A 121896-nucleotide genomic window follows, 5' to 3' on the forward strand; every position below is an offset into this window, starting at 1 on the left:
CGCTCGCGACTCCAGGGAGAAGTTACACGCATGTTAGACCTCACACACAGCCACAGAAGAAGGCTCAGTAGCAATCACCGTCACGGTTTAAGTCTAAGAAAATACCCGGCATCGAGAATCCTCACTCCTCTTCCAGCTTTACTTCTCTCCAATAGTGTTTGACATGGTGTCATGAAAGGAGTCTTGCCGTTGACAGAACTGGGATATGCAGCAGCGCCTTGTCTGATCCTGGCCTGATTGTATTGAAATTAGTTTGTCATAAAAAGAAATCTGTGTTTTACTGCTGCAGATTGCGGTAAGAGAGAGTGACTGCGAGTGTGTGTGCGCACTGGGAAAGTTTTACTTGAACTGTAAGGCTCCAAAAACCTTGTGGGGACAGAAAAAAAAAAAAAAAAATCTTTGCCCAGAATAAAAACAGTGAATTGTGGTTTGTGTGTGCGCACGTGTGTGTGCAATCGTTACTGTTGTGGCAACCAAATTTTGTTTACACACTCACATTATGAGGAAACACAAAAATATAGAGTCTAGTAGCCGATGAGGGTAAGTTAACGCAACGTCCGTGGCGCCACGAGAGCAATAAAAACACAAGCTAATATCACAAACGTGTGTGTGTGTGAGAGAGAGTGTGTTAAACAGGTAAAGCTGTTACTGTTGTGGTGACTGCTATCTGTTTACACACTCATTTACTGGGACTTTCAAAGTTTGTGCAGACATAGATCACATTTAAGATTTGAACGTGTCCGGTGTAACCCCATACCCATAAGAAACGGCCGACCTCTGATCATTTCAGAGTTGACGTCCGAAGCGCTTCCCTCCTGCAGAAGTTCCTCATATCCGCACGTGATCCGGCCACGTGCCAGCAGAATGATATCACTGCGAGGCTCAGCCGGCCGAGCTCAGAACTGGATCTTAGAGTGAAGTCAGACCAGTAAAAATACAAAAAGACTTCCAAGCCCAATTAAAAGAACGTAACCTAAAAGCAAAAACAGCCGAGTCTCAAGGTATGTCATGGTGGTGCTCAGGAGTTAGTTGAGAGGAAGAAGGCATTCAGCTCGTTTCTGTCTGTTTTCACTTCCTCCTGCTCCGTCTCATTCAGTTCGGTTCAGCTGAAGAGACTCTCTGCATCGCTGTATTCTTCTCTTTGTCCTTCGTCCGGCAATCGTGGCTCATCCTTCACTTTATTTAACATTTCAGCCATACAGCTGCGACCTTTAACCTCTGGGCAATTCTATGCTCTTCGCGATCAAAACAAAGCCGAGACACAAAGTGACCCTTTCAGTTTCATAATAAACAAAGCAGCTTGCTCAGACTGGTTCAATAAAGCCATGCATTCATCTTTAGTACTGGCTTGATGTATAGATTTGGTTTGTGGGCGTTGAAGAAATTAAAGCACATTTATCATTAGTTTTTCCACAACATAACATGACGACAGTCTGCTTTAGAAAACTGCTCTGAAATCACTGTAACTTGAAAAAGATTAATGTTTGGGATGTAAAAAAAAAGAGAGCCAATCAAGTTACCATTTTTTAAAATTTGTCTCTTTGTTAAGCTGCACTGGCTCCAACTGCTTGCTACAGACGTAGTTCAACTGAACTGTAAATAGAGGCGCGGAATGTGATGTCTTGAACAAAACAGATATTAACACGTCTAACCATATTGCTTCACAGATGCTCTGATCAATATTTTTACATTATTCTCTTCAGATCAACCATAACATCCTTTTCTAGCGCTTTGCATTCAGCGTTGCTTACTCTCGCTCCACAGGAAGGAAGCTGCCGGTGTGTCATGTGAATGGTAAAGTGTTTACAGGCTCTGGACCGTGAGGCTTTGTGCTCTCACATGATGCATGCCTTGCTCCAGAATGGGTCAGCGCCAATCAAAACACGGAGCTGAAACTTACGTTCGACACACATTTGGGCTAAGTGGTTCACCATGAATGAAAGAAGAATGCGCCTTGATGTGAGCGCACTCGCTCGCAGCTTCAGTTTGACCTCGGCGCTACAAAACCTTTCAGCGTATTTCAGCGTGTTGTTTTGGTTTTAAGGGCCTCTGAGCTGAGCGGTTTAGATTGAGTCTCACAGGAGCGGCGTCCTGTTTTGGTTTTGTTTGAAGAAAAGCTTTGATAAAGCTTCCAGATGCTACTTGATCAGCAACACACAGAGCAGGCAAAGTCACTGACGAGCTTAATGCGCTACAAGCAGGAGGAACGTTTTTATTATGGAGTTTTAAACCGTGTTTGCATTTTTCTCCTCATGTGAAACTTGTTTCAAAACACAAATGCAATTGCTGGATGTATTACAATGTAAAATGTACCTGGTAATCTAATTGGTGTAGGTTTCTCACTAAAAACATCATTTGGGAGTGATGTGGGGATTTATTACATTCAAACACAAAGGCTACAGGGAGCTGCTTTAATTATTGCTGCCAATCTAAATGTTTCAATTCAGGAATAAGAGAAACAAACATGATGTTGCTCCCAATGGTCTTTCTGTTCAGCATCTGTTTCTCGCCATTCTCTTCTCTCTTTCCTTTTGCTTTTCTCCCTCCTTCAACCTTCTCCTGATTCTTCCTGCGATGATTTCAGCTCTTCAGAATGAAGTCTAACTTTTTCCAGCCTGAAGACCATGTGACCTACTTCTAGCCCCCTTCTAAAAAAAAAAAAATACTGGAAAAGTGTGAAAAGATCTGTATTCTTTTTGGATATACACAATTACTTTTTATTTAGCAGATTTACATTTTCCTTCAGTTCTGGCATTGTGTGTGTTTTGTCATGTATGGACATGAGGTCTTTTTTTTAAAGTAACTACAGGCTCAGGAGCAGCTTCCTGGCATTGTGGAGCTGGGTTCTGAAAAGCAGAGATGAATTTATAATGTGAGATCCACGTGTGGAAAGTCAGCTGTGCCTGGACTCAATCAAAGCAAGCGTGGCTTCTTATATGTATATAGAATGTGTGTGTGTGTGTGTGTGTGTGTGTGTGTGTGTGTGTGTGTGTGTACAGTATGGCTGATTAAAAAAAGAAAAGGTTTTCAACATATTTGGACAGATTTAAAATAAAAAGCATATTTTTAAGGTGGCCTTTCTGTCTTCTGATGTCTGCTTTTGGCTTCGCGTCTCCATCAGAGCAGATGCAGTGGATCAGATGTCTGAGGCTGTGAAAAGACACCGAGGAGCCAAACTGTTGATGGGATCTGTATCCATGGCACACATTTCCTTCGGTGAATAAACAAGGCCGCCCTGCCTCAAACAGGACAGACTGTATTTAAAATGGAAGGTATCGCTCTGACCAGCATTAATAGATTAAAAAAACAAACTCATGTCTCACCTGTTGGATTAAGAGACGATTATATCAACATTATGTTCATGTCGAACAGCAGCCAATGAAAATATTTTGGGTCAAACTAAAACTCATCATTCACTGAACACACACGGTAACGGAGGCCTTCATCCTCACACAGTGTACCTGGGAAATATGTCTGAAATCTGACAGGCATCCACCAAAGTGTTGACACATTGGTCTGCCACGACTCCAAAAACAACCGTCCCGTTTGAATCACTGCTTGAGGGAGATAGTTTATGTCCTCTGAGTTCTCTCTTCATTTGATGTCCGTTAAATCAGACTGCAAGAGTGAACAATGGCCGACGTGCTCCTCAGATAAAACCTTTGATAGATGGAGTAAGAATGACATCAATGTTTGTAATGTGCTGGCATGAAAGAGACGATTCCTCACAGGTTTTCTGTTTTCAGCCATTACTTGATGATCAGCAGAGAGTATGAGGTGTAGTAAGGACTGATGTACAGGATGTCAAAGTCTTGCAGCTCATGCAGGTTAAAGCTTTTTCCATTCACAAGGATTAATAGATCTTTTAGGTTTTTCTTTAAAGTATGTACTGCGGTATGTGTTGGACGTGAGCGGCTTGGCTACGACTGTGTGTCCCCAGTGATTGCTTCCAGAGTTAAAGGTAAATGAGAAACAAAAGAAAAACAGTTGAGTCTGCTGTTGAGGAAAGCGATTCTTTTCCCATGCTAAAACAAAAATCTGCAAAATGCTATAAATCTGTTAATAATTTAGTTAAGATGAACTGTATAATTCATTTTCTTTTTCCAGAGAGGGTTTAAATGACATCCAAGCATTCCAATACAACTGCTGCGCCAGAACTGGTCGGGCATAAAAAAAGGAAACGCAAACCCTGAAATATTTTATCAAGCAGTTGAACAAGAACAGTAAAGTCTAATGAAATTGGCACTTAATTGGATTAATGTTGAATTTCAGGTAATCTGTAAAACACCAGTGATAACTGATTCACTAACTTTGAGTTCAATGCCTCTTCAAGTGTGCACTGGATGGAGGCAAGACAGGATGTGTGTGTGTGTGTGAGTGTGTGTGAATCAGAAGGTCAGGAGAGAGAGGGAACGCTGAAGGCAGAAGGCAGAAGACCCCTGAAGGGAGCAGCCACAGAGGGCGACGGCGAGAGATTTATGTCTTATTTGTACTTAGTTGCTATCCAAACATTGATTTCAAATCAAATTACATCAGAGTCCTGCGTTACATAACACTGTCAGATATTTTTGAGCCATGTGTTAGAACGTGCAGCTGACACTTCGGCTCATGCTTGCATAACACCGTCGAACCAAAACTTCTTTCTCACTTAAGTTGTTTTTTTTTTTTCTTCTTCACATTTCATGAGATTCTAACCACTGGTGAACCAGTTGGCTCGGCTTAACCAAGCCCGCGCCTCAGATTTTCCACTGGTTTGATTGAGTAGACCTGGATCATGCGCGCTTCAAAAGAATGCGGCGGCCAGGGGGAAAGTATGATATGATTCATGCGTACGGATCGCTGTTGTTCCCAATAGCACCTTTATTCAATCTTGCACAGTTCCTGAGCAAATATTTGGTCTTTTATTCTTGAGCCGTATACAAAAAATAAAACTTACACAGTAACTTTTAATGCATTCTGGTGAATACCAAAAAAAACAAAAGACAAAAACACAATATGATGGCTTAAAAACACATATCAACAAACAAACCAAAAAAGCTGTCGGAAGCTTTAAAATTATGAAGTATGAATGAAAAGACCTGTACACACCTTTAGTGTCCATTCTTACAGTTTGCTCTGCAGCATGTTCTTCATCCGATGCTACTGCTCTGACCAGATGTGTGTTGATGAGATAAATAACACTGGGTACGGACTTCGCTGGGATAACAGGGAATAGCACAATTACACTTGGAGACAAGGAGTGAACTAAGCTCGAGCACACATGCTTATTTTCCCATCATATACAGACTGCTTTATGTAAAAAGTGCATTGTAATGATATACATTTTAGTTGTCTAGAAAGTAATATATTCTCTTTTTTTTCTGTGAAGCCGTAATAGTGGTGTCTACTCCCGGTGGCAGGCAAAAGTCTGTATTTTTTTTAGGGCAGACGTGGCGAAGCTGAAGCCTGCAGCAGGATCCAGAACATTTTGCCCTCGTTGATATTGTCTCCTTCCTGTGTTACCACTTGCCAGGGATGGGCACCCCACACTCATACCAGCCCACAAACGGATGGGCCGTACGCCGCCCGATCACCCCGAATGAAACCGGCTCCTGTCTGTAGGCGCGGTAAAATCCTGCAAAAAGACACACATTTAAGTGTGGACCACTGCTGCCGACGTGCTTTTTCATTACAAAAGGAAAAGTCACTGATCTAGTTTGGTTCCAGTTATCCCTCACCTTGTGCTGATGGCACATAATTGGACAGGTAGGCCGGGCCTGTCCTTCCATCCCTGTAGGAGTCCACAAACTGGCAGTGGTCTTCCCCCTGACCAAACGTGTCCCCTATGCTGTAAAAAGGGTCTAAAAGAGGAAAACACACGGATATTACTGTTACAATTCAAGATTTCTGATGAGAAACGCCGAATTCTGATTTGAAGGGAGAGTTAAAACTCGCGATACCTCTGAGACCGTCTCCCATGAAGATCTTGTATCGCAGGGAATTACAGAGAACCACGCCCACGAACTTTCTGTACCACGTGCGCTTGACGTACTGGCTGCCCTTACAGCTGCTGTGAGCCGAGTTGTACTTGAAGCTGAAGGGGATCCAGATTGGTTCTCCACCTGAGAGGAGGGTAGAAGCAGAGGAGGAGAGGAATGAAGGCCGTGCAAGTAAAAGTGACTCGTCGGCACGGAAATGGTCCGCCAGTCGAAATACTCACCGGGAGGTCTTTCAATGAGAAGAGGGTCGTCTGAAAGCAAGAATGTGGACATTTTAATGCAAAAGGCATCTCAGAACAATTAATCTATTCACCTGATTACAGGAAAAAGAGACGATAAAATAACTTCATGCAACGGCGTCCGACCATATTTGAGGTTTAAAAGTAAAGCCCACCTGATTCCGTCACATAGGTGAGCGTCTCGCTGAATGGGCCCAAACCAAACACATTCTTAGCCTGAACTTTGAAGTAGTACCTGAAAGAAAACACACCGCAATGTGCAGCATTTAATGAGAGATTCAGTAGTTAAAGAGTCACTCTGCCAGCTTTGTTGTGACTGGTCGAAGGCGAAAAAAATGTTGACGAGCGCAGCAGATGACCTGGCGTTCGTCGGTCGGCCTGATTTAGGAGTCGTCCGACTCGCGCTCGTCGTGAGGAGAGCATAATAAAACAGCGTTCTGGCTGCAGTTGAAGGGAGCAGGAGAGAGTGCCGAAAAGAATGGTCAAGAGGAAAGAGACGGTGAAGATTAACATATGAGAGCTAAAGATGAAAATGACAATAAAAAGGGAAGGTACGGAAAAATAAAAGGACAGAAATAACTACACACTGAAAGAATAAGTGTGTGAGGAGGAGCGCACTCAGAGGATTCATTTTTCAGCATGAGTTTAACTCAATGTCACAAACTGAAGCCAGAAAAGCAAAACAGAGCTACGTAGCGGGTTCACTTTGTCTCCAGGTTGTTAGGGCATAATAAAACATTATCGCATTTGAAACAACACCCCGGACAACCTCAGCTTTTGCACACTTTTCCACCCGAAGCCGTCGGCTGCGAGAGCTTTCCTCCCCTCTGCAAGGTCACTTTCAGTAAGTTCACGGTCCGTCACTTTCTGGCCAAAAACATTCACCACATGCAGCTTTGGAAGCCTGGATCCAATCATGGCGGCCACGTGACGATGCTGACCATAATGTGTTACCAGAGCTGGGGAGAGAGACCCAAAAAACAGAGGGAGAGAGAGAGAGAGAGAGAGAGAAATGCAGCTGCACAGTGAGGTGATGTAATGAAAGGAGATACTGAAGTAGAAATCGGAGACGGGAGAGCAAATAGCCATGTGAGCCAGAATATAAAAAACAGAAAAAAAGGCCTATAAACTAGAAGAAGTTGACTGCAATGATGTTAAAGCTTCATTCAAAAAGTGAAGGAAAAACAAAGTGAAAAGTGCACATTCTGTCATCCTTCACTCCAAATCCAACCTTCGATTTCCTCCCGGCAGTCCAAGAACATGGTTAATTGGTCACTTGATTTTCCCTGCAGGTATATATGTGTGTGTGTGTGTGTGTGTGTGTGTGGACCCCGTCTGCACGCAAAGTCAGCTTGGACTGGTTTCAGCCTCCAAAAATCCAAAGTGCTGCAAAGATGAAGAGGACAGATGGAGAAATAAAAGAACAAATAGTTTGTTTAGATGCTTGAGAGCAGCTGGTTCTTAGAATGAAGAAGAAGTCTGAAAATAATTACCAGTTTTTTGTCACCCACACAGCCGACTTAAAGAAAAAATAAAATCTATTAAACACTTCAAAGAAATAAAAAATTCGAGGTTCGGTGGTGAGTGCCGTGATCAACAGAACTCACATCACAAAGAAAAGCAACAACTCATCGTTTTAGAAACCAAAATGTGGCGAATTAACGCATCGTTCACAGGATTCATATGCAGTCAAAGGCTCAGTCTAATGGGAAAAAGTAAGATTTCTCACATGTGCGTACACGTTGTCTGAGCAACGCTGTTATATTTCAGTAGTTCTGGAGACCAGAAGGAGCCTGAAGCATGGGAAATACCAACACCGTCCCATAAACCATCCCATGATCTGGATGCAAACAGGTTGCCAGGGAGGGAAGCCCGCTCCGCAGACTTTTGGAAAACTTTCCTCTAGCATGCAGCGGTCGTGTTTGAGTTCGGCAGCAGGTGTTCGGGTCTCTGCAGATGTGACTTCGATCACCGCTGAGTCGTTCCCACACGGGGAGAAAGAGCCCTCTGTTCCTGATTGAACCACACATCTGATACAGTTTATCGGATTGTCATGTTATATGAGGGGATGATACTGATACGTGAAGTAATAACACGTAAATCTGCTTTAATCTGGAAGGTCGCATGGGAGCCAAACACTACCTGTGGTTTCCAGACATCATCTGGACGGCTGTAAGTACCAAAGAAAAATCACAAATATTTATTTAGAAAGTCCGTTTTCATCTTCCGGGCGGTCAGATGATTTCACAGAATTTGTATACATTGTGGATTAGTTACATCCTGTGTACTCCGTCAGGCCTCACCTCCGCTCACACAGCAAACTCTCAGATTGACTCACTGTTATACAACACAGTTGCTCTTAGTTCAGTCCTTATGTCTGCCTTTGATTCAGTGTTTGTGCTTATTTCAGCACATTGTCGCTCACAACTGTTAACACACTGAATTAATTTAAAAGTTTGAGAAACTGCAATTCTTCAAAGGATTGTGTTTTAAGAAAATCAAGCTGTTCAGTGTATAGCTTAAGTCGTCTGGATCTGGGACGATCCCGGTTTCATGTAAAGAGTTCAAGTTTAAATTCAAAGAGTTTTGGTTTAGTCTTGAAATGTTTAAGTCCAGTTGAAAAAAAAAAAATAACAAAAAACTCTCTTCACTTCTTAAAGTCCCTGTCTGGACTAAAGATTTTGAAAACAGGTGAATGAAAGAAAGAAGCCCCTCCCTCATATATTTTGGAAACTGTGACCATGTCTCTTAGTGTGCAGTGGAAACGTGCTCTCGAGCTCAAACAGGCTGAGACGGCTGTAGCCGAGCGTAAATGTCAGATAATGTACTATGTGCCGTATTTACGTTCCACTAAATTTTCCAAGGCCTCGACAGAGTTTTACGGCGCGTCACTTTAGATTCAAATCTGCGCCGTAAACCGCCTCCTGATTTCCCGCACGACTCTCTCAGCATCGCAGCATCCAGCGGTGTCTGCGCTGATCAGCGTCTGCCTGGCTCGATCGCACATGATCGCCTTCTAACAGACACACGCAACACGCACGTGCAAAATAAGAGACTTTATCACTTCCATGTGTGAGACACTGAAATTACTGTAAGGTGTGTGTGTGAACACAAACTTCTCTCCAGGCAAGCGAAGGTGTGTTCTTGTAGCGAGCGGCGATATATAAACACGTGACAACACCAGTTACCTTGAGTTGGGCTTGAGGTTCTCCACGGCCAGGTGTGTCCCGCTGGAGGACTGAGAGGACCACCGGTTGTTGAGGACGTCGTCGTACGAAGCGCTGTGGACCAGGTAGCCTGCAGAGAGCAGCACAGTGGATGTGGCAGAGCTGATTAATATTTTAAATATTTGGCTTATTTCAATTGCTATATGAATAAACGGTAAAAACAGAAGGAAATAAAACTTTCAAAAGCATGTATTTTTTTTCTTTTTGGGGAAAACTTGAACATTATTTTTAACAAATCAATTTGCTGTGCAGCCTGGACATGTCAGGGTGCTGCTCTTAGTTTTATGCTTTTCCCTGTTTCCATGTTTTGGCCTGTCTGGCTTCACTCTCCCAGCCTGTGTTCACTTCAGTGTCTCTTTGCTCTCTTCCTCTTCTGATTACCCTTGAGCATTGTTGGCCGTGCTTTGTTTGTGTGTCTGTGTGAATAGGTGCCTTAATTTTCTTCCAGCAGGATTTTGTTTCGGTTTGGACGCTGGTTTTTCTTTCATTTTTTTGTGGGTTTGGATCTCCCCTTTTATTAAATATCTGCGTCGGAGTTGAACCCAAGTCTCCATCTTGGATCCTCTCCACGCCCACCCCGTCGACACGGCACACACTGTGCAAGTTCAGAAATCAAACAACTGATTTCAGCGACAAGTCAGTTTACTAGTTCCTTTAAATCAATGTGAACAGGAGTTTAATGCAATAATAACTGAGCTGAAGGCAGCACATGCAGACAGCTGGCTCAGTGAGGAGGAACTTCAGCCTCTGCAACTGTTCTCCCATCAGTGATTAATTCATGTTTACAGTTTGGAGTAAAGTATCTGTTTATCAGTAATTTGCAACACAAGTCTAAGAAGCCTGATAGTTTGTCAAGCTTGGACTTTAATAATGTTTTCGGCTCTGTTACATAACCGGGTAGACGTGGTGTCTCATACATTCAGCTGCTGCGGCCTCTCAGTCGACTCGTTTGACTCTCCTCCAGCCCAATCTTTCTCTCTGTCTGTTTCTTTCTTCGCCTCATCCTCGCAGACTAATCCCAAGAATCCCACAAGTAACCTGAGGTCAGGCAGTGCTCGATCGTTCAGTTCGGGGCCGTGCAGTCCAGCGCTGCCGCACATCAAACTGCCCACTGTTTCTATGGGACGTTTTTCTGAGTTTGACTCTGTTATGACTGGAGCTGCACCAACACAGCTGGCTGCTGACAGGAGGGAAGGGAAATACTAGCTACTTTGTTTTTCTTCTTTTGGGTTTTCATCCCTTCTCCGCTTTTACTCAGTTAAACCGGGGTTTGATGGAGTAGCAGCTTCACGCAGTTACCATCTGCCTCAGTACTTTGGAGTCTCTTCCTTTAGTCTGCCTGTAAATTTATCAAGCCTCCCGACCAGTTGGCCTCCTTCAGCCAAAGGCAACACTTCAAATACTCAGTAGTTATGTGTATATTTTTTTCCTCGAAATATTTAAGGAAAGCTTCCTCTGCGCGCGGCAATAAATGGAACCGCAGAGTTGGTTTCAGGTGAAAACTCGCGAACCGCTCGCTCACAGCTGTTTCCATCCACTTGTTTTAAAAGCGGTGACCCAAAAGCCGTAAGGCAAGGCTGTGCAAACACACCCTAATGACTCAAACAGGGGCTTGTGATTGAATCTGCATGTGTGAGCCGTACCTGTGTGTTTATCTCACCTACCGCATGCTGGATTCTGTATTATCAAACAGCAATATAATAACCAGAATTAGTTTTTCTACTAATACAAATTCAGACAAATATATTAAAGTAGAATGAAAAGTCCGGAGACTCTCTGAGCTGAGAGGAAGCATCATGAAGAACAGATGGAAAGAGCGAGAGAGGAAGAAAATACCAGTGACAGTTCGGAGTATCTGTTTTACACATCAGAGGACAAACCCGTCCTCGGCATGACCAGGAGCTCGTGTCTGCCTGCCAAGGAAAACACACACTGCCTCTCTCGCTGGCCCAAGCCTTACCCCTGATAGTCCACTGCGTCTCATACCCTAGACTCTTATCATCACTTTCCTCTTTCGTCCCTTTTCCATAGGTCAGTTTCTAGGTCACAAAACTTGTGATTTTCCACAAGAGAAACAGTCGGAGCTCAGCAACTGGAGTTCCACGTGGTAAATACAGTCTGCGTTTTCACTTATGCAGCTTTATTCAACTGAACCTGCGATTCTGATCTCTCCTTAGTTTTCAGTAGAGAAGTAAAAGCGACGACGGCACGTCTGGGTGGGCGGTTTCCACAGCAGCACCTCACTGATATTGGAGAACCTTGCGAGCAGATGTTCTTTTAGATTACACAGTGCAGCGGTGAGCTTCGCCAGGCCCACAGCGGTGGTCACACACTGTTAGCGACATCTGTCAGCTTCTGGGGAGACGCATCATGCTGTTAAACTTGAATTCCACCTGAATGGTGGAAAACTGCTAACCAGTGAGTTAAGAGCTGCTTTACTGGAAACTGAAACTAATAACTGAACTGAATCATTTCAATTAATCTTTTATTGATGACAGTTTTACTCAGTCGTCTATCCGTCCTTGATAACACTGTGATCAACTGCTAATGTCTCACCCGATGTTATCCAGACGGTTTTGTAATGAATTATATTTCATTATTCACTGAATGCTTAGAAAAATAATGAAATCTTCCTTTTTTGGACTTGATGATTAAGATGTTTGTCCATTTTATTAGATTCGTTGATGTGACTGAGTATCAATATGAGGGTAAAAGTCAACTTAATCACTTCATTTTAATTCCCTTCCATTCTAGGACATCCTTTCTTGGAAAACTATATGTAAAAGACTTTAATTATGCTGTCCAGTAGTACAAAGTTAGATTTTGGGTACTTTAAACCCCCTTTGCTGTAAGGGAATTGTAAAAAGGATAATCAATTTCTCCCTCTTTTCTTTTTCCATGTAAAGATTCTACAAATAACTTTTTTGTTCTGTTTGGAAATAAAAAAAACATTGGGTGGTGGGAGTGGTGCATTTTGAAATATATACAATATCAGTGGTAGAATGGTCATTTTTATAACGTACATTCTGCCAACAATGTGGTAGGGGCCTCCATCTACTGATCAATTCGGAAATTTTTTATAGTAGGGTTTCGTTATTTCCATCCCCAGACAGCACGATGTCCTTTGAGGGATTAAATTGTGAATATGACAATAAAAAATGAAAAAGAAAAAACATAAATCTTCAGCTCAGAAGCTTCATCAGAATGAGTCAAAACAAATTTTAAACCAGGCCCCCAAAATTGAATGTAATCTGAAAATTACTTGCACTCTTCTGGAAAATACACTATAAACTTGTTTAGTCCATAAATTGAAGAGATGACAGTGATGAGCCGGAATAATTATTTGTGATGTAAACTTCATGGAATATCCAGAATGAGAGTAATGAGAAGATTATCTACTACTAAAAATATTCTTCAAAAAAATAAAGTCGTTTCAGTTTTGTTTTTCCTTTTTTGGGGAAGTCGTCTGTCTGCGTTCAGTCGGTGATACAAACGCAACCTTCTCTTTACTCTCCAGAATGTTGTCAAGTCAAGTATTTTCCATCACAAAGCAAGTTTTCTTCTTTTTTCTCTTCAAAAAAGGGGATGTGTCTGTCATTTCAACAGATTAGATTATGGAGGGAAAATATTCCGTCGTCTCTTTGTCAGTCATAAATATATTATTTAGTCTAACCTGATGCCTGAAAACAAAAGTCAAAAGTGGTAAAAACATGAAGTAAGACCCATGTTTACCTCAGGACCTCAACCACATGATTTCCTTTGTGTCGTTTTGTTGTTGTTGTTGTTGTTGTGGCGTCTCTTACCGGACACCATGTCGTCCTTGAGGGGTTGAGCCCAGTCCAGGATGATGAAGGAGTGGCAGCCCTCCATGGCCACCACGGTGAGGTTATGAGGCTTGTTCTTGGGAGGCTGGTTCTGATTGGCCGCCGTGCTCTCCTTCCCGATGAGGTTTTCTAGAACGTCCACCTGAAGGTACTCCAGAGCCTCGGTCAGAGAGCAGGGCGCCCCCGGGTCCTTCTGGATGTAGTTCACATAAGGAGCTGGAAGCAAGAAAAAAACAGTCACTTTAATGTCTCTTCTTCTTCTTTTTTTTTTCAATTCTTTTTTGTTATTTGCTTGTTTTCAGCGAATCTGGATATCTGAGCTGCACCTACAGCTGTGAATACTTAAGATATCCCACAATTTTAGTCAGACTGGGATTTAAAAGGAACCACTGGAGTCTGGAGCTGCTTCCACCTCCCCAGATGATTGGAGCTCTTCAGACGCCAGGAGTAAAACACATGTCGGTGTCTACGAATCCGCCCAGTCTGCTCGTCCGCGTAAGGTTTAGGCTGCTATCAGCATCCTTCTGTACGTGTATATCGAGTCTTACAGCCCCTGTGCTGCACGTTTAGAAAATAAAATGCACGCCGTGCCGATAGAGTGAGCAGATTTATGTCAGTCGTTTCAAAGGACGCATGTAAGGCCGTATTCCTCTACTGCATCCACATGTCCGAGATCCGTACGGGCTCGCGCACGTGGATGATCCAGATGTTTTGCTCTGGTCATGTGTGCGATTTTTAAATGCTTAATGTGTCTCCCTGAAGAGACACGTTGTCTACTTGTGCTTGTTGAAAGACCGCACAAGAAAACACGTGACAAAGATCAAATGTCACCGGGAAAAGATTATAGAAGTTTAATATCAGCCTACTGGAGCGCGCATTTGCGTTCTAATAGTCCACATTTCCTTGTCCGTTGTGGCAAAGCTTCATCCATCTGGACGTTACTGTACAGCAGATGCATGCAACTGTTGAGAATTACCGCTGAGGCTTTCTATCCCGTCTCGGCCTCGGGCTGAATGGTTCAAGCCAAACCAGGCCCGAACAGATAAAACGTCAAAAGGAAAGTTTCTGTTAAGAAGTTCAAGAAAAGCATGTCAGCAGTCTGGCAGGCTGCTCAGGCATACCTAAAATATATAAAACTCATGCATAAGGGAAAAAAAAAGACTGTTTCTCATTGAGCCAAAAGTCTTTTCTCTCTCTTCTGAGGTCAAAACCCTTTAACTTTATGATTTCCATTTTGGACTTGGGAGACGATTCCCATCAGATGGTTATGAAAGGTTTGCCGTCACAAGATAAACGTTGTTTACCAACTGACTGTAAATGGTATCCAGAGTAGGTCATGTTTTGTCTGGAGCAGATGATTCTGATGATGTACTGGCATAAATCTCCACTTCTGGAAGGTTTTTTTTTTTTATTTTTTAACATAGATCAGCAGAAAAGACACCGACGAGTCGCCTTGAATGTGTCAGCCGGTGGAGTTGAAGCCGTTACTCAGCACTGCAGGAGCTCACGGCCCTCAGGGATCATTTCACATCCAAAAAAAAAAAAAAAACCCCTTACATCTGTGTGGCCTGAATACCTGTCATATTTCATGATCGCAAATCTCTGAAGGGCCTTCAGATCGTCGCAAGTCAAGTTACTAACCATCGGGAGAGGCGAAGCAGAGCCTAGCTAAACAACTGCAGCGTGTTTTCTGTGGCTTGAAAGAGGCTTTGTCTCTCCAGTCGCGATTTGGCATCTACGCACATTTTTTAACAGAGAAGTCGAAGAGCAAAGGGTTTAACTCAAGATCTTGTTGAAGTGAAGGATTCTGAAGGGCTTGTCGAGAATGACCTCATACTTTTTCATAACCTCTAATGTTACCATATAACCTTAAAAGCACTCTGCTATAGTGTCGAGTTAAATCAACTTTCTTTACCTAAACCTTTTACTTTCAGGGTACTGTGCCACTTGTAGTAAAATGTCTGTGAACGATCCAAATAAAAACTTCCAAAGTCTCGATCGATCATGTTCTGAGAACGTTGTTAACTAGATTATTAAAAGCTGCGCTTGAACCATGTAAGCAGTAACTGTCATCGTTTAGACATGACGAATCACCGTCATAAAGCAAAGTCATATTTAGAGGACCTCTGGCGTCACCTAGTTTTAAGCTGGAGTGAAGCTGATCCCAGCTTTAGTTCTGTCGAGAGAATGTCTTGCTCCACTTGTGCAACCGTTTGGGTCGATCGGGTTCGAGAGGCCAACACAAACACACAGAGACACTAAAAAGACAGCTGGAGGTCACAGTGCGCAAGAATCAAGTCTGGAGTCACTCAAAAAAGTTCGCTCAGTAAACTTCGTTATTAGATCAAATGAAGGTGTGTTTGTACGTTTGTTCTTCTTTGTGGGAAATTGTTGCTATTAACTCTGGAAGGATCTTATATTTATGAGGCATTGCTAAGAAAGCCAAGATAGAGGTTCAAATTTATGGCTCCTTCGCAAAGTAAAACAGGGTTCCCATCAGCCTGTCATTATTTATAGCACTGAGAGACCTTCATCAAACACACGGACGCATAAAGAAAGACCCAAAAAACACATGACACAGCATGGCCAGTCATGCTGTGTGACTCTGTTAGCAAGAGACATGTGATATTTGTTAGGTTGTCAGGCAAATATACACTGTGTTTGTCTTGTCTATCCTCGAATGAACTCACAGAAATCAACTGTAGCAGAGGTAAACACAAAGGTGTCAGGTTCTCATGCAGAAGGTGAACATATTGCACGTCTAAAAACTGGGCCATCAAACATGTGGAGTCGTGAAGTTTCTGTAAAGATCTGAGTTACAGTGTTTAGATCACAATTGCTTTTCATAAATCTTAATCCTCTCATAAATCTGAGGAACCTGGAATTTGATGAAAGTCAATCCTAAAACAAACTAACATCATTTTCTTTGCTTACACAAACAGAAAGCTGCAGATTTTTTTTTATTCATATCTCATGTTTCTGGCCACAAGACAAATATTCACCCTCATTTAGCTTTGTTTTGCACTGATGGTAACTCCTGGAAGCAAACATCCGGCTGTTTGAATGCCCGGTTATGTTCTCGAACTAGCCGCTAGATACATCTGCCAATGGTTTGGAGCTGCGCAGGTTGCTTCTATTGGACTTTTGGCTGCAGACTGTTTCTACCATACCTGAAAACAGCACAGTGAGAGGTACAACAGAGAAGAGACGATACAGAGCGCCAAAGAGCTGAGGGGAACTGCGAAACCAAGGGATAAACATGTGCTGGTTTATTACAAAGTCTGACCTTTTTTCAGTCCAGTTTACTGTTTGCGTGGAGTCGTTGTGTCAAACTAATTCTAATTTAAAGGCTACATACAGTACGTCTCGTTTTGATCTTGAGTAGGCTTGAGGTGAGCAGAACAACTTACCAATATGAGTCAAAGTCATTTTTATTGTGCAGAGAGTTACATAAAATATGACATAAAATACATGCAAGTATTTAAGCTTTATCTCTTGATAAAGTTTAAGATAAAAATGCATGCTTTTTTGACATTGTGTCATTTCAAGCAATCCCTCTTGGTTCAAGACAGTGTAAAACAGCGAACGTATCCTGTTTGCGGTTTGTGTATTCTCTTCAAAATTCTGACGCATCCAAAAATGCCTTTGTGCTTTTTTCTGTCAAGTCTGCTGAAAGATCCAAGATCCTATCTGATATGTCAGTGTTTCTTTTACAAATAATGTCAGCAAACCCCTGTTTCTTTTCAAGGCGCACAAAATTTCTGCAGCCTTCAGCATGTGTGTGTTTTTACAAATTCATCCATACAACTTGACTTGATCCTAATATTTATTTGCTTGGAATAAAGGAGCTATCTTTCAGTGGGACTGATCTGTCAGGTTGGGTCGTTTCTCTCATTGTTGTTTTGCGTCTGCTCCTTTTAAAAAACACGGTGATCCCCAATGAAAAAGTTAGAAACAGCTGCAATATTTTCCTTGTAAATTTTACACTTTCCACAATCATCCCATGGGCTGATTTTGAGTAACAGTATTTTTTGCTTTTTAGTTTGACTACTTTTTTTAAATTTACTTTTTTATTTTTTTTTTTATAAAGATACACGAAGTGTTTCAGTACCTGTGAATCTCTTCTTTCCACTGAGGTCAAACTCAGACGAAGGGCCTCTGTTGGTCACGCTGGTGTGCAGCTCTGCGGTCGGGGCCTCGGTGGTGGTTGTAGTCGTGGTGGTGGTGGTGGTGGTGGTGGGCGGCAGGGTGGTCTGGGTAAAAAAGTCATCTAGCAACAAAATGTGTGTCAGTGAACCTTAGATCAAAAGAGATTGATAGTATTTATGAATTTCTTAGTAATATGCTCATGGGCTTGATTAATGCTGTGCAATTCTCACCATGACCTAAGTAATAAAAGTGTCATGTAGAATTAATTAATTGCAGACAGATGCATGAGGTCACTTTCAAAAGTCACCACAAGCTGTGTTTTTCTTTCCATGTGAGGGGGGGGGGGGGGGCTTGTGGACAACAACCATTTCACGAGTCTCCAAAGTTAACAGATGCAGACGGATTCAGTGGTTAAAATTCAATTAGTTCCTTCCTCCTTCAACACATTTTGCTGCACAAGTGGACATTACATCATGGTCCACACACATGCAAACTGCTTGGCACCACGACAGGCAATGCTTAGAGAACATAAAACATGACTTTGTTAACAAGAGAAAATCGAGAATCAATTACATGCAACCAGTTCTCCTGACTATAAAATGTTAATATCAAACAAATTCTGCAGCTTGACCTTGAAATTAAAGGGTTTAAAATGTTAATCCTGATTTTCAGTTTAGCTTAGTAAAGTCATTCACATGCATCCAAGGGTTTTCAAAGACCCACAAAAGAACCCAAGGCAGAAAATATCCATAAATTCCAGCTGTAGACCAAGACAAAGCCAAGCAAATCCTCAAAGAGAGAACCCATGACGAAAAGGAAGAGACAGGAATAGCTTGCAAGCAGATCCATTGATAAACAACACCAGGAAATAAACAGACAGTGTGGAAGAGTGCAGGTTAGTCCATCCAAGCCTGGTGGCGATGGGTTACTCTGAAGCCAGAACCAGCCAATACCTTTCTCAAGAGCAAAAGCATCAGGCAGCATGGTTACTGCAACCATGAGGTCCATTTCCATTCCTGAGGAGTCGTCTGTCAGGGAAGCAGAACAAGCTGTAGCATCAATTTCACATGACTGTGAGCATTTTGCTGAGCTGGCAAAAAAAATGGAATAAGAATAATCAAAAGCACACACTCACCTCTACACAGAAAAACTTACAAAACTGTATGGTAGAAAAACTATTTCTTAAATATAATGTGTTTTTTTCAGAAATGTATTGTAAATACTAATAAATCATAATGACTACTACTTAAATTATTCAAAATACAAATGTACTCTGAAAGTTGGTGGGGTTGTGAAATTTGCTGTCATATCTTCAGTAATAAGGTGTTGCACAGTAAGTGTCTATAAATGTGTTTTGATCCTTATGACAGTACTAAATCAGCGGCACACAGCATGTTTAACCAAGCAGCGCTCAGTCTGACCACAGCCAGCTCCCACATGCAGAGCCATACAAGTTCTTCTTTTGGTAATATACACACACATATACTGTATCTTCCAAATACACTGTACACTGTCCAGATCACACAGCTACAGAGTTACAGGCCTCTGTGGGCAGAGACAGGAACGTCTGATGGCCTTGGCCTGGATGCTTAAATCAAACAATACAATTGATGTAGTGAATTCATACTTTGTGTTTACTAACTAATATGCCCTCGAAGTCCACTTCAGCTCTGTGGAAAATCTATCAAATCACAGTATTTAGGAGGAGCAGTATACAGTGTCACTGCTGGAGCACAACTCTCTAAAGGATGATCTGTTATAAATGTGCTGCGAGAGTCGTGGCTTTCAAATCAAAGACTTACCTTCTGGGTAACAGTCCAAAATTCCCTCTGGGTCCAGAACTGGATATCCAAATTCATCCGTTTTGGAGAAAGTTCCAGGCGGGCAGGTTGGGAATGGAAGCGGAGTGGTGATTTCCTCTGTGGGCCACTCAGTAGTGGTGGGTTCAGGTGTGGTAGTGGGAGCCTTGGTGGTGGTCTTGATCGGTATCCTGGACCGAGGTGGGTTCAGGCCAACCACAGGTTTCCCTCCTACCATCAGGACCTTCTCTTTGGGGTTAACAACTGGCTGACTGTCCCTGCCGTGGCCAAACAGGGCCATGCCTTCCTGGTTCACCAAGGGACTCCCCATGTGGTCTGTAGGGTTGAGAGTGATCAGAGTGAGAAGAAGAAAAAAGAATATCATATGCTAAAATCCAAACATGCTGCACTCTGCATTAAGTTCAAGACATCTTTATTTCATGTTTGAAGTAAGGATGACTGAAGCAAATCACCAAAAATAGTGCGTCCGTCTTCTCCAAGCACCACTCTCTTGGGTTGGCCCTGGGAGTCCTGAAGAACTTGTCCGTCCTGGTTCATAAGAACTCCGAGTTCCAAGTCTACCACCTGGGGAGACAAAGTATTTCCCAAACCTTTAAAGCAATGTCATGAAAGATGTATTTTTACAAAAAAAAAAGAAAAAAAAAAGGATAGTTTGACAATTGCCTTGACTGAATTTTTTAAAATTTCTTGTATAATTTTGCATTTTCATTGTTTGACTTTGGTGTGTGCATTTTTTTCAATCAATAGATAAAATATGTAGGCAACACTAAAAGTGAGGGGTGCAGTTCACTCCATGTTACATGGCAATATTTATAAAGAATAAAGCACAGAGAGACTGTTTGCCCATGGTTTATCAAAGAAAGCAGCAATAATATTCAGGGAATTTAACGTAGTTACCCATTTGGTTCCATCAGGTCCGGTGATAAACCTTTGACCAACAGCTTTGCTGATTCCTTGTGAGGACGACACATCCTTCTCTCCTGTTGCTGTTAGATTGGGTCGTCCATTTTTACCTTTCAAGTCCAAAAATTAACATTTTATCAAAAATGTATTTAATTCTTAAAGTAGCGATCAAACAGTATCTATTTACTGAAGGTCCAGTGTGCTGGTGATTCATAAGCAGAACAGAATATGGTATACATTCACTTATCTGTGTGATTTGTTCCTCATACTTTAAAGTTAATCGGTAACAATACATCAAATGTTACAAATTGCTTCTTTAAACAAAGTTTTTACTTGCTGAGTGAAACTTTAGCAAGCAGCAGTTTTTTTTTATCACATGCACAAATCAGCTGACTTTACCATTTATTGGTTTTCCTCTGACGATGGGATAACGAGGCCGGAGCCCATTATTCCTTAAGCTGTCTCTGGATGAAGATGATGAAGATGAAGATGATGAAGACTGGGAGTTGCCTCCGTTTAGCCCCCCCGTCCTTGATACAGAAGTGCCACTGCCAACAGCATGATCGGGGGTCAACACCGACTGAGGCGATGTTGAGGAGGACGAGGAATCAGATGAGGATGGAGAGGAATTGGATGTTGAAGAATCTGGCCGGGAGTTCTGAGCTGGTTGTGGCCTCATGGGAAGTCTAGACCCACCAACCTGCCGGTTAGCGACAACAGGAGATCGTACTCTTCCATTCACTCCCAAACCAGGACGACGCTGCGTTGGAACAAATGGCGCTGAAGGCCTCGTCCTCAACGGAGTTTCTTTTACATCAACACTGTCATTGTCTCCTGCATTTCTTTGGGGGTCACTCGATGGTACAGGATTCTTTTGGTCTGCAGTGGGGTCTTCAACTTTATTTATTCTCCCACTGGTTTCTCCATTTCTCTGGTCAAGGTATTCCTGACTGTGATCTTCACTGGAGATCCTTCTGTGGATGGGCTCACGAGAGTCTCTGCTTCCACTTGAGGAACGCTGGGAATTTGAGGACGTTGAAGAGGGATGTGATGACAATGAGGTAGTTGGGTTTCTAGAGTCACTTAAAGCAGTATTTTGGTTTGTCACAAAAGGTTTTACTGAGCTCTCACCAGCTCCATTCTTGAGTGAATCCTGAGTGGAAGGAGTCCTCAGATCCTCGCTGGTCTCTTGAACGAAGGACACTCCTGCAGCACCCGTGGCCCCTGACAGTCTAGTTGGTGTCCCCCTTAAAACTGGTCTACCAGCCCCAACAGAGGAGGAAACTCTACTAACGGGAGCCCTACCATCCTGCCTGGAGGAAGACGTCCTTGTATTTGAACCGAATCTGCCAGGATAACGACTGGCCAGCCAAGGGAACCGTTCAGCAAAAGCGGGGTTAAGTCTGGTTCGAGGAACTACAGGTTTGTCATTAGTGCTGTCCTTCCTATCCTCTTCCTCTGTTATTTCCTCCTCTGCGGTGGGTTGTGTTCTAGAGCTTGAGGTGGGCTCGTCCACTTTAGTTGTATCTGCACCTGCGTCTTTGTGATTGCTGTAATGATTTTCCTCTGTGTATGAAGTGTCTTGCTCAGAGGATCGGTGTGAATCTTGTGTATTTCTCGTATTATGCGAAGTTGCCTGAGATCCTCTGTTGGAAGTTGACCTAGAATCTGAAGTGGACTGTGAGTTATCATGGTTATTTGAATGTGAGCCTGTCTGTCTGTTGGAAGTCCTTCCTGGAGTTGACCTCGATGTTGGGTTGAAAGTGTCCGATGTTTCCTGGTTTTGACTCCTGTCTGTTGACGTGTCCTGAGATGTGAGTGACTCTGTTCTTGCTGGAGAGTTCAACGGTGAGGTGACAGCAGGTTTGTAACCATTCAGCAATCGGGTTGAATTCCCTCTAAACGAATTTCCAGATTGCCTTCGGCCATAACCATATCTAGAGGGAACTCCCGAGCCACTGGTACGCCCAGCTGAAGAGGAAGCTCTGCCTGCAGATGGCATATCTGTCTGCTGTGAACTGGCTTCTTTTTCAATCACAGTGGAAGGTTTGGCATGTGGGACATCGACTGTATCATACATGTTTTTGGCTTCAGGATATGTGGAAGCAACATAATCCTTTCTACTGGCTGCTGACTCTTGAACGCGTGGGGACGAGGCTGATGAGGAGGAGGATGAAGATCTTGAAGGATCAATAAGGAACGAGGAATCGGAGGAAGAGGAAGACGAACCAGTTGAAGGGAGGAAGGAGGAAGCAGCTTTGGATGGTGGCTTTTGATGGACCCTAATTTTAACAGGTCTTCTCTTTGGTGGAGGAGGATGAGGTTTAGTTGGGGAAGGTGTCAGAATTTTGAGGCTGGGAGTTTCAGTCACTGTGAGATCTTCAGGAAAAACATCATTGTCCGGCTTCTCTGTTTCTGGGATAACCTCCGTGGTTGTTTCTTCTGCTGGAGGCGGTGTCGTTGGCACCTCCTCTTCCTCCTCCTCATCTTCTCGAGATCTTCCTCTGCTTGAACCCCTGTTCATCCCATTCCTAACGGATCCCCTCACGGAGGAGAAGATGCTGTGATAGGAGCGTGTCTGGGAAAGTGGCCGTGTGCGCCTGCTGTTTGGTGCGGCAGGGCGTGGCTGGGGGGTTGTGGTTGGCTCCTCTGGCATTTTTGTTGACTGGAAGTTGGATTCCTCATGGTCGGTGTCTTGTTTAGATGGAGTATGGCTTGTCCTGATGTTGTCTTTGGTTTTTGAGAGCGATGAGGCGGCACTGCTGGCTGGCAAAAGGAGAAATACGTAGTTTTAAGATGTGTGGCGTTTCAAGCCTCCATGCAAAGACGCACTGAAAACAGTTAAAAGTGCTTACATCCCGGCATAGCAACACTGAAGGCCTTGCTCTGTGGTCCCATCCCCCTCCGGTTGGTGGCTCTGATCTTAAAAATGTAACGATCTCCGGGTGTGAGACCGTCCACGGTGGCCGTGGTGGTGCTGCCACGATACGTCACGCTCTTCATCCCGAATGGTTTCATAGCAGGGGCATAAGACAAGATGTACTCTGTGGAAGTAGCATAAACAGGTTTGAAGAAATGATAAGAAAATTCTTAAAAACTGACCTGAACATCAGCCAAGCACAAGCAGGAAGTATTTAATGGTCTTAAAGCTCGACTTTATGTCCCGGCCTGACCTCTTATCCTTCCATTGGGTTCTTCGGGCGGATCCCATGTTGCTACGACAGCAGTTCCTTTTCCTCGCAGCGGTTTGACCTCAAAGTTCTCAGGTGGCCCAGATGGTGCTTGTAACAAAAGAGAATAGAAAAAAAAAAAGAAATGGCAGGGGTGAAAAGATATTCCATCCATCCATTTTCTACAGCTTATCTGGGACAGGGTCGCGGGGGCAGCAGTGTAGGCAGGGATGCCCAGACTCCCCTGTCCCCAGACACTTCCTCCAGCTCGTCCGGGAGGATCAGAGGATAAGATAAACCATATGCTGCATTAAAAAAGGAGGATGTAGAAATTGCTGCCTCAAGCATGTAAAAACCGAGGGAATTTTGTGTCAAGGGCTTCAAGCTAGGATGTTTCTGCAGCCATACATTGTCAAAAACCAAAACAAAACCCTGAGATGTATCAGTATCAGAATCAGCATCAGTATCAGGAGTGTGAAGCCGTGGGGATGATGAGGTGTGCTAACGCAAAACTAAAAGTAAATTCCCAACAGGCATGAGTGAATTCTTTTTTTTTTTTTATGAGAAGAGCTGCTCTTTTCAGATAATGAGAAAAGGCTTTGGAACTCTGTACGACTGCTTCAGTAATCACTATCCATCAGCTGTGTGACAGACCACAATATGCTTTTCTATAAGAAATTCTCAGCTCTCAGCACTGATAGATACCTGACTCCGGGGTCCTCTGAAACACAGAGACGCTCCACTTGCCGTGATTTTCTTCCTGGGAGATTCTGACGGAGAACTCATACATGCTGTCAGCAGACAGGGTGTCTATCATCATCCTCCTCTGGGCGCCGTCCTTGTACTCCCAGCGTGCCGACTCACCCTTCTCCCTGTATCTCACCGTGTACGATCTGAATCAAACACAGAGTTAACTTTAACTCATTTTCTCTCTTTAGCCTAAACCCTCTTTCCGTCGTGGTAACAGACATGACAGCAGAGCCCACCTGGATGCCCCGGGGGCAACTTTTCCCATCTCGACCGCAGGATCAACCCAGGAGATCAGGACTGACTGAGGTGACATGACCCTGACGCTGATGTCTTTAGCCTCATATTCAGGGGGCCCTGAACAACAAAAAACACACACGTGAAGACCGAGAGAATAATGTGTCGATTCTTGTAGTCTTTGAGTAATAAATGTGAATGTTAATCATGATCTTGTTATAGTTACAAGACATAAAACACAGAGAATTCCATAGAGATACACAGTTGTTGTTGGTACCTGGCGTGGTTGTTTTGGTTGGGAATGCTCTGTTGGCGGGAGCGCTCTGTCCCTGGGCCTTCTGTGCCTGCAGTGACACCACATGAACGGACTCAGATGCTATGAATAGAAAGGGATACCAGGCACGACCAGGGTTTACACTATGGACACTGAAGACAGTACAAACAAAATGCATCCACTTAGCTGAATTATGAAAGAAAAAAATGTAAACAAAACACAAAACAGTACTGAAATCCTGTCATCCTTTGCTTACAGTTATTATGCTCCAGTAATACAATTTCATGTAAAAAATGGGTGCTTCTCCTTTGCACCTTTGTAAGTTTAACTCAAGATGAAATTTCACAGTTTCCTAAAGTTATGCCCAGTCGATATTAGTAGTATAATATGTGGTTCCTCTTACTTAGCTTCGCCGTGTGTCGTTTTCTTTGGTCAGACTGAGGCTTGGTGTGATGCTGCTGCCTCCTTTCCAGCAGCGCTGTTCCAGGCCAGACTCTCTCAGGCTGTCTGGGGCCTGAGGAGGACTGAGGCGCCCTCCTGTGTGTCCTGGTGCCACCCGGGGCTGATGGGTGGTGAGTCGTTCTGTCCACTCTGGTTGCCCGAGCAGCAGGGGAGGGATTTCTGGCTGCAGTTTGTGAAGGCCTGACTGAACCTGTTGATGGATGATAAAGGCAGACATAAGCCAGAGTGCACTGGGGTTCATTGTACCCTTAAGACCCCGTAACTCACTTGAAATCTGTCCCGTCTACTCGGTTTGCCCTGAAGGGCTCTCTCAAAGCGTCAAGGAAAAAAACGATGGGGCATTTTTGTTACCCACATCTGCTCAGAAATAGATATACAACTTCCATCCGACCGTTGTTGTAAACACGGATATCGTTAACGGAGCAGTAAATGCTGTGGAAGTGCACCAAGTCCTGTATCATCTGCTGCAATTTTCGCTCATCTGTTTCCCTTTTTTAATTCAGTGCGAGATGTCACTTCATGTTTGACTTTATCTCAGCCATTAACCGAGACACCCAGACTGTCCCCCTCATCTGGCTGCACTGCAGTGCAACAGCATTGCCAAAATGACAACAAATGGAAAGAAAACCTCCCGTCTCCTCCCTTTCTTTTTTCCTCTTTCTTTCCTTAGACCGTCGGTCCCTCCCTCAACCGTCTGTCATAATCACTGTCAGATGAAAACGACCTACTCTGTTTTCCATCAGGACAACTGCATGCACAGTTAGTCCTGATAAGTTAACCTAACAAGGTGAGTTCCATAAGACAGAAAGTACAAAGTGCATCTCGGGTGTAGAAACAATGAGATGCTACCATTTCTACTGGGGTCGATGGTGCAGAGTGGATGTGAGCGGGTGTATGAATGCACAATCTAAAGAAGAAGAAAAAAATGTTTCGTCTCAATTTGACTTGGAACACTATTTGTGTTTTTAAGCCTCAATCTCTCATCTCTCCTTTGAGCACAGCCAAGTGAACTTTTCCCCTCTCGATTCGGAGAACGCTGACGATTTGTTCATTCTGATCATCCTTTAGGTGTAACAGTGGATTGTGGTAACAATAAGAGTTTAAAATATTACACTATTATTATATTTGGATTAAATCTTACTGTTTACAAAGTATATGAATGACTTTTAAGTTTTAACTTTGTTCAGGCTTCCAGACTGTGGTTGATTATTATCATTTCTAGCATGGTTTGAAAATAAGCACTTTCATAACATGTGCTGAGAGAACACACACACACGCTATAGCCTTAAACACCACAAACTATTTATTTGAAACATTCTTGTTGTTAATCTCAAGGGGCCACACAATGACCACCATTGCATTCGCTGTCAGCCTGCACGATCCAGGCTGGATATCAAAGAGAAAAAGTTCAAGTCTCATTAGGAGCTTTTGGATTTCTTCCTATGTTTATACAGTTAAATACTATTAACCAAAGTTATCATATGGCTCTCATCCAGTGAGGGGAGGGCGTTTTTTCACCAGTTCAGTCTCACGCCTGACCCTAATCCATTTCAATCCCACTGCCTCTTTGGAAAGCTATAGCCGAACCCAGAAATAGACACATTTGCTTTTGATTAGTCCCTTTCTCCTCTCTTTTTTGGTCTTCCTGTCTCTCTCACTCTGGAAAATTGTCATAGCGCATAGCTTGGCCCGGGTCACGATGCCGCGGACCACTAAAACCATCGCCTCCACCAGCCAAATCCCATCTGTCTGTTCCTGGAAGCTGGGCGGTTTCAGGTGCTGCGAGGCTGGCCTGCAGACAGGCAGACATACCAGTCAGAGTGGAGAGACCCAGCTCCGTCTGGAAAAGAACGGCCCTGTTGTTTGCCTAACACTCCACAAAAAAACTGTCTGAGGGAAACAACACTTTAAACCACTTTGATATTTCATCACCTTCTGCCACAAGCCGAAGTTTGGCAAACAAAAACAAGCGGGTTTGGGTTTGGGCGTAGACTGCATCACTTTCTTCACGTAGTTTATTTCTCAGAACGAGTCTCAACGGAAGACTGGAGTCAAAGGTAAACAGTCAAACTCTCAACAGGCAAAATGACTTAACATGTTTGTACATAACGTAATTACAGACATAATGTAAATGACGCATTTGTTATATTAAAACTACAATTGAAATATGCAGCACAGATGTCCTTATCTTTGCTTCCATTCATAACTTCGAGCCTTCAGTGAGACTACTTCACACAGCGAATTGGCATATTATATGGGAAAATTGACTTTAACTTGAATTTCATGGTGCGATTAAGTTCCCTCTGAACTCGTAATTCGTAACTCTCAGTGATGCCACTTTCTCTGAGGAATTGGATTATGGCTTTCCGGCCTGTCACGACACTGAGAGCTGGGAAACAATACGACAAATGGAAATGTGAAGAACTACAGATGATTGGTGCTTTAATCGATTAGACAGCATGGATGGATCTCACATTGTACGTAGTACTAAGCATCACATTAGGTGTAGATGTGATTAAACTGGTAGAGCAGGTCATTTGTCAATAGCAGGTTTGCAAATTGGAATTTCCCTCTGACCTTGTCCATTTCTGACGTGTCCAACACATACGCGTTTGAATGGATGAATGTGGCATAAGATCGAAAAGTGCTAAATAAATTAAATCAAATTGATCATTTACATTGTTTCCATGCCTTTATGGGTTCTTCGTCTGTTTTTCAGGGCAGCATGTGAGATACATAAGTTTAACATTTTCCTGCTCTTCGTTTTCGCCTTCTCTTTTCACATAAGCCTTTTTTGCCAGAAACCCAATATTTGTTTGGCTCTGTTCACCCAAGTGTAACCCAGCAAATATGATCAGCCGTGTCTCCAAAGCAGCTCTGCCTCAAACAAATAAACTGAGACTCCAGAGCAGCGCGGTGATTCAGTGTTTCGCACTGCTGCTGCATGCGAGAAGGTCCTGGGTTCAATTGCAAGTCCCGATGTTTTCAGATGGGACTTTAGATGATTTTTCTCCAAGCCAACTTAGCTTTGGAGAGACTAAATTGTGCACAGAAACAAAATAACCACTTGTCTAGAGTGAGTTCATGGATTTGTGCAAAGCCTATAACACGGCATACACACAGGAATGTAAAAGCTTTTTTTAGATCATCAATATAAAATTATTAAAAACAGGGCTAAATGTTAAATATAAAGATTTACAGATATATTTTTTTCAATATGATGTTGTTCACTACAATCAAAGAGGTTACAAGCAGCATCTGTCTGCAACTAATTTCCTGCACAGTATATATTACAACCACCGAAGGAACACACAATAAAACTGATGATCATAAAAGGCCAACAAGAAAAGTATACCTGACTGCATAGAATGGAATCTGTAAGTCAGAGGCAAGTGAGAGCTTTTCCCTTCGGATCCCACCGAAGCAGAACAAGTGAGGAAATGAAGGAAAATGAGTGTCGCCCCAAAACATGACATTATAAATCATCGTCACAATTGAGGGTTCATTTCACATCTCCCATGACAGAAGAATATTTATACAAACAGCCTCAAAAGGGATTTTCCTGAATATTTTACTCAAATAAGTTTGAACTGAGGTGCACTACTCCCATGTGATGGTTTTGACGGAGATCAGGTTTACCTGCTGATGAGATGTTGACAGATGCTCCGCTCAGCACTGCAAAGCCGTCCAGGTTCACCCATTCTGGGTCTGCTGAAGCAAAGAACATGCAAGAAATCTGAATAAACAGCTCAGGTAAAAATTATATAGAGGTAGTATTTTGCAATCAATGTGTAAGACCCATTCATGGAAATTAAAATTAAAAAAAGGGATCTTTGACATTTTTATTGGCACAGAGAGTCCAAAATATTCATCCTGTTGTTCAAAATACCAATGAAACTTTCTTTTATTAAGGCATAAATGTTTATTGTGCTTCTAAGCTTTAAGCTTAAAATATGACATTTTCACTTCAGGGAAATAAACTTGCTGTTTGAAACTAAATAGTTATAATGATCGGTGGTGCTGCCATACAGCAAAAGCTTTCTAATATGGTGTGACAGCTTCATACTGTCCCCCTCTTTGTTGATATATTTGATGGAATGCTTATTTTTCTTCCATTTCCCAGAAGCAAGAACATATTTACCATATTTACCACTTTTTTTTTTCTTTTCTTCACTTTCCTTCGTTTGTTTTACTTCCATTTACCGGACTGTGATTCCAGTTATTAACTTTTTAGTTGTTTCTTTGAGATCCCTTTTTGTTCAACTTGCATCCTCGTTTGTTCTCCTCCATCTTGGAAACCTTGACTGCAACAATTTCCTTAATTTCCTGTTTTTGATGACTCTCCGTTTTGCTCCGTGTTGCACACACACACACACACACACACACTCTCTGGGAGCATCTGGCCAGACACATCAGCGACGTGGAAGCAAGAGGAGCTGCGTTATTTATGACGGCCGACGCGGCTCTCATGCTGCTGAGGGAACAACGCGCGATCTGCAAAGAATTCTTCTGGAAAGGCGACGCGCGCTGGGCAGCGCGCAAAGCCACACGGACGTTTATAGATGCACTTCTGAACAAACTGAGACGCAGTACAAGACAATGTATGACTTCAACGCTGGCACCGCCCTGCGCTCCACCGCGGCCGCCACCAGACACACACGCATTACACGGAGCGGGCCGACCACAACACAGAGGGGTAGGTTATAGCAGCAGGGCTGGGTTTGGAAAAGGGCGGGCTGCAGACTCTGAGTCGCTGATGAAATATGGCATCGAGGTGCCAAGGCAGAGGGAAATGGAATAATGACAAAAGCAGAGCGGCCCGTGTGTCAACGCAGCGGACTGCATCCGTGCAGAAACATCAAGACTTGACTTATGTTTTACAATGCGGGTTTACAAATAAGCGAGAGAGCCCTCTTAAGCCTAAAATAACCTCTATCGCACAACCCCATGCCGCAAGCTGTTACTTCTTTTACTGGCAAACTCTGACGGCTGCACATCCAGTCATGATGTAATCCAGCGGCAATAATCACACACAAGCGAATGTTCGCGTCTCACCTCCCCGACTCTGAACGCCGTGCACAGTGTTGCTCATCCCAGCTTTGTTTTTGGCCCTTGTCTTGAGAAAGTGCAGATTTCTGAGAGTCGAAAGCTCAGTCCAGTCCTCAAGCCAAGCTTTAATTTCTTACGCTCCGGCCATTTATTTTCCTATGAATCACCTTTTTTTTGTTTTTCTTTTCAGATTTCTTCCAGCTCTTACATTCCCTTTTGTTTCCTCTTGGTAACTCCTAAACAAGCTGATATTATTACTTTTTTTCCTTACCTACATCCTCCAGCAGAGGAGATCGATTATCTTTGCCCACTTTGGTGAAGCGGTGCGATCTCGAAGGTTTGCCGGAGCTGATGACGAAGCGGTCCACAGGTCTCCCGTCCAGATGGATGGAGGGCTCCCATCTCTCCCTCAGGTCTTTGTCCACACTTGTTTGCTTCCCATTCAGTGGCCGTACTGGTTTCTCGGCTGCAAAACAAAATGTCATAAAATTGTGTGACTGTGAGTGTGTGTCTGCGTCTCCGTGATGGACTGATGCACACGGCTAACCGGGATCAGCTCCAGACACTTTGCAACGATATGCTGAATAAATAAGCAGAAAAGAGAGACGGATGGATGTAATTGCATACTAATAGCTTGTGATGATAAGCGATCTTTCTTCACCTCATAAAAAAATAAGGAAAATGATGATTCAGCTTCGGACAGCAAATGGCTCATTTGCTTTGATATAAAAAGTAAAATTCAGCTTATCTGTGAGAAAAGAGATTGCTTGGGGGAAAACTGAGCACATGGGAAATAATAACAACTTCAGATATTCACAATAGCTCACTTGATTTACAAAGTATCTGATGATGGTTTCATGCCTGAGAGCCTAAATGGATGCTAAAAAGTCAGCTGAGTCAACAAATAAAGGGAAGAAAGGCCACTGATAACTTGTTCAACTCTCGTGTGAACTGCACACAAAGCTGTGACCAGTGTGTCTTTTAAAGATCATTATCAAGAGGCTATTGGAAAACAGTGATTCCCACAACACACACACTGCTCCCTCTGTTATGGTGTTTTAGTCAAACAACAGAGTTGCCAAAGTTTTTGGCGTCACTTTTTCTTCTGAGACCTATGAGCAAAGAACAAACTGCATGCTGAAGGTTTCTCTCTGATTATAAGAAATAATATTGATCCTAAATATCACACTACAGAAAATACATCAATCCGTCTTCAATAAAGTTTTCTTCTTTATTTGTTTAACTGTGGGAGGAAAACAGAATCCACCCATGCACAGCGAGAACATGGAAACTCACGAGGACAATCTGTCTGTTTTTCAAAGCTGGCCTTGTGGGGGCAGCGTTGCTCACATCTTGGTTTTGTTTTTAATAACACTGAAAGTTAGAATAGTTTTATTGATAAATGGATATCTAGTCGTGCAGCCCTGCTGTGTTTTCCACCCAGTCCTGAGAGAAACTACCGCTCCAGATATTTCACTGCGTTCACTGGCGTATCATCCCGGGCAGGTGGCACGCATTTAGTTTTCAGAGTGAAATCAGCTGTCTCTTGTCGCTGCTGCCGAAAACAGCGAAAGGGAAGCAAAACGGTAACATTGCTCGAAAGATGTGAGTTTCATTAAATCAACAGTTAATACAATTACAGCCTCGAATCCCCAAATACAAGCAGGTGTTTCTCCAACTAGTTTTCATTCGATCAATACTGGCCCGTCCATCAGAGGACAAACACCGAGAGACAGTCACACACAGTCATATTCAGACCGACAGGCCATTGAGAGTCACCTCAAATGCATGTTTCCGGACTGTGGAAGGAAGCCACATTATCTGGAGAAATAAAACTGGCAGGAACAGTGAAAGCATGCATACAAAGCAAAATAACCCCGAGCTGCACTCTCAATGGAAACCAGGGACCTCCATGTAACATGTTGAGAGCGCTAACCACTACACCATGTGGCCCTCATGTTACACGCCACTCACCTCCTGCAGGATTATTCTATTCAACAGTTTAACATGCGTGTGTGTGTATGTCTCTATACTCATATGAATATGAGCACAAGCGCATGAATGCAAAGAACTAGTCTGAACTGATGAAGATAATTGGATAAAGGATAAAAACGTCTTCCGAGACAGATGCTCATGTTCAGTTATTGTCTGAAAGGTGCAATAAAAGGTTGGTTGATTGAAAACTCAGCCAAAAGTTGTAATAGTAAAGTGAGGTTTATTGGCTTTCTGGAAATTTACTGCGGTCATAATTGACATTATTGTTACCATCAAGTCCTCGTGAGTGTCTTTGCTCCCCAGAGGTTTTTACGGCAGCACTTCTGCTCCAGCCTCCTCACAGAATCACTTCTTCATTCTCGCTGTGTGCAGGTGTGCTCCCATCTGGATCGCGCTCACTTTTCACATTCAGAAATAATTGCCACTTACAGAACCCGGCTTCGCAGACGGTCACAGACCTCCCCGGGGGCCGATAGCGGTGTCTCAGCTTAAGCAGTTTTAGCATGTGTTGAAAGGCCGCCTCATTATTGTTTTTCCTCACCGTGGATATCGGCACTCCTGGGATACGTGTGGCGGGCGGGTACATGCAGGAGTGCGACAGTGTTTATCCAGAGCCCCCTCGTTATTCCCTGATTGTTGCAGAACCACAGTTTTATCACCTGTTCACGTCAGTCTCCGGCCCCTGTTTCTAATAAAGCTCCTTGTTACGTAGGAAGGGGTCTGCTGCTCTGTCCACTCCAGACTCCTCTCAATGATTTACGTAGTATCTGTGGAAACTTATGGTCCAGGAGTGCACCAGACATTTCTGATTAAATCAAGTCTAAAGTGCAGCAGATGCACGATTGCCATCCAAGAATAAACAGTTTGGGAAGAAGTTAAGCAAGTGAGTGGATGTAATATTGTAATCTTACACATCGGGGCTTGGCTTCAAGGCACTGCAGCAGGAGACAGGACAATATAACAGTCTCCATGCTGCGTTTGTGACCGTGAAGTGAAAAGACAGGCGAATACCGAATGATTGAGTTCGACAGTGGAAAGTATGAAGTATGTGAAGAATGAGGAAAAAAGCCCGTGGGCCAGTTCATCACAGAAAAGTAAAAGAAAGTGAGTTTATGTGTCTGATGGACTCAGTACGTGTTGCATTAATTTCACGCTCAGAGACAGGCAAGCGGACGCAAACATGCAGGTACATGTATATTTTGGCACAAGAAAAAAAGTGTAGGTAAACCCTGAGGTCAAAGGACGCCTGTAAAGCTTCCAGAAAATACTTGTGCTCCTGCACCTGCAATGCAGTCCTTTTTTTTTTTTTTTTTACAAGAGCACCCTTTCACCCCGCCTCAAAATCACAGATGCCGACCCCTCATTCACCCCTAATGAGTATGCCTTAACTCCTCATAAATGTCATCTTTTGCAAACTACCTTTAAGAATCGGGATCGCCATTGAATGTGTGCATGCATGCATGCGCACACACACACACACACACACACACATACACACACACACACACACACACACACACACACGGATTAGGCAGGGATTTGCAACACTGTCAGTGTTTTGGTGAGATGATCAAACTCATGTGCAGCTGCAGGTGTTTACATGATGAAGTGTTTCAGTGTCATGACAACAACAGAGGATTTCACTCACTGAAGTGTCTTTCTTCAAATAAGTAAAAAGACCAGATGCAAATGACGTGGAAGTTTCCACTCAGTAAGTTTTTCATCACTGGAGCGCAAGTTCAACAGTATCTATGGATTTCAGCTCAGCCAGTTGGCGCCACGAGCATCTCAGTTAAAACTTCAACATGTTCCATCTTCGGGATTCAAATCGCATTTTAAGTCAGAATAGATTATCAGTTCAGTCAAATCCTCACCACCAGTGTTGTGGAGCTAGTTTCAGTTTAGTTTTCCCACATTTCAAAATGCCATTCTCTGGGTGTTTTAATGACCGTCAAATAAAATCATTTATACACAGGAAGTACGCATTTTTTAAAAGAACAGCACCAACTTGCCTCTTTATAAAATCAGTGTCCAAGTTGCTGTGAGTAATCAATACAGCATGCAGTGAATGGCTTTCACTAGACGTGACTGTGTGATCTGTTTTTCGTTCAGCATAAATGTGACTCTGAGTTTGAAAATGTGCGGTTGAGTGCAATTTAAACACTGAATGAAGATCACGCACAAGGAATTCCATTTACTTGTTGTACTGGTGCTTTTGTGGATGCAACAAGACAAAAATCCTTAAACACAAGACTGAAATAGGTGAGAACAATTCCCTTTTTTGTCATTTTGGATGGAGGATTATGGATAAAAGCATGAACATAATCAGTGCAATGAAAATGAAGCGGCAGTCAGGGGCTCAGACTTCTATAAATCTTCTAAAAAAGTGGGAAAGTCTTTACCTTTAGACTGAACACATATATTGAATAAACCAAAAGAGCTGAAAAAGACGTGAGCCGTGGGAGATTTTGCCCAAGGGGACAAAATTCCTTATGGTGCCAGTAATTAACCTTGTCATAAAGCTGACAAACCAGACTGAGGCCATAACCCAAGATGGCCAAAGCCTCTTTACTGCGTTCAGTCACACCGCAGCGTCTCGCACGATACTGTCAGTTTATTATTGTTTGGTGATTGTTATTTAACATGAGATTTTACAGGGGAACGTAATTTATGCATGGAAACAACCTGAAGTGAGAGCATGTTTAGTTTGGGCGGTTTATACACTACACATTTATGATTCATGACATCTGCAAACAGAAGTCAGCCGGCGCAATTATAGCTGGAAAACATACTGTGGCTTTAAGGGTTGGTGGTCTTAAGTCAGCTCCCTCTCACCCAGAATCAATCAAGTTGACACATGCACATACACTCACACACATAGCTCACTTCAAATGCAACTTTCTTTGGCTGTGGGAGGAAACCTGTAAACAGAAAACCCATGCATGCTCAGGGGCAACATGCAGACTACTCACAGAAAGGCAACTAACCAGACTTGGACAATCAACATGGACAATTACAGAGTCACTAATTAACCTCAAATGTATGTTTTACTCTGACAAGCGGGTGTGAGATCGATCAGACATATGTTATGGCCCTGACAATGAAACACTCACTCCTGTTCTCCCAAAAGCCACTGCTAAAATGTAACACATGTTATTCCTGCAGAATTCCAACATGTGAAGTGGAGCATAAGATTAAATTCCTGTTGCCTGCAAAAACATGATTTCGGATTTGCCCTAAGTCTCTGTCCCACTTTACTCTGCAAACACATCACAGACCGTCCAAGAGTCGATGGACTGCGGCTGCAAGGAAAAAAAAAAATCAACTCTATTATCCTAATTCTCTCTATTGCAACTGCTCCCACTGAGGTGTCCAAATATCCCCACGAGCCCAGTTTTTAAAGGATGACAACCTGATGGCATGTGTGTAGAAAGTTAATGGGTAACACTCTCCTCTTCTTCGAGACGCCCGGGAGGAAGGCATTTAACTCCAAACCGCTCCACGTCCGCTCAATGAGCGGCAGTGAACTGTGGAGGCTCTAAGTAGCTTCCAGGTGTGAATGTAAGGAAGCAGATGATGGTGAAGGCAGGATGACGAAGGGAGAAAGTGCTCTGAAATGGCTTCCAAAACGAACTCGGAGAAAAGACCACAACAAACAGCAGCTGCCTGCTTTCAGTGAAAGCAGTGATCTCATGCTATAAGTGCTCACAGTTGAGAAGGAGCCGTATAGAAACGTACAGATCAACTGACACACTGAGAGGACTGAATGCCTTCAAGGGGAAAAGTGAAAACTCAAGAGTCAGGCTCTGACTGTTTAACCCATCTGAAAGCATTAGCTTCCTACTCTCCAAACTCCTCAGGCTTTATGGCACTTTTAGTATTTTAGATATTTTTACTGCCTTAATGATGTGGGATTCTTTCCATTGAAAGCTGATTTTAAAAACAGAACTCAGCAAACTTCAAAAAACATGTTTGCTGCTGTGGTTTTCATCCACAGTGCTGCACATTTTGAAAAAAATAATTGCATGGGAACAAAAGTATTGTCTGGTAATAATACCCTGTCAGTCTTTGCATCAACAAAACCAAAACATTTCAGGTTAAAGCATTTTGCTACACTCTGCTGGAAGGCATGCTCCACTCATTGAGACATTTAACAGACTGCAATATCTGCCTGCTGTGCAAAGGAAATATGAAAAAATACTTGATTTCTTTTCAATCTGCGTCACCCACCAAGATGGCAACTAATTTATCACCATTGCCAGACAGATTAGTCACCAATTTGGCATGAAACCACTGAAAAGAAACTTTTTTTTTTCCACAAGGTAACCTGAAAATGCCATCATTTTCAGAACTCTGGATTCACTTCACACTATCTCTTTCACATATGCTAATGACTCAGACAACTCACTCTAACTTATACAAACACATAAAGTCCTACAGTATTCAACTTTCTCTGCAACAGATATATGAGGCATAGATGTGAATGAAACCACCTGCAAATGTCTGGTAACCGGTGGCGACAAGAATCCATGTGAATGCTTTATAAATAAACACAGTACACTTTAACTCAAATAAACTTTTTCATTAATTCATCATTATCTGCACAGAAAGGGACAGAAAAACAAACAAACAAAAAAAAAAAACAACCCCTCTCAAAGAAACTGAGCAAACATGTGAATAAAAAAACACTTGCAGCTGCTCATGAAGAATAAACCAAGTGTTTACCTGTCCATCCAAGTTCCTGTGTGCAAAACGTGAGGACTAGCGCCAAAAGCGTCCTGCTTGCGGCTAAAGCCATGGTGAGAGTGGCGCACTGGAGCCGAGGAGCCGCTGTGGATGCAGAGGGTTGGGACACAGCAGCCCTCCTCCCCTCAGCCCAGACACTGACTGACTGCTGCTGATCCTCACAGTCCGCTGATAGTGGCAACAATATCAATATCTGCGTGTATCATTACAAATTATTTTTTTTCTACATTAAAAACGCTCAAAGTGTGATTTTAAAAATATTTGCGTGAAATCAAAATGAAATGCTCATCACTACATGAAAACTATACAAACTTATTTTAAAGTTATTGAATTCAAATTTCAGACGGGACAAATACACCATCTGCTTCAATGCTTTGAAAGTGTGGCGGTGTCCTTACAATTTGGATAATAAATTAAAAATAAATAAAGAAATAAAAATGAAGCAGAAAAATGTCTCCCTCTTCGGGGTAAAATTAAAATTCATCCAGAACTGGAGCAGAATAAGCCTGTTGGATTCATTCAGATGGACACAGTCACTTTGAAGCAATCAATGGCCACGCCCACTATTTATTTACACTTTTATATTATATTATTGTTGTCTAACCAATACGTAAGTAAGTAACCAATACGTGAAATAAGGTTAATACTGTGGCCTTAATTAATGTTCACTGGACTTTTTCTTTCAAAAATGTAAATGCTGAATAAGTTTCCTCTCGGAAACATTTCCGTGCAGGCGGGTCAGGTTGACTCTCTCTGCTTTTTCAAGTCACTTCAAGGCTGAACCTTTCAGTCACTTCACGAGTCCATCTGTGCGCCAGGTGTGGAAGAACCGGACGGTGGAAAGAGAAACAACCTTGCGTCCTATGATCTAATTTGCAGTGTCAAAGTTCAGTTACCAGAGCTTTCCGTGGAGTTCAGGTGACCACCAGATGGCGCTATCACTCTGCGCCTTTGAGAGGGAGATTCTGGACCCTCGAGCAGATTTTTTTTTTCATGAGAAACAGAAATGACCTTCGTTAAAACAGGTACTGAGTAATTAAATAGTGTACGTTTGATGACTTACTCATAAGATATGTCATTTTTCCATCTTTTTTTCAAATATTATTTTATTTTTAATTTGACTATTTTCATTAATTGTCCTGCACAGAACCTTATTCATACAATCTCAGGAGATCTTTATTTTTCTTGGAATTCGTTTATTTTAACAGTCGGTGCCTTTAAAGACCTGCAGCAGTTTGACAGAAAAGCAGTCGTAGAAGTTATTTTGGAGGTTAGGGTGTTAAAGATATGAAGATTCATCTATCTATGCATGCACGGTCCTCGAAGGCATGTAAAGTACCACTGTTTATCACTTTGGTTAATTTAAACATTATTCCTAACCAGCACCTCCCTCTGTTGGCCAAAGTCTTTCTTTATTTTCATGCTCTGTTGTCATTTTAAGAAGGTAAGGTTGCACCGTTTGGAGCTTTTCCAAGTTCATGCAGGGCAAAAGGCAGAATACACCCCGGACAGGTGGCACCCCCACCCATTTAACCCCAAAATCATGTTTTTGCTTTCTGAGAGGAAAAAGACAAATAGAAAAGCTGTGCAGGAACAGGGAGGGCATGCTGTTTCCACTCAAGAAGGCCCTGGCCCACATTCAGCCCTCTGGGTGTGAGCTGCCAGTGTAAACCGCCATACAGCCGTGACTCTTTCAAGCATTACATCGTTGACTCAATATGAGGATGAGTGTGAGCATGAAGATGTGACATGATAAATTCAGTGCTTCAATGTCGGGGCCAGGCCTTCACCACATTCTGCAGGGAAGTTATGCCTGCGGAAAGAAATATATAACACTTCAATCCATCCGTCTTCTATTGTACTTTATCCATTTCAGCCCTGGTTTGTGCTCTTTGCATCCACAGCTTTTCAGACCTCAGATCACAACCGTGATCTCTTTGATGTTTTCAGGGACCTTTAAGGTGAATCCTGTATGTCTTCTTATTGTTTATGTCCCCCTTTCAAAAAGAATACTTTTTTAAAAATTGCTCAGAAGCTGAAGCTCTGGAGGTTCTCACTCTTTCTAACATGCACTATAGTGAACACACACACACACACACACACACACACACACTCACAGATGAGCTTGAAATAGTGCATGAGTCAGCACCCAGCGTAATACATTTTTAAACTGAAAAATCTTATTGAAGTACAGTAGGAGCTTCTCTTCTCACTTTCTTTTTCTGCAAACGAGCAGCAAATGTACACAGACTTCCACCCACACACACACACACACACACACACACACACACTGAATGACAGAATCAGAGTGAGAGGACTGGATGGCTCCTCCAGTAACGAATCAACCAGCCCCATATACAGAATACAAGGTGTCTTGTCTAGTTATACACATGCCAGAGGTTGTTTATGCCACGTCACTTAGATTCCCTCAAGTGAAGAAATAAGAAGCTCGTGATGCAATGAGCTCCCTGCCGATTCACTGTATCAGAAGTGACGCACTGTCAAGCTCAGTTTATTCAGATTGTGTTAATGTACAGCAAGGTTTCCATCCTCTTTACAACTATTTTTGTAATTTTTTTTGCCATTTATCAAAAATATTATTCTTAGCTTTCATGTAAGATGCTATTATTTGTTGAATGCAAGTGGTATTAATATATATATATATATATATATATATATATATATATATATATATATATATATATATATATATATATATATATATATATATATATATTTAACAAACTGACAGGGTAAAAAAAACTATGTTGTCCAATATTGTCACTCAGATTTATCAGCGTTCGGTTGAGAGCTGAGGACCCAGAACTCAGAAGCATCTAAATCCAAAGCAAAGCACTTTTTAGATGCTCTTTTTGATAACTTCCCCCAGTCAAGGCTAAGCTGCAGATGCTCTCCTGGCAGCGTTGCAGTCAGCGTACTCCACTGCCTCACAGTATTCGTGCAGAATCCATCCGCAGCAGGTTGTTTGACTCTGATCTGACAGCGGCTGCTCATATCCGAACAGGCCCGCGCTAAGCCGCGCTGAAATCTGAACGTGTATGTGAAGCTTCAGAGACATCACAGCACTGTCAGGGTTTCTGCTGCCATCTGTTCAACACTGATACTCACATTAGTGAGAAAAGTTAGAGTTTATTAGCCTGAAACATGCAGATGTTTTAAACATGCTTCCTCTTCTTTTGGCATTTTCCAATTAGAGCTTGTTATGGTGGATTATTTTCTTCTGACACCATCTGTCCCTATATCCTCAACATCCTTTTCCCTACATAGCTATCATCTCCCTTACATATAGGAATGCAGATTTCTTTCACTTCCCCAACAAAGTTTCTAACTTGAGCTTTTATTGTTTTCATTGAAATCCACAGTAAAAACTTCACCCATGTCTTCAACTATCACCTCTGGTTTAGCCTTAAACCAGATGTTCTTACCACTGCCCTGTCGACTATCAATCCAGCTGGATTCTATCTTTTCCTTCCAATCTCTCCTGACTCCTGAGTCCATCCAGCCCACCCCGTCTCTTCATTACATTTCCTTCACCCGTTAGATCACTTTGGAGGATTGACCCCAAGGACTTAAACTCCTGCTACCTGCATCCTCGCCTTTTCCCTGTCAGTGTTACTCATGCTTTCCTCTATAATTCAGACCTCCATGTTCTCCTCGACCTGCTCTCTACACTCTTTTCAGATCAATCCATCATCTGCAGACTTCATTATGTGTTGAATTAATTACTTCACAGAATCTCATGAAGGTTTGTTTTTAAACAACGGAGGAACAAAGGAACAAAACGTCACATTTGCAAACAAGCTTGGGTGACAGTGAAAAATATAAACTCAAGCAAATACAAACTCAGAGCTGCCAGTTTTCATCTTGGATCAGTTGAGGTTAGTGAATCATAAGACGTACAAGACCGAGAACAATAAACAAACTCAGTAACAAGTCACAGATGCTCCTAATCCTGTCAAACTTTGAGATCCTTTGCAAACAAGAAAGTTGACATCAGACAGCAAACAATGCAGACGGTGGTACAGAGTTAAGCACCCTCATCCCACAGTGAGATGGATTTGTTGTGGTTGCTGGTTAAGAGTCTCTCCATGGAGAGTTTGTTGTATTGTTCTCTCTGTGCATGCTGGGATTTGAGCTGGGCACCTCGGTTTTCCCCTCCGCAGTCCAAAGACAAGTGTTCCATTGAATGTTGAGTCTAAATTATGGATGGTCGTCTGTGTTTCTGTGCTGGCCATGTGATGGACTGCTCCGCTGTGCCACAGTCAGTTGGGAACGGCTCCAGCACGCCAGTACGTTGGATAAACGGTTTTCATACATGAATGAGGAATCTACTGTAACTCTGAAATCATCAAATATAACTTGAATATCCACAGTGTACATTAAAAAAATTGTGAAATCTTTGGACAATGAACTTTACTCTTGAAAAACATCTTTACAAATCTCATATATTCAATTAAACATCTCTTGATTGCTTCGGTCGTTTCTTATAACAAAAACACAGACGACAGCAGGTCGTCCGTCGGCTGGGCGCTGGTGTCTCATTGTTCAGGGCGATCCACAAAATAACAACGTTCATGTGACCACTGGTATTTGGTGCACTTTACCCACAGCCATGCTATGGGCAAATGATGTTGCCTGGCAACTGTAAAGGTTTAAGGAAAAAAAAAATGCAAACACGCTGTTTGTAGTTGTTTATTGTCTTAAGGTCACAGTCAAACACAACAACAAAAGGTCAACACTTGGGTGTGGCGAAAAGCTCTTCTCTGGGTCTCCTCTTTTCCAAATCATTAAACTCCACTGTGTTACTTGAACATTTCATTAGTGAACATTGAAAAATATACAGCTACATATTGATTCCAAGTTCTTAGACTCTGACAGTAGGTGTATAACAGTGAAAATAAACTAAATTACATTAATTCAAACACCAGCACAGTCTTTCTGTGTAGAGTTTTCATGTTCTCCCTATGTGTGTGTTTCCTCCCATAGTTTCAAAACGTGCATGTGAGTTCATTGATGACTTTAAATTGCCCATGTGTGTATGTGAATGATGGACTGCCCTCTCCCATCATTAGCTGTGATTTGCTCCACTGTGACTCTGCACAGGATAAAGGGATGTGGAAGATGAATGGATGGAGAAAACTAGATTATCCAGTAAAAAATAATGATCTATGCAGAAGGAGAATGTGCAAAATAATAATATTTTAATGATAATAATAAGTGCAATAATAAAAAGACAGAGATAATTTAACATCTGTATTTAGTGGTGAGGCAGTTGCAGGAGGGAAAGCAGAGGACTTGAAAATGCGTTTTGTTTAAGGCTGGAGGATTTCTCTGCAAAACAGGGAGGCGGTGAATTTTCTCCAAATCCCACAGCCAGGCTGATCTTGTACAATTAGAGCATCCCATCCTCTCCCCTCAGCGGAGCCGGAGCCCACCCCCGCCCTTCCTGCGCAACGAGCAGAGTAAAACCAGCTTGGTTGAGAGAAACAGAGCAAGGACCCACGGAGCTCAGAGAAAGAGGGAACGACAACTGGAGCCTGCGATTAACTCTCCTTTTATTTATTTTTCCCTGCAAGAAAAGAAAGAAAAAAAAATTCCGTACACAACTGAAGTATTTATTTCGTCCGTATGGAAAACGACTTGAGGGTCCTGCGAATCCAGACTCAAGAGGAGGTTCACCTGGAAATCTCCAGACTGCACCAAACGGCTTCAAGTTTTCTCTGTGCGGAGTGAATCTGCTCCCACGTCCAAAGCGGACCAATGATGTCCTTAATGGTTCACCTGAAGACGGCGGATCACCTGCGCGGGAGAGGTGACCGGATCGCCAAAGTTACGTTCAGAGGTAGGGACGCGGTCAGACCTGCAGCGTCTCAGTGCGCGCACGGAGACTGGATCAAGATGTGCACTGTGCCCTGATTCCGCTCAGATTCCTCAGTCCGATGGGAGGCAATTAGCTCCCGTGGCTGGATGAAAAGTTGGGGGAAACCCTTTTTTTAGATTAATGGACTGACGCGCTGCGCTCTGACGCGCGTTTCATCCAAGAACCACATCTGGATGAAAGAAACTAAAAGAGGAAATCCAAACAGCAAAACAAGGATCATTAGTGGATATATTAGGAAAGATATAATCAGACTATGAGTAGTACATTCATTCTAGGCATCATTCAGCATGGTTTTACTCTGAATTTTCTTAAGAATTGAACCAATCATCAAGTAAATATGGGCCTCAATGTTTTTTGTTTTTTTTTTTAACAACAGAAACAAACTATGCTGAGTTGACTTGAAAAACCACAATTAACTGTGTGCCAGGAGCCAGAAAACAAATTCCTGTGAATATTTTAGTAATATTAAAACATAAGAACTGCACTTTGTGTTTAGCGCGTCGAAGCCTTTAATGGAAGCGCATTGATTTGTCATTCCAGGTTTTCACTTGCCTCCTTTTACTTACCTTCAACTAGTCAAGGCAATGAGGCAAGAAGTAAATGATGACTAAGGTGATCAATTACTAAAGAAGAAACTGGAGGCCGAAGTATGTGGGAAGCCTTCTTTGTCAAACATTTCAGTTAATGACCCTCCGCCTCCTCATCCTCTGGAAGTTTCCAGCTCCTCTGGGTCATTTCATTAGCCCTTCATCTGGAAGAGGAATGGAGGAGACACTGGGCACAGGGAGGACTGGTAGATTCATTCACCAAGGTGATATCTGTGTGGGATTGAGGAAGGAGGAAGGGTGCGTGTTTCAGCACCATGGACAGAGTTCAGTTCCATCTGACAGGTGCTCGGTCCCAAGAGATCTCTGATTTAGCATCAATTGGAGGATGTTACCAGACCACAGCTCCCTGTTTTCTCTCCTCTCTTTGCTGTGTGTGTGTGTGGTGTGTGTGTGTGTGTGTGTGCCTGTGAGCTTGCATGCGCTGAAGAAATGGATGGCTTTCTGCTCTCTGTGCTGCAGCGAATTCAGCAGGGTCTTGAAATTATATGAACCGTGTCATCCAAGTCAGGGATTAGAGCGTCCTGTCTTCCCCCCTGTGGTCCAGCTGCTGGAAACATAGCTACATTCCTTATGTTTACAATTTCATATACTCTGAGCATTGTGGGATGTATATTTTACACTTGGGATGTATATATTACTTACATTCCACTATACTGGCCCCCACTGTAGGGGCCTACGTGTGAGGCAAATCTTTTTATTTTATTAAAGATTTGTTTTAACTTAAAATCTCCTGAAATATAATACAAAAAATAGAAGAATATAACTATGCATTCTAAAAGGCTACAGTCTTAAGCATTTTGAAAATACTTATGTTAGATTTGCATTTTGTTTTATACATCGTGATCAACAACAAAAAGCAGAGAATTACAGGAAAGGTTCCCACTGCATGGTTGGTTTCAGTTCAAAGACTGCTGTTCTAGTAAAGCAGCTGTTTTATATTCTGCTATGTGTTTATGATTTTTGTATTATTGAGCTCAGCTTTGAAGATGTCACCAATTATTCATGTGGCAATCACTTTGCCACAGATGGCGAAATCATTTTAAATTTGACGACCCTCTCCACAAACAGCCTGTTTTACCCCTTCTTCATCCATCATTTAATTGTGGTTAAATTTAACGGACATCATTAAATTTTTACTGTTTCTCGGTTCCATCTGTATTGACTGACACCTCCTCCTTTCACTGTATGAGTCTCAGTTTTGAATCTGCTGTCTCCTGCAGTATTGTGGGTTTTTAGTTTTTTTTTTCCCTGCACACTGTCACTCACCAGAGTTTCCTGAGTGCTCTCAACTCCAAAAACACCCTTCCTGTCTGGAGAGGAAAAGGTCTGCCAGGGAGACCCACACCCCCATGATGCCTAGGCATCTGCAAATCCCAGAGAGGCTGCTGGTTACAGTATAGTAGCTTGACTGAAACACGAACCCCTCCGATCACCGGGCTTCCTTAGTTGGTGATAAAACAGGCATAACACACTTTTGTGCCATGTGTGTCGTTATTGAACGCGTTCATTAAATATTCACAACGCTGGTGGGAAAAAAGTAAGTCAACCGTTGGATTTAATGAGGAGCTGGATCTCCTCTGACAACAATACCCTGAAGCATCGCTGTGGCTCTGCTGCACAGTGTGAAGGAAATCTGCGCTGCTCTCAGTGGAACTTTGCCAAGGCATCGGCCGTCTGATGTAAATGATTCTGTAGGAATTACTTCTATGCAGCGTTGCCTCTTTGTTGCAACACTCAAACAGATATGTCAGGCATTAGTAATTTCTTGAGTGTTTGTTTTACTGATGACCGACTTTTACTCTTTTGATCATGAGCATTTGTACTTTCTCAGAAGCTTTTTCACTTTTGCTTAAGTGAAGATTTGAACAAATACTTTTGCCAAATTCTTTTTCTGGACTACGAATGTGAGTACTTTTTCCAGCTCTGCTCCTACTTGGCAAAAGAAGCTGCTCAGTTGATTGATAGTTCTTCATCAACAGCTATTGATCTCAGAGTGAAGAATTGAACACATAACTAGATTATCTCTCCCCGAGAGCAAATTCAAAGTGTTCGATGAGTCAGTGCCCCTTTAACTGATGCCTTCCATCTTGTTTTGATGAGTACTGAGGTTTGCTAAAGCCTGCTTAGTTTTTATTCAACAGGGGTTCAACAAAACAGTGTTGTTCTCTGAGCAGTCTGACTAAAAGTCGTCGTTTGGGAACAGTGACAGTCACAGAGTGAGCTCAAAAGGAGAGGCCTCACAATTTAATTGATTTCCCGGCGAGCCTTTGATGAACTCTTGGCGTTATCTGCAGCTCTTGGCTTTATCAAAAAAAAAAATTGCTCCACAAATTAGCCTGCAGGATCACAAGAACAGTTTATCACGCGCCACTAAAGATAGGAAATAATTAAAAATTAGGGCAATCTTTCACTTTTAAGTATCCTATGTGAATGTGACTAACTTGCTATGGCACAGTCCCATCTGGCACAGGGATTTGAACCTTCACCTTGCATTTTTGCGATGCAGACTTCCTTCTTTTCATACGTGTTCTCGATATTCAAACTGCTGTGAGGTTTGTAATAATAGTCCCTTTGCCTTAACATTTCTTTCGTTGCCACATTGTCTGCTGGAGCAGATATTTGCTGTGTTTTAAATCACTCTATCATCAGTGAACTGGGGATGCAAACCTTTTATTGTTTACCCCTGAATGGACCAGGAAATAAGACCGAGTCAATCCATAGGATGCAGCAACAAAAATGAGACACTTGGGTATAGGCAAGCTGTGAAAGCAGCCTGACTAGATAAACAAATGCTCTCCATCTTTCTATTGTGCTTAATTTTCTGTTTTATCTTCTCTATATGGTAAAAAGAACCCCGATCCACCTTTATTTGAGTCTTTTTTGTCTTTAACATACTTCTCAATCCATCTCTATCACTCTTTTCATTTTCAAGTCCTCTGCTGAGACGTGGCCTCCAGTCCTCTTCTATTCTCCGGGATACTTCTCACAGTGGCACTTTCCTCTCTGCTCTTTGCTATTTCTCACTGTTACATCAAGGCCAAAAGCCAAGCTGATTAGCAGAGTGTTGTGGGCTTTTTTTTTTCTCCTTTTTTCGGTGTGGAGCACCTTACATAAGCTTCACATAATCCATTTTTCCAAACCCACACCTTCAGCTGTTTGAAAACTGGTTTGACAGCAGTGCAGCTGTTTTTAATATTGTAGGAGGAACATTGTCTCTCCAGCTTTGACACAGAGGTGTTGTTTGTTTTTTAAACAATACGTCAAAGGATGTGCGTTTCATAAGGTTATGGAGAGTGGAGGAGTAATTTGACGAAGTGAGCCGAGAACACAAAGCAAAACTTTGAAACTTTTAATCTTTGTATTGGTGAAATTTTAAACAGGATGTGAATAAAGCATCATGTGTCTGCAGAGCTTATTGAGGACAAGTGAAATGATGCTTTCAGTGCATATTACATAAAAAAAAAAAAATCAAGGAGAAAGCATTAATTTTTATTTAGATTTACAGCCAGGCTGACAGACAGGGGCTTTAATTAACTTTGCAGATGTCTGTTCTGTGTGTATATCCACATTATCCACATGCACACAAACAGACAACATAACACACACAAAGCAATCCACCAAAACAAAGCAGTGCGCACAGCGAGCGCCCGGCCCATTCATGAGCATCACAAAGCGAGCAGGTGAGCACAGGCTGAGTGAATCAGGTCACAGTGCAGAGAATGGCAATCCTCCCTCAACACTACCTTAAATAAACACAGCGGCAACCGATTAGTGTTTTGTTTTTTCACAGAGACTGAATCCTACACGTTTTATCAACTCTGACCAGAGCACAAGCATGGTTTAAGTTTATAGTTTAAACTGTAAGTTCAGCCGATTCTGTCGCAGAGTGAGTCATACAGGGAGTGTTCGCCCGTCCGCATGTCTCTGTCTCCCCTGTGGCTCCGCACAACCGTCTCATGTCTGTTTGTCAGGTACTTAAGTCATTAATTTCTCCTTTTGCTGATTTGCAACCAGAGAAGTAAACAGATTTTCTATGACGACAGGACCAGTTGCAGTTTGATAAGTGACTCTGTAAGTAAATATGTTCATTCGTCAAACTGATCTTCAGCCTACAGGCCAAAAAAGTACTTCAACTCCCAAGAAGTAATTACTTTTCCTGCAGACAGAAAGACTACATAATGTGGTCTCATGAGTTTAAATGTCATTTGTTATTTAGTTCTGTGCATAAACCCGTTTTGTTGGGCTCAGTGATTGAGGGTCGTGATTGTTGTTCACAATACGGCACTTTTGTCACGGTACAGGGATGGAAGGACCCACGCGCAGGCAGCCAGGCAGAGTTGAGCTTGTTTATTATCAGGAACGCAGGGAAGCAGGAACGCAGGGAAGCTGAGCTGAGGTGCAGGCAGGGACACAGAACACAGAACACAGAGCACACGGACAACGGCAAAGACTAGTGAGGGAAGCAGGCTTTAAAGGGCAACTCTGGTTTTTTGACACCTGGACCTTATTTATAGGTGTGTGCATGCTCATATACTCACTCAGACAAACATCGTGCAGCAAAGAGTCCTCCAGAAGTTATTTAGATCCAACTGATTTAGCTGCACTTAGTGGGGGCCATGGCAATGGAGCTTTAGCGCGGGACATAATCTCTGCAAAATCGCTCATTTCGGCTATATTTTTTCATCCATCACCAGTGTTATCATAAAGTCATCTCGTCTACCGTCTTCAGGTGGGTCAGCTGACAGTTTTCGCTAACTTAGCCATAATTAGCACGGATTGGAACGTTGGAGCTCCTCTCCCCAGCAGAGAAGCACTTTGAGTCAGCCTCGGCTGTCACAGCGCCTGGGCGTCTGACTTCCAGGGGCCGAGTTGGGGCCGATTGGGTAAACGGCCCGGAGCTGCTCCACGGAGGCGACGGGAGAGCTCCAGCAGCTGCGCCGCGGCCTGCTTCACGCGCCTCCGTGGTTATGTGGCGGGTCCCTGCGCGCTCCGCGGCCGGCACGGAGCGCGTCTCCGCCCGGGAGCGGAGATCTGGAGCTGCTGCGCCGCGCTGCGGCTTGCTCCACGGAGGCGCGTGAAGCAGGCCGCGGCTTCCAGGGGCCGAGTTGGGGGCCGATTGGGTAAACGGCCCGGAGCTGCTCCACGGAGGCTGACGGGAGAGCTTCGGATCTCTGCTCCCGGGCGGAGACGCGCTCCATGCCGGCCGCGGAGCGCGCGGGGACCCGCCGCATAACCACGGAGGCGGAGAGGAACTCCACGACGTTCCCATCCAAGCTAATTGTGGCTAAGTTAGCACGGTGTCAGAGAAGAGCGAAGCGCAGCAGATCCCATCAGAGCAGAGCTTTGAGCATCCAACCCTGGGGCGCTCCTGGAAGTCTCTCCTCACCGAGACTCTCTGGGGGTCTCCAAGCCGGGCAAGGAGTGCTTTGCGCGGGCCGTGGGGCAGCTGACGGGAGAGGCTACAGCATCCGAGCTAATTGTGGCGAAGTTAGCACGGTGTCAGAGAAGAGCTAAGCGCAACAGATCCCATCAGAGCAGAGCAGAGCCGACTCAGAGTGCCTCTCTGCTGGGGAGAGGAACTGCAACGTTCCCATCCGGGCTAATTGTGGCTAAGTTAGCGAAAACTGTCAGCTGACCCACATGAAGACAGTAGACGAGCTGACTTTATGATAACATTGGCGATGGATGAAGAAATATAGCCGAAATGAGCCATTTTGCAGAGATTATGTCCCGCGCTAAAGCTCCATTGCCATGGCCCCCGCTAAGTGCTGCTAAATCAATTGGATCTAAATAACTTCTGGAGGACTCCGAGCTGCACGATCTTTGTCTGAGTGAATATATGAGCATGCACACACCTATAAATAAGGTCCAGGTGTCAAAAAACCGGAGTTGCCCTTTAAAGGAGAACTATGCAAGATTTGCTTTAGGGCTCCCCCTACTGGTCTCCTGTGAAAGCTCAGTGTCGTAAACGTTCTCCGCATCACCCCGCCTCCTGCCCTGTGTGCAGAGAGCGTCCCACTCCCGTTTCCTTTTTTTCCGCTTGTCAGACAAAGGTTTTTTCTGTCTTTTTGGTTGTGCCATCCGTGAGCATCGTTGCTAACGCTAGCGAGGGTTTCATGTTTGTTTTACGGGCTTTTATACTTGTACTCCCATATGAGTGCCGTACAGCAGGTTTGTTCTCGCGAGATGTAGTCGGCTCCGCTCCTCTGAAATTGCAAGCGCTGTTTTCAGGACACAGACCCCGGGGGGAGGGGAGGGACCGGCGAATCACCGTGCCAAGTCTTTGTTTAACCCCACAGGGATTCTGAAAAACATTTGAGGTAAAAAAGTTGCATAGTTCTGCTTTAAATAAGGTAGACACAGGTGAGGCACATTAGGGCACCAACGAGATGGGAGACCAGGCAAGAGAACATGGGGAACAGACAAGCAGGTGAGACGGGGCATGTAAAAAATAAGGGAAAACAGAACCAAAACCGGCCCAGAGCGCCCCCACATGGCCGGAGGGGCACAGGGCGTGACAACTTTATGTTTGCGTTTTGTTCAGTGGGAATCCACTGTCATGTGATAGCTATGCTGATGTTCTCTCACGGTGCTATAAAGACAGTGAACACAGACACGTACTATGTGTAATCCTTCCTCAATATGGACACCAATGCTGGAGATGCAACAACTCGCGATGGTGCAGAACATATTGAGTGAGGAGTGGAATGAAATTATAGGATGAATTTGATGCCTCCTGCTTCATTTGATATGTTCACATAGAGTATCTTGGTTGTGCATATATTTCAAGGGATTTAAGTTACATGCATTAATCACATGCACTCATGCAAAGACTGGAAGGAATAGTTAAATCTTAGAAAACCAGGATAAACATGTTTCTTTTGTTATCAGAAAGACAAGCCATTAGTTTTTGTAAATTGCTGTCATTTTCTCTAAACCTTCAAATTCTTCAAATCACAAGTGACCCAAGTCTGAAAGAAATTAACGGATTCAATTTGCAAGTAATTATTTCCAGTGGAGGTTTAATGAGATGTGAAATGCATACACTGGATTAAATTGTTTTGAGCCCAGTGAGAATGTCCTGATAATCTCACATCTCTGGTTGGATTTTCTCAGGCTGTATACAATAAATGCCTCGTGATATGAATCCGCACAGCCAGAGTGACGGAACATTATCCCCCTGCTGTCACTGAACCATGTTTTAACCACTTGATTCCTCCTTATCTTCCAGGTCTGCCCTTTTACAGCCGAGTGGTGGAAAACTGTGAGGAGGTGGCCCATTTTAATGAGGTCAGTATCTTCATTTCCTCCGTCGTGCACCGACCGATTTATACTGTGACCAATCAGCAGTTATCAGATAACAACATGCTGAAGCCTCTCCTAATGGAAAGTGTTTCACAGGTGGAAATCCTTAATTAGAGGACACAAACTAGGTGTTGTTGTTCTTTTGTGTCTTTGAATTAATTAAGGATTACTTAGCATTCATGTCGAAGAATCAAGTAGTTTCTTTAGAAATAATTAGTTGCAAAGGATTGTTGTAAAGAGTTTCAACATTAATTGAAACTCTGACACCAGTTTCTTCGTTTCTTCAGTAAGGGAGAGCGCTGTTTTGTTTTTTAAGCATTTTTTTTTTTTTTTGCATCAATCCCATGTAGTATCACAGGGCTGAACAAGGTTTCCTCTCGTATGTGGATGGTTTCGCCATCACAGGATCACATCTCATCACCTCATTACTGTTCGCTGTCAAGAATCTCACTGGTTCTCGCTTGCAAATGGCCCGTGTCCTGCCAAGTTCCTCCTAATCACCCTTTCCTGTTCGCTTACAGCCGATCAGGATCGCAGCGACAAAGCGGAGGTTGTGATCTCCACCCATGCGTAGTATGCTGCTCTGTTGTAATGGAACTAGACACTTACTATTAAACTCTGCATTGAGAAACACTCGTTCGCTTAAATAGCTCCTGAACCAAACCTCAGAGATTTTTAAACTCGTAAAAGAAAGTTGAAAGAACTTTTTCAATACCTGGCTTTAATAACTCCAGTAAATTACATTATTCTGCACAGAGGCAGAGATCAGAGTATCCCCCCGAAACCCCAGAGGATTTCACCTGGGCTCCTCCGGTGCTGCTCCGTCTGTCTCTTTTCACTTTGGCTGCTGTGAAATTTTCAGAAGTGCTCCCTTTGGGATTCCTGCAAGCTCCTGTGACAATGAGACACTGGCGTTCTGATGGATTCAAAAGCAAAGAGTCGTGTAACAGGGCAGAGCCGAGTGAATATGAAAGAGACGGAGGCAGATGGATGAAGGAGAAAGTGCCGCTGGAAAATCACACAGCGCAGAGGCAAAGGAGACAGAACAAAGGTAACAGACGAAGTCACGGAATGAAAGACCGAAATCCAAAAAGAAAGCATCTCAAACATGTACAGCACCAGCTTTTTTTTTTTTTTTTTAACTACAGTTTTTTTTTTCTGGAAAAAAATAACAGAGCGTTTTGCTTTGTCGGGCTCAAAAGCAGAATGCTGCTTCCTTTGCTGATAAGCAGCCCTTTTGTTTTCAGTCTAATCAGGAAAATGGCTAAATGACTGCACACATTTGGCCACTTGCACAGTAATGCACTCACAGAAAAGAGAAATTATCCCCGAGGGAGAGAAAAAAAATTGATGAAAAACTGTCTTGGACTAAATTTAAGCAAGCAAGGCAGTCAAAACGAGAAATGACGTTACATACAGTGCTCCTCCTGAGGTTCAGTTACAGTAGCTGGTATGGGGCTGCATGGCTGCCATTGACGCTTGATGTCTTTTGACAGCCTCACCCGGTTTTCGCTTCTCGGTCCTGTAGTGCTTGGGAGGTTGTTAGCATCACTCAGCGTCAATATAATGTTGGGGCTTCTCTGGGGAAGACTTGTGTTTCAAGTATAGACTAATCCCCACGTGTAGCGTATTGGTATGCGTGTTTATGTGTAAAAGAGAGGGAGAGGGAGAGAGAGAGAGAGAGACACCATGGGTGGTGTAGTGTACACCCTCACTGCCTGGTGCCCGGGTGTACAAGCGGCCTTTGCGCCCTGACCCCTTCAGACACCGGAGCGGATCCTCATCACATCCTCCTCATCCTCAGCACTGGAACATTAGCACGGCTCAGTGAGCTCAGTCCGACCTCTGGAGCTGAGGACCATTAGCATAGCGTTGTGTGTCTTGTTGCTTTATGCATGGACTAGCAGGATGCCTTTGAACTGCCGTGCACAGAGACTGGGTGGAGATTCTGTATTCATTATTCATTCCATGGTGGGGCTTTTAGCCGGGGAACATCAGGGCTTCCCCCCCCCTCTCTCTAGTTAGACATAACTGGAGCATGGAGAGCCCTGCATGCGCTGTATGTGGCCACAGAGTTCAGGCTAACGCCTGCTGATATGGATACTGTATGTGTTGGTTTTACAAAAAAGAAATGCCAAGACGTTTGAGCCATGTGACAGATTAATATGCAAATGTAACGAGAATTCATTCATCCCAAGCTTCCAGCCACTGTAGCCCTCCACTCTGGTGTGTGTGCAATTTTTAATGAGGCCCATGTGATTACATAACACTGCATTCTGAATATAGCGACTTTTCAGGGCTTCTTCTTCGTTTTTTTTTTTTTTTTTTTAAGATGTTGAGTACTTACTGTTCTCTTGTCTGCTTCGAGTAAAAAAAAAAAACACGGGACCAACTTCTGCCTGTAAAACAACACAAATCCTCTGAGTTTCACTGAATCAGCTCATTCCGAAGTTGTTCCAGTCGTCTTGGAGAACGTTCTCAAGTTCCTCTGTGCGCTACTCCACCAGCGCCTCCTGTGCCTTTACGTAATCCCAGTCTGGCTCCATGGTGTCGATGTGGGGGCTTCATGTCAGCCAGACCATCTGCAGCACTGTTGAAACCAGTGTTGACCAGTAGAAACAAACAGCTCAGGCTCTGATTCTCCACAACAACATGGCCACGCTCAATACTTTTCTTTTTGTGGACAAAAGTGATGATTATGATGACTAAAGAAAATGCTCGGCCACGTCGGTGTATTTGCAGGAGGTCAAGGGTGACGTTTGTCTTGGGAGAATGCAGATCCTCTTGTATTAGTATTATTCCCTTGCTGCTGTCTGTATGCATAATTCATGCAATAAAACAAGTAATTCAGTCCCTATATACAAGTTACTAACACCTTTTGCTTCAGAAGACCTACGGATGCAAAAGAAAGGTGACAATAAAAATACCAATTCCATTTCTTTACTTTGGTAAAAGTAAAAAGGGCTGGCTCTGAAGTTGTCTCTGTGAACCAGCATCATCATTAAGGCACATATAGACTGCATGTAAAACTCTATGAATTCTTTTCTAGATTTTGTTTTAGGAGGACTTTTAACTGCTGAAATACAAACAGGAAATATAACATAGCACGGGGTTTGAAATAAATAACAAGCTCGTTTTAAGAATCTAAAGAGAAGAAAACAGGTATTTGTCTCAATAGAGTAATAGTAAAGAGTTTACTGGAAAAATAGATACTCAAGTACTGTGCAGATCTTGTTATAAACAGGTCAGAGGTACTTTATTACTTACCACAGATGTGGTTCAATATTGTTCTACCTGTTATCTTTTGCAATTAAATTCATCAATTTTATGCAAATAAAGCATTTGAATACATGACATATAATTCTTCATCTTTTGCATTTATGTTTTTCTTTCAATAAATATAACTACATCAATGCTATATTCAATTGTTCCAATGTATTTTAATTATGAAATACCCCTAATTTCGTTTATCATAATTTCTTCTAAAAAATATTAACCAAAATGTGCAAAAAGAAACAAAAAATAAAACAACAACTGTGTTTTGGTCCTCAGCAAATCGAGGGTCCATGCAGACTGCATTCAGTTGTATTAACTCAAATGCATGCACACAGTAGGTCCAAATGTCACACAAAAAGAGATCATGACTGTTTATGTTCATTACTATAGATACACAGTCCTATATAATAATGCACTTAAACCTGCTTGAATACAGAAATACAAAAAAACTGTGCTCATGCAAAATGCAGTAGATGTGAATGTAAACACCCCCCTTCCTAACTAAAAACAAAACAAAACACATTTATATATTTTTTTAAATGAGCTGATGTTTTGGACGTTCAATCTATTAAATCGTGTCACTCCATTTACTGCAGAACAAGTTTCTTTCCCAACTCCGCCCCGAGTGTCCGTCTGTTTCCGGGTGGAGGTTCTAAACTGGCTGATGCTCTTCCAGTCTCGGCGGTGGACGATGGGGTGGGCGATGTGGTGGAAGCGCTCCACTGAAAGCCTCATCAGCCTGACCAGACTCTGAACTCGGGGCCGCGTTGCGGCTGATCAAGGCTCAGAGGAAGCGACCGCACTGAGCTCACTTCCAGACCACTTCCCAGATTTTAGCAGATAATCATGTTTGGGAAGGCAGCGAGGTGGAGAAAAACATGGTTCTGATATATGAGATCGTACAATATCAATGTCAGGGTGAGGGTTTAAATCAATATACATAACATCAATTGTATATATTACATCAAGGCTTTGTGCATTTAGGGCGCTCCGTTGCTCAAAGTCATACCTCTGATGCTTCACTCGCTACTTGACCAGCAGTAAAAAAACGAGGAACAGCGCCTCTTAACTAAAACCAAGCTGCAAAGATGCTGGAGCTAAAAATAGTTTATGATTTTCTCCAGTTTTAAGACTTGGGGATGCTCCGGGGAGGTGCTTTCCCTCGTCTCAGCGTGTTGAATAAATGATGACCTTAGCAGAATTTCTTTCCTTGCTAGTTTAGATTTGGAGGGAAGCTAAAAGGGGGGATGTGGGCAGCTGTAGGAAGAGAGTACTGACTGAGAGTGTAAACTATGTTTATGACTTTCAGTCTAATCCAGGCATTACGTCGCTCATTATTTCATACCTGTGTGTACGCTTCAAGGCATATGGATTGAAATTAGGTGCTGCATAGCTGGTTGTATACAGCATTTAAAAAACATGTCGGTTTTGTTTATTTACCAGTCGTATTTCCCTTCACTAAGGGACTACAAATTTACTGTTGCCTGTTATGCTTTCACAGTTTTCTGTGTGTGAATGTACTCATGTGCAGCAGCTCATCTGCTATAAGCACTTCCTCTGAGGAGTTAGAAGGCTCCTCAGTAAACAATCGCACAAAAATCGAGCAGCTCATTAAAGTTCCTGCATGATAAAATGACAAATTACTCACAATAATAAAAGACCCAGTTTCTAAAGCAGTAGAAGTACTAACAAGAGGCAGTTCTTCATTTTAATTGCTACATATTTAACAAACCTATACATCCAAAACAATATGTCTTGATGACATGACTAAGGAGACCAGTTACTGAATGTGTTTTACTGTTGTATATACAGTACATTCATTGACATTAACACTCCTATAGTTTATGATTGAATTTCAATGTTATGGTTTCATTAATTAATACTTACTGGGTTTTTTGTCAATTACATCAGGAAAATTAATGCAAGTACCAGGATTAGGGGCAAATTCATTCACGTGTGTATTTGGATAGTTGGACAAAAAGAGGCTCTGGAGTTTTTTAATGTGCAAAAAAAGTAATGCTTACTGGAATTTTAGTGAAGATGTCATAATGATAATAAGTTACAAAGCATGTCAATGTCAAAACTAGTGCTCCAATGAACAGTTTCACAGTTGTTACAGTTTCAAACTCTGATCATCAATTCTGGCTCGAAAAACAAAACAAAAAAGGCCAAACTTCAGACTTCAAAAATGACAATCAACGAACAAATGGTAAATATTAAGCACGTTTAACTATAATTAAAAAATGCTATAACAATGGTGATAATAGCTTTGTGTTTAATTTGTCCCTCATATATTTGTAACGAGCTTTGTGTTAAAAGAAAATCAGCTTACAGATGCAGTAAGGCCCTCCAGAAGCATATTTCATTTATAATGATTTGTGACACTCGCTGTACTTTACACTGTTATTCAAGAACGGTTAATTACCAGGTGATACGATTTCTCAGCACAACACTCACTATTTTTAAGAAGCTGCAGAGCAGTCCTTGTCAATTATCTCTGCACCATCTGGTCAAGCAGACACCAGGGAGAAAACGTTATTCCTAATTAAGTTGCTTACATTTTTCTTCTTTATTTCTTTTAATCTATCTACATTGAAAGGTTGTTTAAGTAGTGTACAAAGAAAAGAAGAATTACAGATGCTTCATGAGAGTCATGTACATGCTGTCTTCACATGATTATCGAACATTCACATTCTGATTGTCCTGACTTGTTATGATGTTTGGAACATTTTCGGCAGCTGTTCCATCAACAAAGCACATTGTCTAGATGTCACAATAACTAACAAAAATACAAACCCCGTGGGGGAATGCACATCGGAGCATGCAGAGTCGGTGGCGTGTGAGAAACAGGGGTTCGGATGGAAATATAAACAACGAATTGGACGAAGTAAAAAGAGCCTGTGTTGGTGGTGGAGGGGTGGGCATTTAGGCAGCGCTGTCAGTGAATCTGACAAGGTCGAGTTTCTCCGCAGAACCAGCTTATCAGAGATGCCGTTTCATCCATACTGTCAGACACACAGAATGGCCCACCAGAAATCTGGTGCAGTACAGCGAAACAGAGGCAGAGCTGCACCGTATTTAAATGAGCTCAATCAACAGAACCACAGCCTCCAGCGTACGTCCTGTTAAATAAGTAGCTGCTCGTTCTCATGATTCTCTGCCTATCGATCTATCCGCGTGAGCGATGACTTCTATGTCGGTAAAGAGGTTCTGGGGATGTTACTCAGGAGGAAAAGGCCAGTGAGGAGGTTCATGGATGCAAAGAGAGGAGACACGAAGGCCGATGATGTGAGGAAGGAGATGCAGGAGGTTGGAAGAGGACGCCCTGCTGTTACAGCTCCTATTGGGGAAAAATGTAGAAGGAAAATGAAGAATATAATATAATTTGTTGTTCTGATACATGGATAAGGGTTAGACTGATGTCAGTCCAATGCTCATGAAAACTCTATAAAGCAAGCATAAAAACTTTAAAGCAATCATAAAACCTTTAGAAACAACAGCGACTAATAATAAAGTGAACATGAGTGTTTGTCTAAGCTGCAGTATTTCTGAGATGTTTTTTGAACGCGCTGGTTATTGAAATAGCAATAACTGTAGGGCAGTCAGATGGAAGTTAGCCACAGTTTACTGTAACTATAAAGCCATATGTGATTTATCTCCTGAGTTATTTTGCACTTCAAGGTGTTTATTTTATTTATTTTCTACTTCCAACAGAAATAAATAAGCTTGCTTAAAATTGGCCCGGTCGACAAATGGACTGATAAATGCTAATCAAATCTGGAATGTGCCTCTCTTACTTGAAATACATAAATATAATAGAATGAAAGGAGATCGGACATCATTTAACAAGGTCTGATCAGTGTAACAAATTTTGCAATTTAAATAGATCGGCAACAGTTTTGTGTTCAAGGTTTACACAAACCTGCTGTCATCAGATGTGAACTGATTGAAGAAGATGGATGAAGGGAGGAAGATGAATGACACGAGTAATATTAGTAAAATGAGTTTGACTGATATCAAATCCATGCTGGGAAATAAAAAAAAGACTTTCTTCTTCCCTTCCAAACTATCACAAACCACCTGGATCCAGTTGCAAATGGGGGTGCCTGGTAAAGCTTTCTATAATGAGAATTTGGTCTTTACTGCCTCTTTCAGAAGCCTGCCTTTATCCCTTTTATCCTTGAAGAATACATCTAAGCCTGTAAAACCCCCACTGCAGAGAATCACGCAAACACAAACCTGCAAACTTCAATGAGCAGAAAAACAATGCTGATATCGACAATATGTTGTATTCGTCAATGACTGTAAAAAGATACACACGACAGCACATGCTGTTCATGATTAATCAGATGTTTTGTGTCCATGGCAACAGCCATGAGATATCAAAGAAAAGCCAAGCAGGGGGAAACTGAGGACGAGGCGGTCACCCGTCTGTTCGCCGCCGCGCTCCAGCGTGGGATCACAGCGTTTAGCCTCTCTGATCGGCCTCGAGACGCACGGCGAGCGAGATCATACCTGTCAGTTTTAATGAGAAGTTCCGCTCCTTTAATTAGGCGTCAAACCACACGTAGGGTTAAAAAGTGGAGCGCTCCATGAAAAGTGGCGGCACACGCAGGAAACGGAAAAAACTGAGATCTTAAATGAGATCAAAGTGCTATACTTATTCGTTTGTTTCACTGCAGAGATATCTGCTTGCCAGATCACTGTTGGACAGGTTTTTTTTTTTTTTTTTTTTATCCTTACAATCACATTTTGATAAAGCAAGTGGAGCCGAATGCTCGTGTCGGCGCACTGCAGCAGTTTTACGTCAGTCAGTGTTTGAAAGCTCGCAGTTCGATCTTTACAGAACTTTGACTTTTGGCTTTTTTCTCAGCACATCAGATTCAAGTCAGTGATGTCCTCTGTAGGTTTACATACCCTAAGGTGTTTTTAGCCGTTCTGGATGCAGTGATGGTACACATCAAACTGTTCCTACTAAAAATAGACTCTCTGTTTCACTGCAAATGATTTGACCTGAGGAGGAAAAGCACAGGTGCGATTTTTAATTTCAGCGATGGCTGAATTCCATTCAGCTGAGGCAGCAACGGGCCGTGGCTTTATTGCTTCTGCTCACTCATTATCTCAACTTCCCCAAACCACAATATTGTCTCTTTCTCGCTTTTTGGTCTTGTCCTGGAAAATATGCATATCGAATCCTGTCAGGTGTGACAGGTCGGCAAAAAAGGAGCGGAGGAATTTGAACACGTCGCCTCAGGAAGAAGAGAAGTGTTAATGGGTTAGGGAAAAAAACAAGTGATTGCAGTAACAGTTTAATATTTACCTCTGAGCTTTTTCCTTTTTAATTATTGGGGCGAAATCCTTAGAAAAATTCAGCAAGTTGGTAGTTAAACTATTACTTATTTTGTATTAATCATAATCTTCGTGTTTTCAGTCAAGACTAATACAACCATACTGAACACCTTGGACTTTAAGGAGTGAAATGTAGCCACTAACAAAGTATTTGTGTTCTGTTACTTTCCATCTCTTGATATTACCTGTAAAATCAGCGTTTCTGTGGATAATCGTGTGTCAGGAAAGCATTCCTGAAACCATGACTACTAAGAGGAGAGGAGAAATATTAATAATTAGAAAAATGAAACACCTGTGCACCGTGTCTTCTGTGGTTCTCCGCTCCAAGAGGCTCAACAAAGCTAACAAGACATTTGGTGAGAAGTGGCAATGTGCTTTGATTCCAGAAACAAACCCCTTCTGGCATCTGTATGACAGGAGCAAAAGACAAATGCAGCATTAGAAAGTGTATTAATAACATTTGTTTTGGTTCATGAAATGTCAGTTTGATGAAAATCAGAAAAGACGTGAACCGGAAAAAAAACTGTCGAAAATCAGAAGGTTTAGGCCTTGTCCTGATAGGTCAGCTGTTGAGAGAAAAACCATCCAGAATGAAATATATGCCTATTTATGTGTAGGAAATTATCTGGATAGTTTCGTTTTTGTCAGATTTGTACTGTTATGATGTCAAATGCTCCGCCACCTTCATTCTTTTCCATCTATTGCAAAAAGGTCATATCACACAGAGAAATGGCCTCTTATAGGGGGTCTAAGAACAAACATTGACAGCTCTGTTTATCTTTGTTTTGTTGGTCTGCAGACGCCATAGACATTGTTGAACTAAAATTAAAAGCCTCTGCTGTCAGCACTCACTTGCATTAACATTTAGTAACATTGCTGCTTTTAATAATTCAATTTTTATAAAATTAGATCCAATCAGGTTAACTGCAACTGACTTAATACTGGATATCAGGTATGTCTGGCACAACGCTACATTTTCTCTTGTAAATTATTATTATTATTATTATTATTATCTTGACAATGTCCAAAAAAAAGCTTATTTATGAGTAAAATAAGTTTGGAGGTTTGGAGAAAATCTTGTTACTTTAAACAACAAACGACAATACCAACAGTCTCTTTGCAGCCCATGGCGGCAAACAAGCGTTATATTTAACCCATCAAGGTTTTAATGGGGTCGCCATGGTAACACAGACGCACACAGTGTGTAAAAACACACATCTGCAGCCGCTCAGTAGGCTGGGACCATGACGTGTAAATTTGTTTAAATTTTAACTTTACGTTACCCAGAGACTGAGATTAAAATTGAATATTGAGCGAAGTCCCTGCCATCACATACTCAACTCATTTATTCATGTCTACCTTCTTGAATAAATAAACAGACTTGAATAAACAACACTGCACGCTACCTGGCAAGAACAAGCAAATAACTTTCTATCTAATTTTTCCATTAAAATGAAAATAAATGGTGCCTTTTGCAGATTTCCTGCTGCTGTGTTGGAAGTTGTGCACCTTCACACTAAACCTTTCCCGTTTCTCACCTTAATGGATTTCCTGCTCTGAATTCATTCTTCTCTGAAACGTCTCTGTTGAAGCTATTGTAGACATTTCGTGGCGGATGTGAGAGCATTCAGCCAAAATATATTTAGTTTACTCTTCCTTCCTAGTTTGCATATTAGTCTTTGTCAGAGAGCTGGGCGCACAGCACCGTGTGTCAGCATGATTACAAGAAGAAAAAGTGAAATATCTCTCTTAAACTTTGTGCTTTTGGCAGCTTCATTTAATAAATTTAACCTCTCTTACCCTAAACATGGATTTATATTGCTCTCCAATGTAGTGTAAGATAAACAAACATAATGGCGTTGCAGTGTTTATAATTTCAGCTGAAGTCTGTGTTTTCTATTGATATGTGCATATTAGTCCTCATTTCCCCCATTAGATGTCTGCGCTATCATCTGCACGACATTAACCCCATGCTGAGGGCTCCCCCCCCCACTCGCCCCCTTCTCTCTCTGCTGTTCAAACACACGCAGATTGAGTTGTAAATGCGATGTGCTGCAGAGGAATTATCACAGCCACTCTGGAGGGTGTTTGCAGGCTCGGGGTGATGTGCTTGAAAAAGAAGAGGCATCAGTATCGGCCGCAGCAGGCTGGAGTGTCTGTGAAGAGAAACCACAGATTGTAAACTTATGGTTCAATGCAACGCGCGCACGCACACACACACGCACACACACACACACACGCACACAGCCTTAAAACCTCGAAGGCACGTCTTACAGTAGCAGGTGGAAACCCCAGGATCCGTTAATGACACAGTCCTGATGGATCTGTGCTCCGGCAGCCTGCAGTGTTTTCCTGAATGGGAGGCCGATATCAACAGGGGGCGAATGAGCTTTAAATCACCTGCGCTTCCTTTATTTCTCCGCTCTGCTTCGGTCTCTGTAAAGAGGGTTCAGAGGGGATTGGAAACTACATGTAAATCCATCCTGTTTCTAACATTTAAAGTGAACTCTAACATTTGCCCTGAGCTTTGCAGTCTTGTTTCAGTTAACCAACGTGGGAGTGCGGAGTAATACGTCACAATTTGCTGTTTTCCTTTAATAATACACATCTTAAAGCTTGTAATGAGACTTCTGAATAAGGATTGTCTTTATTATTGTAACACATCTGCCATGCTTTGCATACATCAATTACTAAATAATTTAGACTTAGCAAAAATGAATTTTACTCCCCAGAATTTGCAGCCTAATTAATAAGAATAACTCTCTCCTGCAGTGTAAAGCCAGCAGGGTAATAGCTGAGTTATTTTTGGGGGGGATATTTTCCTGCTTAGGTTAGCTTTAATTAGAAGAGGTGAATAAAGTGGTTCAGGCATTATTCTGAAATCGGTTAAGGCAGAAAATATTTCCAGAAATGACGTTAGTGAAATTTACTGCGCTATATAATTCATTAAACCACAGGGAAACTGAAGAAAAACTGCGGTACAGTTTCCGTTTCATAATAGATGAGACAGTGGCATGAAAAGGTAACATCAGACATCACTAATGCATGAGGACGCTGCACTGTATGTAATGTGTGGCAATTTTGGCTCATTAAACCATTCTTCACTTGCAAATGCATGTTGTTGTTGTTGTTTTTTTTTTTATGCACATTTTCCATCAGTCTCTGCTTAATTAATGAATCACTAAAACATAGAACTCAATATTGACATTCTCCACTCTGTGAGCCTTGGTAACAAAGTCTTCATGGATGTCTGACATCTGAAGCAAAATTTGCAGGATTTTGGTTTAATTTCACTTAATCTCACAGCTCTGGAAATCTGAACTGCCTTATAGACACCCGAATCTTCTAATAAACCTTGAAATTATATCATTACTCTTAGAATAAAGTAATAACAATATCCAACAGAATCTGTGATGTGAATTGCTTCAGTTCAATGTGTGATGATCACAGATTGTGAAATCGCAAAAGTTGTTTTATAGCTTCAGATCATAAAGTTGGATTATCTTGGTTTTTCAGTGTATTTTCAGAGTGGAGGATATGAACTGCATTACCCTGCATTTCTTCCTTTCATAAAGTAAAGGACGGTGCACTCATACGATGATTTGTTCATTATAGGCACTTTGTAAACTTGAGCAAAGTTCTTTTCAAGATCATTCCCAAAACAAACAGCAATGAATTTAATCTTTTCATAACAAAAAAAAAAAAGCTACCAGAGATCTTTAATGGTGCACTTCGTATGATTTAGGTGTTGATACTCCCCACTCCAGTTCCTAGCGGTTTCAGAAGGTTGCTGTTAATTGTTGCCAAACAAAATTAGTGTGTGACTCCCTCTAGCATTTTGGGCTACAAAGTGGTATTTCAAGGTTGAGCGGGCCGTCGATAGATCATTTGCTTGTAAATGTTGGTCATTTTCTCCTCATTCTGAGCTCAGTAGGATTTTTTTTTTTCCTCACAGTTTTGCTTGTTTCTAACTTTTTCTTGATGTACCTTACAGCAAAAGCTGTTATCGACATTTTTACAGCTATATAAGTTAGAGACTTTGATGGTAATAAATAAAACATTCAGACATTTTTATTGCCTTCTGAACAGGGTGTTTTAAAATCAAAGGTACTGTGGAGAAAGACGTGTGCAGCCAGCACGCTTTGAATACACTCCAAAGCCTTTGATTAAGTTTCAGGATAAAAAATAAATAAATAAATGCATAGGTATGCATCTTTCAAATATAATCTGATATAAATATTTAACACTGTGGTTTGTTTTCTTGCAGAGAGTTAGATGAGAAAAGAGATACCGCTGCCATGTCTGATAAGTCATCTTATCTCAGTTTAACTTTATCTTTTACAACTTTAGTACATGTTTAAAGAATCCAGAGTTCTCAGAAATAACTCATGTCTTGATAACCATACAGTTCAGAAGAAAAAAAATTAATAAAATAGTCTGCTAGATATGGAGATCTTTGAGTGGTGGATCATTGATAATTAAAAAGAAGAATTTTTATTAAACAGCACATGTATTTTTCACATTTGAGTCTCTTAAAGTATTCATTCAGTAGCAAGTATTATTAGTAGACGCTTTGTGGCTTTTTCGTATCCCCTCATATCTTGTCTCTGTTTCAGGTGTTTCGGTGGCCCATCGCCAGCAGGCTGGACGGAAACGAGATGCTGGAGATTCAAGTGTTCAATTACAGCAAAGTCTTCTCTAACAGGTAACGGATCCTGCCCGGGCCTGAAACCACACACAAATAGCATTTCAGGGTAAACTATTTCCACCTTCTGCATCCTTCCTGTCACGTCCTGTAACCAATTCCGTGGTTCTGTTTCCCGGCTGAAGGAGAATAAGCTCAAATTCCCTCGGAGCTCAAACTTAAATGGACTCAATTGCCAGTGAAACAGCCTGAAACCCACAGAGCCGCCCATAAGTGAGTTTCACATCAGGAGGAAGGGGTGCGGGGAATGAAAACCATATTTGTTACTTCGCACTCGCCAAACAATCAAAACGTGAAAAGCACACAGGCAGTTGAGGCTGGTATATTACCCGATGTGTCCAGTTTAAAAACATGCTCCTCTTCAACCGTCCACACACCAATGGAAGATGCGTGTGCATCATTTGATGCATGTTGGGGTTCAGTCACCTGCTCAAAGACACTTCAACACAGAATTGCCCCACAAACCGAGAGTCTGGAAGAAAATCGTGTTGCTGAAACGCTTCCCTTGTCTGGTTATATTGTTTCCGCCACACGTTTCCTGATGGAAACGTTCCACATGCGGGTAATCGTCCTGACCTGGGAGACTTCACGTCGCCCACACAATCATTAGAATCGATGCTCGGGACGACGAGTGTGTTTGTGAGCGCTGATTACGTTCCACCGTCTTCGTGTCGATTCCGCGGGGCCTCGGCGTACGCGTCGTGTGCGATTGTGCCTGTGTGTGATGGTGCGTTATGTAGCAAGCGACACATTTCTCATCTCATTACAATGACAACGCGGAGCTAAACGCCGGGTGGCAGGTGTGCCGACAGATGTTGGACCCGCTCCACATCAAAGCGGCTCTTAAGTGTCACAAGCACTTCTGAAGTGCTGCGCTGTGGAGGAGCGGAAGTTAAAATTTATAAGGAGACGACATTAAAGTGACACATTACGGTTTATGGAGGGCCATAAATTTCAAACATCAGGTTGGAAATGCCCGGAAAAATGAGTTTCTCTTCAGGATTCAATCAGGCATTGAGATGGGAGACGTGGCTCCTCGGTCGCTCCTTCACTGACTCTGTTGGTCTGTTTTAGATCTGCAGCCTGAAATAGTTCAACATGTGTTAGACTGACGTGTTAGATTTTAATTTAATGCTGATATCATGTTTTTTTTTTCTCAGCTAAAGAGGTAGCGTCAGAAATTCTGTTGAATTTGTATGGAAATTACGATAAATTGTAGCATCCCAGCAAATGAATCCCACCTCACTGAAATGGTGAACACACACACACATTCAGCATTTAGCTCAAAGCACATTTCCACTGAAGTCCAGACTGACAGATCTTCTAGCAAAGCTCCAGTCTATTTCTCTTGTTTACAGTAAATAAAGACTTGGTGTAACCACTGAGCTGCAGCAAACTCTCCCACACTCCTCTCTATCGCTGTGCGCTGGCTCTGGCTCCCCATCCTTAATCTCGCCTGCAAAGCTTTGATTGGCCTTCAGTGTACTTTTCAAGCTCGGAAGCACACATCAATAACAACAGAGTAACTTTATTCACAGAAAAGCAAACGTGTGCAGCACATCGCAGGACTTGAAGCAATTTCTAACTTTAGTTTTCATTAATATATTGTTACATGCAAATCAGCAGTTTTACTGCGAAATGAATTTATGCTACAGGAGTGCCTGTGCATGCAAAGACACTTAAGCACACACCTGAACACAGCCTGACACACGTTTAAGTGAGTGAATTATTCAAGGTGAGTCATAGCTGGGGCTGTTCTCACACCTGCTCCATATGTCCGCAGGCTGCTTCATTATCCGGGTAACTGATCTACTTCATCATCGAGGGCAGCAAACACACCGTGAGGCCAGTGTGTCACACCCTGCGACCACGAGTGGTATCGCATTACCACAACACAAACAGCGAGCAGTGATGCATGATGGTCTCTTGGCTGTGGCGGTATATAAGCTGTATTTTATTGTCTGTTTTCCCCTGCGGCAGAGAGCTATGCCTTCATATTCTGTGGAGTACACTGTGTGCAGTGGAGCAGACATCAAGCCACATAGAGTGTTTTCGGTATCTTTAACTCGAGCTTCGCGGCTCCCTTTGGCCGTTGGAGGAGAATCAGCGGGCCAACAGTACTTGATTTATAATTATTGATACAAATATTAATAACCGTTTTTTATTGCACGCTGATTGTCAATGTGCCGCAGGTGAAGGACTTTGTTAGTCTTCATGGCCATAAATTAGAGCCTGAAACATCCAGCCTTCACCATTAGTATTAATATTTGTATAATAGTACATTTGTCCTCGCTCATATGTAAAGCGCCCGCACTGCTTTACAACACTGGTTTGTTATTCCAGACACATAAAGCCTGAGACTCATTTCTTTAGACATGGAAGCCTAAGAAGTGGGTAAGACTTCAAAGTTGCCTTTGTAAAATATTTCAAAATGCAGCTAGAAAGCCAAGGTCAACCAAAAAACAAGTAGCTACCAGTGAGGCATAGACTGAAATAAGTGACTGTGTCTCTAAGTTAACTTAAAATAATCAAAGTTGTGCTGCTACATCTGAACCTCTGTTTTCCATGAAGATAAAGTGTAACACCTTCCTGTAACCTCCTATCTTTTTCCTGTTCAGGAAAAACCCAAAACCAAAGATTAATTTATTGTTCAAGGACGAAAAATTAAAAGCAAGCAGCTCCAAAATAGGATTAGAAAGAAAAAAAGAACTAATTGTGAAAATCAAAACTAGAAATCTAAGGCTCAGAATACAAACTTCCAGTTCCACGGTCAGATCCAGCAGGAAGGTATAATACATCTGCAGGTCTTTGAGGGTTTGTCTCTATTGAGATGTAAACAGTAATTTCCAAGTCATGGCAGAGATTTCCAGTTGGATTAAGTTCTGGACTCTGACTTGTTCATTCTATCATATGAATAAGCTCTGATCAAAATCTTTTCATTGGTACTCAGGCTGTATGTTTTGGGTCAGTGTCCTGCCAGAAGGTGAAGCTCTGATCCAGTCTAAAGTCGTCTTTGTAACGTTAATAATGCAGCAGAAAAAACTTCATTGTCATTCAGGACATTTCAACGTCCGAGAAGAAACTGTGCGAACTCGGAGGCCACGCCTCCTCACGCTTCTCCCGGTGTTTCAGTGATGCAGCGAGAGGGTCTGACATGGCGAAGAGTAGTGTGTGAGTTGATGAAAGAGAAGGAGGAGGAGGGAAAACAAATGTTTGAGGCTGAAGAGGTGAAGATTTAGGGATTTTGGTTTGCGAGGTGGCTGAATGCAGAAGTAAGCAAGAAAATCTGACCAATTGCACAAGAGTTTGAGAACCACATAACAGAAAGAAGTTCGCCCGGCAGGTGGGAAAAATTTTTCAGACAGGTGGAGCTCAGCAAAAACAAACAAAAACAAACTAACAAAAAAAGGCGATATTTCTTTGCTCACGTCCCCGAGTTTCAGAAGTTTTTTTCATCCTTCACCCGGAGTATGACTAAAAGCCTTAACAGGTTTTACTCCAAGATTGCCCTGTATTTGTCTTCACGTCTCAGTCACAGAAAAAGCATCCTCTCCGCCTTATTTCGCACTGGGTATGTTGTGTTTAAGTCGATGTGCAGTGGTAAGTTTCTGCCGCACAGCGTTTTGCATTTAGTCCAAAAAGTTCCGTTTTGTTGTGGTCTGCCCAGATCATCGTCCTCCACATGTTTGCCGTGTCCCTGTCATGGCTTGTGGCAAACGGCAAATAGGACTCGTCAAGGCTTTGTCACAGCAGTAGTTTCCTTCTTGCAGCTCTTCCATAAAGGTCTGGTTTGTGGAGTGTAAACCGATAGCCGTCCTGCAGACAGATCCTCCCTCCTGAGCTGTGGCTCGCTGCAGCTCCTCCAGACTCGGGCCTCTCGGCTTCTTCTATGGTCAATATTCTTCTTATCTGTCCGCACAGGTGGACCGCCGTGTCTTAGAAGGTCTGCAGTTGTGCCACACTCTCTCCATTTTCCAGTGATGGATTGCACGGTGCTCTGTGAGACGTTCAAATGCTGAAAACTTCTCCACAACTTTCTCCCTGAAGAGTCTGGTGTGTGCCTTGGTCTTCATGATCCTGCTCATTCATACATTTTAATGAGCATCTTTTTTCTCTTTCTGTCTTTCTGTGAGACTGAAATATAGCTTGTATGTTGTGTTTACAATCAATATTATTTGTTTGAGCCTGCAGTGCTTTATGTCAACAGTAAAAGAAGTGAACCACTCCACCTGCAGGTAACTAAACCACAACACCACGTTCAGGTTTAAACTGATGTCTGGAGCTTAATATCTCTTTATTTCTTGTGGTTAAACTGTTATATTTGTGTCTGTATGTAAAATAAATTTAAATGGATTTAATGGATTACTTGCATGTGAATCAACAGATACAGATCTTTAAACTCCAAGTGAGGGATTCATGAACTGGTTCTTCTTATTTTTTAAATTCCCCTCTGTTGTATCCTGTAAGGCTATTTCTCTCTCTCTCTCTCTCTCTCTCTCTCTCTCTCTCTCTCTCTCTCTCTCTCTCTCTCTCTCTCTCTCTCACACTCACACACACACACACACACCAGCTGTAACATTTTAATTTCACGCTGTAAAGTCACCAGCAGCTATAGAGGATTAGCCCCTCTGTTTGATTTGCTCATATTTATTTTACATATTTCTAAGTTGCTCTCGCCTCCTCTGAAGTTCACCTAAACCAGATATTTGGTCACAGTCACACCTTTATTTCCTCGGGAAACATGAAAATCACAAAGGAAAATAATACAAATCGAAAGCGAAGGCAGCTCTGAATTATGGAGCAGATGAAAGTCAATTGTTTGCAGGACTTCGATCAATAATGAATGCCACCTTTTGAAGTGCTAAAAAGTAAGCTGGAACATGATAGGCCCTGCTCCGCTCAATTATTCAACACTTGTACACATGTTACAATGGCTGAAAGGAAATGAGTGACCACAAGTATCCCTGGACTATTGATCGCCCCCCTTTCTTGTGAAGAAAGTGGTGGAATACACGGCTTAGAATTTTAAAAAATATTGCTTCTTAGAGCTGCACAAGTTTCTATATCTTGTCAGAAAAAGAACTTTTCCTCAAAAAAAAAAATTAATCCACTCCCAGACTTTCTCCTTCAGTCGCTTAAATCTTCTAAAGTTGAGCGTGGAAGTGTGCACTGGGGAGCCTGGCAGACACACACCTCCACAGAGGGAGCCTCTGCCGACGGCGGCGGGGAAGCACACATACTTGACATTCAAAGCGAAGGCAGGCGCTGCAACTTTCAATTTACCTCATTATTAGATTTTGAAGCTCCGCAGACAAATGCAGCCTCACTTTTTCCTGTAAGCCGAATTCATCACCTCTTACTCCAGAGGAAAGAAAAATGCAGGCGAAGGCGTGGATGGAGATAAAGAAAGAGAACAGGAGATTAATCTAGGGAACGGCGCCCGATGATAACGGGTTCCCTCTTTTATTTGCCCAAAGATAAGAAGCTGCGGCTGCTTCTGTGACGATACTCTGCTCATGAAATTAATGAGGCCGATTTTTTTTTTTAACACATTGAAGTGCAAATGTACTTGTGTGCAGTCAGCTCATGTGGACGGCTCTCACCACTCACTCTGTCAGCCTCATCATTAGATGCGTTCCCCGCAGATTATCTGTGTGTGTGTGTGTTTGTGTGTGTGTTATGATGTTATCGCTCCCTGAGGAATCATATTCAGCCTCGTGTTTGTGTGTTTGCTCTTCCAAATGAAATGTAATTTGTCCTTTCAGTGCTCAGGTGTTTGTCTCTGAGCAAACAGAGCCAATGTGGTGGAGATTACCTGGCCGTGGCGCGGTGTGAACGTCACGCCACGCCATGCCACGCCTGCATGTTCCTCATCTGTGTCCGATCGCTTTGGAAGCAACAGTTTGTTTTGGGGGAAACTCTTTAAATTATTCATCAGCTCTAATTGGCCGCCTGAATAGAAACTGTACAGGGTTTCTTCCTGCTGTTGTGTTCTGTAGAGGATCCTTGAATAGTACATAAATACAGTTATCAGTCTGATGGCGTTATGTAATAGCAGCAGCTGTTGTGCTTTCTGGAATGTTTTGGACTGAAGGGTTTGAAGACATGATTCTGCCTTTTCCTCTTCTGTTGTGGTTTTTCTGAAGTCACATGTCTACCTTTTGAAAGCATTCAGTACGAACCGAAAGCGTTAGAAATATGAAAAGCAGAAAACCACCAAGCCATTAAGAGTAAGTTTTAATAAAAGATTTAACTTTGCCTTTAATAAACAAGTAGAACTCTCAGCTCCTGGTTGACATAACAGAAGTTTAAGTATCAACTTTAAGAGCAAATGACCTGAGAATTTAAAATACTGTGGCATGCACAGTTAAATTTAGTTACCATCTTGCCTTATTGACGTTGTCTGTGCTCATGTAGAGTAAAATGAAACTTTGTGGATACAGTGTGTCAAAACACCACTTTTCACAGTACTCGCAGTACTGGTGTTTCTCCTTTTCAGTCACTTTATCGTCTCTATTTTTTTAAGTATTCTTTGCAGCAATTGTTTCCAACCTTTTTCCCCAGTGCTGTACATTTGCATGTCCCCAGGTACCTCACTGAATTCAGCAGCGCTTTCAAAATGATTTATATACACTCAGTCTCAGACCTTCACATTTAATTGCAAGTAAGATCTTTTTAACTCAGTTGACGTCAGACATGAACTTGCTGTAAAATGAAAGAAATCAACCTTGATTTAGACCAAAAGAAGGCAGGAGATACAGAGAAATACAAATGCTTCTCAAATATTTGAAACATTTGTTTTGAGTACAACAGCTGAGAAACCAATTCTCTGTTCATGATCTCACTCAGATGCACATGCTGAGCATTTGCATGTATTTTATGCTAAATTTAAGTCAATGAATACTGTTAAATTGAAAGTATGGCGAATATAAAGTGGTCTCAGAGATTCCTTTGCATTTTTTTTTTTCTCGAATCAGAAGCTAAAGCGACAGGCGAATTGAAAAGCTAAAGAAAAACCTTTTCATTCAGTGCTCAAGGCAAATAAATGGTGTCTTCATCCATTCTGTTCTTGAGGGCACTTATAAACGTAGAACAAAAATAGCGCTGAAATACTGCTGTTGGTTGAAAACCTTGAAAAGTTAGTCTGTCCAAAATGCCTGCAGACTCGTCCCCTAGTCCCTGGTATTCATCACTATTTGTTCAATCACGGCGCTCTTTTCTCATCAAAATTATATTTTTGCAGTATTTTGCAATAAGTGACTCCATGGATGCAAACTGACCTGAACAACATAGACGCTGTTAGTGCTAGTAGCGAGTGTTGTATTCTTTTCTATTTTAAATATGTTTGTATAATTAACTTTGTTTGCTCTTTGGTGCTCAATATTTTGATTCAGACTAACAAATCTTATTTCCTGTAACATGATTAATCATGTTATATGTCTTAAATGTGTCTCGTTTGTCAAAGGTGGCAATAATCTACAGTATTCTGGTAGATTACAGAACAACTGCAAACCTCAACAGATGCTGATTCAGCATCGAGGAGAAAGAATCGCTTTAGCTGACGGTAACATTAAATCCAGTCAAATGAATGAATGCTTTTTGAGAAGTGATGAATATCTAATGCGCAGCAGAAACTGTCTCTCATTAGAAAATATATTTTATGAAATACACACTGCTGAGAAAGATGTGCTTATTTTAGCAAACTAAACCGAGGTGTGACAAACTGTAAAAGCAGCTTGTGTCGACGGCAGCGTGGCGCTTTGTCGGTGTCTGTCCCGGTGTGTATCTGCTCCTGTACTCATCACGCAGCAGTGTGTTCAGCACCGTCGTCCACACACTCACTGTCACACCGTGAGGAATGAAACACGCTCAGCAGACGTTTGCAGTGAAAGAAAACACCTGCGAATGTGACCAATGACTAAACTACATCCGTACAGAGAGGAACGAATCTGCATAAAAAAAGAACCCCTATATACTATTATCCACTGATTTGTGTTCTCCGTGTGTGTTTCTCTTGTTTTCCTGCAGACTGGTGGGGACTTTCTGCATGGTTCTTCAGAAAGTGGCAGAAGAAGGGCACCTGGAGCTGACCGACACACTCATTGATGATAACAACACATCAATAAAGGTAAATGCTGCTCTCACTCTGAAAAATATCTGTCATTTACATTTATGGTTTTTTTTCTAAGCCACTCAGACACCACTCTGGGATGGTAACAAACATTTAGGTGATTTATTGTTGCAATATGTGAAATAAACCCACATACATATTTTTGGTGGAGATTAAAAGCATAAAATATCATAATCCCCATGTAATAATAAGTGCTTGAGAGACATTTGCGTCTTCTGGCACAGATGGTGAAGATTTTGCAGCCCTCAGAATCAGAAACGTTCCCAGTCCTGTTCTAATTAAAGTTTTATGCAGCAGCTATCAATTCAGAAACAGAACAGTCCCAGTCCTGTATTGGTGTCTTTCAGAAAAAGAGTCAGTACAGAAGTCACTCACTATTATTATAGCAGGGACAATTCCCAGAAAATCTGCTGTTTTAGGAAAAGGGAAGAATAAAGAAATCAATATTCAACAGCAGCAGTCATAAATCAGCTGGAAACTGTTCATGTGAGTCAGTCGTTAAGGATCCATCAAGTGAAAAACTACTTTATTTAAAGTGACAGTTCATAACCAGTCTCTGCAAAGTATGAACCGTATTACTCCACCTCAAACCATCAGCACAATATCAGCCACTTCTTTTTTTATTTTTCTCAGTCCTGCTGAATCTTAAAATGTAAGGTGAAATCTGTGCGTAACAAAACTAACCAACAAAAGCCAAAAACCAAATGTTCACTGCTGAATACATTTTACGTCTTGTCTGACAGCTATTGTAAAGGAATGAATGCCGCTAGTCAGCAAAACATCTTCACAAGCAAATAGGGACCGTTAAATGGAGAAATCAATCTCCTGTTCCACCTGCAGTGACGGCAATGGGCGATGTAACTGTCGTCATTCGGCCTATAAACGGCAGCAGCGCTGAAGACCCCCCACAACAATAAGGACCTGATGGAAATACGACAGTCTCTTAGCAACATCAGCACATTAAGACACTCGCCATTAACATTAATCCATGTATTCTCTATTGATCTGTTTTAGAACAGATCAACAGAGAGGAGCCCGGTCAGGGGGAGCGTGGGGCGAACTTTGTGGTAAATATATAATGTGAGAGTGAGCATGTAAACGGAAATGAGGGCAGCTGGACGCTGCCTCGTAACTGCAAGCGATTGTAAACCACCCGAGGGGGGCAAAAGTGTGTTAATGGAGCTGGGATGGCTGATGTGAGGCTTCTGAGATCATGACGGACAGAATGGGAGTGCTTTAGGGTCCACACACACGAACACTGGCGGACTGTATCTCAGTTTGCAAGTTACGATCCGGCGTACACACTTTAAAGCACACACACGCTCACACAGTCAGTTTCATTACTGCAGGTCCCTTTTAGCAAGAAACTGGTAAAACTAAAGTAGACATAACCTTAGAGCCAGACTTTCTCTGACAACTCGGCACTTGTGCTGTTGCCATAGTAACAAATTTAACTCTTGGTGGACCACGGCGGCGGGAGGAGAGAGTGGCAAACCAGACCGCCGTGTATATTTCTTCCTCATCCGTCTTTGTCAGTGGAATAAATTGGCTGCTTGGTAATAAAGATCAGGTCACTGTCAGGAGGATATTTGTCCAAACACGATTACCCGGCAGACACGAAGACAAACTACGGTGCCATCGATGTTCCGAGCCGGCATTAAACAAACTGTTAGTGTCAATCTGAATTCCCCCTGCGGATACCAATGAGACGGCGTGATTTATCGTCCTGCTAAGTTTGTTGCCGATATTGAGAGCTTTTTCTGTACACAATTAAATGAAGTGATCCCGACCTGCCGAGACTCACTGTGAATGTTTTTTAAACTCTCCTTTTTGTGATTCATGAAAATCCTCTAGGAAGAAAAAAAAAACTCTTTTGAGTTAATCAATTGTAAATGAATGTCACTTATATAGTGTGCTTTCACTGCTTCAGCCGTCTCAAACAGGTTTTCACTTTCCACTGCATCCAGAGGCTCACACACCAGTGGTCTCACTTTTAGTATTAGTGTTACTATTAATATTTTTAGTATTATTATTTAGATTTTTTGTCACTACCATTTTATCTTTCTTCCTTTTGATTAATGGTTCATTGTGATAGTATTTGATTGGATTTGATTGATTTATTTTTCAAACATGCAATAAAAAACAAAAAGAAAAAGAAATTTACCTGAAAAGACAAATATCAAAATTTATATAGATCTAAAGTTTAGTTGAATGAAAAGGAGTAGGAAGACATGAAAAACTTGTTTACTCCTACTCCTCAAGTGCCCCAGATATGCAGTTTTTTTATATTAGCACATTTACTACTGAACAGCCTCTTTCTAATTCTGCATTTGTATTTGTTTTATATACACCGTATAATCAAATATGATGTGAGAGGGAGAAACACAGTATTGTTCATGTCAGTTGTAACAATAATAAAAACAATTTCTATCTTGTAATATCAAGAAATGTGTTGTGACACTGTAGAGCGTATTTAACTAATTTTCCTCTGATTTTCAGACCAGCGTCACCATAGAGATCAAATACCAGCCGATGGACGGCTCAGTGGGCGTGTGGAGCGACGGCGAGTTTCTGGATGTCCCTGATGACCGTGATGGGATTTTTGCTTTTGAGACCGACAGCTTACTGTCAGGACAAAGCCACGGCTCAGGGACGTCTCCTGGACGATCGCTCCAGGGATCAATACCCACCTTCAGAAAGTGAGTCACATCCACATCATCTCCAGGATCTGTTGGGAGCATTACAGTCAAGTAAAGTCGACTGAGCAATGCTTTTGTTGTGGTCGGGGAATAATAATTTTTTCATTTTAGAAAACTTGCTTTAAGCCTGTACTTTACTTTTTAAGAGGATAAGACGGATAGTGATGCTGACATGGCACATGCAGGTGAGGAAGACGTTGAATAAGATTTTGTGGACTTTTTTCCAGTGAAATAAGCAATATTGTAAAATGAGATGGCAGTTTACCTGATTCAGGACTTACTTAAACTTACTTAAAAAAGTTAACCTGTTTGTGAAACCATTGGAGCTGCTCTAAAAGAAGTTTGTTTTTTGGCGAGGTACAAGTGAAGAAACAAAAACTCACATTTGTTGCTTGAATTAATGAACACTGACCTCGAACTGATCAGTGGGAAAAAGTATGAAATGTTGTCAGATGGTTATAGTGCGAATAACACTGAAAAATGAACCTCGTGAATCAATGTTGTGTTTGTGTTTAACAAGAAGAGTACCATCTATCCATCTTTTACCCCTGGTTTATTCAGCTTAGAGTCAAATGAAGTCTGTTTTCCACTTTTGAAGGACAGTTGCATCAGAGAGGAGGCTTTGATTCAAGTGATCTGAGTTGACGTGGTGTCTCGGTGATATCAATGTTGCAAGCTGTGTAGCAGAGAACATTTGTAAAATGTTTCATTGACTCATTTCAACATAGACGACTATCCAGTCAGCAGAGTCTTTGAAGAACGGCAGTCCATTAAAGATGGAGAAGTTAATTTAAGGCGTCAGTGATTTGCTTCAGGAAGGAAAATAATTGGATTGGATGCCAGTAATCATGGAATGAATTCTTTCTTGTATTTCTGTAATACATTTTTTTAAGTATTAAGTATGGTAGAATTAATATTAATTTTTTAGGGAAACATGCAGTTTTGAAATGATATGCTTTAAGTTAAATCAGTGTCATAAATGTCATAGGGAGCAAATTAAAAGCCATAAAATAGTCTATAATTTAATTTAACCATGAATCTGGTAATTGTAGGCAATAAATGAGAATTGTAACCTGTTTTATCTTGGTATAAATAGTAAACAAAAAGTCTCGTGATTTCAAACTCAGATTCTGTTCGAAGCAGAGAAGATTTGTCAGATCTTTCAGGGGTGCTATTCAGACACTCAGCTTTACAGCTCATCCCACAAATGACTTACAAATGTGGCACAATTTCAAAGGGCTGTAAAGCAGCTCTCCAACACTTTGGGATTCATTGCCAAGAAGCATAAACAATCACAACCAAATACAAACTCCCTTATTATGTGCTGTGTCTACAATTGAGCTTAAATGCACTTGAATTTCTGCTTGAAGGGCCATGTTGGGAGGATGCATGTTTCTGGGTTTCTGCAGGAGTACACTGTGAGTCTCTGCAGACTTAAACAGTCCCAGTCGATGTGTTTGAGGCCCTGCTTGATATGAACACCACTGTTCATCATTAACGTCACGCTGCTTCATGAAGTCAGTGCTGTTTTTGTCTTCGGCGGTATAGAAAAGAGAGAAAATGAATTTCTTTGCTCATATAGGATTTCCTAGACTATAATATGAGATATTTTTCTCTGGTTTTTAATTGATACTGTGAGAGTTTGAACCTTGCTTGACACTTAACATTTAAACTGAAAAAAAAAAAATCACCCTTGAGAGGCAATTTTTTCTGCTATTTGGATGGATTAGATTTTTGCTGCAGTTCATTGTAATTCACTGACATGAACTGTCCAACTTTCCAGGGTCACAGAGATTGTAAAAACTGTGAAATCCTTCACTCTGCATTTCGCCACGGGGCATTCTCTGAGATAATCTGCCGAGATGCTGATTTCTGCAGAGCCTATCTGCAGCGTAAGACCAGTAAACCCCCTGCTATGCTGCGTCTAAATGGGAGTGCGGAAAAGCTAAATGCTGTTTTGCTTGGTTTTTCTGTTTTTGTTTGTGTACACTGAACGCCTCAGTCTTACAGTGTACTCTGAGAAAAACAAGAAAAGTTGCCCTGTCTAAGTTATAGTGCCTCCCACGGGCGTTATGTAAGAGATATTTGGATTCAGTCAGTCAATAAAAAAATGAAACTACTTCTGGTAGAAAGCAGTATTAATGATTCAGGGGAAGAAAGATGAAAATTGTTTAATGTTTCACCACAGTGTACAGTATATGAGATTATTAATCAGGCTTCACATACACTTCGGATGAACAAGCTTCAGCTCGTTCTTCCCTCTGCTGTGGGAGTGACTCTCAGTCAGACGCTGTGAGGTGGGCTGATGTGTTTTTATTTGTAGGAACAAAAACTAAGAGACCAGCTGAAATAAACACCAATCATATCAATCTTTACCAACAAGTTCAGCTCTGGTCTGCCCCGCTTCAGCGGTTTTGAACAGCTCTGCCACTTCTCATTCACTGCACCTTTTATAGCCTCACTGCCGGATTAACCTCTGCTGGAGGTGTTTTCAGAATGATACTTTCCAGAGATATTTCATGGAGTTTAGTGTTCTGAGCCTTTGCAGCCAACGTTAATTGCCCTTATTGTGGTAATGAAGTGCGAATGTGCAGCGGATCATAACCTGGAATGACTTTCTCATTGCTCCAGGGAGGAGGAGGAGGAGGAGAAAGAGCCTGCAGGTATTTCTTCTGCAGTCGTCTGTGTGTTTTTTGTGTTTTGATTGTTCTTTCATGCCGATGCGTCACGTCGTTTGTCACCTCAGCTGTCTTACTTTTGACAGTGTAAAGGGAGGTTTGTCCTTCCCGGGTGTTAATAAAGCTGCTGTCAGATAACAGATTACGGGAGTCTTTCTTCGAACTGGAACATAAAACAGTCACATTTTATTTCTGTCACACTCCAGAGACTCAGCAAACACCTTAAGTTTAATCTTGAATGTTTCAATGAGCAAATAGAGGAACTCCTTCCACTGCAGACTCCTTCTGTGTCCTAAAGGCCACATTTGCTTCCTTTACAAGAGTTTGTGCTCATTAAAGTTTTCAGTTGGAATTGAATTTCATTATATCTGTAAAGTGCTGGTGCACAAAGACCGGAGGTGCCTTATTAAGGCACATCGGCTTTTTTTGGCGGCGCTAACTGAGCGAAATTGCACTCAGAGTTGACTACGGCGCTGCTGCCCTCCGCCCTCTCCCCTCCCTCCTCTCTCAGCCTGCAGGATGATTTATAACCGCACCTATGAAGCATCTCGTGATCTCTGCCGCGCCACAGTATGCCTTCTTCACGGGGGGTTTTGTTATTTTTAATAAATAAATCACTTTCTGACTGGCTTTGTTGCCCGTGAAGCAGATTTGCTGACTAAAGAGAATGGATTTGTAGCTCCAGCCTTGTTTGATCTTGGAACATCAGATGCTGATCTTGAAGGAGAGATGTGGCGATACGATGTTCAATACGAGCGCATGAGCTTTCTTTCACACTGCCGGAGGAGCATGATGAAGGGAGTGTTGTTCTAGAACAATGTTGAATTTAAAATATGCATGAACCATTCACAAATCTCAGAAAGTGCGGCACTAAATAAAACATTTTTCTTTATAATGATGATTTTGTGCCAGTGGCTGTGATGTAGAGGTCCAGTGGTTCGAATCCCACCACTGATGGGTCAGAGTCTTAACCTCCAGCTGCTCAAACGCTTTTCTGTGGAAATCAAATCATTGCAACAAGCTGCTTCATTTCTTCCTTGATTTATCTCCATAAATTTCCACACCTTCAAAGACAGCTCTGGCGTCACACGGTGACGATGCATAATCACGCCACACTTTGATGCAGGTGTTTTCTGGTCTTTTATGTCACTCCTCTTTGTCTCGGAGGATTTTCTCTTCAGCACTGAATCCAAAAATTTTGGTTGGTTTACTTCCTCTCTTTAGAGACTATACCTGACACATGCAGTTGTGGTGAGCCTACTGGTTGCTTTTTTCTTTTTTGAGTTTGTCCTAAATTCAGGCTGCATCTGAAATAAAGATGCTAAAATGATCACACTCGCCATAACCACCCAATTCAGAAGAGCATAAATGTACATAAAAGATGTTCTTATAGTGAAATCTACTCATGCCGTCATGGTAGGAAATTAATATTGTAATCCCTTGTTACCGTTTTCTCTGCTGCTGTGATATTTCTTTTTAAATGGATATTTTGAATGTAAACCCCATATTTTGTTAATATGTTGGCCAGCTGATGTCTGTGGTTGGTTTTACACAGGAAACTCTTCCAGGGTTCAGTCTTGAAGTTAACAGTGCAACTTCCCTCAATCTTAATATTGCATTACCAGAAAAGGCTGCATAAAATGAGGTTTAACTGGGTTCCAGAGTCCGTCGGTCCTCTGATACACACTTTATAAAACACAGTGACTGCACTGACAACCTCAAGCTATCCGCCTTCAAGTGTACAACAAGCTCTTGTCAGCAAAAATGTTCAGATCAGTGAATCAGAACATTGCCGACACACTCCAATTACAGATATGACTTCCCAGGGAGCCTTTCTGTTTCCGGGTTTAGTAGTAAGTGCTATTGAACTATACATCATCAACGTGCTTTCTTTTTTTCCTTTTTCCCATATGTACAATCAGATAAAAATGTTTTAAATTGACATTTTTTTCGCCTTCAGCGGTTCTCATGCTTGTTTCCTCCAGCTGAGACAGATGTCAGCCTGATCCTGTGTCTCTGGAGACTTTGATATTCCTCCTTTCTTTTCGTACGCAGGCATTCTCTAGACAAACTGCTGTGTTTCTCCGCTTTGCTGTGGTGTTTTGCTGTGGTGTGCAGTGTCTCCCGCTCTCAGCCAGTGTGAGGATTTCGTTGCGGAGATGCTAATGCCCTGGGGAGGCCTTCTTGATTCTCTCTTTGTGTCATTTCTTGTTGGAAGCTCTGATGAGGGAGCAGGTCACGATAACATGAAGACATACCTTTTGGGGTGAATTGCTGTGTTTGCGTGTTTTGTTCTAGTTTGGAGTTTTTTTTTTTTTTATGTGGATTGAAATAAGATGATGGTCTAATGAAATCTTAGCACAAAAAATGCTTCATATGTCTTCAGGAAACCCTGAAACATTTTCTTAGATGTTGAAAAATGGCAGATTTTGCCTGCAAAACTCTGCGTTGCAGTCTGTTTCAGACGGTTTTGTCCGGACATTTTGTTCCAGCCCGGATGATGCAACAACAGAGTAAAAAATGCAACGCTGCTATTTGAAGTGACTATTAAAATTTTAAAAAGCGATGTGCATTCACAGAAAAATCATTGTTGCATAACGTATAATCTCATAAGCTTTCACTCCACTTCAGTTTCCTCTACACATATTTCTTTATTTTATCATCCTTTTAAAAGAGAATTCGCTTGAATCACAGATGTTTACCCAGTAAAACACAACATATCTCAATGTGCCAACCTATGATCTTTTCTGCGAGTCGGCCGAGAAGGCCTCGAGGAGCTTTTTGGTATGAGCGCATTAAACTTTGCAGAGGCTTTTAACTATGTGACACTAATGAAAGAAAAGTTAGAAGTAAAAACTCACAAGATCACAAGCGAAGAATATCAATTACCAAGCCCATCAGCGCCATTATCGGGAAATGAAGCAGCAGTAAAAAGCACCTAAGAAGAGGTGTCAGTGCAGCAGACACAAGAAGGCATTGAAACATTTGCATCCTGTACGTGTGTGTGTGTGTGTGTGTGTGTGTGTGTGTGTGTGTGTGTGTGTGTGTGTGTGTGTGTGTGTGTGTGTGTGTGTGTAGGATATCTCAATGATCTCCATTCAGCCAAATCTCTGGAGCTGAACGTATAGTATACTGTATGTCCATGAAAGATTAATTACAACCGGGTTGGGTTTTTCTTTATCTTCCCTTTTATTCAATTAGTTTAATCTAGAGGTTGTGAGTGTGGCAGAAGCTCATGAGAATAGATATCATGCAAACAAGGGAAACCCAGTACAATTACAGAGTATATAATTCAAAGTAAGTCCCCTGTTCTCCATAGTAGTAAAACATAATACGTACAGTAAGGCACAAGTGAAGCCTTATATATTGAAATGAGATAAGTGGATAAATGCACTGAACCGTCTTTATATTTTCCCTGACACCAAAAACAAAGAAACAGTACTATCAGTTCATACCGACCCTTTGGAGTAAACAAAGTAATTGATCAAGGAAACTGTAGTCCACAAGAGAAACATTTATTAGCTTTCCAAAGCAATTTAATTGTTATGGTTAATTAGAATGTTCTATCAGTAGCTTCAGAGAGTTCTCTTTAGCTCCAGCAATGCGAAACCGTCTGCAAAGAGACCATGATTTAAAAAGGTAATTGAGACCATTTATTCATTTTATTGGTATAAGAATGGTATTAGTAAGACATGTTTGATTATGTTTTGGTGAGAACACAGAAAATATTTTTATTACAGCTCAAAAACCCGCTATTTTTGATGTGACGGTGCATCAGTGTAAGTAAATGAGCAATCAAAAAATATAAGGTTTTTATAAGGTTTTATTTAAATATGAGTTAAATTTTGGTGCTAATACCAATATGAGATGAATCAAAGATTTAATGAGAACTGTACAGAACTTGTTATTCACAGGCTATATAAGAGATGTCAGATGAATTTACTGTACTGTGATGGTGGGATTGGAAGGATCTAGTGTCATCTGTACACATAAAAAAAACAAAAAACAAATAATGATAGATAATATAACCCTTACGCTGCCCTCGACCATTGTAAGGTGGGATTGACTCTGGTGCCCTTTGACCCTGAACAGGACAAGCGGAATGGAGAGTGGAAGGAATGATAATATGAACTAAAACGTTTTTTCCAGTTAAATATTCTTGAAGGGAAAAGCAGCCAGGCTTTTGACACATCTGGAGTTCATTTAAAATTAAAGAGGATGTAGGGAGAAATCAGTATATGTAAGATAAAACACTCTAGCTCTGAGCGCAGCTATAAAAAAAACAAACTAAGCTGCCTTTATTTCTTTAGTAAAATACGATTCACATCTTTCTCAAAAGATACACAACAGTAGAGTTGAACTTCAGCTTGTTGCCTTTATTGAATAAATGTACAGTTGACACAACTGTAGTCAGTAAATCAAAGAAGACTTTATTTCATTGGGAACAAGAGTTCAAACTCTGCTGTTTGTGTGACAATATCTAAAGACAGATCGTCGCCCGGCTGCTTGGCATTCACATATGAGATAACCGTAAAGATTCACTGCACACGTCGTTCCAGATTTTCAGTGTAGTCAGCAATTAAATATGAAGCTGTCAGCAAAAATATTCAGCATTCATTAGATCATCCATCTCTGCTGCGATTTACATGTGTGAATGAGACAATTTATTCATCAATTCATAGTTTATTTTAATGTTTGAGTGTGTCTGACACATATCTGTCTGTTATTTTATCTATTAAATGTTAAACTTTCGTTGCCGGAAGGTGACATTTTACCATTAAATGAGCCGATGGTGGGATGGCTCGTGTTACACTTGAAATTGTATCTGATTTTAAACATGTTTTAATGTGTGTTTACTGTGATTTATCTCTGCAAGGGAGAGTGAAATACAAGTAAAACAGCCAGTGCTTCCACTGTGTTATATTCTTCAGATTTCCAGATAAAGTTTTCCAGTTAAACTGTTTATGATAAATATGCAGGTGATTGCGTTTAAAAATTCGGCAACTGTGAAAATATAAATCCTCAGAGACTTTCCAGACAGCCCCATCTGGAGGAGCTGACTGTTTCTCTGTGGCCCGAGGGTCGCCTTGACCGACTGTGAACTGTACACTCGAGCGGACAGAATAGCATCAGGAATTAGTTAGTGTCTGCACAGAGAGTGAAGTGAGAGCAAAAGACTGAGAGGAGCTGCAGTAACTGTGAGCGCTGAGTCTAGAAAGGATTCATTGTCTCACACACCTTCTCTTTACAAGGGTGGAACAGTCTCGAGTTGTGATTAGAGGCTAAATTATGACACAAACTGACGAAAACAGCGAACAACAACGGCAACATGGATCGGCAAGGTCGATCCCAGGTAACAGCCGAGTAGCAGTTAAAGTCACAAAAAGTCGGGGTCACATTAGGATCAAGTTGAAGTCACGAGCGGTTGACAATAGAGCGCTGACAGCCTGCAGGTGTTTCCCCATCTACACCCTGACAATGGGGCAACAAAAGAGTGAGTGTGAGGTAACAGTGGTGCAGCGACTGAGCCAACATGGGATCACCGCGGGGTCACAACAAGGTCACCGTACGGTGACGATCCAAACGCGCCACAATAGAGCAGCGTCAAGTAGCAATAAAGAAAATATTAAGTCTATACAATATAATGGATGAATACAACTACAAGGTATGAAACAGCTCTATAGACAACTGTTTTCCTCTGTGCATTGGTTCGAGCTGACGCAGAGTGAAGCTGGAGCTGGAGTTTGGCAAGTTCTTTCTTTGATATATTACATGAGGGCCGTCAATCGAAAGGCCCTTTGGTCAAAACCGTCCAGCAAGAGGCTGCAATCCGGCCGATGAACCCACCAGGCAAGTAGCAGAAGTAGCAGAGAAAGCTTTGAATTTTGGACACAGCTTTCTTAAGAGAAACAGACGCAACACAACCTGTCAGGTGAATTTGGGCTGTATGGAACCCCTGAACTAAAATGAGTTTGACCAAACTACTGGCCACTGTCGGCTGGTTGATACTAATGACTGGACACATTTTGTTTTTGTTCTGCCAGTTAGAAAATAAGCATGCTATATTAGAAATACTCATTTTACGTACGGTGTCGTTGATGTGTGTGGAACATGTTAGGGTTTGGTTTCTGGTGATACTCAGCAGTTTGGCTTTAGTAACCTGCTCAATATTGAAACCATCTAATGAGAATAACAGCCTCTGATCTGAACGTCGTGCACAGTGAGAACCGATCCCCAAACATTCATTCAAACATCTAGAATATTCGAGGGTAAATATGACATGCCGTTTAAAAACAACAGAACACGATGAGGCTCAGGGACACTGCCCTGAGGAACACCACACTGAAGATGTCCAGATTCGTTTTGGTGTGTGAGCAGAGGAAATGAAAGAAACACAACATCGCCATGATAAAACAGCTGGGTCACTATAACAACACAGTGTTTTGGGGACATGTTCAGCAGATCACTATGACCTGCAACGGGTCAGTGACAGTGTCAATATGTGAGACTAGTGAAGAGGTAATGATAAAAAGATAGCAAGGTAGCAGAGTAGCTAGATGAAAATGAAGAGGTAATTATGGGATAGATAAAGTTTAGATTTAGTTTTAGGGCAAGAAAATGATGACTCCAGTGTATTTAGGGCTTTACGGTTTTCATGATGATTCTTTCAGTGGTTGTTGACCTCTGGAGGCTGTCTGCTCTGTATGGACTCAGACTGGCATCGTGCCCAGCCTCTTCATCTGTCTCCTCCTCCTCCTCCTTTTTCAATGTCTTCAGCCATGTCACTCCACCTCTCTCTCTCTCTCTCTCTCTCTCTCTCTCACTCTCTCACTCTCTCTTACTCTCTCGCTCTCCTCCCCTCCCAAACCGCTATGGTCTGTGTTACCTGAACCTGACAGGTGACGCATGTTGAAATATAGAATAAGTTATAAAGCGGCTTCAGGCGGACTCATGGTGATCTGACCTCTCTGTGCAGTCTCTCATGTGGTATGTATGAGAATCATTTCTCTTTTATTTGTGGCTGTGGACATTTCTTTCCTGGCATCTTAGCGTATCAGATGAAGAGATTTTACTGGAGCATTTAAATTGTGGATTGATTAAAAAAACTCCACCTCCATTTATTTGTTTTTCTATTCAGTTATCTTTAAGTCCGTTCCTCAGCCTTGAATAACTTTCTTCCTGAAAGGATTATGCATTTCAATGACAAAAAGGAAAACTAAAACATCCAGATGTTTAAGGAGTAAAAGTGGCTTAAACTTAAACTATAACTGAAGTTATTGTTGACTTCCAGGCATTTGACTTATTGACCTATCAGCAACTTTTGTAACTTGAATTGAAATCAAGTTCAAGAGTTCAAGACATTTATCTGTCACAGTTATACTCAGTATAACATGAAGTGAAATATGTTTAGCACCCTTTTATTAATGTATATGATATAAAATGAAGTTATCATTCCATATTTTATATTGTTTTGGTAAAAAGTGAAATAATAGAAAGATAGATATGTTAGAATCGATAAAAATTTTTACCGTTAGAGCAACTTTAGTAAACAGCAGCTGGTTTTGAATCCTGTGCTAATATTTCATAGCTGTCAATCAAATGGAAATTGATCGATCAGACTTGTTACAGTTACAGACTGACAAACGTGCTGTATTTTTCTTAACTTGGATTCTCAGTGAAACAGCTTTGATTTCCTTCTAATGTAACGTCAAGTGTTTTGTTCTTAATCGAGATCCTCCTCTGTGCTCTACGGCTTTAATCCACGTCGGTCTAAAACATTTATTTTCAAAGTTTTGTCGTCACTCTGCTGAAGAAGAACTCTTCTGATAGGTTCTGACGTTTTGGTTCTCAGTGAAAATGAAAGTTGAGCGTGGCTTCAGAGTAATGATGGAAAAGATCAGAGCAGAAGCTGAACTCCGAATCCTCAGGAAAGTAGAAAGAAAACCCTCCTTTTTATTGATTCCCTGACATGTATCCATATCCGCAGCAAATTGGACGGCCGCAGTCTTTTTTAATTATTAAGGGCCCTCATTTGTCGTCGTGCTGATGACATCAGGAACTCTTTGTAGTCGTGGCGATATGCGATCCAGATAAAATTCAATGTGGAGACACCGGATACTCTTGTCTTGTGATTGAGGGTCTGGAGAACTGATGGGTGGTGATGGTGGGGGGAACGGGGGTTCAGTCTACTGGAGTTAAATATCCAGCCACGCCACAAAGATGTCCTTCATAACGTCATGAAGGTAAATTGCATTTTGATTAAGTGTTGAGAAGGATTTTAGTTGGATTTTAGTTTGGCATTAATCGCTTCTGAAGCAGCTGGAGAGTCTAAAGAAGTGAAGAGATGGAGCATGAAGCTAATGAGACGAGTGTGAAGTTGGAAGATATGAGAGTCGATCAGCGAGGAATCAGATAGTCTGCCGTCCTGATATCGCTTTCCTCTCCTCTCTTCTCACTCTGATTGTTTTGTTCTTCCTCACCAGAGCAGGGAAGGGAGTTTTCTCAGCCATGAAGCTCGGAAAGATCAAGAGCCACAAAGACGACCACAAGAAAGGAGGTAAAATAATCAACATCCCAGACTCTGTTTGATCCACAGATGATGATTAAGCTGAAATTCTGTTGAAAATATATTCCCTATCCAAATCTACTGAATTATTCATCAAGATGTAAGCCTAAAAGTCATGAAATTTGAATATAAAACATACAGCGGGCCCTAAAATACCCAGTGTGAGTCTCGTTTGTGGATTTGTTGGGTTTCAGCGGACGAGCCAGCCGTGCTGGACATGGAGGACCTGGACAGGAAAGCAATGCGCCTGGCGGGAACGCTGGACCCAGACACCATTTCTCTGGCCTCCGTCACCGCCGTCACAACTAACGTCTCCAACAAGAGGTCAGATGCAGTGACGAAGAAGAAGAAAAAAGCACCCTTTGCTGGATTAGGAGTGCACAAATATAACCTGAATGATTTGAAGTTTTCAAAAGTGACAAATCAGTTGTCTTAAAAGTAGAATGCTGTGTTGTGTAATATTGCGGTTGGTTATGAAAGTGTTTGTCAAAAAAAAGGAAAAAAAAAAAACAGTGGTGAGAGTCATTGTCTCTGAGCCAGAGTGTTGCAGAGCTCCTCTAGGCTGCCCGTATTGATCCTGGGATTTTAGAGACTGCCTAAATAAGGTGGTACATTATGCAGCTTGAAGCAAAGCTGGCATGATCGGACAAAGCCTCCCCAGCTTAAGGCTTTTAATGGTCTTAGCAACATATACTGTACGCCAAATTTCTCAACACACACAAAAGGAGGAAAAGTAGGACACTTTGTATAGATAGACACTTTGTTTTCTTTATATGTATAAAAACAAGATATATATGCACACACACACACTCCACACACATAATATTGGATCTTTATTTATTATTCATGGATCTCTTTACATCTGTTCAGGTCAAAGCCAGATATCAAAATGGAGCCGAGCTCAGGACGACCTGTGGATTATCAGGTTTGTAGCCGTTCTTCGTGCATCCCGGTTATCTTTCTTCGCGAGAGCGCAATGCATCACACTGTCATGAACGATGGTGGGGATTATTGGACCGGTGGCTGATACAGCAGCAACACTGGCGTACCATCTAACAACCGCCGAGGCGTCGACTGTACATTTCTTCATCTTGTAGCTCGCTACGTCACTTTGAAACAGGCTACAGTCCGTCATCTCGACAGCTCTGAGTCACGGACGCTGGAGATCACAGCTCAGTGCTGGTGAAGGCAGGGTATGCCCCAAACAGGCCGAGGGCACGGACGCAAAACACACCGAAAGTCAGTTTGATCATTTAATCATAACTTGTACAAGTCCATCCAGTAATGTGTCTCTCCTTCCAGCTGTTGTGTGAAGCGGATTGTTTCCTGCCTCCATATATCCGTACTGCAGTGCAGTTTGACATTATGTGGTGCAATATTCAAGTCTTATATGGGACAATAAATACCACTGCCATGTTCCTGTAGAGCTAGTATAACTGTCCAAAGGCTGAACAACTGAGTCCATTATTAAGCATAATCTCATCAGTTATATTTCTCATGTAATTGTAATGAATGTCATTTATTGTAGAATCCTGCTGCTTCTGCAAATGTGCATCCTTGTTTGCCAACAATAACTGCTGTTCCTGACATGCATGAATTTATTCAGCGTAACACCAATGAAGCAGCACAAGACAGTTTAAGTGTCCTCCGGCGTTGCTCACGGTCTTCTTTCAAGGCCTTTTTAAATTAAAATCATGCTCGTAAACACTCACAACAAAACCTTGGCGCATGAGCTGCAGATACACTCCCCGCGTCTTCCCTTATCTTTCTCTGTTCCTCTTCATCATCTAGAGATTAATTAAAAGTAAAGCGGGAAGTGTTTTGATGTGCTAACTCTCAGTTTGGATCTAGTTTTCTCCATTAGATGCAGCATTACGTGAGCACGGGGGAGATGTCAGAGGGAAACTTACAGACTATATTATCTGGCACAGGCTCTCGCCGCTCAGAGGCGTTCAAATGAAAAAGACTATTTTGGACTCTTTAATGTTCTCAGGGTAATTAATGTGCAGCTGAATGATTTACTATGATAGTTGATCTGCTTGTTGACTCCCTTTTACAGGAGCACCAGCTTGCTTTACAGTTCAGAGCTATATGTGATGTGATGATGTTTCTTATCAGATCAGCATCACCGTGATCGAGGCCCGGCAGCTCATCGGTCTCAACATGGACCCCGTGGTGTGTGTGGAGATCGGAGACGACAAGAAGTACACGTCCATGAAGGAGTCCACCAACTGTCCGTACTATAATGAGGTTAGTCATTTCAAGCCTTCAGAACTCCCCCTGCACATCTGGAGATGCTGCAAACATGAGTATAGATAGCAGATTCTAAAGTTTTCTTCAGCTCTTGGGAGTTCCGTAGCTTCTTTCAGATCATTGGTTTGAAACAAGAATTCATGAAACTTACTTTCAGTGTGTAGATATCAATATTTTTTTCCTGTAACTCATGCGTGCACAAAACAAATTGCAGAAAGCTCCCAACTTTCTCTTTGACAGTGAGATGTTTTGATTTGCGGAGGTAGATTCTAATGTCAGATTATAGGCTGAAGAGTTGTGTTTCTAGATAGCGGAGGAGCCCCGGTAGGACAGGAGGAGTGGTCCGAATCGTACCGAGCTCAGTCTGTGTTGTGTCCGCACTACAGGGAGTGGAAGTGAGAGTTTGTTTGTTATCGATTGTCCCTGTTTGTCTGGAAACCCCCTGACAGAGCAGCTGAAAACCAGAGTGATCAGGATAACGGTGCTTCAGGGTTTTGTCCTTTCTTATGAAGTTTCAAGTTTGTTCCCCATTTTTATTTTATAGAGCCTTACATTTCTCTCACCTCATCAGCGTAAACTGACCATAAAGACAAAATATGATCCTCTCTCGTCATAATGGAGGCTCACAGATATTGGATTTTGGAAAATGACATTAGATATGAGCAGTATTAGGTGTTTACTGACCTGTTGTCTCAAATAAAGAGCAGCTCTGACTTTCTCTGTAAACCTTTATTTATCCTGCTAACAGCAATAATTGAAACTGTACACACATTAATATGAATCTCTGTCCAGTGGCGCTATTATGACAAAGCAGTTAAATAAACACTTAGCTTATCTAGTTGCTGCTTCTTCGTTATGAATAGCTCATTAATCTGGTTTTGTGGAGACCTGCTAACAACCACATTATTGGTGTTGTTCCTCCAACCTATTGACGGAGCTTCAGCTGAGTTTAATGATTAAATCCATCATTAGACCGACTCACACAGTGCTCGCTTCTCGGCTAATGTGTCTCAGCGTTGTGCTACTATAATACAGATACGTACACATTAACACGGTACAGAAAGAGACCATTCTTAAGGGTAATTTAATCCCCATTGAGATTCTAAATCTGTTTTTCAAGTAAGCGCCAGTCCTGGTCAATTAACATCGTGTTGTGTAATTTTTTGGTAAGCTTGACAAGTGACCTTTTGAAGTGTGTATTTTGCGTCTAACTTCCACTACTGACTGTTATTTTGTGCCAACTGTGTTAAAAAATGGGGAAAGTAATACGCCGTTATGTTACAGTAGTTTCAATACCTCAGTCATTTGAACCCAGATCCACAGAAATTGCATTATTCTGTCAACAACTTAAAGAAAGGCAAAGTTTCCATCAATACTTTGATCAAAAATATACTTGTTATTGTTTTTCTTATCATTTACATTGAAAATCCTTGAATTCATCGTCAAATAAAACTTGTTCAGGTTCATTGAAATGTCTCCAGTTAAAGTAGCTTCGAACAGAGAAAAGCAAAACCATATTTCTGCTTTTTCTGGTTTAATTTTTCATTGTTAGAACTGTCTTATATACTTTGCCTTGTCAGAACCAATTGTTTTATCACACTTCTCTCCCAGAGCAAAGCTGAAAGCAGGATTTGCTGTGAACGCTCTCGAGTATAAAGGAGACAAGAACAAATAGGTTTTTCTTTTAACTGGATTTTTTTCTTTTCTTTTCTCTGCAGTATTTTGTATTTGATTTTCACGTTCCTCCTGACGTCATGTTTGACAAGATCATCAAACTGTCAGTAAGTCTCCGTATTACAAAACCTTCACACTGCAGTAAAGCAGACTAAGATGCTGCCTTCCTCTTTTTTTTGCCATTTTCAAAGAAATTTACACAAAAATACTGACTTTGTGCTTCAAAATTATGATAATTATGAACTTTATGATGTCGTTTTACTCATTAGGTTATCCATTCAAAGAATCTTCTGCGGAGCGGGACATTGGTGGGAACGTTCAAGATGGACGTTGGGACCGTTTACTCTCAGCCTGGTAAACTGCGAGCTGTCGAATTAAAACCCTTTCCAGAGTTGTAATCAGATTAATCAGTACCGATATCACCCAAACTTGAACTGTGAAAAATGAAAGTCAGGTTTCAGTGATGGCTGCGGTCGTTTTTTGCTGAACTGGCTGAACGTAATCTCCACCAGAGCACCAGTTCTACCACAAGTGGGCCATCCTGTCCGACCCCGACGACATCACCGCCGGGTGCAAAGGTTACGTCAAGTGCGACATCGCCGTGGTCGGGAAGGGCGACAACATCAAGACCCCTCATAAGGCCAATGAGACGGATGAAGACGAGATAGAGGGGTAAAAACCTGCCGTTGATCAGCAACGCTGCTTTGTGAAATATTCACTGTATCACAAGGTGTATTTATTATAATCAATTCAGTTTTTTTCCACCATTATTGATGAAGCTATGAATCATTAATTGCATAAAAAAATCAATCTTCAGTGTGTCATGTTTTGATTAATTACCTCTAGTTTTTCATTGCTTGTCTCAAATGCTTTATTCTCTCTTATTTTGTGATTTATTTTTTTCTTTCTGTTGTGTCCGCTCCAGAAATCTCCTGCTCCCAGAGGGAATCCCAGCAGAGAGACAGTGGGCGAGGTTTTATGTGAAGATCTACCGGGCCGAAGGACTCCCCAAAATGAACACCAGCATCATGGCCAACGTGAAAAAGGCTTTCATCGGAGAAAACCGAGATCTGGTGGACCCCTACGTTCAAGTCCAGTTTGCTGGGCAGAAGGTAACGCCCTCCATGTCCTGCTCTGCTATTTAAGTCAGGATCGCTCCCAGAAGAGCTGTTACCCTGGAACACAGTGTGAGTGTAATAACACACGCGAGAGGATTCATATACAAGGCTGAGATCTGCTCATAAAAGCCGCGCGTATGTATTTATAGAGGCGCAGCAGCCATGGGTTATTTTGGCTACTGCTTCTTTTCTGTTTGAAATATTTTCCCACCGTGAGGCAGCCACGATTCTGTGATGGCTGCTTTTAGTTGAAATAACTCACAACATTTTTCAAACATACATCAGAGTCAGAACAGTCTCACAGATCCACTTATTACCTGTATAAACTTGAATTAAATTTTAATGTGTGTTGCAGATTTATACAGCGATGTCTTGTTCACAATATTTTTTGGGGTATTTTTGTTCTGCCAAAGTGAAACATAGTCAGTATTTAATATTATGTCACATAAGGCTCATACAAGAGAGAATTTATTTAAAGCCAATCTCATTAAAATAGGATTATCAGCTCCTGTATCATCACTGACTGATACAGATATGTTTGTATTTTCCACCTCTGTGCATTCAGAGCTTCTCTTTTTATGTGTTTCCAGGGAAAAACCTCAGTCCAGAAAAGCAGCTATGAGCCAATCTGGAACGAGCAGGTCATCTTCACGGAGCTGTTCCCTCCGCTCTGCAAAAGGCTGAAGGTTCAGATCAGAGACTCGGATAAGGTCAATGACGTTGCCATTGGAACTCATTTCATAGACCTCCGCAAGATATCAAATGACGGTGATAAAGGTGAATCAAACTCCACAGATTACCAGAAATTTGACTAATCTGCTTTGATTACTTGTCAAGTACTGTCATTATTTTGCCTTATCAGGCTGCTGCACCGCTTCGCACGTAAATTAGCTGTGTATGATGGTCCGCGAGGTGCCTGACCCCTCCTGTTAATGTCTTCTGAAATTTAGTGACTGACAGTCAAATTGACTTGCAATCAATACATATATTAGCATATATATTACACCGAAGTAGATGATCCATTGAGTAGTGTTTTCGAATGGGCCATGTAATAAGAAATGATCGAACTCTATTATTATGAAGTCACTCCAATTCAAAAAAGCTTTGATATTTTGGTCTGTTATTGGGTTTTTCTGTTAAAAGTGAAAAGTTTAAAGTTATACTGATAATTTATTCACATTAGTAAACATGAAGTATAAGAGAGTCAATCAGACGTGTCTTTTCCCTTCATGATTTTCAGGGTTTTTGCCCACCATGGGTCCAGCCTGGGTCAACATGTACGGCTCCACCCGTCAGTACACGCTGATGGACGAGCACCAGGACCTGAACGACGGGCTCGGGGAGGGAGTGTCCTTCAGAGCCCGTCTGCTGGTGTCCGTCGCTGTGGAGATCCTGGACACAACCTCGCCCGAGATCATCAGCTCCACCGAGGTTCAGGTGGAGGGCGTGTCCAACATCTCCGAGGTGGGAAAACCGTCAGCTGTTAAATCTCTCCTTACATCCTGTGAACACTTTCCTCACAACAATGAGTCTGTGACCATGCGACTAAATAGATGAGATCAACACCTGACTTTTTTTTTTTTTTTTTTTTTTTTACTGTGTCTCTTTGCTTAAAAACAATGTGGACGATAAAGCTGGAACAAGAGGCTGGATGTCTGTTCTTTAGACAGCTTCTTCTGCTAGTGAGATTAGTTTGTGAAAAATGCGTGATTTTGAATCCTAAATTATCTTCCATCCACACTACAGGTTAGAAACTTGAAATTATTATTTCAGTGAATACTGTTTGAAGGCTTGATATACATATGAAGAATGTTTTTACAATCGTGGTGTTTAGCTCATAATCATTGTGTCATTCAAATTCAAGCAATAATTGACCTTTATATTCCTATAGCAATACATGAATTAGTAAAGAGCCTTTCAGGTCACAAAATATGGTGCAAATGAATACAGTTGCATCACTGAGGAAAAGTGAAAGTGGTCTCAGAAACTCAGGAAAGACACAGCTACAAGTATATTAAACTAATAAAACAGATAATTTGCAGATCTATTTCATCTTGTAAATAAAATTAAAATAAAGACATTTTTCCTCCAGTACAATAGCTGTCTTTTCTCTCCATCAGAGCGCCACGGGAAAGATGGAGGAGTTCTTCCTCTTTGGGTCGTTTCTGGAGGCGACCATGATCGACAGAAAGATCGGCGACAAACCGATTACTTTTGAAATCACAATAGGTAAAAGAAACCCGAATAATATGTAATGTACGGGATAAATGTGGAACAAACAGGAGAAATCAAAAACTACAGTATCCACATAAACACTTCGTAACTTCCTGTAATGTTCATGTGACAGGTAACTATGGCAACCAGATAGACGGCGTGAGCAAACCTTCAGGGGGGAAGAAGAAGAAGAAAGATGGAGACAACGAAGAAGAGGAGAACGAGCTGATCCAAAACTCCAGCGAGGACGAGGCGGACGAAGACGCAGACCTGGTCTCCGTCTCCTCCACTCCTCTGATGAGGCCTGTCATCACCGACAGGTCAGAGGGCAAAGGTCGCAGGACCAGTCACACCCTTCAGTTCAATAGACCGAAGCTAAAGCTGGTTACATTCTTCACTTTACAAGATCACAGGGAACAATAACAATATTAGTTTAGACAGGATGTTTTATACTTCACGAGTGCAGAACTATTTACTTTTCCTCATCACACATATTTCTGAACAGTCATACAACAGTTATTAAACACCTCGCGAGTAAAAATGTAGATAAAAAAAACACAGAGAAAACTCCCAAACAGGGCTGAGAGTAAAGAACGGTGTCATTTTCTCACAGCCGCAGGGCAGAGAACAGATTTGCTTTATCTTGTGGAGTATCAATTTTAGAGATAATGCTAACACAGAGTGTGTCTGGAGTGGCTGGGACTCTGTTAGTGGACTGCATTGGCCTCCAGTCCCAAATATCTACATGGATCAATAGTCTCTTGGGTCCAATTGCCAAAGGGTCCTTTAGCAAGACACTAAATCCCAGGTCTCTCCTACTTCGCATGGTAGCCATCACCATTAATACTCGAGTAAGTGTGTCTGTGTGTGTGGATGAGTGAATGTGCCAAATCATGCAAAGCTTATTAACAGTAAATTGTGTTTACCAGTTAAATCCTTTTAAGTTTAATGGTGCTTCTTGTTGAACTGCACAGGAACTACTTCCATCTCCCTTATTTTGAAAAGAAGCCGTGTGTCTACATCAAGAGCTGGTGGCAGGACCAGAGGAGACGACTCTACAACTCCAACATGATGGATAAGATTGCAGACAAGCTGGTCAGTGTTGTTCTTTCTTTTGGTTGATGAGGCGCAGCAGCAGGAGTTACCAAATAATTCTATTAAATCCGGCTTTCCATTCCATTCGGCTTTCGACCTGTGAGGGCTGGTAGCTGTATCTGTCCTCAGCGCAGCTGCTTTTCGCGTCTTTACAGGAAGAGGGTGTGAACGATGTTCAGGAGATTATTAAGACTGAGAAGGCTTTTCCTGAGCGCAGACTCAGGGGAGTGCTGGAGGAGCTCAGCATCGGCTGCAGGTGAGCTCTGTTTTAATGATGATCATTTATCTTTGTCTTGTATTACACCCAGCAGTATGACTGTGCAGGTGCTGCTGATTCAGAGAGTTTCCCCTTGAAGTGAGGAGTGTTAAACAGCGGAGTGTTTCGCAGCAATCTTTGCATTAAGTGCATTTAAAAGAAAGCTCACACTGATTACTGCGAACTTCCACAGAGGCATTTCTAATGCAGTCATTATTGGGTGTTATTTATTCTGAATCTGCTTGCATATTGTCTAAATAATCCGTTTTCCCTCCACTACCTTTAGTCTATTCAGGCTGTGACCATCTGGATTAATTCATGTGATTTTGCACTTAAATAAATAAATAAAATCGATGACAAATAACTTCAAGTGCTCGACGTATGCACAGATGAGGCAAAGCATTTTGATACACCATTAGTTAATGCGTCAGTTTTGTGTTTTTTTCTTTATTGCAGTCGGTTCGTGGCACTGGCGAACAAAGATGTAAACCAGGCAGGCAGAACCAAACTCGACCGAGAGCGACTCAAGTCCTGCATGAGAGAGATGGTGAGATCCACTTTCCTCAAACCCCGGAGGAAGGATGAGGCTTTAGGGAGACGGCGCGGTGATTAACGGGCTCGATATTCAGCTGCTAATCTCAGCACCAAAAGTAAATAGCGTGGATCTGCTATTAGGGCCAAGCAAGGAAATTAAATTCTGAAATAGACTTTTCACTACCTCATAATAATTATTCAGAGTACATTTGTGTGCATATGCAATAATATCATAATTACATTGTCCTTGGGTCAATAGTTATATATTATTGCAATTCAACTTTTAATTTTGGGGGAATGTAACTGGAAGGCAATCAGTTCTGCAGGAACCGTAAAGACATTTAATACAGGTGAGGAGACAAGGTCGCATTGGGAAGATTTTTTATTATATATTTTTTCTGTGCATACTTCTTTCATACTCAAAGAGAAAAAGCATACATGATTTAAAGTTTGGCGCATAGTATGTAAAGATCAATTTGCAGTTCAAAGTTAAGGTGACTGAAACTTAACCCTTCTATAACTAGATTGGCTGGATATATTTAGATTTTATAGCTTTTACAACATTGAGGAAGCCCTACAAAACCATAATGACAACATAAATGGTCTAAATCTGCTTCCTGGTAATTTGAATTTTGTGGATTCTTTGGATAATCATGTCGGTGGGAACAGAGTAAAAGAGTTAAAAAGTAGTGAGAGTGGAATAAAATATCATTATAGGAGATATCTGTGCCACAGATATATCCATGTTTAAAACAGCAGTTTGTAGCTGTTTAAAGGTTTTTCTAGTTTCGGTTATTTCTGTGCAATTCAGGAAGAAATGTTAAAAATGAGTAGATGCACATTTATATGAAACAGATCTGTATGTGAGATACTACTGCCACTGCCACTGTTGATCGTCTCGCCTCCTGCAGGACAGCATGGGCCAGCAGGCCAAACAGATTCGCACTCAGGTCAAGAAAAACACCGTTCGAGACAAACTGAAGCTGGTGCAGATCTTCTTGCAGAGGCTGCGATTCCTTGCTGATGAGGTTTGTATCTTTCCATCTTCTGCACTGCGATCCCAGTGAAGCTGATGCCAGCTAACAGTCTGCAGAGGCAGGTTCAGACTGGATGGTTCTCCGTCACAGAGCGAACAGAGAGAGGCCGTTTACACTTCCCAGAGAATTTAGCTGAGGTCAGCTTCAGCGCTCTTTATAAAAACACAATAGGAGACTCGTGGATGGATGTAAAAACTATAATGTGTCGGTCATTACTGAGAAAAAGAGACCTTGAGATAAGCAGCGTGCTGCCGTGTCTCTGCTTTGTTCAGCCTCAGCACAGCATCCCGGACGTGTTTGTCTGGATGATGAGCAACAACAAGCGCATTGCTTACGCCCGCATTCCCTCCAAAGACATTCTCTACTCCATTGTAGACGAGGAAACTGGAAAAGACTGCGGAAAAGTCAAAGCTGTCTTCCTTAAGGTATTTTCCCTTCTCCCAAACTCTCCCATGTTCATATTTTACTCAACAAAAGTACAAGGACCCAACTGTGAGTTGTCAATTGTGAATATTTCAGTGCATATTACACTGCAGAGTGCAAAATATGTTGCAATGAGTTCTTCAATATAAACACCTTGCTAAAGTGGTTGTTTTCCCTCTGTTGTCGTGTCTTCAGCTGCCTGGTAAGAAAGGATTCGGTCCTGCAGGATGGACCGTTCAGGCTAAGCTGGAGTTGTATCTGTGGCTGGGCCTCAACAAGCAGCGAAAGGACTTCCTCAGCGGTCTGCCTAACGGTTTTGAGGAGATCAAAGCCGCTAAAATGGGCCCGGGCCTTCACGCCGTCCCCCCTGTCAGCCTCGTCTACAACAGTAAGCGAGAGCGCGGCACAGCCTGACACTTGAGCACATCAGAGGAGCTGATCCACACACTCCCCTCAGCTCCGGCGGAGTGAAAACACTTGGCAGGCTGCGAACACTTCATCGCTCAAATTAACTGTCACTCAAACACTTATTAATGCTGAGCATGCAGTGGCACAGTTATGTAAGCTTCCCGTAGTGCACTACAAATCTACTTCAAACACAGCGCTACATGGAAGTGATTGCTTTCTCTTTTTTGTTTTCTTCTCTTTATGATCAAGTTCCAGAGGCTGTTTTGTTTTCTTTCACCAGCAACTTTGAAAATAATAAACAGAAAATATAAACACATTTACACTGAAAGAGACATTTAGTTGTATTTAATCATTTTTACTTTGTTATTCCTTCCACTTTTAGGCAGGTTGTGATTTCCCAGAAGAGATCTATTCCATTAATGATTTATGTTTCTCTCACCTGGGAGAAATATTGTAACAGATTATCTCACAGTGGATTAAAGTTGAAGATAATAAATTAACATAGCAGTGAACTGAATGGCTTTACATTGATCTCACTGATAATTTTCCCTTTTTAAGATATTTAAGGAAAAACTACAGTTATTTGGTTGATATGGGGTTAATTGGACTCTATAAACATCTGCAAACAGTCAAAACCAATTTGCCATCCGGTTATTATTTGTTTCCATCATTTTGAGCCTCAGAACAAATCGCGCTCTTTTTGTCAGATATGAATACAATGTTAGTCTCACTGCAGTGTGTGTTTTTGTGTGTGTCCCACAGTGAAGCAGGTGTTTCAGCTGAGAGCGCACATGTACCAGGCTCGAAGCCTGTTCGCGGCTGACAGCAGTGGCCTTTCGGACCCCTTCGCCCGGGTCTTTTTCTCCTCGCACAGCCAGGTCACCGAGGTAACACAAACCCGCCTGTGTACATGTGTGTGTTTTAGGAGTGTTAGTGGCTGGATCCTGTATAAGCAGTGTGTGTGTGTGTGTGTGTGTCAGGTTCTGAGCGAGACTCTTTGCCCTACGTGGGACCAGCTGCTGGTTTTTGACGACGTTGAGCTGTTCGGGGAGGCGAGCGAGCTGAGAGACGACCCTCCAATCATCGTGGTTGAAATCTACGACCAGGACACCGTGGTAGGATCTGCTGTCACAGTACAGATCAGCTTCACAGGCACACGGTTTTTTTAACGATGAAACTAAATGTGCTTTGCTTCTCCATCCCTCATCTTCTTACTGCCTGTCCACCCTTGTCTCACTCCACCCTGTCCTGCACATAAAATAAAAAAAAATAAAATAAAAAAAAAAAACATGCTGGGCTGGCTTAACAGAGTGTGAAATGCATTGCGAGATTTTGTACATTATCAAAGTGCTTTTATTCAATATCATGCTGTTTAGGTCAGCTGCTGATGAGCTCTTGATGCTTTAAAAATAAGCTGCATGGAGCTTTTCCAGCACAAATTATTTTCATTAACATTTCTTCTATAAAAACAGCTTTTTTTGTTTATAATATGAGGTTTGTGGTATATTTTTAGTACAAATCGCACCCTTTATCAATCAGTTTGATCAATACTGACTCCTCGTGGCTGCCTTGGAATCTGCACCTCCCTGACCCCTTGTCTTAATTCCCTCCCTTTTGCCCTTCACTGTCTTGTCTGGCCGCTGTGGCGCGACGCGGCATTCAGGGTAAGGCGGAGTTCATAGGACGGACGTTCGCGAAGCCCACCATCAAGATGTGCGACGAGCATTACGGCCCCCCGAGGTTCCCGCCGCAGCTGGAGTACTACCAGATCTACCGGGGGAACTGCACAGCCGGGGAGCTGCTGGCCGCCTTCGAGCTGCTGCAGGTGACAGCATGAACACTCCTGACGACACACATTCACCCTGCCCTCTGATTGTGACACACACACACACACACACACAGATCCTCTTCGTTGTTTTTGTTGACTTGTGTCTCACTTCGTCTGTTTTGTCTTCTTCTTTTATCGTGCTGTGATATTCTCTCGTCTGGTCTCTCAAACTGACAAATCCCATGTTCTCCTGCCAACCGTCCCCTTTTCCAAACATCCGCTTCCCCTGTTCTTTCGTCTTTCTCTTCTTCTCCGGCTGCCTGCAGATACCCTTCGATGCGGAGGAGATCAGGCGAGCTCTGATCGCTGTCCATAACTTTGCTGTTCCTCAAATAAAGGTTCTCTTTTCTCTCTCTCTTTTCATCCCACTCTCGCTTACTGTTTGATGTTGCCGTTTTCAGTGTTTGTGCAATAACTTTATTTTTTGCGCTAATATGGCACAGATCAGTTGAGTTTCCTCTCTTCCTTGAAGCTGTAACAAACGTTAAATGCACTAATAACTGAATATGGACTCTCAGACATATCTGAGTTCCCTTCTGCTCCAAACCACCAGATCGGTCAGGGCGGCAGAGCTGACCTTCCCCCCCTTGAAGGGCCGACAGACTCGGAGCGCGGCCCAATCCTCCCTGTGCCGCTGGGCATCCGGCCGGTCCTGAGCCGCTACCGCATCGAGGTGAAACTTGGATTTACCTCATTCTTTTCGAGACAGGAGATCCCCTGCTTTCCTAATCTACTGCATTTTTTTTTTCTGCTTCAGGTTTTGTTCTGGGGTTTAAGGGACCTAAAGAGAATCAACTTAGCACAGGTGGACCGGCCCCGAGTGGACATCGAGTGTGCAGGCAGAGGCGTTCAGTCTGTCCTCATCCAAAACTACAAGAAGAACCCAAACTTCAGCACGCTGGTCAAATGGTTTGAGGTGGTAAGTGCAAACTCCAGCGATTTCAAAACGCTTAGATTCTTGCGGTAAATAATATATATAACTTGGTTTTATTTTCCCGATTCTACCCACAGGATCTTCCGGAAAATGAGCTCCTGCATCCGCCCCTCAACATCCGCGTGGTGGACTGCAGGGCGTTCGGCCGCTACATCCTGGTGGGCTCCCACGCCGTGAGCAGCCTGAGACGCTTCATCTACAGCACGCCCGACAAGTCCTCCACCAACTGGGCCACCGCAGGTACCCAAACCCACCTGATGGCGGAGATTCACTGAGTCCGTCACTCAGGATATGTTGCGTGTGTGTGTGTGTGTGTGTGTGTGTGTGTGTGTGTGTGTGTGTGTGTGTGTGTGTGTGTGTGTGTGTGTGTGTTTGCATTTAGAAATCTTTTCATGGTTTTTTTTCAGCGGTTCTCTTACAAAGAGACTTTCTGTCAAATGCAGTTTGATTAAGGTTAAAGGCTGAAAGCTGTCGGTGCTTTTTCTCCTAGGATGAGACGGAAGCCTTGATGATTAAATCAGTGATTCTTTAATGATGTTTCAATAATGTGTCCCTTTTTCAGTTTAGACATTTATTTAGTCATGATGACGGTAAAATATGTTTTGTAGAAAAACAGCAGTGTAGTTATATCGAATTAAGTCGTTTTGATAATCTGTCACTTCTATAAGTTTACAACTGTGAATTATTACAATGATAAATAAATGTAAAATGTGAATTGTAGTTTATTGAGGATATACATTTGTCATTATTATAATACTGCAACTCACATCCACGTAAAACAAAGTTCGAGGCTGGCTGGATGGATGGAAAAAAGAACAGTTATTTCAAGACTATATAACATAGTATATGTAAAATTTATGCTTTTTTTGTGTCTCCTGCTATGCTATAAACAATTTATGTCTCAATAAAATGTTAGATTAGAGGATGGTGAAAGCAGCTATTGCAGATGCATTATGAAAGAGTTGCATGTGCTTTTAATTTCAAGATACAGGGCAGAGGAACAGTTCAGTTCCAGATTCTAAAATTGCAGTGGTATTTAGATTCAAGCACATCTTGTTCTGCTCTTTGGTTCTAAAGTGAGACTTCATCTTCTTTGTTAACTTTGCTAATTCCTCTGCTGACTTCCTGTCCTCCCTCTCGCCCTTCCTGTGTGTGTCCTCCCTCCCTCTGCCACCTTGTCTCTCTCTTGCATGTCCCCGGCTGTCCTGTCCTCCTCTGCCACCCTGCCGCTGTCTTTAACCTCTGGCTTCACCCCAGCTAAGCTAATGAATGGCTACATGGTCCTAACCAATGGTGGCTCCCAACCCCGCTCCTCACCCAGCCTCTCTTCCCGCACCTTTTCTCGCCCCGCAGGTGACATCCTCGTCAATATGGACGGCGAGCCACCGGTCCGAAAGATGGACACAGTCGTCAAATTAGATGCAGTAAGATTCTGAGATCGGAGACATTTGTACTTTTCGTAGATCGTGGTAGTGGTAGCAATGCTTTGTGTGCAGTCCTTTCTCCTGTCTTTTTCCCTTTTTTCTGTATTCGTGCGGCTCATTCCTGCTCTGTTTGTGTGTATTAACCCTTGTGTTGTTTCATGTGACGCCCCCCCTCTATCATAGATGTCTGATGCTGTAGTGAAGGTTGACATGGTGAGTAGTCTTCCTGTGGAGATTCAGCACTGGCATCGTGTGTTTTACTGTTCCGTCATGATGAAAAAAACCCATGCTGCTGGAGATCACTGTAGTGCGTTTACTTTCACAACAGACTGAGGAAGAGAGCGACAAGGACAAAAAGAAGAAGAAGAAGAAAAAGAAGGGAGGAGTGGAGGAGGACGACGAGACAGACGAGAGTGTGCTGGACTGGTGGTCTAAATATTTTGCCTCAATAGAGACGATGAAGGAGGTTTGTCTGCACCGATATTCTCTGTTCTGCTCATATACTCATGCACTCGGCTCGTGTGATTCTCGCAGGGTTAAAAACTGATCAGACTGACGGCTTGTCCTGCTCTGGATTTCCAGACCCTCAGAGCCCAGGAGGCGGCTCAAGCCGAGGCGGACGAGCGAGAGGACCTTGAGATAGCAGCTGAAGCGGCAGGTATTGATCTCCAACAGGCCCGCCAGAGTGTCTGCTGCTCTGAGTGGATATTTCAGCAACACTTGGCCATGGTTTCACACGTTTGCAAATTTGCATTTGCATTCAGTCCATTGCACCCAGGAGTATCATGGCATCGTGTGTGTTTGCCGCTCTTCCCCCACTTCATCCAATGCATTCACCTTTTATTTTTCACGTTTTCATATACATTAGCATTTTTACATCGGCATGCATCTCCGACCCTGCAACGCTTGATGAAAGCTGGCTGACGGATCTGCACTCAAATGTAGAAACTCATAAAATCTTTATTGATACATAAGGTAGCATTTCACTGGGCGCTACTGGTTAAGGATCAATAGACTCCTGATTATCTGTATTTGATATGAGGGGTAAACACTCGAGAAGATTTTCATGTTGTTATGACTTTTCTGTAAATGTAAAGCTTCATATCTCTTAAACCATCATAATTTTTTCTGAGTAGCCCAAATGTGTTGAAATATAATGTGACTTAACAACTTGGAACAAAACACCGTTACCCTTTATCAGATTGTTTGTTCTTGTCTATCAATTTTAGACTGTAGACTGTTGGGTGTTGTGGTTATAAAGGCGACCGGGTTAAATCAGAACTGGACTTTAATGAAGAGTTGATAGGAGATGTACAGCTGGTCTGTGTACATAACATACAATGTGGTGAGAATAAACATGCACCAAGCTTGAGCAGAACTACGGTGTCTGAGAAGGGTCAGTATTACTGTGTTTGCAAACAGTCAATAATCGATAGACCAGTGGGGAAAACATGTTTATTATCCTTTAGAATGGTGTGTTATTGTGTTAAAGCAGCTGAGTATGTGAGTGTCTGCTTTGAGAAATCTGCTAAATCTTCTCTGCCTATGCCAAACTTGATATTGACTCTTGATGCCGATGATCCCACTGAATTGCGGAATAATTTGGGCCAAAATGCAAGAAACTCTGATGAAATGTTTTCTGGCACTGGGAGAGGACATTTGGCAAAAATGGCACCATTCATGAAGGAAATACACAGGCTCTCCAATGTTATAAGAATCATAGCCAGAAAGTATTATTACAACAAAAAATGTCCTTATTTTTTGTGCATAGTAGAGAAAGTCTCATTTTGGGTGCTTGTTTGAGTAAATGCTATATTTAAAAACATAAATGTGTTCAGCACTAAGCCTAAAAGATCTGACAACGGATCACTGATCCTGACACAGATATCCAATTAAAAATCATTCATTTAGTGGTATTTCTAATGTTAGAAATGATGAAACGTGTGATTTTGATCCATTTCTTCACAGATTTGATTGTAGAAATTTCATATCTCCATATATCCCTACATACTGCTTTATTTCACAATGCATATTTTTATCAGGTTCTCAGTACTTTGAGTAGCCTGTAAAGATGAGAAGAAAAACATATGCTGTACAATATAGTGCCTCTTTGCATTTGCTCGACCACTTAAGGCATAACTTAACAAAACTAGTGTGCAGTTTTTCTTCCACTCCATGTCGACGATACCCCTGTGCCCTGCAGTGCATCCTCATATGACTGCAACAAGACGATTCAGGTGGTCGTTCTTGTTGTTTTCAGCTCAGACGTCCGGAACATGTGACTACACTCACAACATCGCCTTACAGAAACACAGTCCCTGTCAGCTTTCATGTGTTTGTGTACGTGACGTGCAGCGCTGCCTGCAAACCTGCAGCCCCTCTTCATGAGTCCGACCCTGCTTTGTCCACCTCCATCTCCACTCACCCTTTCAATCAGATGTCAAACCAGATGACCTTCTCCTAAAAGGCTCAAAGATGAAGGAAAAGAGCAAAGAGAAGAAGAGCGCCAAGGACAAGAAGAAGGGTCAGGCTGCAGACGGCGCCGAGAAGCGACCAGTCAAAGCGAGAGTGGACGAGCTGGTGGTGAGTGTGTCGAACACAATCGTACAAAAGGCATCCTGAATGCAGCGATCTACGCTTCTAAGGCTTTACTTTGTCGGGTTTGGCAGGTTTACAATAAGGAGCTGGAGACTGAGTACGGAAACTTTGAAGACTGGCTTCACACTTTCAACTTGTACAGAGGAAAGGCTGGAGATGACGATGAGCACGCTTTGGATGACGACCGGATTGTTGGAAGATTCAAGGTGATAAGAATAAAAACTCTTTATTGCCTGTTGATGTGTGTGTGTGTGTGATGGATCCATCATTTACAGTGCCTCCTGCAGTCCTGTCTTGAATAAAGATGGACAGATGAAAGAGAAATTAATAAAAGTGTGTTTTCTTTGACCCAGGGATCCTTGTGCATGTACAAGCTGCCGCTGTCTGAGGAGATCACCAGAGAGGCTGGGTTCGATCCCAACATGGGCATGTTCCAGAGCATCCCGCACAACGACCCAATCAACGTGCTCGTGCGCGTCTACGTGGTCCGGGTGGGTGACATCCTTTAATTATTCAACCTGCGCAAAAAACCAGAAGAGTGATCACAGAAATAAGATGTGTTGTTTTTTTGTTCTTCCCCACTCTAGGCGACAGACCTCCATCCAGCTGATATTAACGGGAAGGCTGATCCGTACGTGGTCATCAAGCTGGGAAAATCTGAGGTCAAGGACAAAGAGAATTACATCTCCAAACAGCTCAATCCTGTATTTGGAAAGTGAGTTGAGAGAAAGGTAGCATCAGTGGAGGAGTGGTTTGCACCGACATCTCACAGCAATGATAACAGTGGTTTGAACCTGCTGGCTGATTTTTTTCTTTAAAGTACTCCAACTTGCTCTCATTACCCAAAGGCACAGTTTTCTGCATGTTCTCCTTGTGCATGTTTTTGATGTCTTGTCTAAAATAAAACTGCATCTCAGGTAAAGAAAGGGAGAACCCAGGCATTTCATTGTCACCAGGATTGAATCATAATAAATAAACCTAACATTCCCAAGTGTTCCTGGGTCTTTCTCTATTTTCACTCAGTCTGTTGAATTACTCCGTGTCGTTCGTCTGCTTCTCTGCTCTCAGGTCCTTTGACATCGAAGCCACGTTCCCCATGGAGTCCATGCTGACTGTGTCGGTGTACGACTGGGACCTGGTCGGCACCGACGACCTGATCGGAGAAACCAAGATTGACTTGGAGAATCGCTTCTACAGCAAATTCAGAGCCACCTGTGGCATTTCATCCAACTACTCTGTGTGAGTAAAGTTATTCGTTAACTGGTACTGGTTAAAAATAGATCAGTGTTTTTGTTGTCAGTTCGCTCTGTTGAAATTATGCATTTCAAAAGCTCTTCTAATAACATCTTTGTCATTTATTGATACAAGCCATGGATATAACATCTGGAGAGACCCGATGAAGCCCAGTCAGATCCTGGCCAAGCTCTGTAAGGACGGCAAGATCGACGCGCCTCAATACGGACCTGGAGGCAAAGTGAAGGTGGCCAATCGAATCTTCACGGGACCGACGGATATCGAGGATGAAAACGGTATTTAACCTTTTCTCTCGGTTCAAAACAGTACAAAGACCGTAGAGGCGAGGTGTTATCACTACTTCAGCATCAAATCGCACTGACACTGATACATTTGCAAAAATTTGATCATCACTGAAAAATGAACTTCTAAATCATTTCAACACTTCTAACATTAAAACTGAAACATTTTTAGTCATTGTTGATACTTTATTTGTGATAATTATAATATCTGGCCTCAAAAAGAAAGAAGGAAAGAGATTAATTATTGAATACATTTAGTTAAAACTATAAAGAATAAAAACCCGCTTGAAATATTTCAGTGCATTTGAAATTAATGTAACAAAGATGCATTAAATTAAAGATGATCTTAAATATGTAGGAATAAAATGCTTTAACTTATTTCCTTCTGTTTAATAAAAAATTATTTTCTGCTTTAATCTATTTTATTTATTTAACTCAGAACAAATGTGTAATGTGTCAACCTGGTAAAAATTTTTAGGAGAGAAAATATTGGTTAAAAGGGAAATATTTTCCCACATCATCAACACATTACATGTACAGGTACATGTTTTAAATATTCTTCTCTGTGCTGATCTCTCAGGCCTGAAGAAGCAGACGGAGGAGCATTTAGCCCTGACGGTGTTGAACCACTGGGAGGAAATCCCTCGACTTGGCTGCAAGCTCGTTCCCGAACACGTGGAGACCAGACCGCTGCTGAACCCGGACAAACCGGGGATCGAACAGGTGGGAGGAGAACCGCCGTACAGGAGGGGGGATATGGAGAACAGATCCTCCCTGTAGTTCTCAAATCTTCTTAATCTGCTTCATAAATGTTTATCTGTGGAAGATCAAAATCTCTCGCCCTCTCATGGTCGATTGAAGCTACTTCACTGCAGACGACAGACGACCAAATGACTTCGTTACCGCGCATCTTCTCTCCGCAGGGCCGTATCGAGATGTGGGTGGACATGTTCCCCATGGATATGCCTGCTCCTGGACCTGCGATCGATATATCGCCGCGAAAACCAAAGAGGTACGTCCTGCCGCGTTGTTACATTCCGTGATCACGCCAAACAAACGTCAATGTGACCGATCTCTGAATACTGCATCTGAAGTGTCTAAAGTTCTTGAGTTTCTTCAACAGAATATGTAGTTTTATCCCCAGCTTAATTTTTGGTGAGTCTGTTTGAATAGTTAGCTCTTTACTTGTATGAAATAGAAGTCCAACTATGTGTGTCCCTTCCTCCCCCCCTTACCAGATATGAGCTCAGGGTGATTATTTGGAATACAGACGAAGTAATACTGGAGGACGATGATTACTTCACTGGGGAAAAGTCCAGTGACATATTTGTCAGGGGGTAGGTACAGCGGGACGGGGCGGCCAAGCCTCATCCCGTGGGTGTGAGCCGTGTGTGGATTTTTTTTGTTTTGCAGTTAACCTTTTTTTTGTTTGTTTGTTTGTTTGTTTTTGTTTCCATTTTTTTCTGTGTGCGTATTTGTGTTGATTGTCGTGTGTCCCCGTGTCCGTGGCGTGTCTCCTGTCTGTCTCTCTGTCGTCCTCTCTCTCTCTCTCTCTCTCTCTCCTCTGGTCAATGCTCTGCTGATGTCTAGCTTTGAGCTTCGTGTTGTTATTTGGAACACTGATGACGTAATACTAGAGGACGATGCTTTCATGACAGGAGAGAAGATGTCTGACATCTATGTCAGGGGGTAAACACACGAAACCATCGCATGGCTCGTACAAAAAAGAAAAAGAAAAAAAACCCTTCTTTCCTCCTCCTGAAGACCTTGAATCTTTTCTTTTTAGCCCCTTCCTGTTTGAAATTTTCATCCGGCACGCAGCCTCGCCTGTTTCAGGCTTTCCTATGAGCACGCTGAGAGCACCTGACTCCAGAAAAATGTGAAAAGTGAGGACCAAACCACATGAAAAACCTGACTAGGCTCAATGATCTGTCAAATGAAAAAAATGGTCAGATTTTAGCTTAAATAGCTGCAACCTTGTCGCGATGTGGACATGTTATTAGTGAGCTTTGAACTGATACTTCAGTCTACTGTATGTTGACCAATAAGAAAAGTAAAACAGGCATTGGCTGGAAAGGATTTTCAATTTCATTTTGTTTGTTTTTTCTTTCACAAAAAGTGCTGCCATATCTTTATTTCATATTTTTGTTTTTTTTATAAAATAGACTTCTTTCACTACCACTGTCATAAACCTTACATATTTTACTTTTATCACTTTTTCACTAATATGTAACACATCAACAAAGTTAGTATTTATGATCTGTTCCTGACAGGGAAACTTATTTAAAAGCATTTTTTTTAAGCTGGCTACTTTGAAAAATGTTTGGAATTTAATTTATTTTATTGTATGTTTTGTTAGAGGTTTTGTGGTTTGGTCTTTCACTGACATATCTACCTGACTTCGATTTTATTTATTTATTTTTTCATTCAATGCAAAGAAAATGCAATCAAAGCATGAATGTGACCTGTACTGTGCAGTGGCCGAGCACTTTATTAGAAGCACCACATTAATACGGCAGAGCTCCTTCTTTTACATTCCCGAGAGGCTCATTTCATAGATACTTGGACGTCATGAGGTTTTGGAAACATGACTTTGAGCTGTCGGCTGCACAGCTGAACTGACATGTCCCAGAGGTACCCTGTTAAATTCAGATCTGGTGACTGCAGAACCTTTTCAAGTCCGGTGAGCTCTTTGTCATGCTATTAAAACCAGCTTGAGATGACTCCTGCTTTGTGAGATGATGCATTTTCATCCAGTCATCAATACAATCTGCTGAGTTGATCAGACCAGGATTGATTGTTATGCATGCAGTTATAGTCTGCAAACAAATTGCCCAGCATATATTAACACCATAACCACCAACCTGGACTGTCCACAGCTACAGAGTTGGCTCAAGGGTCATCCTATCGATTCCAACTTCTGAGCCCACCATCTGCGGCTTCCACACTAATGGGAACTTATGGAAGCAGACTCCTTGCTTGTTCCATTTTGGAAAGATCCTGTGTGCGGCAGAATCAAATTCTTGTTTTTGGCAGAAACAACCAAACATGAATCTCTAGTTTTCCTGCCCATCTGCCTCAAGGTTGGACATGCTGTGCATTCTGAGATGCTTTTCTGCTCATAGTAGTAAACAACTGTTATCAGTCACATTATGGCTCTGAGGAAGGTCAAGGGTCATGCCTAAGGAGGCACTGTGATTGTTTTTTTCTCTAACAGACGAGCAGCCTCCTCTCCTGCTTTCTATCAGCTCTAGATCCAGTAACTGTCAAATACAAAATCTTCATCCATCCATCCCTTCAGTTTGTGAACGCAGCTGGATGAACTACGAAATCTTTTACTGGGAAACTTCCAGGAAAGCCTGTCACCAATCAGAATTTGTGTATCGATGAACTCAGGTGATCTGGAGGTAATGGAGCGACCTCGCAGCTCTTCTTCGCTTGGATTTCACAATACGCCCATAAAGTCAGTGGTTTTATTTACTGTGAGATAGAGGGAGATTTTTGTCTTCCTGTCGTGAAAATCATGACACCAGCAATGCTCCAACTCAGACAACTCATCTGATATCTCTTTTAGATAATGTATCTGTAGACTTTTTACACACTGGAAATGTTTCATGTTTTTCACTACATTGGATAGTCTGCCATGAACGAATGAAAAGATCTGCAGCTTCCTTTTTAAGGTCTGATGTAGCTGAAACCCTCCAGTCAGTCGCTCTGCATGCATGGCTGTTTAGGTAACTACACTAAGTTGCAGGTGTTCCTAATAAAGTGCTCGGTGATTGTGTGCATGCCAGAACTTTAACAACACTGTCGCAGCCTAGATTGGACCTTTTTTTTATAAGTTTGTATTTTGGGATGCTACAATTTTTGGTGCCTTCCTGATCCCACATCTCTTAATCAAATCAGTTTTCCCTCAAGACTTCACTGTAACAAACAGGATGCAATCTTAAAAAACTATCCTGAAAACTGAGTGACAAATACACTAAAACCAATTGTCCCGCAGTGACAGGAACATAAAGGAGGACTGGGGTTGTTTCAGATGGATCTGATGTTGTGAAACAGGAGTTGTGATTCATCTGTTCAATCGCAGGAAATCAAGCATGTTTTCTTTCCTCTGCAAACACGTTGAAACCTCCCGATGCCGTCCAATCAAATACATGTCAGTTTATCACGTCAGCATTCTTTCCAGGGTTTCCAAAGCTGCTTTAGGCTGACAATAAAAGTCTTTGTAGTCATTGGTCATTTTGAGATGTGGTAGTGCAGCTTCCCTCCTGACTCATAAAGCCAGTCTCACTCCACTGTTAGTTACATCCTGCAAAGAACAATTCCAAGAATCATTGCAAAATACAACAAATAACACTTTTAGACAGAATAGTCATGAAAAAAAATCTACCGATGGCACTTCTGCAAGCTTTTTGTATGCATGGCTACGTCAGTGGTGTGAAACTCCAACATCAAATCAGATTTTTGTCTATCACTGAACAACAGGTTTGACATGGCCGTGCACACGTCTGTATGAATCTGATTTGCTATTGGGGAGCCACATTCTGTTTTTTGATTTTGACCAACAAGCATCATCTCTCTTGTTAACAAACTGGTGTATTTAGCTTGTCCTTTGCTCCTGTTTAAGCAACCCAAATTATGATCGATTGACTGACAATCCGCAATTTCCTACATGTTAGACCTTGGAAGTGCATGACTAACAACTCCCACCCAAAACTAATCTACTCATCACTGCACAGCAGGCACTCTGGGGAGTTTTAACGTATTTCCTCGGCGGTTTCCACAGATGGCTTAAAGGACACCAGGAGGACAAGCAGGACACAGACGTGCACTACCACTCCCTGACTGGTGAGGGCAACTTTAACTGGCGCTTCGTTTTCCCCTTTGATTACCTCATGGCCGAGGAGAAGATCGTCATCTCTAAGAAGGAGTCCATGTTCTCCTGGGACGAGACTGAGTACAAGATCCCGCCTCGTCTCACGCTGCAGGTCTGGGACGCCGACCACTTCTCCGCTGACGACTTCTTGGGTGAGAAAGTTTTCCTATTTGAAAGCGAGGAAATATTGATCCCAATGCACAAGCAAAGAATGACTTTCAAAAAAAAAAAAGTATGTGCTCGATCTTGCATAATCTTTCATCACTGTGATCTGACTGCTTCCCAAGGGGCCATCGAGCTGGACCTGAACCGGTTCCCCCGTGGCGCCAAGACAGCCAAGCAGTGCTCCATCGACATGATCCGCAACGAGCAGGAGCTGCCCACCATTTCCATCTTCAAGCAAAAGCGGGTCAAAGGATGGTGGCCGTTCGTCGCCCGGGACGAGAACGACGAGATGGAGCTAACGGTAAGACAGACGGAAAATGCTGACAGACGTCGATGTGTGTGAGTCTCCATCAACAGGAAGACAGAATGACCACGAAGAACCATGCAAACAGTGAAATTACTGAAAAAAATCTTGGTTTTTAGAAACTTCATATTCACTCATGGAACAGGCTTTTAAAAGGTAACATTTTTTTATGAGGATGGCAACAGACAGAACATTAACATTTCAAACTATGAAAATTTGAAAAACAGATGAATGTTACTGTTCTGTGCAATACACACAATAAAAGTCAAAGACAGCCTTAATTAGCTTTTATATTTTTCGCATAATAAACAAAAGGTAAGCAAACCTACATAAAGAAATGCATTCACTAAGAAAAAATAATCTAAAATTGATGATAATAAAAATTGAAAAGGGAATGGGGGAAAGGGGACGGTTAATCAACTCTAATAAAAGAATGGAAGTGATTTCGATAAACTGAGAAGGGCTGCCATTTGCTATAGAACTTGGTAGGAATCAGCTCTCAATCGATATCTAATCTTTTCTATTTTTATGAAAGACACAGCATCCCGGAGTCATTGAGTAGTGGAAAGGATTTTAATAAGATTTAATGTGTATGTGATGCTCAGTAATAGAATTTGAAATTTGGGAGAGACAGTCCAGCATTAAATTTACATCTCTGGGGGACAGTCTTATGTATTCTGGGTGCCTTATGGCGCCTTTTACCTGAGTCAGTGTTGTTTCAGTCATCACTGATAATCTAGTCTGCAGACTGAGTAAGGACATTGTAATCCATGTTACTGCACATTATCCAGGCTGGAAACTCAGAATTCGAAACCAGGCACCAAAAAAGCTCTCCTAAGGCACACCCCCCATCATAGTTCTTCATTTTTCCCAATAAGTGAGTTTTCTTTTGACGTCTTTGCTCTCTACAGGGTAAAGTTGAAGCTGAGCTCCACCTGGTGACGGCGGAGGAAGCAGAGAAAAGTCCTGTAGGACTTGGACGAAACGAGCCCGACCCCCTGGAGAAACCAAAGTAAGATTCTCTGATAGTCTAAGATACAACTGTTACACACAGACACACACACACACACACACACACACACACACACACACACACACACACACACACACAGTCTTGTATTTCTATCCTTGTGGGGACCGTCCATTGACTCCCATTCATGTCTAGCCCCTAACCCTGACCCTTACCCTAACCCTAACCCACACCACAACAAAGCCTAACCCTAAAGAAATGTTTTTGCACTTTTACTTTTTTCAGTAACAACAACATGGTCAAGAAAACACTGTTTCTCCTACTTAGGACCGGAAGGCACGTCGGTGCCCACAAGGCACGTCGTTGCACGTTTTGCTGTCCTTGTGGGGACATTTGGCCCCAACAAGGATAGAAATACGAGAACACACACACACACACACACACACACACACACACACACACACACACACACACACACACACACACACACACACACACACACACACAGAGGCACTCACTCACTGGTTTCCCAGTTTGACATTATGAATGCTTGTGTGGACATGAAAAGACACTTGAACTTTCTCTTCAGTGAAATCATTCCTCCAATGCAAAAAGCAGTGCATTAAATCAGGGCTACCAGCCACCAGCAGGCTAAATCAGAGTGAAGAGAAAATCCCCGACGCTGCTTTTTGCATTGTCCAAAAAGCCACTGTTACACACTCGTTTTTCCTCCTACCATCTCTTCAACTGTCTCCCTGTCTCTCCTCCCCCCTCGTCTCTCCCCTTCTTTGTGCATGTGACCCCGTCTCCCCCTTCGCCCTTTTTCCCCCTAACTCCCTCCACCTGCTTCATCTCCATTCCTCCTCCTCCTCCTCCCCCTTTCTCTCCCTTCTTCCACAAAGTCGCCCGGACACCAGTCTTATGTGGTTTCTGAGCCCCCTGAAGTCCATTCGTTACTTCATCTGGCACAACTACCGCTGGCTGATCCTCAAGGTTCTCGGGCTGGCACTGCTCCTGCTCATGCTGGGCCTCTTCCTCTACTCGGTCCCCGGCTACCTGGTCAAGAAGATGCTGGGGGCCTGACGCGCTGGTAGCCTCCGCCCCCTCCTGACTGTTTTCTGCTTCTCTTTTTGCTTCCTGGATCCTCCCGTCCTAACTGTTGCTCTTCAGTTTCCTAGTTTGCTCTGTTTGTTTCCTCTTCTGACCTCTGGCGTTTTAAATCTTGACTATTCGTCATTGTATCTTTATTATATATTGTCTGGACTGTTTGTGACAGGCAGTGTTTTTGCCATCAGGGATCATTGTCCATCTCATATGTGACTGACTGTGTGGTGCGAAAAGATGCAGGCAACGACAAATGCTGTATTTATATGATTTATATGTTAATATCTGCATATTATGTGACAATCCAGTAGCTCTACTGCATTCAGTCTCTTTCAGTTCTCTCTGACTCAGAGATCAAATTGTCCTGTTTACATGAACATTGAATGAAGTGATTGGATAAATGTTTATATGCACCAGGAATATCATCCAATTCAGTCAGTGGATCAGTCCCATAATGCTTTGCAGTATGATCTTTGGTACTTGTTACACATGCACAATGATGCCACACCCAACAACTTGTTCTTGAGAGCCTTTCAACTAATTCACTTTAATTTAATATATTTTTAAGAGCAGTGTTGTTTCCTGCATCGATCACGTGTGCCTTGCCACTGTTTTTATTTATTTATTTATTTATTTATTTATTTATTTATTTATTTATTTCCCAGAACATTTTGCTTGAAGTGTGGTGAAGGTAGACATGCACAAAAAGCTCAGTTTGAAACAAAACAGTGTAACAATCACAGAGACTCTGATCGGATCAAACACTGGGTGAAACCAGTACTTTCAGTCTCAAAAGTGTTTACATGAAACCACTGCCTGCAAACTCTTTACATTGCTGGAGCATGCCAGTTTGACTGCACAGTGAACCAGAGGCGATGATTGAAACAACACACTCCGTTATCCAGTAACATCGTCCACACACACCAACATTTGTTTCAGACTAGAAATACACACATTAATCAGTCAAACAGTTTCTCTCGCAGCCGGGGAAAAGCTCAATGCTGAAGCAGAGGGAGCACGTCAGTGTGGTCATTATACCTCCAAGGAAATCTGCTAACTATTGCTTTGCTGCTGTCAAATTGATCGTTACATGATTTCAAAGTTCCTCTTTATGGTCAGAAGCTGTCGCTCATCAGCAGACAGGATTGCAGTGTTTAACTCTCATGGCTGCACGACGTCAGGCGAACAGGCAGCATAATCCTGTTGAGTATTACAACAATTATATGAGTAATGATTAAAACCAACACATATTTGAATCCTTTTTTGGTTTGAGTTCTGTTTTTTTCTAAAAACAGTGTTCTTTCTCTTACCCCAAAATTCACAACAGTCCTGATTTGCTAGTTTTTCCACACGCCTTCACCTCAGACACTCAAATGTGCCTGGTGGGCGGGCATCTCAGGCTCCCTGCAGAGCATGACTGCACAGTGCATTGAATCATGCTTCATTGCAGGTCGGTGCATCTTTCACGATATCTGTATCGCTCGTGTTGATATCATGACAAGGATGCATTTCCATTGTGCAGCTCTTTTAACCGCTTTCAGGGACTGAAAACAGAATAACAAGAACAGATAAACTACATAAATCAACACTTAAATTAGCCATTACCATCAGTCAAATAAAGACATTCATTTTTTTATTTTTTGTATTTTATTTCTTTGTTTTATACAGAATAATTCAGCTTCAAGTTAACTGTTTTGGTTGTTTCAAAAATGCATTCAGTTTAACATTATATAGCGTCTCTAACATCATTGAAATCAACATAATGCTGAAACTGTGGACACTGGAAAGTCTCTTAATGCTAAAACCTACATGATAAATTAGAATATCTTAAGAGTATTAACAAAAGGACTGTCACAGCAGGAGTCTTGACACTGTAAGAATCAACCCTGCAGAAACATCCACGTTTGGAGCTGCTGGATAATCGTTCATCTTTTTCTTTTGATCAGCAAACCCATCCTTCATACTGATAATCTTTCACCCTGCGATGTGTTTTTTTTCTTAGAAGTAGTACCTCGTACCGATGAGTGGATTGTGAGCATGCTGTAGTGTGAGAAACGTTAACATTTAGAACGTGGCTTTCTAACCACTAACGCCTGCTTTGTCTCTCTCCCTCTCTCTCACCCCTCCTTGTTTCACCCCACATCTTTCTCCAAACTCTTTGAACCACCCCTCCATCCGCATGCATGCTCTTCTCCCCCATTTCCTCACTCCAAACCTCCACCTCTGCCGTCCAGCCGCCCAGACACCACCTTCCTGTGGTTCCTGAGCCCGCTGAAAGCCATCCGCTACTTGGTGTGCAACCGCTACAAGTGGCTGATAATCAAGATCGTGCTGGCCCTGCTGCTGCTCATCATGGTGGGCCTCTTCCTCTACAGCATGCCGGGCTACCTGGTCAAGAAGCTTCTGGGAGCCTGAGTCACTGCCGGGAGGATGGAGGAGGAGGAGGAGGTGGAGGAGGAGGAGGGTGGCAGGCCGGATAAGCAGAAGGATGGATTCATGAGCTAATTGGGGAAATGAAGAGAGTTCACCCATGTGAAGAGAGACAGACAGATGTATAATTGTATTGTTTTCTCCCCTCTAATCCATTCTGATCTTCATCATCAGCCCGCCACCTCCCACTCAGACGAGGTTCAGACACCATCTGAAGTGACTTTTTCCCCCCAAAAGATCAAGGAACTGCTTCACTCTCTAACCAAACTGCAACCAGCCTCACAAATCTGCATCCTTGAACTGACTAAACAGCGATCACTGACCACACAGTAACCCTTCATCCTCTTCTTTTAACGTGACGGTGAATGTTTCTTTATCTGTCTACACAGCTTCAGATTTATTTATTTATTTATTCATTGGATTTTGTTGGGTTAGTGGTCGGATGATAGCATGAACATTCATTTCAAGCGATGTCCTCCCAATACTTCTTGATAAATGGAACAAAATAAAAGGATTTTTCTGGTAACTATTTATTCCTTGACACCATTTAGCATTGTGATTACCTTACTGGCTAGATCGGGGATGTCAAACATGCAGCCCAGGGGCCAAACCCAGCCCGCTAGAGGGTCCAGAGCGGCCTATGGGATGAAATTGCACAGTGTACGATACACACAAATTTGTAATAGTTTCTAATTTATTTAAATGTTTGATGACATTACGGACACGATTATGAGAACTACACCTGAACAACAGACGGCACAAAGCTACTGCAGTCCAAACTGGCCGGCAAAATTACTGAAAAGAGTTTAGCAGCGGAGCGACAGGACTTCACCAACATTAACGATGGCAAAGAGGCACTCTTTTATCTTTTACAAAGAAAATTCAGACCGTTCATCAATGTTTGAAAATAACTCCATGGGTTTATTGTTTAAGTGCACTTGAACATGTACGAAAAAAAAGGGCCGTCGGTTGCTCCTGTTACATGTGGCCCTCGCTCCATATTGCGTGTGGTGTCCATTATCCCGTTGAAAATCTGCCTGTGGTTAAAAAATCATAAGCATTGGAATTGTTCTTTGTGAACCTGTGTTTCACTGATAACAGTTGTTGTTTGCACTAAACTTGCCTGTTTTTACAACGAGCCCTGTGTATTTACGTATGTGTTTCAGTGTGTGCAATATTTCTGTTGGTTTTGACAATTTGAAATAAACTGGATTTCCTGAACCACATCATCAACACTGTTAAAGGTGCAATGAATATATATGCTGTGAGGTGAGGATTCCAGTGCATAAAAAGTTAAAAAAAAGGAATTCAGGATCATTTTTAAAGTGTTTTCATTTGGAACTGAAACGCAGCGGCTCTTTGACTGGTGCATCTCTCCGTGCAGTCGTCCCAACGCCAGCATGTCGTGGCTGCTGAACCCGATGAGGACGGCGTGCATCCTGGCCTGGAGACACTACAGGCTGCACTGCGCCGTGCTGCTGGCCGCCGCCGCGGTTCTGCTCTTCCTGGCTCTGCTCTTCTTCTCGCTGCCCTCCGAGCTCAGCCACAAGCTCTTTAACGCAGCCGGGTAGAAGCACCACCTCACACTGTCTCAGTGCTGCGTTTGTACCAGCAGCCGCTTGCTGTAGTGTATTAACATTTTAAAAAATTAACATACAAATACAATATTATCGAAGAGGAGCTTTATTTTTAACGGCACTTCACAAAAACTTCACACAGTGGAACTGAGAGCTTCCTAATGCATCAGAATGAAGAGAATGAACATTAAAGGCTTAAACTGACTTCAAAAATACAAAGTAACTGCGCTTTCACTGAAAATAATAGAACCTTGTTGAGTTTTCTCTTCCTCCTCTCTCAACATTTCGAAAATAATCTCAAAATAACATTGAATTTTACCATTTTAGATGTGATCTTGACAACACGTAACTTCACAAATTCTTGTGCTCTTTGTTTAATAGCGATGTTGGCTTAATCATGCAGGTTTGCTCCAGGATTACTGTGAGAGAAAACGTAAGAAAGATGACTTTAGATAAGAAACAGATTCATTTAAGTCCAGTTAGACATTGAATTTGTCCCAAATTATTTATTTTAGCCTTACGTTATGATAGCATTGAGTGATAATTTTTGATTTGATCAAAAATGATCAATGTTTCTGCTGTAGAATATACCATTATGCCAAAAACACTATATCCCATCCTGCTGCTTTCAGACTCTATAAAAAACATTTGTAAAACTTCCAAAAACACCAGTAACTGTCATCAACTTTTTCAAACACCTGTGCAAGATTTATTTAATATTCAGTACTAAAATGCCATAGTTATTCTTCTAGGGCAAAGTTCTTAATTTGTGCTACTTATAAATATACATACTGCATATACTCCCTGTTAGAACACATACTGTACATATTTAATGCTTGTTCTGTTTTGTGTGGCTTTTTACTGTTCTTATGTTGTTGCAACAAAGCAATTTCCCCACTTAGGGACTAATAAAGGTTTTCTTATCTCATCTTATTTGACTGTTTTCCAAAATTACAGCCTCTTTTGTCTGAACTGGTGTTGGAAAAACTCCTCCGTGTCTGTCACTCAGCAAAATGATCATAACTACTACATACCGTGCATGCTGCTGCTGCAGCATCTTCCTCAGCTCTGTGTTCTCCTGCTCCAGCCTGTCAGTCTCAGATTTGAGGTCACGGATGTCTCTCAGGACGGCGCTGAAAAGCGCACACACAAACAAACACACATCATCCGTCTGACAGAGTTAAACCAGTGGCGTGCGTCGGTCCACTCACTGGTACTTCCTCAGCTGGACCTCCGCTGCATCCCACAGTTTGAGTCTGTCCTCAGAGATGGTGTTGCCCAGACTCTCCCAGTAGGCGTCGACTGCTGAGGCGTCATAGGCTTGGGGAAACCGGGAACTGCACTGTTCTTGAATGGAGGCTTCCCTATGAAAAAGAAAAAAACATTCACAACATATTAAAGCATGAAACTAAACTGGTGTGGAATCTTTTCAGCAGCTGGGACATTACTCTAGGGTTTCACAGTGGGAGTACCTGGACCTCCTTTCATGCTCAAGAAAACCTTTTAGAGCGAGCAGGATATTGTTGCGGTCCATAAGCTCAGAGGTCACGTTATTCTCAGCTGCATCCTCTGCCGAGTCCCTCCCACAAACATCCTATAAGAAAACAACAGACACATAAACCTGAGACCATTTCCTACGAGTCAGTGTTCAAACTGCCGGCTCGGCCTCACCTCAATCTGCTCTCTCTGCTGGCGTTCGTACTTCAGCAGGAAAAGAGTCACCTTGGGCACATCCTTGTCTTCAATGCCCAAAGACTGAAAGACAAAGCAGGGTGATTATTTAGATTCTGATGTGTGCCACAGTGGTGTAGTGGTTAGCACTCTCACCTCACAGCGAGAGTCACAGCTGAAATTACACATCACACTTTTTTTTTTCTGAAGTAACAGCGGGAAAAGAGGTTGAATGTTTTTTCCTGAGAGTGCGCTTCCTTTGTGTATTCCAGTTTGCTTCTATGTTTCAAAACAAGTTTCAAGGTGTCTGGGAATGAAGGTGTCTGTGTTGGTCTATCTGTCTGTGTTAGCCCAGTGATAGACTAACAGCCAGTCCGGTGTTTATCCTGCCGTCACCCACAGTCCGCTGGGACCAGCTCCTGTTTTAGATGAAGCTTAGGATGAAGATGGATGGATGACTTTCTCAATTTCGAGCAGGGAGACCATGTAAAGCAGCCACAAGACACCCTGGTGACTGTATTCTGAAAGAGGAAGCAGCACGACACTCACATATAAGAGCGAAGCCAGCTTCACACCAGATTGCTCCTCCTTGTCCAGGGGATCCAGCACCTTCAGGAGGTTATCCGTGATCAGGAAACCCTGTGATAGAAGACAATACAACACTTTTCTTACTCACTGAAGCAGTATGTTCTTTTTTAACTTCTACCAAAATCATTTCCGGAGATAAACACAGCAAAAGGTTCATCATTTAAAGTCTTGTTCAAGACACAAACATGTAATTAGATTACTCTGACCGCTTCATCACACAGCAGCTCCGCCACCGCCTGAAGCGTCCTCTGCTCGTCCTCCACCTCTGCCCCGCTCTCGGCCTGCATCACTTTCCCCGCTTTGTTGGTTTCCAGGTACTCGCTGTCAACGGTCTCCAGGCTAAGCCCAGCCGACGTATCCATCTCTCCCTGACTTCCCTTCAAAGCTGATTCAGTTTGAAGCCGCTGGTTAGCGGGGGGTTTCATTTGGGGCCTGATGGGACCGCAGACCTCCATGACATCCATCGGAGGTGGATTCCAAGACAAACCAAGGTGGCGGCTGCAAATCAGCGAGTCAATTTCCAAGGCTTTCTTCGCCAAGTGTTTCACCTCTCGGTCGATGGTTCGCCACACGTTCTCATACTGCCTGGCGTCGGCTTGTGCAAAGTGTCTGCATGAGGTGAACAAGAGAGTAGATTTAGGAATAAAACAAAAAGCATTCATACTTCAGAACCATGATGTGATTCATTTTGACTCACTTGACTTGGTTTTGCAAGCGTTCATATCTTTGCAGAGAGCGCTGATAGTCATCTAAAAAAGGCTTGTTCTTCTTTTTAAAGTCGTTCTCTTCCTGAGCAAGCTTGGCTTTCAAATCCTTAATTTCTGACTTCAAACTGAAATGCAAAGGCATCAACGTAACACCCGGAGTGTACACGAGCATGCATGTGCTTTCAAGAAAAGTGTTATACCTGAGTTCCTGCTTCCGTAGTTTAGCCTCAATTCTGGTCTCTCTCTCTATTTCTCCTATTATTTTATCTTTTTCAATTAACTTGGCGCCCATTTTTTGAGTTTCTCTCTCCACAGCCTGCAGAGTATACGCAGTTAAAAGGTCAAAGAGTTAATTCATTGCAGGCAATATGAATAAAGAATACAGGATTTTGTGACAAATATAAAACTTCCTGTGTGCGAACCTGCCGCTCTGACAGCTGCTTCAACTCCATGAGATTTTCCTCTCTCATCTTCCGTCCTTCCTCCTGTATTTTTGCTTGACATTTCTCCATTGTGGTTTTCATTACCGTTGTCATGGTTTCCTGCAGCCCCACACAGTTCAGACATCATTAGATACTGGTATATATAACACACCAACATACCTGTGACTCTTTCTTCACAATTGGTTGTCCTTACCTGTTTGTCATTGAATGCCTTCAACTCTTGTTCTAATTTCATCTTGTCAGCTGAATGCAGCTTTTCAAATTCCTTCAAATAAGCTTCCTGCCAAAAACAGAAATATAACCATTCTTAAGAAACTTCAGCCCCAGGCCGCAGTGAAAAACATGCATTAGAGGTTACTGATGACTCTCTCTCTCTCCCTCTCTCTCTCTCTCTCTCTCTCTCTCTCTCTCTCTCTCTCTCTCTCTCGGTAATAGACTGGCGACTTATCCACACGGTGTAACCTGCCTTAACCCACCGTCAGCTGGGATTGGCTCCGGCCCTCCACAGCCCTAAGTTTAATAAAGCAGTTCAGAAGATAGATGGAACCTGAAGCAACATGTCCAGAATTCATCCATCACACCCAGAGACAACATAAAAGCAAAGGACCGAAGGTGCACACATTGATTCAAAACGCCAGAGACAATCCTTGAACGAATTTTATCAACAACATGATGTTAAACAGGGAAGAATAACATCAGAACTATGAGGGAAAAAAACAAAAAACATAATAAAAACAGAAAATATAGCCACATCTGCTTGTACCTGAGTGTCTTTCAGCTCCTGGCTGTAGGCTTTTGTCAGGACGTCTATCTGGTCCTCGTGTCTCTCTATCAGCAAGTCAATCTCCTCGGCATTTTTCTTCAAGGTTTTGTCATGGAGTTCATTTCTCCGTTTGAGCTCCTGTTCAGCAGTACAATGTGAAGCAGAGCAGTTATGCACGCAGCTTCAAGGAGACAACTCTGTACACCTTATCGGGTAATTGTCTCATATGGCAGTTCCTGTAGTTTGGGAGTCTATAATTCAGTCATGATTTCATGAGTAGCTTGATGGACTGAGTTACCTGATGCAGGTCGTTGATGAGCTGTTGCTTTCCTTCTAAAACAACAGCACACAGCTGCTGCTGGCTCTTCAGGACTTCCTCCAGCTCCTGAGGGATCATCTTTTGATTCTTGTTTGTGATCTGCCATCCATCAAAAAGCTCCTCACATTTTGCATGTGTGAACTTTACATCATTGTCCAACTGCTCCAGCCTGGGTGACGAAAATATGAAAAAAGAAGATGGTGGACGACCTCATATGATTTCACATGAGGGGGACTGAAAAGATGAGTGGAACTGAAAGGCTTTGCCTGGCTTTGCGAGCTTTCTCCAGCTCAGCCCTTTGCTTCAACTCTTTGGCATCAGCTGCTGTTATGCTGTAGGCTGCTGATGCAGCTAAATCTCTCTGCAGGTTGACCAACTTCTGAGGGGTGGTCCACATCTAAAAAGAAAATGTTTGCACAAGTGATTTTTTTTTTTTTTTTTAACTTTCTCTTTAGTTTACTCTTTAGTGTACCGGTGGCTAGAGATGCAGCACCATTGCTGACAGGCTGCTGAGTCTATAGTCGATCAGGTCTTGGACTTCATGCCATACCTGCCTGGAGCTGTTGCATTATGGTATCAGGTTTAGAGCAACTTAACCTTTAGAGT

The 121896-nt window shown here is 42.2% G+C and overlaps 3 protein-coding genes across 7 annotated transcripts; 1 reads left to right on the forward strand and 2 right to left on the reverse strand.

Annotated features, from left to right (window-relative positions):
* Nucleotides 1-4850: 4850 nt before the first annotated feature.
* On the reverse strand, nucleotides 4851-36872 carry fndc1 (fibronectin type III domain containing 1). Of its 2 annotated transcripts, XM_030110885.1 has the most exons (22): nucleotides 36800-36872; nucleotides 30351-30545; nucleotides 28670-28738; nucleotides 24972-25220; nucleotides 24572-24670; nucleotides 24297-24414; nucleotides 24016-24203; nucleotides 23314-23421; nucleotides 22996-23184; nucleotides 20540-22906; nucleotides 20135-20250; nucleotides 19690-19801; nucleotides 19220-19552; nucleotides 18371-18445; nucleotides 17380-17538; nucleotides 13248-13484; nucleotides 9406-9514; nucleotides 6373-6452; nucleotides 6200-6229; nucleotides 5940-6101; nucleotides 5718-5840; nucleotides 4851-5614 (listed from the first exon to the last, which is right to left on the reverse strand). In XM_030110885.1, the coding sequence occupies exons 1-22, from the start codon at nucleotides 36870-36872 to the stop codon at nucleotides 5499-5501; spliced, it is 5307 nt and encodes a 1768-aa protein (XP_029966745.1). In that variant the 3' UTR covers nucleotides 4851-5498. The 2 variants fall into 2 exon arrangements, with proteins under 2 accessions (XP_029966745.1, XP_029966746.1); XM_030110886.1 differs by lacking the exon at nucleotides 18371-18445.
* A 5379-nt stretch (nucleotides 36873-42251) lies between these two features.
* On the forward strand, nucleotides 42252-117710 carry otofa (otoferlin a). Of its 4 annotated transcripts, XM_030109568.1 has the most exons (48): nucleotides 42253-42683; nucleotides 50562-50620; nucleotides 63877-63965; nucleotides 71994-72093; nucleotides 74596-74795; nucleotides 85957-86030; nucleotides 86234-86363; nucleotides 86910-86964; nucleotides 88158-88289; nucleotides 90011-90073; nucleotides 90236-90320; nucleotides 90479-90638; nucleotides 90892-91078; nucleotides 91675-91861; nucleotides 92325-92548; nucleotides 93205-93313; nucleotides 93432-93618; nucleotides 94273-94393; nucleotides 94549-94649; nucleotides 95106-95196; nucleotides 96095-96211; nucleotides 96493-96645; nucleotides 96839-97031; nucleotides 97814-97938; nucleotides 98032-98166; nucleotides 98715-98876; nucleotides 99146-99217; nucleotides 99433-99552; nucleotides 99637-99798; nucleotides 99891-100053; nucleotides 101071-101237; nucleotides 101421-101450; nucleotides 101566-101703; nucleotides 101820-101895; nucleotides 103675-103820; nucleotides 103907-104041; nucleotides 104189-104326; nucleotides 104423-104550; nucleotides 104904-105074; nucleotides 105204-105364; nucleotides 105951-106093; nucleotides 106294-106382; nucleotides 106609-106707; nucleotides 106961-107059; nucleotides 110160-110401; nucleotides 110537-110715; nucleotides 111630-111730; nucleotides 115027-116455. In XM_030109568.1, the coding sequence occupies exons 1-48, from the start codon at nucleotides 42602-42604 to the stop codon at nucleotides 115205-115207; spliced, it is 6261 nt and encodes a 2086-aa protein (XP_029965428.1). In that variant the 5' UTR covers nucleotides 42253-42601; the 3' UTR covers nucleotides 115208-116455. The 4 variants fall into 4 exon arrangements, with proteins under 4 accessions (XP_029965429.1, XP_029965428.1, XP_029965430.1 ...); XM_030109569.1 differs by lacking the exons at nucleotides 101421-101450; nucleotides 115027-116455 and adding an exon at nucleotides 116607-117710 and having other exon boundaries at nucleotides 42252-42683; XM_030109570.1 differs by lacking the exons at nucleotides 106961-107059; nucleotides 115027-116455 and adding an exon at nucleotides 116607-116793.
* drc1 (dynein regulatory complex subunit 1 homolog (Chlamydomonas)) lies at nucleotides 117191-121687 on the reverse strand. The gene is given in 16 exon segments (XM_030110832.1): nucleotides 117191-117218; nucleotides 117834-117932; nucleotides 118011-118163; nucleotides 118272-118420; nucleotides 118471-118554; nucleotides 119020-119109; nucleotides 119265-119304; nucleotides 119377-119379; nucleotides 119413-119667; nucleotides 119756-119890; nucleotides 119966-120081; nucleotides 120188-120307; nucleotides 120402-120488; nucleotides 120972-121109; nucleotides 121270-121459; nucleotides 121557-121687. Coding segments are annotated over 16 exon segments (1818 nt in total).
* Between the last annotated feature and the right edge of the window lie 209 nt (nucleotides 121688-121896).

This window comes from Salarias fasciatus, chromosome 15 (assembly GCF_902148845.1).
Source record: "Salarias fasciatus chromosome 15, fSalaFa1.1, whole genome shotgun sequence".
NCBI lineage: Eukaryota > Metazoa > Chordata > Actinopteri > Blenniiformes > Blenniidae > Salarias > Salarias fasciatus.

What these genes read in the sequence shown, in the direction of transcription:
- fndc1 (XM_030110885.1), bottom strand. Translation starts at nt 36,872, where the DNA reads ATGGCTTTAGCCGCAAGCAGGACGCTTTTGGCGCTAGTCCTCACGTTT. An exon ending in TGGAAAGAAGAGATTCACAG is followed by an intron (nt 13,485 to 17,379) that starts GTACTGAAACAC and finishes TCTTGCTTCCAG; the next exon opens with CTCCTTATGTGAACTACATC. An exon ending in CATGGGAGACGGTCTCAGAG is followed by an intron (nt 5,841 to 5,939) that starts GTATCGCGAGTT and finishes TTCCTCTTTTAG; the next exon opens with ACCCTTTTTACAGCATAGGG.
- otofa (XM_030109568.1), top strand. Translation starts at nt 42,602, where the DNA reads ATGATGTCCTTAATGGTTCACCTGAAGACGGCGGATCACCTGCGCGGG. An exon ending in TACTTTTGAAATCACAATAG is followed by an intron (nt 93,314 to 93,431) that starts GTAAAAGAAACC and finishes TTCATGTGACAG; the next exon opens with GTAACTATGGCAACCAGATA. An exon ending in AGTGACATATTTGTCAGGGG is followed by an intron (nt 106,708 to 106,960) that starts GTAGGTACAGCG and finishes GCTGATGTCTAG; the next exon opens with CTTTGAGCTTCGTGTTGTTA.